This window comes from Ranitomeya variabilis, chromosome 4 (assembly GCF_051348905.1).
Source record: "Ranitomeya variabilis isolate aRanVar5 chromosome 4, aRanVar5.hap1, whole genome shotgun sequence".
In the NCBI taxonomy this organism is placed as follows: domain Eukaryota; kingdom Metazoa; phylum Chordata; class Amphibia; order Anura; family Dendrobatidae; genus Ranitomeya; species Ranitomeya variabilis.
The window spans coordinates 663809346-663953524 of record NC_135235.1 but is presented as its reverse complement, the minus strand read 5'-3'; the positions used below and the strand labels follow the sequence as shown (position 1 = coordinate 663953524).

The following is a 144179-nucleotide window of genomic DNA, read 5'->3' as shown; positions in this document are numbered from 1 at the left end:
GACCATGAAAGTGCCCTTTCTGTCTTCCTGCTATCTAGTAAGCGGACCTCAATTTTGCTAAACCTATTTTCATACTACGTTTGTCATTTCATCTAAAATCACCGCCAATATTTGTGGGGGCCTCTGTTTGCCTTTCGGGGAAATTTCTCTAGAGGTGAGCCAGGACTATATTTTCCTCTGCCAGGATTAGTTAGTCCTCCGGCCGGCGCTGGGCGTCTAGGGATAAAACGCAGGCTACGCTACCCGGCTACTGTTAGTTGTGCGGCAGGTTTAGTTCATGGTCAGTTTAGTTTCCATCCTTCCAAGAGCTAGTTCTTATGTTTGCTGGGCTATGTTCTCTTGCCATTGAGAACCATAACAGGAGAGTACCAGTACGTGTTCTCAACTGTGAAGAGAAAGAAGTTCACCTAACCAGATATGCCGCAATTGCCAAACTGTTTACTGTTGATAATAATGTGATAAAGGCAGCAGAACCCTTGGTCCCGTCCACCCACGTGGAGGACAAGGGCTCTGCAGGTAAAATGGAAGATTGGTGTCAAAAATTACATTTGGGTTCTGATTCTACGCCTTCATACCAGAAACAAGGGGCTTACAGGGTGGTTCAAGAGTATGAACGAGTCTTCAGTAAACACCCACTAGACTTCTTGTAGGTAAAAGGGGTACAACATCACATCCCCACGAGTAGTCATCCACCCATCAAGGATAGGTACCGGCCTGTACCTCCAGCTCATTACCAGTGTGCCAAAAGTATGTTGCGAGAGATGAAGGAGGCTGGGGTAATCAGACATAGTTGTAGCCCCTGGGCAGCTCCATTAGTCCTCGTCAGAAAGAAAGACGGCACCATGAGGATGTGTGTAGATTATAGGCAGATAAACCGCATTACACACAAGGATGCATACCCATTGCCTAGAATAGAAGAGTCCTTAGCTGCTTTAAAATCTGCTAACTACTTCTCTACCTTGGATTTCACCAGTAGGTACTTGCAGGTTCCCGTAGCAGAGGCGGACAAGGAGAAGACAGCCTTCACAACACCGATGGGTCTCTCTGAGTTCAATTACATGCCGTTTGGACTGTGCAACGCCCCCGGAACGTTTCAGCGGATGATGGAATGCTGTCTCGGACACAAGAACTTCGAAACTGTCTTGTTGTACCTGGACGACGTCATTGTCTTCTCCAAGACGTATGAGGATCATCTGAAGCACCTAGCCGAGGTGTTTGAAGCCCTGTCCAACTTTGGCTTGAAGGTAAAACCCTCAAAATGTCATCTGTTGAAATCCAAAGTGCAATACCTGGGCCATGTGGTGAGCTCCGAAGGAGTGGCCCCAGATCCAGACAAGGTCACCGTCCTCAAGAACTGGCCAAAACCCAGTAACCTCCATGAAGTCCGATAGTTCCTCAGGTTGTTAGGCTATTACCGAAGATTTGTGAAAGACTTCACTAAGATAGCCGCACCACTGCAAGACCTGTTAGTGGGCCAATCCAAGAAAACCAAGGGTAAGAATACCCCATTTGACTGGGTCGACGGGCTGGAGAGATCCTTCACTCAATTGAAGTTGGCTCTCACGGGAGAAGAAGTACTAGCCTACCCAGAATATGACCAACCGTTTGTGCTGTACACGGATGCTAGCAACGTGGGATTGGGAACAGTACTGTCCCAAGTACAAAAAGGCAAAGAGAGGGTAATCGCGCACGCCAGAAGGAAGCTGCGACCCACAGAAAGGAACCCCGAAAATTACAGCTCCTTTAATCTGGAATTCCTTGCCATCGTCTGGGCAGTGACAGAGAGATTCAAACATTATCTAGCCTCTGCAAAATTTACAGTCTACATGGATAACAACCCGCTGACCCACTTAGAGACTGCAAAACTCAGTGCTTTGGAGCAGCGATGGATGGCTGGTTTGTCCAATTACGACTTCACCATCAAATACCGTGCAGGGCACAAGAATTCCAACGCAGATGCGTTGTCCAGAATTCCCAACCTACCATACGTGGGAGAGGATCCAGAAGAACTTGAAGAAGTAGAGCTGCCAGCGTTCCATCTCCCCGGAGCAACTCAGTACTCCCATTACGTGAGAAACAGGCGGAAAAACTAATGCGGAACCACGCTGAATCCGTTGCCCCACCATGGATAGGCAGAAACGCAGGATAGTGACCCCGCTATCCGTCTGGTGAAAGAACTGCTGACACAGGCAGACTCGTACCCTGGTCCAGATGATCCACAGAGACTCTGGAAGGAAAAAGGCAAACTATTCATCTAAGCTGTGCAGAAGAAACTTTGATCCACGCACACATGAGCTAGTCTGGCAGATAGTGGTCCCAAGACGAGATGCGCCCATGGTTCTAGAAGCATACCACGACGGAGCACGAGACTTTGGATGGAAGAAATTGGAAATCCTGTTACGTGGAAGATTCTACTGGCCTGGCATGAGGAAAACCATAGAAAAGTGGTGCCGTGAGTGTGGCCCATGTAGTCTGCGCAGAAAGGACCGTGACAGCCAAAGGGCTACCCTACAGCCCATAGTCACCAAAAAGCCACTTGAATTGGTGGCCTTAGACCATGTGAAGCTAACCCCAAGCCGGTCAGGCTATGTAACGCTTTGACTATTGTGGATCATTACTCCAGATTCCTGGTGGTTGTACCTGTCAAGGATCAGACAGCCAAGACAGCAGCCCATGCCTTCCAACAGTACTTCTGTAGACCCCATGGATACGCTGAGAAGGTGCTCACTGACCAAGGTCCAGCCTTTGAAGCGGAGGTATTCCAGGAATTCTGCCACCTGTACGGATGTAAAAAGATCAGACCAACTCCGTATCACCCACAAACAAATGGAATGTGTGAGAAAATGAATCAGATAGTGATTGATCTCCTGAAGACATTGCCTTCACATGAAAGGAACTGATGGCCAGAAAAGTTACCAAATTTGGTAGACTTATACAACCATGTCCCAGTAAATTCCACCAACTATACGCCAGCATACTTAATGAGGGGAAGGTCCAGTCAACTACCTGTCGATCTAGACATGACATGATCTAGACATGGGAGTCTTAACCCCAGAAGATATCTCACCAGATACAGATTGGGAAACTGAGAGAAAAGTACAGTCAAGTGCAAGAATGCGTAGAGAGAAGTTTAGCACATGCCAGACAAAAGCAAGAAAGAGACTTTAACCAACATGCTTCTGCAAGAGTCACCAGGTGAACAAGTGCTCAAAGGTAAAAGAAGATTACACAAACTTGATGACCAGTGGGAGAGAGCAGAACCTTACACTATTCCAACTTTGACAACACGAAAGTCTGCCTTATCAGCAAAGATGGAGGAGAAACATCGACGGCAGTGTCCAGAGACCATCTCAAAATATGCCCTGATAAATTGAGAAACAGATAAACAGACCCAGGAACATCTCCACCCATGGAACCAGAGGAAAAGAAGATTTGCACTGTTCTTGGAGATTTTCCCCAGTCTTGGACTCAAGTACATCAGGCCATCGTGATACCTGTATTGACTTTTCCCCAGATGGAAATACCAGAACAAAATGTGATTCCAGACCATCCTGAACCAGAGGAGGCTCTGCACCAACAGGTTCAAGCAGCAAATGTCACCCCAGCAGTAGAACCAGAAAATCCACCCTCTGCTATTGGTGAATCTGTTAGACCTATGGTGAATCTAAGAAGATGCAGACTCTTGCCCAATTTGCCTACACAATGCAGGCCTACAGATAGTATACACACTAGTGGCTCCACTACAGTAGCAGCAGACATGTTAGATCAGGAACTACGAAGGTCTACTCGTAGTACCAAAGGTCAAATCCCAGCTCGTTACAGAGACTAAAAATGTCAATAATTGCTGTTGTTTGAATTTCTTGCTTATCTTTGTTACAGGTTTAAAATGGACATTGAGGTAATGGACAATGCTTACTCAAAAACTTTCATTGTAAATAGTTTGGCACCCTCATGGTGCACAATGGTTCTGCCCATTTGCGGCGTGGGTAGAGCCTTTGTTTGTTTCATCTGACCAAAGACAATACCAGATGAACTTTTATAGACTTTTTTTTGCAACGTTCAAGTGTCCTCACCTCCCATGAAGGGAAGCTAAAGTTTATTATTGTTCAAATTTTTGTGAAAATCGTTTGCATTATTTAACTTGTATTTTTGTTATTCTCTTTTCCCAGTCCAGGAGTACTGGATTTAATGGGGAGGGGGATGTGGCACCCCATGAGTTCGGGTACCACAGTAGTGCTGTCTTCCTCACGGGGAGGATAGTGCTATGTCTGGAGGCAAGTGAGATTTCCTTTGGTAGGTTTACACACACACAGCACCTTCCACTTCCAGGCCAGGAGGGGGAGCTCCAAGCCCTGTTTTAGGGCAGCTTCCCTCAATAAAGATATTGGTTTGGAGACAGAGAGGGCTCATTTAGTAGTAGAAGTCCGTGTGCGAGGACAGACAGGAGTGGAGCACAGAGGAAAGTGAAAGCTCCAAGAGGTCACGAGCAGGCCTCTGAAGAGCTACAGCACAAGAATCTGGGTATCGGGAGCCTGAGGCTTTTGTGGATTATACAACACAGAGCAGAACCGGAGGGTATTGTTCTACAAGGACTTAATTATCTGTGGCACAGCAGCACCTAGGAGCCTGGAGTCACTGATAACAGACCCCAGTTCACACGGACCGAGCTGCCTGCCATAAAGGTCCCTGTCCTAGGACAGCAGAACCATCAAAGGCCTTGTTGAAACATGGATTTAGAGACAGAAAGCGCAGAGTGGTAGGCTCCCACCTGACTTACCCAAGGGATCTTGCTTGTCTCTGGACTGCCCGGACTTCTCTGCCTGCCCTGTGATCTGGTGCCCTGGACTGTGGATGCTGAAGTCTTCAGTAAAGGTAAAGATACTGCAACCTTTTGTTCTCGTTCTTCTCTGCACCTCTCACCATATCACTATCTACACTCCGGGAGCCCTGGGGATATACTTAACCTGTGGGAAGATATACCAACTAGCTGCCATAACATCACCCCAGTGGACCCCCTAAAGCAGAGTCGGTTATCCTGACCGAATACCACAGGTGGCGTCACGAACATAAACTCTATCCCTTTAAAGACCTTTCCCTTTTACATGGTGCCCTGGGCCACGGACCGGGTCAAAGCCACTGTGACATCCCCCTGTGAACTGCAGGACCCAGTACCGAGTAACCCCTAGCCCGTGGGGCGACTCGTAAACCAGACTGTGAAGGGTCTAGGAGGGAATGAGTAGAGAGGTAAGGGGTAAGGCGTGAGTAGACCAGGCTCTCCAAGAGTTTAGAGATGAAGGGGAGATTGGAGACTGGTCTGTAGTTATTTGTGCAGGATGGGTCGAGGTCGGGTTTCCTTAGTAATGGAGTAATGATAGAGTGTTTGAAGGAGGAGGGGAAAATGCCTGAGGAGAGGGAGAGATTAAAGATTGTAGTTGGGTGAGTTGTGACAACTGGAGAGAGAGACTGGAGATAAGAGGGAATGGGGTCAGTAGTGCATGTAGTCGGACGAGAAGAGGAGCTTGGAGACTTCTTCTGTGATGGGATCGAATGTGGAGAGTGAGCCAGGGGAAATGCAGGGAGGGATGAGAGTCACTGCACTTAGTGTCTGGGAGAGGATTTCTTGATGGATGTTATCTATTTTCTCTATAAAGTGGGAGGCCAGGTCATCAGCACAAATGTCTGTGATAGGGGCTTGTGCATTTGGCCTGAGGAGGGAGTGAAAGGTGTCAAAAAGTTTCTTGGGGTTGGATAGTGAGGAGATCAGAGTGGTGAAGTAGGTCTGTTTGGCGAGGTGAAAGGCAGAGTTATACAGTTATATGAAAAAGTTTGGGCACCCCATTAATCTTAAGCTTAATGTTTTATAAAAATTGTTTTTTTTGCAACAGCTATTTCAGTTTCATATATCTAATAACTGTTGGACACAGTAATGTTTCTGCCTTGAAATGAGGTTTATTGTACTAACAGAAAATGTGCAATCTGCATTCAAACAAAATTTGACAGGTGCATAAGTATGGGCACCCCACCAGAAAAGTGACATTAATATTTAGTAGATCCTCCTCTTGCAAAAATAACAGCCTCTAGTCGCTTCCTGTAGCTTTTAATGAGTTCCTGGATCCTGGCTGAAGGTATTTTTGACCATTCCTCTTTACAAAACAATTCCGGTTCAGTTAAGTTTGATGGTCGCCGAGCATGGACAGCCCTCTTCAAATGATCCCACAGATGTTCAATGATATTCAGGTCTGGGGACTGGGATGGCCATTCCAGAACAGTGTAATTGTTCCTCTGCATGAATGCCTGAGTAGATTTGGAGCGCTGTTTTGGATCATTGTCTTGCTGAAAGATCCATCCCCTGCGTAACTTCAACTTTGTCACTGATTCATAAACATTATTGTCAAGAATCTGCTGATACTGAGAGGAATCCATGCGTCCCTCAACCTTAACAAGATTCCCGGTGCCGGCATTGGCCACACAGCCCCAAAGCATGATGGAACCTCCACCAAATTTTACTGTGGGTAGCAAGTGTTTTTCTTGGAATGCTGTGTTTTTTGGCCACCATGCATAATGACTTTTTGTATGACCAAACAACTCAATCTTGGTTTCATCAGTCCACAGGACCTTCTTCCAAAAAGAAATTGGCTTCTCCAAATGTGCTTTTGCATACCTCAGCCGACTCTTTTTGTGGCGTGCTTGCAGAAACGGCTTCTTTCGCATCACTCTCCCATACAGCTTCTCCTTGTACAAAGTGCGTTGTATAGTTGACCGATGCACAGTGACACCATCTGCAGCAAGTTGATGCTGCAGCTCTCTGGAGGTGGTCTGAGGATTGTCCTTGACTGATCTCACCATTCTTCTTCTCTGCCTTTCTGATGTTTTTCTTGGCCTGCCACTTCTGGCCTTAACAAGAACTGTACCTGTGTTCTTCCATTTCCTTACTATGTTCGTCACAGTGGAAATTGACAGGTTAAATCTGAGACAGCTTTTTGTATCCTTCCCCTGAACAACTATGTTGAATAATCTTTGTTTTCAGATCATTAGACAGTTGTTTTGAGGAGCCCATGATGCCACTCTTCAGAGGAGATTCAAACAGGAGAACAACTTGCAAGTGGCCACTTTAAGTAGCTTTTCTCATGATTGCATACACCTGGCTATGAAGTTCAAAGCTCAATGAGGTTAGAAAACCAAAAAAAGTGCTTTAGTAAGTCAGTAAAAAGTAGGTAGGAGTATTTAAAACAAGAAAATGATAAGGGTGCCCATACTTATGCACCTGCCAAATTTTGTTTAAATGCAGATTGCACATTTTCTGTTAGTACAATAAACCTCATTTCAAGGCAGAAACATTACTGTGTCCAACAGTTATTAGATATATGAAACTGAAATAGCTGTTGCAAAAAATTTTTTTTTATAAAACATTAAGCTTAAGATTAATGGGGGTGCCCAAACTTTTTCATATAACTGTAGGTCCTTAACATAACTTTGAAGTGTATGAAGTCTTCTAGTGTACGAGTTTTCCTCCATAAGCGTTCAGCACACCTAGAGCATCGCTGGAGAAATCGGGTTTGCGATGTGAGCCAGGGCTGTTTTACTCTATGTTTGGAGGTTCTGAGGGTGAGGGGCACTACTTGGTCCAGGGTGCTTCTAAGAGTGTCATTGAAGTGATGTACAGTGAGATCAGGACAGGAAATAGAGGAGATTGGGGACAATGATGAGTGTAGGAAGTCTGTGAGTGTATGTGGGTTAATGGCTTGTAGATTTCTGACTGAAAGTTAGGTAGGAGTCTCCTGGGGCGGGCGAGGATTTGTGAGCATGAAGGAGAGAATGTTGTGGTCAGAGAGGGGAAGCGGTGAGTTATTTAGGTAGGAGATTGAACACAGACGGACAAAGACCAGGTCAAGGGTGTTACCATCCTTGTGTGTCTCAGAGGTTGAGAGCTGTGAGAGGCTGAGAGAAGTGGTTAGTGATAGAAGCTGGGACGCAGATGTGGAAGTGAGGCTGTTAATGGGGATGTTGAAGTCTCCCAGGATAAGGGTTGGAAGTTCTGAGGACATAAAGTGTGGCAGCCAGGCAGAGAAATGGTCCAAGAAGTGGGTGGGTGAGCCTGGGGGCCGGTATATGACCCCAACTCTGAGGGAGAGGGGACAAAAGAGCCTGATGAAGTGGACCTCAAAAGAAGGGAATGAGAGTGATGGAACTGGGGGGATGACTTGGAAGGTGCATTGTGGGGACAGGAGTATGCCGACTCCACCACCAGGTCTGTTTGTGGGTCTCGGGGAATGGGAGAATTGTAAGCCACCAAGAGAAATGGCAGCTGGGGAGACATTGTCAGAGTCCTGGATCCAGGTTTCAGTGAGAGCCAACAGATTCAGAGAGTTGTTCAGAAAGTAGTTGCGCAGGAAAGAAAGCTTGTTACATACAGACCGTGGATTCCAAAGGGCACAATTGAAAGAGGTGAGGGAGTGCAATTAATATTAATAAGGTAAGTATGGTTTTAATATGAGGTAGGGTAGCGGTTGAGGTTGGGGGATGGAGGACCTTATATATTTTTTTTTTATTTTTTTAATCTTTTTTTTTTACTTGTTACTAGCTTCAATAGTTTCCATGCCAACCCATCGGTGACCCACGGTCATGTGACACGGGCGCTTATGGGTTGTATTAGTGACGCGCTTCTGGCGCATGCATGTTAAATGCGGCTGTCTGAGTTTGACAGCGGCATTTAACATGTTAACAGCCGAGAGTGGATCACGACTTCACTCGCTGATGTTGGGGTCATGTGACAGGTGATCAGATCAGTTGTCATGTGCAGGAAAAGATGTGGGTTCATCGGAGCCCGCACCAAAGAGAGGGAGCCGTCCAATGTCGGATATATCAGTCATTGGACGTTAAGGGTTTAATATAACAACATTCAGATTGTTTATGTTGTGTCCTTGACCACAGAAATGTTTAGCCACCGCTAAATGTTTTTTGTTTTTTTCATCTGTAATCATGTGGCAATGAGACCTCATCCTTGCTCTCAGTTTCTGTCTTGTTTCTCCCGCATAGACCTCCAATAGGACATAAGTTACACAGAATTAAGTACATCATATTGGAAGAGGAACATGTGAATGTCCAAGGAATCTTATAGTCCTACTGTATTGGGAATCTGTGTCCTGTCTTTGGTCTCTACATGAGTAGAGCTTTTGCCGCTCTTCACATTGCAAGGATAAGATCCTCTTGGTGTATCAGAGGGCACTGAACTTCGGATACTGTCTTTTGCCAGTCACACTTACATGTATGCAATGAACTTTTTAGGTTAGAACAGGTCATGCTAGTGATATAATACTGGGCTATAGCTGCTAGACTTGATTTGCACTATAGCACTTTTCCAAATATTATGCACAGCTTCCCCTGACCCTGTTTACATTATGTGGTTGTGATTATGTCCTTTACACCTGAGCCTTTTTGCTGTTTTTGTGACTTGTATTGTCTACATTTTTTGTGATATATTTTATGCCTATTTAATAAATTTGTTTGATTATTACTTTTTTGGACGACAACTTTGTAGTTTTTGTAGGATCTATAATATTGGGAGTGTCCATTAATATTCTGTGCTGGTCTTTTAGTTTGGCATTGGGCCAGTCTATATGGATTTATAGCATGTTTCAGTGGATCTTGATTCCTTTCTTTAGAAAGCTCTCTGCTTTCCTATAATAAAGGTCCTTTAGCAGCCCTATATCATAAAACGGAAGTGAAGTATTTCGAAACACCTTGCAAACTACTATGTCTAGCTTGGGTACTTTGTCCTAGAATTCTGAGTCCCCTATTTCAAAGGGGTACTTCCATTTTATCTCCTTCAGGATAAAAATCTTCCTGTCTGGCTTCTACCACTTTTTTTTCTAACTAGTGAGGTTATGCTTTTTTCAGGTCAGGAAAACATTTATGTTTCCTGACATCTTGTCCCCAAACGTCAGGTCCTGCATGGATCTGGGCTCCGTAACTTTCTCTACCTTCATGATTGCTCTAGCCGCCTTCACTAGCTTACTTGTGTCTTCTACTGGGAAACAAGATGAATTTGAGCTGTCTGAAGATGACGATGATGTATCTGTCTAGTAACCGCCTAACTATCTATCTTCTATCGCTTCCTCTGAGCTAGAGTTTACCCTAGTGTCTCTAGCTGAGGAGCCTACTTTAATCCCCTTTAAAGATTTATTAAATTTCCTCCCTAATCACGTTTTTCATATTCTCCATGAGTGATGGGTAATCTTCCGTTACGGTTTTCTCAATGCACTCTTTACCCAGCTTCTTAGTGTAGGCAGCCGCTAATCTACCCTTACATGAAGCACAATCCTTGTGCTTAGTCTTACAATTTTCTTCCAGGGATCAATCCTGACTCACTACGCCTGATGCAGGATGACCAAGGTTGAAGAGGCTGCTTCCATAGCTTCTCCAGGCTGGCTGTTGTCCTCCACCTGGAATGCGTTTCTGTAGCATGTCCTTGAGGTATAGGGAGGTTTTTAATATCTGCCACCTCCGGGACCGTCCCCCAGATCAAATTAGGAGTAGGGCATGCGTTCATGTTCTGCCCCTTTCCTTGATGCTGCTGCACGGGAACACACCAATCATACCAGGTTGTGCCCCCGGAAGACGCCCTGCCTCATTCCATGGACTCACTGCGCCATACCAGTCCGTGCACCTGGAACTCTAGAATCCCATCATGCCAGCTCCCAGAGATGCACCACGCCACTGATAGTGATGTCAGATGCTCTGCTGGGCTTCGGGGAAGTACTGCGCAATAACAAGCCATGCCCATGGGACTGATGTTACTGCTTCTCTGCCAGTTCCCAGGCATTCACTGCATACAGACCGGCCATGCTCTTGAAGGCATGTCCCTGTACGCCGCACTTCATTCTCCAAGGACCTCTAAATGATAATCTGTGTGATTCTGGGACCTCAATCCCTGGTAAGATCTTCCCTCCCCAGCAGCAACTGGGAGCTGTTGAGTCTTCCTCAAGGACAGGAAACCACTGAAGCACACTAGAGAGCTCCACCTATTTAAAGCTGTCAGGTTTCCTGTCCTTGAGGCAGATCATCTCTCTCCATGGTGAATGGGAAAATTAGAGACCAGGAATGCACATAATGGTTGTCCCATATCATCTTTTTTTTTTCCTTCATCTACACACGTGGTCAAAATTCTTGGTACTCCTCATTTGATGACAGAAAAACCCACAGTGGTCACAGAAATAACTTGAATCTGACAAAAGTAATAATAAATAAAAAATCTATGAAAATGAATAAATGAAAGTCAGGCATTACTTTTCAACCATGCTTCCACAGAAGTTAAAAAAAATAAAACTCATGAAATAGGCCTGGACAGAAATGATGATACCCTTAACTTAATATTTTGTTGCACAACCTTTTGAGGCAATCTGTTATGATCCGGTGACCTTGGAGCCGCATGAGACTTTCTCTGGAGTAGGTGGAACCTGTACTGACCGCAAACCCTAAACTGACACCGCAACTAGAAGTAGTCGTGGGGTGTACCTAACACATCCTAGACACCTCGACACAGCCGGAGGACTAAATACCCCTATAGATGGAAATGGGAATTCTATCTTGCCTCAGAGCAGAACCCCAAAGGATAGGCAGCCCCCCACAAATATTGACTGTGAGTATTAGAGGAAAGACACACGCAGACAGAAAACAGCAAAAGAGGCCACTCTAGCTAAATAGAAAAGGATAGGACAGAATACTAAGCGGTCAGTATTAAAACCCTAAAAATATCCACAGCAGATAATACAAAAATTCCACCATCTAACTAAAGACATGGAATGCATATCTGCATCTCCTGAGAATCCAACTTGACTGAAAAAGTCCAAACACAGTCTAAGCTGGACAAGAAAAAACAATGAATAGTACTGAATTGTAAAGCACACAGCATGTGTACTGCAGAAACAAAACCCAGACACTTATCTTTGCTGATTTGGCAGCAGGGCAGGAGGAACCAGACAGAGATGTAAAACCTCCAAGAACAATGGCCAACTGGCAAGGGCTAATGAATCCTGCACATCTAAATACCCAGTGAGAGCTGCAATCAGCAGGGACACCTGCTCAGGATTGCAACCCAGGGACAGCTGTATTACCACCAACAGCCACCGGGGGGAACCCAAGAGCAGAATTCACAACAGCAATCTCAGCAATCAAACGATTCCTGTAGCTGTCAATGAGAATTCTGCACCTCTCGACAGGTATTTTGGCCCACTCCTCAAGAGAAAGCTGCTCCAGTTGTCTCGTGTTTAAAGGTCGTCTTTTCCAGACAGCATGTTTCAGCTCTTTCCAAAGATGCTCAATAGGATTTAGGTCAGGGCTCATAGAAGTTCACTTCAGAATAGTCCAATGTTTTCTTGTTAGCCATTCTTGGGTATTTTTAGCTGTGTGTTTTGGTCATTATCCTGTTGCAAGACCCATGACCTGCGACTGAGACCAAGCTTTCTGACGCTAGCCAGCACATTTCTCTCTAGAATCCCTTGATAGTCTTGAGAATTCATTGTACCCTGCACAGATTCTAGACACTCTGTGCCAGATGCAGCAAAGCAGCCCCAGAACATAACAGAGCCTACTCCATGTTTCACAGTAGGGACAGTGTTCTTTTCTTGATATGCTTCATTCAGAGCTGATGTGCCTTGCCAAAAAGTTACATTTTTGTCTCATCTGTCCATAGGACATTCTCCCAGAAGCTTTGTGGCTTGTCAACATGTAGTTTGTCAAATTCCAGTCTGGCTTTTTTTATGATTTTTTTCAACAATGGTGTCCTCCTTGGTCGTCTCCCATGAAATCCACTTTGGCTCATACAACGATGGATGGTGCGATCTGACACTGATGTTGCTTGTGCTTGAAGTTCACCTTTAATCTGTTTAGAAGTTTTTCTGGGCTCTTTTATTATCATTTGTATTATCCATCTCTTTGATATGTTATTAATTTTCCTCCTGCAGCCACGTCCTTGGAGGTTGGCTACAGTCCCATGGATCTTAGATTTCTGAATAATATGTGCAACTGTAGTCACAGGAACATCAAGCTCCTTGGAGATGGTCTTATAACTTTTACCTTTAACATGTTTGTCTATAATTTTCTTTCTAATCTCCTGAGACAACTCTTTCCTTCGCTTCCTCTGGTCAATGTTGAGTGTGATACACACCATGTCACCAAACAGCACAGTGAGGATCTGTAGCCCTATATACAGGCTTTATGTATTGTGGCTGTTAGTTATTTTGACTCTCAAGAAGCCCCTTAATGTTCTTGATGTTCCCACATTCATTCCCCTACACAGCATGATGGCCCCACAAACCCCATGCAGTAAGATAATCATCCCAGTGCACCCACATAGCATGATGGCCACCCCACATCCACCCACCCGCCGTATGGTGGTCACCACAGCCTCCACACACATTATGGTGGTCCGTAAACAGCATAATAGTCTCCACAGTACCCGCCCAGACAGTATGATGGTCACCACACACAGCATCATGGCTCCCCCCACAGCCCTTTACATAGTATGATGGCCCTCCAACGGTCCCTCCTATAGTATGTTGGTCCCCCACAGCCCTCCACGTAGTATGATGGTTCCTCTCAACCCTAATACAGTATGACAGTCCCCCAAACAGCCCTAATTCAGTATCATGGTGCCCCCACAACCCCAAAGCAGTATGATAGTCCCCCAAAGCCCCAATACAGTATGATGGTTCATCCGCAGCCACCCATATAGTATGATGTTCCCCCCACACACTATATTGATCGTCTACAGTCCTAATGCAGTATGATGATCACCATTGCCCGCCACATAGTATGATAGTCCCCCCACAGGACCCTATATAGTGTGATGTCCTCCACTGTCCGAATATAATATGGTGTTCCCCAACAGGCCCCTATAGAGTATGGTGGTCACTCTGCAGGCTCTATATAGTATGATGGTTTCCAACAACCTCAAAACAGTACTATGGTCCACCACAAAGTATGATGTGCCCCCACAACCCTAATACAGGATGATGGTATTCCCACAAGTCCCTATATAGTAAATGGACCCCCACAAGCCCCTATATTTATGATGGTCACTCACAGGCCCCTATATGGTATGATGGCCCCACGCAGCCCCAATACAGCATAATAGTTCCCCCACAGCCTTCCATGTAGTATGACGGTCCTCCACAGCCTCACACAGCATGATGATCCACATAGACCCAATATATCACGACGGTTCCCCACAGGTCTCTATATAGTTTGATAATTTCCTCACAGGACCCTATATAGTGTAATGGCCCCAACACAGAATCATCAGCACCTCAGCCCGCTAAAAAAAAAATATAATCCAGCCTTCGCGTCCATTGCAGCCACTATTTTTCAATCCTGTTTTGTAGTGAATGTTGTAGGCGCGATGCAGTGACATCATAGCATTGCACAAAGTCACCTGCATGGTGCTAGCATCCAGCAGACTACATCCTGCGGCCTGCGGGAGTAAGTGACACATTACAGAGTCAGCAGCTCTGTGGTGCGCCACAACTCTTAGTGATTCCGGCAGCTGGACGATGCCAATACTGCTAAAAGAGCCGCAACTGACGCGTCCCACAGTCAGAGCAGCCCATCTGGAACTTGACAGAATTGCCAGTCGGTCCCTGGCCCCATTCCCCGCTCTGAGGCCTGCTGATGGTCCACACTGCCCTCTCACCCAATCTCAGTGCTGGAGGGGCCAAGGGTTCTTCCACAAGAGGAGCTGCTAAGCTGACCACATTCTTTGATGTGCTTAGGGAGTTAACAGTACCGCAGTCTGAGGACAGTGTCATTACTTTTGATAATGGCACTTGGAGAAAAGGGGGACAGACCTACACACCAGGGAGCGCCGAGGAATGCTCACACTGCCTGCGTCAGCTCCTGTGGCAAAATAGAAACAGGACAAAGGGAGGGGGAAAGAACCGAAGCAAAAGGAGGGAGGGCAAGTGATGCAGTAATGGAAAATACTAAAACCCTATGTGTCATATTTGTCTATACCTATGCCTATGGTAGATTTTACCTATGCCTATGGTAGATTTTACCTATGCCTATGGTAGATTTTACCTATGCCTATGGTAGATTTTACCTATGCCTATGGTAGATTTTACCTATGCCTATGGTAGATTTTACCTATGCCTATGGTAGATTTTTTAGTCATTTTTGTCTGTACCTATGTCTATGGTAGATTTTGTACAGTGTGCGGGAAATCAGCGATTCCGCAAAATTAATGAACATGTTGCTTTTTTTTCCGCGATTCGTTTTTTCGCGGAAAAAATCGCAACATTTGCACAAGTTTTGCGGATTACATAGAAACGATTGGGAACCATATGTAAGCATTTTTTCACGTTTTTATCGCGTTTTTATAGCGAAAAAAACGCGATAAATACTGAACGTGTGCACATAGCCTTACAACTCCCTTCTCTGTGTACCTGAACTGAGAGAGGTAGGGTGATGTTTTGAGTGAGATAAAGGTACCTTCACACTGAACAACTTAACAACGATAATGATAGCGATCCGTGACGTTGCAGCGTCCTGGATAGCGATATCGTTGAGTTTGACACGCAGCAGTGATCAGGATCCTGCTGTGACATCGTTGGTCGGAGCTAGAAGGCCAGCACCTTATTTCATCGCTGGATCACCCGCTGACATCGCTGAGTCGGCGTGTGTGACGCGGATTCAGCGATGTCTTCACTGGTAACCAGGGTAAACATCGGGTTACTAAGCGCAGGGCCGCGCTTAGTAACCCAATATTTACCCTGGATACCATTGTAAATGTAAAAGAAAACAAACATTACATACTTACATTCCGGTGTCTGTCGGGTCCCCCGGCGTCCGCTTCCCTGCACTGTGTCAGCGCAGGCCAGCCGTAAAGCAGAGCACAGCGGTGACGTCACCGCTCTGCTTTAGGGCCGGCGCTTACACAGTGCAGGGAAGCAGACGCCGGGGGACCCGACAGACACCGGAATGTAAGTATGTAATGTTTGTTTTTTTTTACATTTACACTGGTAACCAGGGTAAACATCCGGTTACTAAGCACGGCCCTGCGCTTAGTAACCCGATGTTTACCCTGGTTACCCGGGGACTTCAGCATCGTTGGTCGCTGGAGAGCTGTCTGTGTGACAGCTCTCCAGCAACCACACAACGACGAAACAGCGACGCTGCAGCTATCGGCATCGTCTGTATCGCTGCAGCGTCGCTTAATGTGACGGTACCTATAGGCTAGAAGCTAATGTTAATATTGTCTACCTTGAGATAGTATATAAACTCTCCTCTCACACATCCAGTACCCTAGCAACCAGAGAATGCAGAGTAAGTGGACATGCTAGCTGGGGCATATCTTACAGAAGTCAAGCTGCAACACCAGGCTCTCCCATCATCACTTTGGTAAGTATTACGAATAACCGTTTTAAGCTCCGTTTTTTTTTATTGGAATAAGTTCATATTAGTGACAGAAAGTTACTTTCCCAGTTTCATTAAGATCTTTTTAGGGATTCAGTCTTTATGCGCCGTATTCTGCCATACCTATGCCTAGTGTGTTATCATGGTTGGAAACGGAATAACGGTTTTAAGCTCCGTTTTTTTTATTGGAATAAGTTCATATTAGTCCATCAAGGTTATCTTCCAAGTTTCGTTAAGATCTTTTTAGGGATTCAGTCTTTATATGCCGCCATATTCTTCCATACCTATGCCTAGTGTGTTATCATGGTTGGAAACGGAATAATGGTTTTAAGCTCCGTTTTTTTTATTGGAATAAGTTCATATTAGTCCATCAAGGTTATCTTCCAAGTTTCGTTAAGATCTTTTTAGGGATTCAGTCTTTATATGCCGCCATATTCTGCCATACCTATGCCTAGTGTGTTATCATGGTTGGAAACGGAATAACGGTTTTAAGCTCCGTTTTTTTTATTGGAATAAGTTCATATTAGTCCAACAAGGTTATCTTCCAAGTTTCATTAAGATCTTTTTAGGGATTCAGTCTTTATGCACCATATTCTGCCATACCTATGCCTAGTGTGTTATCATGGTTGGAAACGGAATAACGGTTTTAAGCTCCGTTTTTTTTATTGGAATAAGTTCATATTAGTCCATCAAGGTTATCTTCCAAGTTTCGTTAAGATCTTTTTAGGGATTCAGTCTTTATATGCCGCCATATTCTGCCATACCTATGCCTAGTGTGTTATCATGGTTGGAAACGGAATAACGGTTTTAAGCTCCGTTTTTTTTATTGGAATAAGTTCATATTAGTCCAACAAGGTTATCTTCCAAGTTTCATTAAGATCTTTTTAGGGATTCAGTCTTTATGCACCGCCGTATTCTGCCATACCTATGCCTAGTGTGTTATCATGGTTGGAAACGGAATAACGGTTTTCAGCTCCGTTTTTTTTATTGGAATAAGTTCATATTAGTCCAACAAGGTTATCTTCCAAGTTTCGTTAAGATCTTTTTAGGGATTCAGTCTTTATGTGCCGCCATATTCTGCCATACCTATGCCTACTGTGTTATCATGGTTGGAAACGGAATAACGGTTTTAAGATCCGTTTTTTTTATTGGAATAAGTTCATATTAGTCCAACAAGGTTATCTTCCAAGTTTCATTAAGATCTTTTTAGGGATTCAGTCTTTATGCACCGCCGTATTCTTCCATACCTATGCCTAGTGTGTTATCATGGTTGGAAACTGAATAACGGTTTTAAGCTCCGTTTTTTTTATTGGAATAAGTTCATATTAGTCCAACAAGGTTATCTTCCAAGTTTCATTAAGATCTGTTTAGGGATTCAGTCTTTATGTGCCGCCATATTCTGCCATTCCTATGCCTATGGTATTTTTTTTTCTAAAGTTGTATTTTTTTTATGTATTTTTCCTTTCCACTTCACTCTATTTAAAAATAAATTAGCGGAGGTTAAACTTTAATTCGTTTTCAACAAGGCAAACCCATACATTTCTATATAGTAACTTTAAATTTTAAATAAACACTGAATCCCTAAGAAGATCTTGATGCAACTTTGAAAATAAGTTTGTCATTAATATGAACTTTTTCCAGCAAGAAAAACAGAGCTTAAAAATGTAATTCTGTTTTCAACAATGTTAATTTATACATTCCTATATAATAACTTTACATTTCAAATAAACAGTGAATCCCTAAGTAGATCTTTATCGAAAAATTTTGCCTTAGGCCGGCCTCACACTAGCGTGTTTTACGGACGTATGAGAGGTGCTGAAAATACGGATTGCATATGGTACAATGCTCGTCTGTGCCCCAGCTCCTATCAGCCATATTTTACTGATCCGTATATTATACGGTCTTCTACGGCCGTAGAAAATCACAGCATGCTGCGTTTGTCACCGTATTGCGCAAAAAAATACGCCAATGAAAGTCTATGGGGGTGAGAAAAATACAGATTACACACGGACCAGCAGTGTGACTTGCGAGAAATATGCACCGGTGTTCTATAGAAAAGCCGGTAATTCAGTGCGGTGTACAGTAAAATCACACTGACAGTTTACATTAGAATAGCTAAAATAAATGTCTACACATAGTATAGGGGTGTGTGTGTATATATATATATATATATATATATATATATATATATATATATATATATACTAGATGGTGGCCCGATTCTAACGCATCGGGTATTCTAGAATATGTATGTCCACGTAGTATATTGCCCAGCCACGTAGTATGCTGCCCAGCCACGTAGTATGCTGCCCAGCCACGCAGTATGCTGCCCACCCACTTAGTATATTGCCCAGCCACGTAGTATATTGCCCAGTGACGTAGTATATTGCCCAGTGACGTAGTATATTGCCCAGTGACGTAGTATACAGCACAGAGCCACGTAGTATATTGCCCAGTTACGTAGTATATTGCACAGCAACATAGTATACAGCACAGAGCCATGTAGTATATTGCCCAGCTACGTAGTTTATTGCCCAGCCAGGTTTGTCTGTCATATACTCACCTTTCCGAGGGCCCCTTGTAGTCCACGGCAGCTTCCGGTCCCAGGGATGGTATGAGCGCAGGACCTGTGATGACGTCGCGGTCACATGACTGTGATGTCATGGCAGGTCTTTCTAGCGCAGGCGCGCAGGGCCTGTGATGACGTCGCAGTCACATGACCGTGACGTCATGGCAGGTCCTTCCTCCCATACCATCTTTGCCACCGGAACCTGCAACGGAAGATGACGGCCGGCACGAGCGACTACGGAGGGTGAGTATAGTATTTTTTTTTTTTATTATGGTTTTTAACATTACATGTTTTACAATTGATGACGTATAGGCGGCGTCAATAGTAAAAAGTTGGGGACACACAGGGTTAATAGCAGCGGTAACGGAGTGCGTTACCCGCGGCATAACGCGGTCCGTTACCGCCGCCATTAACCCTGTGTTAGCGGTGACCGGAGGGGAGTATGCGGGCGACAGGCACTGATTGCGGGGAGTAAGGAGCGGCCATTTTCTTCCGGACTGTGCCCGTCGCTGATTGGTCGCGGCAGCCATGACAGGCAGCTTGCGAGACCAATCAGCAAATGAATAACCGTGACAGACAGACAGACAGAAGGACAGACGGAAGTGACCCTTAGACAATTATATAGTATACTAGATGGTGGCCGATTCTAACGCATCGGGTATTCTAGAATATCTATGTCCACGTAGTATATTGCACAGCCCACGTAGTATATTGCCCAGCCACGTAGTATATTGCCCAGTGATGTAGTATACAGCACAGAGCCACATAGTATATTACCCAGTTACGTAGTATATTGGCAACTTACATAGTATATAGGCCAGTTACATAGTATATAGGCCAGTTACATAGTATATTGCCCAGTTACGTAGTATATTGCCCAGTGACGTAGTATACAGCACAGAGCCACGTAGTATATTGCACAGCCGACGTAGTATATTGCTCAGCCACATAGTATATTGCCCTGTGACGTAGTATATTGGCCAGTGACATAGTATATTGCCCAGTGACGTAGTATATTGCCCAGTGACGTAGTATATTGCCCAGTGATGTAGTATATTGCCCAGCGACGTAGTATATTGCCCAGCGACGTAGTATATTGCCCAGCCATGTATGACACAGGTTAAAAAAATAAAAAATAAACATATACTCACCTTCCGCAGGCGCGTTGTAGCTCTGTCGCCTGTGTGGGGTGCAGGCGGCAGCTTCCAGTCCCAGGGTGTGATGACGTTGCGGTCACGTGACGACATCGCGGTCACATGACCGTGACGTCACGACAGGTCCTTGTCGCGCAGGACCTGTGATGACGTCGCGGTGACATGACCGTGTTGCGATCACATGACCGTGACGTCACGGCAGGTCCTTTCCGCGCAGGACTTGTGATGACGCATTCCTTTCATTAACTGCTCAAACAGATCTGAGTAGTGAGGTCTCGGTAGCATAACTTTTCCTTTTTGGCAGCATTGAGTAAACTGATTGTCAGATGGTTTTTCATCAATGAAATTCAGAGAGTCGCATTTAGAGCAAACTGCATTCATATTCCCACAGTAGTGTTCATGAATTGTACATTCATTGTCTGTTACGTATTGTGCAAGTTGTTGAATATTGTCCTGGTCGTGCCTTAGTTGGTAGAGCATTCGTTTTTTATGAATTTGGCGATCATGCTGTTCCTGTCGTACAACAGTTTGTTGTGGTGTCTCCGGTTGGCGAAGGTGTCTGTGAGATGCCGCATCCTGGGCTTGTCTAGCAGCAGTTTGTTGTGGTGTCTCCTGTTGGCGACATTGTCTGTGAGATTCCACACCCTCGGCTTGTCGGGCGGCAGTTTGTTGTGGTGTCTCCTGTTCCCGATGTTGTCGTTTTCTTGCTGCTGCTTTTCTGTCATCCTCATTGGCGTATTTTCGTTTACGACCCATTCTAAGATAGAAACACAAGGAGATGCCGCCCATACAGGGAGATGCAGGCACACACCCTACACAATGGCGGCACTTGACAGCAGTGGAGGACAATTTATGATTCCAGAATTCGCGGCAGACTGTGCCCGTCGCCGGCTGGCCTCGACCATTCAGCAAGTTGGGATTTCCGAGACAGACAATTAGACCCTTAGACAACACAATGGAGGCACTTGACAGCAGTGGAGGACAATGCCCGTCGCTGATTGGTCGAGGCCTGGCGGCCTCGACCAATCAGAGACGCGGGATTTGCAGGACAGACAGACAATTAAACCCTTAGACAATTATATATATATATAGATATTTATTATATATATATATATATATATATATACACACTCACCGGCCACTTTATTAGGTACACCATGCTAGTAACGGGTTGGACCCCTTTTGCCTTCAGAACTGCCTCAATTCTTCGTGGCATAGATTCAACAAGGTGCTGGAAGCATTCCTCAGAGATTTTGGTCCATATTGACATGATGGTATCACACAGTTGCCGCAGATTTGTCGGCTGCACATCCCAAAGATGCTCCATACAAGGCAGGATGGATCCATGCTTTCATGTTGTTTACGCCAAATTCTAACCCTACCATCCGAATGTCGCAGCAGAAATTGAGACTCATCAGACCAAGCAACGTTTTTCCAATCTTCTACTGTCCAATTTCGATGAGCTTGTACAAATTGTAGCCTCAGTTTCCTGTTCTTAGCTGAAAGGAGTGGTACCCGGTGTGGTCTTCTGCTGCTGTAGCCCATCTGCCTCAAAGTTCGACGCACTGTGCGTTCAGAGATGCTCTTAGGCCTACCTTGGTTGTAACGGGTGGCGATTTGAGTCACTGTTGCCTTTCTATCAGCTCGAACCAGTCTGCCCATTCTCCTCTGACCTCTGGCATCAACAAGGCATTTCCGCCCACAGAACTGCCGCTCACTGGATTTTTTTTCTTTTTTGGACCATTCTCTGTAAACCCTAGAGATGGTTGTGCGTGAAAATCCCAGTAGATCAGCAGTTTCTGAAATACTCAGACCAGCCCTTCTGGCACCAACAACCATGCCACGTTCAAAGGCACTCAAATCACCTTTCTTCCCCATACTGATGCTCGGTTTGAACTGCAGGAGATTGTCTTGACCATGTCTACATGCCTAAATGCACTGAGTTGCCGCCATGTGATTGGCTGATTAGAAATTAAGTGTTAACAAGAAGTTGGACAGGTGTACCTAATAAAGTGGCCAGTGAGTGTATATATGTAGGGGACAGGGACCTGGTGAGCTGTGCAGACGGGTGGAACCATTGTTGCCGGGAGTCGGGGTTCCGGATTTGAGGGGCGCATGGGAAGCCAGGCTCATGTGACAGGAGGCAGAGTGACGCAGGGAGAGGAAAGGATAAAAAGCAAAACGCGCGAAAGCAGGGGCAGAGAAGCGCGGGAAATCTCTGAGGAGAGAAAACTGCAGCGCAGTTGTTGTGTGTGTGCAGGCCGCAGTGAGACTCGCTGGAAGCAGGGGGAAAACGTGCAACAGACACTGCGGGCAATTACCAGAGGCCCCAAAAAGAGGCGCATTCGTCGTCAGCGACCCCCCAGGCAGAGGGGTAGTGCTGATCAGCTAAGGGACAGTATTACCGCGCTCCCCGGGAGCATCTTGCCACCGAGTGCTCCGGGCCCTCCTGGGTTTTTCTTAGCTGTGACTGATACTGATAATTCTGCTAATTCTCCTCAAAAAGACTCCTCTCTGGACGTGGAAACTGTTAGCCCGGATCAACGTCCGCCTGCGGGAGATAACGCAGCACCGCAAAAGACATTCTGGACTCGAATCTACACCTGGGCTCGACGTCGGAGGACACCGCCTTCCCTCACCACTAGGACTACGTCGCTGACGGAGCCTCACCACCGGGACTACATCGCTGAAACAGCACTGATAAGTGAACGTTGTTGACTTTACCTTAGTAGGGGAGGTACTAGTAAGGCGCTGCCGCGTTCTTCGGGTATAGTTCAGGCCTCCTATATAGTAGATAGGATTTACTGTGATATTGTAGACTTGTACTTAAGTTCCCTGCGTGGAAAACTGTTGTTATCTTTTTGTTTGGAAGTTAAAAGAAAAGTTAAAAACGCTGTTTGCTTTCTGGCTCCCATTTGTCCCTGCATCCTTCTTTATCTGCGGTCTCTACATATATATAGTAAAGAAAAAAGGAACAGCACTACACTTGTACTTATCTTCGGGTGCAGGGCCCCAGGCAACCAGTCCAACGATTGCACCAGATTCACAGAGACTCAAAAAAGAGGCAGCACTCCATTGTTAAAGTGAAACATGTGGTTGGTTTAATCGACCCACATAGCCAGGCGACGTTTCAGCTCTATCTGAGCCTTTATCAAGCTTGATAAAGGCTCAGATAGAGCTGAAACGTCGCCCGGCTATGTGGATCGATTAAACAAACCACATGTTTCACTTTAACAATGGAGTGCTGCCTCTTTTTTGAGTCTCTCCCTCTCTCTCTCTCTCTCTCTCTCTCTCTCTCTCTCTCTCTCTCTCTCTCTCTCTCTCTCTCTCTCTCTCTCTCTCTCTCTCTATATATATATATATATATATATATATATATATATATTATAAAATGTCAGTGAGACACATATATGTATATATGTTAATATTTCATACAGCGCTAGATAGGAGAAAAGCCGGTAATTCAAATGCCGGCTTTTCCTATCTCCTCCCAAACCTGACATGATATGACACATGGTTTACATACAGTAAACCATCTCACATTCCTTTTTTTTTTTGCATATTCCACACTACTAATGTTAGTAGTGTGTATGTGCAAAATTTGGGCGCTCTAGCTATTAAATTAAAGGATTAAATCGCGGAAAAAATTGGCGTGGGCTCCCGCGCAATTTTCTTTGCCAGAATGGTAAAGCCAATGACTGAGGGCAGATATTAATAGCCTAGAGAGGGTCCATGGTTATTGCCCCCCCCTGGCTAAAAACATCTGCCCCCAGTCACCCCAGAAATGGCACATCTGGAAGATGCTCCTATTCTGGCACTTGGCCACTCTCTTCCCACTCCCCTGTAGCGGTGGGATATGGGGTAATGAAGGGTTAATGTCACCTTGCTATTGTAAGGTGACATTAAGGCAGATTAATAATGGAGAGGCGTCAATTATGACACGTATCCATTATTAATCCAATAGTATGAAATGGTTAAAAAACACACACACATTATTACAAAGTATTTTAATGAAATAAATACACAGGTTTTTGTAATATTTTATTATACTGGTAATCCACCTGAAGACCCTCGGTCTGTAAAAAAGGTAAAATAAAAAAACAACAATATCCCATACCTTCCGTCGTTCTGTCACGTCCCATGATGTAAATCCATCTGAAGGGGTTAACTAATTTTATAAGCAGAAGCTCTGCTAATGCAGCTGTGCTCCTGCCTGTATAACCCCGGGGAATGAATGGAATGTAGGTCAATGACCTGTAGTTACCTTCAGTCGCGGTGATGCGCCCTCTGCTGGATGTCCTCATATGAACTCGAGCGTGGGAAAATATTAAGAAAAGTTCCCAGGCTCGAGTTCATATGAGGACATCCAGCAGAGGGCGCATCACCGTGATCACAGTCATGTGACCGCGACGTCATCACAGGTCCTGCGCTCATACCATCCCTGGGACCGGAAGCTGCCGTGGACTACAAGGTGACCTCGGAAAGGTGAGTATATGTTTATTTTTTATTTTTTAAACTGTGACAAACCTGGCTGGGCAATAAACTACGTAGCTGGGCAATATACTACGTGACTGGCCAATATACTACATGGCTCTGTGCTGTATACTACGTCGCTGTGCAATATAATACGTAACTGGGCAATATACTACGTGGCTCTGTGCTGTATACTACGTCACTGGGCAATATACTACGTCACTGGGCAATATACTACGTCACTGGGCAATATACTACGTTACTGGGCAATATACTACGTAACTGGGCAACATACTACGTGGCTGGGCAATATACTACGTGGCTGGGCAGCATACTGCGTGGCTGGGCAGCATACTGCGTGGCTGGGCAGCATACTACGTGGCTGGGCAGCATACTACGTGGCTGGGCAATATACTACGTGGACATGCATATTCTAGAATACCCGATGCGTTAGAATCGGGCCACCATCTAGTATATATATATATATATATATATATACATATATATACACACACCCCTATACTATGTGTAGACATTTATTTTAGCTATTCTAATGTAAACTGTCAGTGTGATTTTACTGTACACAGCACTGAATTACCGGCTTTTCTATAGAACACCGGTGCGTATTTCTCGCAAGTCACACTGCTGGTCCGTGTGTAATCCGTATTTTTCTCACCCCCATAGACTTTCATTGGCATATTTTTTTGCGCAATACGGTGACAAACGCAGCATGCTGTGATTTTCTACGGCCGTAGAAGACCGTATAATATACGGATCAGTAAAATATGGCTGATAGGAGCTAGGGCATAGACAAGCACTGTACCATATGCAATCCGTATTTTCAGCACCTCTCATACGTCCGTAAAACACGCTAGTGTGAGGCCGGCCTAAGGCAAAATTTTTCGATAAAGATCTACTTAGGGATTCACTGTTTATTTGAAATGTAAAGTTATTATATAGGAATGTATGAATTAACATTGTTGAAAACAGAATTACATTTTTAAGCTCGGTTTTTCTTGCTGGAAAAAGTTCATATTAATGACAAACTTATTTTCAAAGTTGCATCAAGATCTTCTTAGGGATTCAGTGTTTATTTAAAATTTAAAGTTACTATCTAGAAATGTATGGGTTTGCCTTGTTGAAAACGCAATTAAAGTTTAACCTCCGCTAATTTATTTTTAAATAGAGTGAAGTGGAAAGGAAAAATACATAAAAAAAATACTACTTTAGAAAAAAAAATACCATAGGCATAAGAATGGCAGAATATGGCGGCGCATAAAGACTGAATCCCTAAAAAGATCTTAATGAAACTTGGAAGATAACCTTGTTGGACTTATATGAACTTATTCCAATAAAAAAACGGAGCTTAAAACCGTTATTCAGTTTCCAACCATGATAACACACTAGGCATAGGTATGGCAGAATACGGCGCATAAAGACTGAATCCCTAAAAAGATCCTAATGAAACTTGGAAGATAACCTTGTTGGACTAATATGAACTTATTCCAATAAAAAAAACGGAGCTTAAAACTGTTATTCCGTTTCTTACCATGATAACACACTAGGCATAGGTATGGCAGAATATGGCGCATAAAGACTGAATCCCTAAAAAGATCTTAACGAAACTGGGAAGATAACCTTGTTGGACTAATATGAACTTATTCCAATTTTAAAAAAATGGAGCTTAAAACCGTTATTCCGTTTCCAACCATGATAACACAGTAGGCATAGGTATGGAAGACTATGGCGGCGCATAAAGACTGAATCCCTAAAAAGATCTTAACGAACCTTGGAAGATAACCTTGTTGGACTAATATGAACTTATTCCAATAAAAAAAACGGAGCTTAAAACCGTTATTCCGTTTCTTACCATGATAACACACTAGGCATAGGTATGGCAGAATATGGCGCATAAAGACTGAATCCCTAAAAAGATCTTAACGAAACTTGGAAGATAACCTTGTTGGACTAATATGAACTTATTCCAATAAAAAAAACGGAGCTTAAAACCGTTATTCCGTTTCCAACCATGATAACACAGTAGGCATAGGTATGGAAGAATATGGCGCATAAAGACTGAATCCCTAAAAAGATCTTAATGAAACTTGGAAGATAACCTTGTTGGACTAATATGAACTTATTCCAATAAAAAAACGGAGCTTAAAACCGTTATTCCGTTTCCAACCATGATAACACAGTAGGCATAGGTATGGAAGACTATGGCGGCGCATAAAGACTGAATCCCTAAAAAGATCTTAACGAAACTTGGAAGATAACCTTGTTGGACTAATATGAACTTATTCCAATAAAAAAAACGGAGCTTAAAACCGTTATTCCGTTTCCAACCATGATAACACAGTAGGCATAGGTATGGAAGACTATGGCGGCGCATAAAAACTGAATCCCTAAAAAGATCTTAACGAAACTTGGAAGCTAACCTTGTTGGACTAATATGAACATATTCCAATAAAAAAAACGGAGCTTAAAACCGTTATTCCGTTTCCAACCATGATAACACAGTAGGCATAGGTATGGAAGACTATGGCGGCGCATAAAGACTGAATCCCTAAAAAGATCTTAACGAACCTTGGAAGATAACCTTGTTGGACTAATATGAACTTATTCCAATAAAAAAAACGGAGCTTAAAACCGTTATTCCGTTTCCAACCATGATAACACAGTAGGCATAGGTATGGAAGACTATGGCGGCGCATAAAAACTGAATCCCTAAAAAGATCTTAACGAAACTTGGAAGCTAACCTTGTTGGACTAATATGAACATATTCCAATAAAAAAAACGGAGCTTAAAATCGTTATTCCGTTTCCAACCATGATAACACACTAGGCATAGGTATGGCAGAATATGGCGCATAAAGCCTGAATCCCTAAAAAGATCTTAACGAAACTGGGAAGATAACCTTGTTGGACTAATATGAACATATTCCAATTAAAAAAACGGAGCTTAAAATCGTTATTCCGTTTCCAACCATGATAACACAGTAGGCATAGGTATGGAAGACTATGGCGGCGCATAAAGACTGAATCCCTAAAAAGATCTTAACAAAACTTGGAAGATAACTTTGTTGGACTAATATGAACTTATTCCAATAAAAAAAACGGAGCTTAAAACCGTTATTCCGTTTCTTACCATGATAACACACTAGGCATAGGTATGGCAGAATATGGCGCATAAAGACTGAATCCCTAAAAAGACCTTAACGAAACTGGGAAGATAACCTTGTTGGACTAATATGAACTTATTCCAATAAAAAAAACGGAGCTTAAAACCGTTATTCCGTTTCCAACCATGATAACACAGTAGGCATAGGTATGGCAGAATATGGCGCATAAAGACTGAATCCCTAAAAAGATCTTAACGAAACTTGGAAGCTAACCTTGTTGAACTAATATGAACATATTCCAATAAAAAAAACGGAGCTTAAAATCGTTATTCCGTTTCCAACCATGATAACACAGTAGGCATAGGTATGGAAGACTATGGCGGCGCATAAAGACTGAATCCCTAAAAAGATCTTAATGAAACTTGGAAGATAACCTTGTTGGACTAATATGAACCTATTCCAATAAAAAAAACGGAGCTTAAAACAGTTATTCCGTTTCCAAAAAAGTGAACCCCTACATTCATGTATAGCAACTTTATGTCAAATAAATACATAAGTAAATAAATTGGTTACTCTGCTTCAAATAGAGTGAAGTGGAAAGGAAAACTAAATTAAGAAAATGAAACGGTAAAAAAAATCTAAAATAGGCATAAGTATAGATGAATACAACTCAAATATCTACCATAGGCATAGGTATAGGTTAATTTGGCACATAGGGTTTTAGTATGCACCTGCAGTAATGTCCTGCAGGATCAGTGTCTCCACAGTCAAGGACCACTTCGTCGTACACACACGGCTCCGCTCCGTACATCTCATACACACAGGGCTCTGCTGCATCCACCTCGTACACATACTGCTCTGCTCCGTACACCTCGTACACACACGGCTCTGCTGCATCCACCTCGTACACATACTGCTCTGCTCCGTACACCTCGTACACACATGGCTCCGCTCCTTACACCTCGTACACACACTGCTCTGCTCCGTACACCTCGTACACACACGGCTCCGCTCCGTACACCTCGTACACACACGGCTCCGCTCCGTACACCTCATACACACACGGCTCCGCTCCGTACACCTCGTACACACACGGCTCCGCTCCGTACATCTCATACACACAGGGCTCTGCTGCATCCACCTCGTACACACGGCTCCGCTCCGTACACCTCGTACACACACTTGGCTCCGCTCCTTACACCTCGTACACACACGGCTCCGCTCCTTACACCTCGTACACACACGGCTCCGCTCCGTACACCTCGTACACACACGGCTCCGCTCCGTACACCTCATACACACACGGCTCCGCTCCGTACACCTCGTACACACACGGCTCCGCTCCGTACATCTCATACACACAGGGCTCTGCTGCATCCACCTCGTACACACGGCTCCGCTCCGTACACCTCGTACACACACTTGGCTCCGCTCCTTACACCTCGTACACACACGGCTCCGCTCCTTACACCTCGTACACACACGGCTCTGCTCCGTACACCTCATACACGGCTCTGCTCCGTACACCTCGTACACACGGCTCCGCTCCCTACACCTCGTACACACACGGCTCTGCTACATCCACCCTGTAAACCCCTCCCGACCCCACACATAAACTTCCCCTCATCCAGCACCATGACAACCAGCTCAGCAGAGTCCTGCATACACTGAGGCCCCTGATCATGTGACCCCTGACTCCTCCCCTCCTGTGACCTCATCACAGGTCCTGTGCGCACAGAACAGCCATATATGTGGTGTGCGGCTCTGCAGGTGGAGGTAGGTGCTGGAGGTTCCCCATTACAGGGCGGGGGCAGTAACCCCTTCAGTGCTGAGACTATTTTGTTGTGTTTGTTTTCTCTCCTTGTAAGGCTAGGTTCACATTGCGTTAATGGGTTAACGCTAATGGACTGCATTGCACGGTGAAATTGTCGCAATTAACGCCGTGCAACGGGTCCATTAGCGCACCCATTGACAGCAATGTGATTTTTCCTTTTTCGGCACGCGCTAGCGATGTGCCGTTCTTTGGTGACGGCAAGCAGCGTCCGAGGTGCGCCCGAGGTCCGTTCCTCGCTAGCGCAGATCGGGGATCTGACCTAGCGGGGACGGCGAACACAGACCCTAGAGAAACATTGCGTTAAAGCAATCCGCTAGCGCTATGCGCTTAACGGATTGCCCTAACGCAATGTGAACCTAGCCTTAGGCCGGGGTCACACTTGCGAGTGTGATGCGAGAAACTCGCGCATCAATACCTGGCACTGTATTTCTATGCAGTGCACGCTCCGGTTCCGGGTATTGATACGAGAGACTCGTGCGAGTTTCTCGCATTGCACTGGCAAGTGTGACCCCGGTCTAAGAATCCATAACATTTTGTTCCTCTTCCTCTGACTATTAGACCTTTGTACATTACAGGCCCAGACACCGTTATTATACACTTAGGTACCATAGTATCTGGGCCACCCCATACTATTAAGTACTTGGGGGTGGAGCAGGGGCTGGCTGGCAAATTTTAGCCTGGGGGGCAAGCACACAGCAGTGGCCCATGAGTAGCGGCCCATCCTTAAAGGGGTTGTCGGATCTTAAGCTACATGTCTAGTCACTATGTGTGAATCCTCATATCGTGCGCACTGTGCGCTGTGAGGATTCTCCGGTGCCTGCGCCGGGAACAAGTGGTCTTGTGACTGCAATATATAATATGACACACACACGCACAGTCCCACTGTAAAATTGACACGCACAGCCCCACTGTATAGTGACATATACACGCACAGCCCCACTGTATAGTGACACACACGCACAGCCCCACTGTATAGTGACACACACGCACAGCCCCACTGTATAATCACACACGCACACAGGGCCGGACAGGGACAAAAAAGCAGCCCTGCCACAAAAAAAACCACCAGTCCACATACTCAAACACTCCCCACCCCCAATCAGTGAATTTTGCTATACTTTGTTCTGCCCTTCAACAATCCTCTTAAAGGAGTTATTTGAAGAGCCACATGTGAATGGCGCCGAAGTGCGAATGATTGACCACAGGTCCATTTACATGGTGCTCTTTAGAGCTCCAGCTCTCGGGATCATGGGGGTCTCAGCGGTTGGACCCCGGCGATTCCAAGATCTCGGCATAGGAGATTACTTGGGATAATCCATTTAAATGGATTTTCCAATATTTTTAAAAATTTTCCTATAAAAAAACTGAAAATAATAAACCAGTATTGACTTTCCCAAAGACCAATGTCGCCTCTCTGACAACCGAACAGGAGAAATGGCGCCATGCAGTGTATATATACAGGACAGGAGAGGTGGTACTGTGCAGTGTATATATACAGGACAGAAGGAGTGGTACTGTGCAGTGTATATATACAGGAGGAGTGGTACTGTGCAGTGTATATATACAGGACAGGAGGAGTGGTACTGTGCAGTGTATATATACAGGAGGAGTGGTACTGTGCAGTGTATATATACAGGACAGGAGGAGTGGTACTGTGCAGTGTATATATACAGGACAGGAGGAGTGGTACTGTGCAGTGTATATATACAGGAGGAGTGGTACTGTGCAGTGTATATATACAGGACAGGAGGAGTGGTACTGTGCAGTGTATATATACAGGACAGAAGGAGTGGTACTGTGCAGTGTATATATACAGGAGGAGTGGTACTGTGCAGTGTATATATACACAGGAGGAGTGGTACTGTGCAGTGTATATATACAGGAGGAGTGGTACTGTGCAGTGTATATATACAGGAGGAGAGGTACTGTGCAGTGTATATATACAGGAGGAGTGGTACTGTGCAGTGTATATATACAGGAGGAGAGGTGCTGTGCAGTGTATATATACAGGAGGAGAGGTGCTGTGCAGTGTATATATACAGGAGGAGTGGTACTGTGCAGTGTATATATACAGAAGGAGTGGTACTGTGCAGTGTATATATACAGAATAAGGCCACATGTTCAGTATTTGGTCAGTATTTTTTATCCGTATTTGTAGCCAAAACCAGGAGTGGGTGATATGTGGTGCATATGTTTCTATTATACTTTCCCTCTGATTGTTCCACTCCTGGTTTTGGCTACAAATACTGATGTAAAATACTGACCAAACACTGATAGTGTGAACGTGGGCTTAATACAGGTACTCATTAGGGTGGAATCACAGTAGAATATGGCATCGGATGTGAGAAGAAAATCGTACCACTTTTGTGGAAGAAAATGGAACCGATTTTTTTTTATTTTTTATACTCTTTATTAGCCCATGTGGCAACATTTCACTTCCATATCAGAGAAATGTTCAGTTATGGATCTGAAACGTTGCCACATGGACTAATAAAGAGTCCGCTAGTTTTCTCACAATTAATTGGAATGATAGATAGATATATAGATACACACACATACTTAGTAAGAATAGATACTGAGAATTACACCATTTATGCAGGACAGTAGAAGTATACACAGCTCCCAATATACCGTATGTACTCGAGTATAAGTCAACCCGAGTATAAGCCGAGTCACCTAATTTTGCCACAAAAAACTGCGAAAACTTATCGACTCGAGTATAAGCCGGGTATACATTGTCCCCACATCCCCGTCCTTGTATGCATGGCTCCTTATCTCCGTCCTTGTGTGCATGGCTCCTTATCCCTGTCCTTGTATTCATAGCTCCTCATCCCCATCCTAGTATGCATGGCTCCTTATCCCTGTCCTTGTTTGCATGGCTCCTTATCCCCATCCTTGAATACATTGCTCCTTATCCCCGTCTTTGTATGCATGGCTCCTCATCCCCGTCCTTGTATTCATAGCTTCTCATCCCCGTCCTTGTATGCATGGCTCCTTATCCCCGTCCTTATTTGCATGGCTCCTTATCCCCGTCCTTGTTTGCATGGTTCCTTATCCCCGTCCTTGTATACATTGCTCCTTATCCCCGTCTTTGTATGCATGGCTCCTCATCCCCGTCCTTGTATGCATGGCTGCTCATCCCCGTCCTTGTATGCCTGGCTCCTTATCCCTGTCCTTGTATGCATAGCTCCTTATCCCTGTCCTTGTATGCATAGCTCCTTATCCCTGTCCTTGTATGCATAGCTGCTCATCCCCATCCTTGTCTGCATGGCTCCCCTGTCCTTGTGTGCATGGCTCCTTATCCCCGTCCTTGTATGCATAGCTCCTTATCCCTGTCCTTGTATGCATAGCTCCTCATCCCCATCCTTGTCTGCATGGCTCCGCTGTCCTTGTGTGCATGGCTCCTTATCCCTGTCTTTGTATGCATAGCTCCTTATCCCTGTCCTTGTATGCATAGCTCCTCATCCCCATCCTTGTCTGGATGGCTCCGCTGTCCTTGTGTGCATGGCTCCTTATCCCTGTCCTTGTATGCATAGCTCCTTATCCCTGTCCTTGTATGCATAGCTCCTTATCTCCGTCCTTGTATGCATGGCTCCTTACCCCCGTCCTTGTATGCATGGTTCCTATAAAAAACAAAAAACAAAAACACTTCCTACTTACCTTCCCTGCATGCCCTCGCAGCATCTCGTTCTGGTGCCAGCAGCTCCTATGGCTGGGCGATCACATGTCCCCCACTCATTAAGGTAATGAATATTTACCCACACCTATGGGAGTGGAGAGGGGTGAATACTCATTACTTTAATGAGCGGAGGACACGTGATCGCTTGGCCTGAAGAGCTGCTGGCCCTGGAACGAGATTCAGTGAGGGCGCGCAGGGAAGGTAAGTAGGATGTGTGCTGGAAGCCGGCGGCTGTGGCTGTGCACACTGTAAGAGAAATGAATATTCACTGCCAGCGCAGTGAATACTCATTTCTCTTTAGCAGCGGCACAGACTTTAGCCTCAGCCGCCGTCTCCTGCCTCTGTGACCCGCTGCTCCCCCTCCATCTTTCTGTGACAATGACTCGTGTATAAGCCGAGGGGGGCGTTTTCAGCACTAAAAAAAATATGCTGAAAACCTCGGCTTATACACGAGTATATACAGTATACTACAATCTATTATATACACAGCTGCATATTATATACCGTGTTAAGGAATATAGAGCGGTGAATATATTATATAGTGTAGAGATGTGGCAGCAGTGTATATATAGTGTGAATTCCACACTATATACATAGCACCACACTATATAAACATCTCTGCACCATATAAACATCTCTCCCTCTCTCTCAATATATTATAATTAAGACACCATTATACTATATTATCATGCATACATTATGATGCACACATCACATAAGAGACACCGCGACTGCTGAATATATATCACATTGAAACTACTGTATATACAATATATAGTTGATACTGCGACTGATGTGCATAGTTGTAGTATCACCTATATATTGTATGTGATACTGTGACTGCTGTACACACATTATTTAGGTGAAACTGCTATATATATATATATATATATATATATATATATATATATACACATACACACACACACACACAGATATATAGTGCGACTGTACACAGCAGTATCACCTATATAACGTATATGCAGTAGTCAACATTATACAGGTGATACTGCAAATGTTGGATACATATTATATAGGCAATACTGCTACTGCTGTGTATGATAGTATCACCTATATAGTGTATATACAGCAGTCTATATAGATTATATAGGCAATGCTGCTACTGGTGTGTATATACATTATATATAGGTGATACTGCTGTGTATATATGTACGTGTGTGTATATATACACACACCAGTATCGCCTATATAACGATACAGTATATACTCAGCAGTATCACCTATATAACGTATATACACATCAGTAGCAGTATTGCCTATATAATGTATATAGACTGCCGTATATACATTATATAGGTGATACTGTGATTATATACAGGAGTAGCAGCCAGCATCACCTATATAATGTATGTATAGCAGTCTGTATCTTATACTGCTACTGATGTGTGTATACGTTATATAGGTGATACTGCTGTGTATACAGTGGTGTGATATATACACCCCCCGCAGTGTCACCTATATAAGGTTTATACACATCAGTAGCTGTCTCACCTATTTAAGATATAGACTGCTATACGTACATTATATAGGTGGTATAGTGATTATATACAGCAGTATCACCTATATAATGTATATATAGCAGCCTATACACATTATATAGGTGATACTGCTGTATATAATCACTATACCACCTATATAATGTACGTATAGCAGTCTATCTTATATAGGCAATACTGCTACTGATGTATATACGTTATATAGGTGATACTGCTGTGTATACATGTACATATATATATATACATACATACACACACACCCCGCAGTGTCTCCTATATAAGGTATATACTCATCAGTAGCAGTGTCACCTATATAAGATATAGACTGCTATACGTACATTATATAGGTGGTATAGTGATTATATACAGCAGTATCACCTATATAATGTATATATAGCAGTCTATACACATTATATAGGTGCAACTGCTGTATATACATTAAAAAAAATTCATCTTGGGACTCACCCAGGTCCCTGAGATGGGGGGGAGGTCGGTAGGATGAAGAGCTTAAGTGGGTCGGGTCCTGTCCAGCATAGGCGGTGAAGAGGAGAGGATCCCAGGCATTGGTGAGGAGAACAGTCTTCTCTGACGCTGGTGCAGGCCGGCCAGGGTCAGACACACAGTCAGGTGGAGGCGCCCTCTATGCGCGCCGGACTTTTCAAATCTCTCCATGTGCGCGCGTGGTCTCCTGCTTGCCCGCGCTGGCACAGGCAGCAGACGAGCACGCGCAGGAACTAGCAATGCGGCCGTGCTCGTGCACTAATTACCCGGGCCGCCGCGGCACTTCTCAGCGCGGGCAATGCGCGCACACAGGACCTGACTGACAAGATTTAAAGGGCCGGCTGGCGAGATGCGCTATATATGAAAATCGCTGCTGGTCCTCCAGCGGCCCTGTGCAGCTGCTCAGGCACCGGCCCGGGGGGCATATGCATTCCTGCAACCCGGGCCAGTCCGCCCCTGGGGTGGAGGAGTATGGAGCCGAGCTCTGTCAATCCTTCTTAGGCCGGAGTTACACTTACCTTATGGAAAATCGATCGGAGTCTCTTTGCCGAGAGTCGCACCAGTGTTCTCCGTATGGTGATCTGTGTGTAATGTGTTTGCAATGCGATGATGAGATTTTCTCGCACCTATGTATCCGTATAACATCCGTATGGCTTTACATTTCTCACTGCTTTTTCCCATTGAATTTAATGGCTCAATGGGCTGAAATGAGGAAAACGTGTGCGTATTTGTCACAAGTCTCAAGCATGGTCTCTGTGGTGTCCGAGTTTTTCTTGCACCCATTGGCGAGACTCGGGCGATATACGTGTACAATCACAGCATTCTGCGATTTTACACACATGTAGAATACACCCGAGAAAAAAAACGATCATGTGAACTGTCGCATAGAATAACACTGGTCCGACTTCTATGCCATGTTTTCTCACATAGCACTCATCCATATTCTACGGCAGTGTGACTTCGGCCTTAGATGCCATGTTTGCTTATGACACCAGCAAGTGATTACAACCTCCCAACTTCTGAAGAACATAAAGAGGGTCAAATTATGTGGTGCACTAGCAGCACATCTTGGCCATGCCCCTGACCACACCACTTTTTCACCCATTTCCCATTTCCTTCTCCTTGGGCAGGAGGAGTTGTCTAGAAGGGCGCTGGTAGTGAAGGACATTCAGCAGATGCCTGAGACTGCCGTCTGTAGACCCAAATCCAGGACTGTTCGCTGTAGTTGGGACTGGAGATGAGCGGATCAATTCACAGGACTCCAGTCCAGCGTCCAGTGCTACCTGCCAGTTGAGCGGGAGGCCATGAATCTCTTACGTTCTGGCGTCTTTAGATTATCCAGGGCCAGAGCGACGTCATCTGTGCGTCCTACTCATCTCTAGTTGTTATCTGGGGATTATTTTTGTTCCCTCATTCACACTCGGAGCCGCCAGAACTTTCTCATCATTATGTAGCTTGACAATACGGCATCTGGCTTGTTTGTGTCTGTAAGGCCATGTTCACATGGTGCAGAAATACTGTGTTTTTTATCTTCTGCAGGATCCGCACCCAACTACACAATAACAATACTTTCCCCTTATTTGATGCGTTTCTGGTGCATATGTGAAGCCGCATTTTTAATGTTTTATTTTCTAGTACAGAAAAGCTTTGATTCTGCACTTAACCCCTTAACAACCTATGACATGTATATCCACCGTAGATCACCTCCCTCTGTTTGCTACAGGCTCTGTCTCTGAGCTCCCACATTTTCCAGCACATGACAGCTGATCTGATCAACTGTCATGTGCCCCTAGCCACCGGTGGAATCGCAATACATCTGCGGCTGTTAACTAGTTAAATGCCCCTTTCAAGCATTTAACTAATGCAAAATGGATGCACATCTTAGCTCCTGACACATGATTGCTGGGTGCTGATGGGTTGGCGTGACAATCCGGTGTCTGCAGGAGATCCCTGTGATTGTCATTGCCAAACTGCATCCACTTTGCTTGCACAGTTAACCCCTCTTCACGACATTCGCAATATATATACATGATGCTGCGGGAGCTACGTTCTCGCAATCTGAGCATACATACGGCATGATGATCTCGCGGGTTCATGCTGAGCGCCGACGCAATCAAATGCAGGTGTCATCTCTATATGAGAGGTGACACTCTGCAGCAGCGCACACGATCGGTGCTAGCACTGATCATGGGCATTTAACCTCTCTGATACCGCTGTCAATAGTGACAGCGACATAGAGGAGCATTGGAGAGGGAGGAAGCTCCCTTTGTGCGGTCATCGACGCAATGTGATTGCGTTGTGCAGATGGTCTCCATGGTGACCTCAGGCCGAAAGATGGCTGTGGATCATTGCAGAGTATTAGATCAGTGATCAGCCAGGTTAAGTTGATTTCCAAACCTAGGACATAATTTTTTTTTTAAGTTATTAAAAATTAAAAAAATAAAAAGGTACACTTATTTGGTATTGCCGCACCCAGGACAACCCGACGTCTAAAACTGTCCCACTAGTTAACCCCCTCAGTGAACACTGTCAAAAAATAAATGAAAAACTAGGCAAGAAAACAATGCTTTATCATCATACCGCTGAACAAAAAGTGTAATAAAACGCTGTCAAAAAGACGAATGTAAATAAAAATGGTATCTCTGAAAGCGTCATCTTGTCCCCCCATACAGCTCAGTCATCGGAAAAATAAAAAAGTTATAGCTGTCAGAATAAAGCAATGCAGAAATAATATTTGTTTCTATAAGACAGTTTTTATTGTGTAATAGCTACAAATCATAATAAAAATATAAATGAGGTATCGCTATAATCATACTGACCCGAAGAATAAAGCTGCCTTATCAATTTTATCACACGCGGAAGGGCATAAAAAACCCTCAAAAAACAATTCCTGAATTGCTGTTTTTTGTTCATTCTGCCTCCCAAAAATCGGAATAGAAAGCATCAAAAAATGTCATGTGCCCAAAAACAGTACCAATAAAAACGTCAGCTCGTCCCACAAAAACAAGACCTAACATGACTGTCAGTCAAAATATCGAAAAAATATAGCTATCTAAATATGGGGATGCAAAACCTTTTTGCAATAAAAAGCGTCTTTTAGTGTGTGACAGCAGCCAAACATATAAACCTCATACAAATCTGGTATCGCTGTAATCGCACCAACCCGAAGAGTAAAATCGCCTAATCACTTATACCACATGAGAAAAGGCGTAAGAAATAAATAAAAACGAATTCTTCACCTTCTGTTGATTTGTTCATTGAGCCTCCCAAAGATCATAGTAAGGCTCTGTGCTCTATACTGAGTGCTGACATTGGGATTTCCGTGTAAATCTCTGAAATACGTGAAGATTCCTTATAATGAGGCAAATGGAGTCACTGTGGGTCCCTCATGGGTTTCATCTGAATTGCATCACTTAAAAACCCCAATATAAGTGGTCAGCGTAGAGTGCCAGATAAATGTGATCCCAAATGTTATATAAAATGTTTCCAACAAAAGTCCCCACTCAGGTCTGTCATTTGTTAACGGAAATATAGGGGGCTGCCACGTTACTGGTAGTGCAAAGGCTCTGGAAAAGCGAAATGGCTCCTCATCCACCAAAAGAACTTAAGCAAGATCTATGCTCCCAAATCCAAATACCCCCCCTCCCTTCTGAGCCCCGGGTTGCCTAAACCATATTTAGCATCCACATGTGCAATTCTGTAATGATAAGAGCCAGCCTAATTTACAGGTGCATATCTCAAGAACCGTGAGCTGTGGACTAGTGATGAACAAATGTGCCTGGATAAGGTTTTATCCCAACATACCCATGTGCTAACCGAGTGTCTTCAGCTTGCTCAAAAATGTGTTTGATTTCCTGTGGCAGCATGTCTCGCGGCTGTTTGACAGCCGCAACACATGCAGGGATTGTCTAACAAACATGCAATCCATGCATGTGTTGCCGCTGTCGAACAGCCGCGAGACATGCTGCTGCTGGAACTCAAACATATTTTTGAGCACGTCGAAGACATTCGGTTAGCCCACAGGCATGCTTGCATAACACCTTATCTGAGCATGTTCACTCATCACTACAGTTGAGTGAATATGTTCAGCTCCCTCCTTATTCGGCAAGCTATACCGCTTACTGAAGAAGCTGCAGCGGAAACCTGGATGCCTGGAGCGCTCCGATATTCAGGTGTCCGGCGCCACAGCTGCATGTGTCGCGGCGGTGTGACAGTCAAAACGCACAGGCTCTCCATGCATGTAATGGGAGCCGAAGATATTAGCTCATCTCTACTCATCACTACTGGGCACCACAATGCACTGGGCACTATAATGTACTGATGAATACAACTTACTGGACACAACTATGGAAATTGCAATTTTCACTCAGTAACATCCATTGCTGCTTGTGTCTGGAAAACACCCATGAAGTCAAAATCGTCACTACACGTGTAGATAAATTCCCAAAGAGTTATAATTTTCAAAATTGCATCAATTGAAGGGGAATTCTTCTCTTCTAGCGCTTAGGGGCTCTGTATATCGAGTCCACAAACTGTTCTAGGAAAATCTGCGCTGCAGGATGTAAATAGAGCTTTGTCCCACATGAGCCTTGTCATGTGGCTACGCAGTACTGTACAGCCACATATGGGGTATTTCTACATTCAGCGGAAGTTGTGGGACAAATTTTGGTGCCATTTTTACCTATTTCCCAGTGTGAAAATATAAAATCTGGGGTAAAACAAAATATTGTGGTGAAAATGTAATTTTTGTTTCCTTACTTGCCAAGTTGTACAATTCTGTGACTACTGATGCGACACATGGTTGCCACACGTATTAAAGGGAACCTGTCACCCCCCTCAGGCGTTTGTAACTAAAAGAGCCACCTTGTGCTGTACTAATGCTGCATTCTGACAAGGTGGCTCTTTTATTTCGGGTCCCTGGCACTGCTGCAATAATCTTTTTTGAAATTTGTCCCTCATACCTCGAAATCGCCACTGGGGCAGGTCTTTCCCCCTAATCCAGACGCCTCACAGCCGTCACTCATGGCCTCTGCGCCGGGCGCCGCCTCCTCTTCCTTCATTTATCGCCCCCGACACCTGCGCTGTAAATTCGAAGGGCAGCGCAACTGCGCATGCCGAAAAAAAAAAATAAGAGCGCTGGCGCCGGGGACGCTAATGAAGGAAGAGGAGGCGGTGCGCAGAGGCCATGAGTGACGGATGTCAGGCGTCTGGATTAGGGGGGAAAGGCCTGCCCCCGTGGCGATTTTGAGGTATGAGGGACAAATTTCAAAAATGATTATTGCAGCAGTGCCAGGAACAAGAACTAAAAGAGCCACCTTGTCAGAATGCAGCATTAGTGCTGCACAAGGTGGCTCTTTTAGTTACAAACGCCTGGGGGGGGGGGGGGTGACAGGTTCCCTTTAAACACACGTACACAGATATCTTCAGTACTTGTTTTTCCAGTAACGTAAATATCAAGATGTGTGAAAGAGCCCTCAGAATTACTGGTCAGAATTGAAAAATTGGGCTGGTCAGGAAGGTGAAAACAGGCTTTGGGGGTGAAGGGTTAAACAGTGGAATTTCTGTGCAAAAAAGCAGCAAAAAATATGCAACATTTGTGGTAGATGTGAACAAGGTCTAAATTGTTAAGGAAATGTAATTCCATGAAATCTCTGCTCTCTGTGCATCTAAACACTCTGCTAAACTGCAGTTTTAGTGCATTTTTTTTCTTTATAGGCTTCTTCTAAAACAAACGCATGAACAAAACAAACAAACAAAAAAGCTGCTGCATTTCTAAGCGCAGAATCAAAACTTTTCTGGACTATTAAAAAAGCTTTAAAAACTCTGCTTCACATCTTTACCAAAATTGCATCAAATAAGTAGGAAAATGCATAGAAGAAATGCAGCAAAAACGCACTAATCGGAGAAGATTGTTATTGAGTTGTCTGGTGAGGACAACAGCAGTGTGAACAAGGCCTCAGCATTACAGATTTAGTACATTTTTTAGGGGTTTCACCCCTTTACCCCCAAGGATGGTTTGCACATTAATGACCGGGCCAATTTTTACAATTCTGACCACTGTCCCTTTATGAGGTTATAACTCTGGTACACTTCAAGGGATCCTGGTGATTCTGACAATGTTTTCTCGTGACATATTGTACTTCATGGTAGTGGTAAAATTTCTTTGATATTACCTGCGTTTATTTGTGAAAAAAATGGAAATTTGGCGCAAATTTTGAAAATTTCGCAATTTTCCAACTTTGAATTTTTATGCAATTAAATCACAGAGATATGTCACACAAAATACTTAATAAGTAACATTTCCCACATGTCTACTTTACATCAGCACAATTTTGGAACCAACATTTTTTTTTGTTAGGGAGTTATAAGGGTTAAAAGTTGACCAGCAATTTCTCATTTTTACAACACCATTTTTTTTAGGGTCCACATCTCATTTGAAGTCATTTTGAGGGGTCTATATGATAGAAAATAGCCAAGTGTGACACCATTCTAAAAACTGCACCCCTCAAGGTGCTCAAAACCACATTCAAGAAGTTTATTAACCCTTCAGGTGTTTCACAAGAATTTTTGGAATGTTTAAATAAAAATGAACATTTAACTTTCTTTCACAAAAAATTTACTTCAGCTTCAATTTATTTTATTTTACCAAGGGTAACAGGAAAAAATGGACCCCAAAAGTTGTTGTACAATTTGTCCTGAGTACGCCGATACCCCATATGTGGGGGTAAACCACTGTTTGGGCGCATGGCAGAGCTCGGAAGCGAAGGAGCGCCATTTGACTTTTCAATGCAAAATTGACAGGAATTGAGATGGGACGCCATGTTGCGTTTGGAGAGCCACTGATGTGCCTAAACATTGAACCCCCCCCACAAGTGACACCATTCTGGAAAGTAGACCCCCTAAGGAACTTATTTAGATGTGTGGTGAGCACTTTGACCCATGAAATGATTCACAGAAGTTTATAATGCAGAGCCGTAAAAATAAAAAATCATATTTTTTCACAAAAATGATCTTTTCGCCCCAATTTTTTATTTTCCCAAGGGTAAGAGAAGAAATTGGACCCCAAAAGTTGTTGTACAATTTGTCCTGAGTACGCTGATACCCCATATGTGGGGGTAAACCACTGTTTGGGTGCATGGGAGAGCTCGGAAGGGAAGGCGCGCCGTTTGACTTTTCAATGCAAAATTGACAGGAATTGAGATGGGACGCCATGTTGCATTTGGAGAGCCACTGATGTGCATAAACAGTAGAAACCCCCACAAGTGACCCCATATTGGAAACTAGACCCCCCCAAGGAACTTATCTAGATGTGTTGTGAGAACTTTGAACCCCCCAAGTGTTTCACTACAGTTTATAACGCAGAGCCGTGAAAATAAAAAATCCTTTTTTTTTTCCACAAAAATTATTTTTTAGCCCCCAGTTTTGTATTTTCCCAAGGGTAACAGGAGAAATTGGACCCCAAAAGTTGTTGTCCAATGTGTCCTGAGTACGCTGATACCCCATATGTTGGAGTAAACCCCTGTTTGGGCGCACGGGAGAGCTCGGAAGGGAAGGAGCACTGTTTTACTTTTTCAACGCAGAATTGGCTGGAATTGAGATCGGACGCCATGTCGCGTTTGGAGAGCCCCTGATGTGCCTAAACAGTGGAAACCCCCCAATTATAACTTAAACCCTAATCCAAACACATCCCTAACCCTAATCCCAACGGTAACCCTAACCACACCCCTAACCCTGACACACCCCTAACCCTATTCCCAACCGTAAATGTAATCCAAACCCTAACCCTAACTTTAGCCCCAACCCTAACTGTAGCCTTAACCCTAGCCCCAACCCTAGCCCTAACCCTTGCCCTAACCCTAGCCCTAACCCTAATGGGAAAATGGAAATAAATACATTTTTTTTATTTTTTGCTAACTAAGGGGGTGATGAATTTACTTTTATAGCGGGTTTTTTAGCGGATTTTTATGATTGGCAGCTGTCACACACTGAAAGACGCTTTTTATTGCAAGAAATATTTTTTGCGTTACCACATTTTGAGAGCTATAATTTTTCCATATTTTGGTCCACAAAGTCATGTGAGGTCTTGTTTTTTGCAGGACGAGTTGACGTTTTTATTGGTACCATTTTCGGGCACGTGACATTTTTTATCGCTTTTTATTCTGATTTTTGTGAGGCAGAATGACCAATAACCAGCTATTCATGAATTTCTTTTGGGGGAGGCGTTTATACCGTTCCGCGTTTGGTAAAATGGATAAAGCAGTTTTATTCTTCGGGTCAGTACGATTACAGCGATACCTCATTTATATCATTTTTTTATGTTTTGGCGCTTTTATACGATAAAAACTATTTTATAGAAAAAATAATTATTTTTGCATCGCTTTATTCTGAGGACTATAACTTTTTAATTTTTTCTTTGATGACACTGTATGGTGGCTCGTTTTTTGCGGGACAAGATGACGTTTGCAGCGGTACCATGGTTATTTATATCCGTCTTTTTGATCGCGTGTTATTCCACTTTTTGTTTGGCGGTATGATAGTAAAGCGTTTTGTTTTTTGCCTCTTTTTTTTTTTTTTACGGTGTTCACTGAAGGGGTTAACCAGTGGGACAGTTTTATAGGTCGGGTCGTTACGGACGTGGCGATACTAAATATGTGTACTTTTATTGTTTTTTTTATTTAGATAAAGAAATGTATTTATAGGAACAATATATATATATATATATATATATATATATATATATATATATATATATATATATATATATATATATATATATATATTTGAATTTTTTGGGGGATTTTTTTTTATTTTTTTTACAAATGTGAATATTTTATTTTTTTTACACTATAACATTGCCTGGGGGGGGGCATCATGTTATAGTGTAAGATTGCCCATCTGACACTTTGCTGTGCACTGTGTCAGATCGGAGATCTGACGTGCACAGCTCCTCCAGGCTTCCCAGCGCCTGCTCTGAGCAGGCACAGTGAAGCCACCTCCCTGCAGGACCCGGATGCCGTGGCCATCTTGGATCCGGGACTGCTGCAGGGAGGAGGAGGTAAGAGACCCTCGGAGCAACGCGATCACATGCTCTGGGGGTCTCAGGGAAGCACGCAGGGAGCCCCCTCCCTGCGCGATGCTTCCCTGTACCGCCGGTACACTGCAATCATGTTTGATCGTAGTGTGCGGGGGGTTAATGTGCCGGGGCGGTCCGTGACCGCTCCTGGCACATAGTACCGGATGTCAGCTGCGATAGTCAGCTGACACCCGGCCGCGATCGGCTGCGCTCCCCCCGTGAGCGCGGCCGATCGCGCTGGACGTACTATCCCGTCGGTGGTCATACGGGCCCACCCCACCTCGACGGGATAGTACGTCCGATGTCAGAAAGGGGTTAATAGAGTTATATCAATCACGTCATTTTTCTTACTTCATTTACCAATTCCCTTAAATAATATTTCGTCTGTGATGTGCAGGTCGTTACAATTACAGGGACAAAAAATATGTCCATGTTATTTGCTGATTTGTGATGTTTCTTATTTTTTTACAAAAGCATTGAAAATGGCAATTTTTTTTCATGATCAAGTATTTTTCAGTCCTTTATTATTAATTTTATAGGATGGAAAAAAAATCTCTAATTCTCCCTCTAGAATACAAATACAGACATTGTACATAGCAGTGTATTTCTGTCAGCCTGTAGTACAGATCAAATACTGTACACAAAATTCTCCCCATTACATCATCAGTGCTTGTGACTCTGCTGCTTTGGTTCCTGCTTGTAGGGTGGAGATTGTGGGTTCAAGAGTTAGGCCAGGGTCACACTTGCGAGTGCAATGCGAGAAACTCGAGCATCAATACCCGGCAATTCCGCTGACACTCGGGACCGCAGCTTGTGGCTGTATAGAAATACATGCAGCCGCACGCTCCTGTCCCGAGTGCTGGCGGCAATGCCGGGTATTGATGCGAGAGACTCTCACAAGTTTCTCTCATTGCACTCGGAGAGGAAATAACATTTTTGTAATTGCTTTACAAGATACAGTGAATGCATAATTTAATTTATGCACTAAGCAGAGAGAGGCGGCTCCACCCCCGAGAAGGATGAGTTAGAGTGATGAAGACCTCTGAGGGTATCAGAAAACAGGACAAAAGCCCTCAAATCATAACAGTCCCACTAAATCTGGTACGCTTGGGAGCTATGTGGTTAAACTGCCAGGACTAATGTTGCAGCTGCACCCGTGACATCACTGCAAAGTACTGTACATGTATGTTCTGGTGCTGAAAAGAGTTAAGTTTTTTGTTTAACAAAAGTTAATGTGTTAAAACAAAACAAAATTTTTTTCTGGCATCTTTTTGTAATATAGGGAAGCTTAAGGCTATGTGCATATGTAGGTCGGGTCCTCTGCGGGTTCTCCCGCAGCGGATTTGATAAATCTGCAGGGCAAAACCGCTGCGGTTATCCCTGCAGATTTATCGCGGTTTGTTTTGCGGTTTCCGCTGAGGGTTTACTCCTATACTATTGATGCTGCATATGCAGCAATGTGCAGCATCAATAGTAATGTTAAAAATAATAAAAAAAATGGTTTATACTCACCCTCTGACGTCCCGATCTCCTCGGCGCTGCACGCGGCGGTCCGGTTCCAAAGATGCTGTGCGAGAAGGACCTTCGTGACGTCACGGTCATGTGACCGCGATGTCACGGCCATGTGACCGCGACGTCACCGCAGGTCCTGCTCGCACAGCAACCCAGCAACCGGACGACCGTGTGCAGCGCTGAGAGGTGAGTATATCATTATTTTTTATTTTAATTCTTTTTTCTTTACACAAATATGGTTCCCAGGGCCTGGAGGAGAGTCTCCTCTCCTCCACCCCGGGTACCATCTGCACATTATCCGCTTACTTCCCGCATCGTGATAACAGCCCCATGTGGGACGTTAGCGGATCAATGCATTCCTATGTGTGCAGAATCGCAGCGATTCTACACAAAGAAGTGACATGCTGCTGAATGTAAACCGCTGCGTTTCTGCGCGGTTTTTCCCACAGCATGTGTACAGCGGATTGCGGTTTCCATAGGGTTTACATGTAAATGTAAACACACAATGGAAACTGCTGCGGACCCGCAGCTGCTGAAACGCTGCGGATCCGCGGTAATACCCGCAAAGTGTGAACATGGCCTAAGGCCCGAAAAAAACCGTAAAACACTGTACATATAGATTTTAGTATCAAACAATTCTTGTCCACGGTGTTTTTGCAAACAAAAAAGCTTTGAAAATGCCTCAAACATCAGTGTATTAGATATGAGCTCTAACATGGTAAAAGATTACAGTCCGGGGAAGACGGGAAACATTCATATGGACGGCGGGTGGTCATGGAGTCAGTGATGGACTCTGGCCAAATATGTTTCTAGAGCCGTAGTAGAAGATTAAAATGTCGTCCTCATCATGAAGTAGTTATTTCTCCTGTCACGTGTAATGAATATCTCCTGCAGTATTGCTAATGCCGATTCCAGTGTCGGTAAATGAGATGAGAATTAGCGTTATGGAAGATGAGTCTGTGAGAAACGTATTCAGCTGCCGACTCCGAGGAAGAAACTGCTTGTTATGTGTGGCCTAAAATATATAGGATTTATTAGATGTAATGAAACAAATTGAATACTGTAAAATAAAAAAAATAGTAATACATTAATGATCTCCCGTAACCTTTTTGCCTCCACTGCTTTGGTCCTCCACCAGTTTCTGTATTTCCTGGTCAGTCTAGACAAACAAGTCATCCCTACTGCAAAACAGTGACTGACATAGTTTGTGGGGGAATGGAGGAGATGTCTTAGGCTACTTTCACACTTCCGTCTTCTGTGGTCCATCGCAATCCGTCGTTATGGCAAAAAAACGGATCCTGCAAATGTGCCCGCAGGATCCGTTTTTTTGCCATACACTTCAATGGACGACGGATATACACACGTCGCATCCGTCGTGTGACGGATGCGTCGTGTTTTTGCGGTCCGTCGGGACAAAAAAACGTTCCATGCAACTTATTTTGTCCGTCGGTTCTGCTTTTTCCAACCGCGCATGCGCGGCCGGAACTCCGCTCCCTCCTCCCCGCTCTTCACACTGGGCAGCGGATGCGTCGTAAGACTGCATCCGCTGCCCACGTTGTGCTAAATTTAGCACGTCCGTCAGGCCGACGGTTTGCCGATGGCCCCGTACCGACGGAAGTGTGAAAGTAGCCTTAATCAGCAACTCAATTTATGTTCCAGTCCATGCAAGACAAAGAGGATATTTACATGTTTCTTCTTTTTATGTTATTATATGGGATTCTTTATGATGTTACATCGGCTCATCTTCTTCCCATTCAGGTTCTCACAATATCGGATCCTCTCAGTGGAGGACTTGTATATAATAGAATTTTCCTAATTAATTTGGCCATGACGGATATGGACAGAGACAAGATGATGGAGAGAATATTACACCTCACCCTAGAGATCCTCTTCCGGCTTACTGGAGAGGTGAGAGATTCTGATAATGTCACATTGTATAATTCTTATCTATGGTAATAACAGATGGATAGAACTGGAGAGGTGAGGACTCTGGAAATGTCTGTAGTGAGATTTATTAATGTGTCTCTCCATAACCAGGATTACACAGTAGTGAAGAAGACCTCTAGTGACCACTGTAAGGCCCCTGTGTCTGAGGGATGGAGAAGACCCCTGAGCCCAAACATGGGGCCTCCACTTCACACTTTGATAGATGCAAACATCAATGACCAGGATATGCTGGAACTCGCCTACAAAATGATAGAGCTGCTGACTGGAGAGGTGACACTGCTGGGAAAGCTGGGACATTATACTGTAACACTATGAAGAGGTCGGGGGATGACGGTATCCTTGTATGTGTCAGGTTCCTATAAGGTGTCAGGATGTCGCCATCTATTTCACCATGGGGGAGTGGGAGTATTTAGAAGGACACAAAGATCTGTACAAGGACGTCATGATGGAGGTTCCCCAGCCCCTCACATCACAAGGTAATAGATAGGACTAAATACACACGGCCTACAATTTTCTGTATGTAAAGAATGAATTCAGTTCCTCTATGTGTTTCCTCCAGTTCTATCCAGTAAGAGGACAACACCAGACAGATGTCCCCGTCCTCTTCTTCCACAGAACTGTAAACAAGAAAATAACAGTGTTCCTTGGGATCATCAGGTAGATGGAGAAAAGGTGTCATGAAATCTTTCTAAGATGTGTAGATGGCTGTGAAGTTCTTGTGCTCAGTCTTGTTTTATCCTCCAGTATTATATGTTTTATACTTGTGTAATGAGAACGGTGGAGATGGCAGGATTAGAGCTGATCATAGATGTGACTCCTCCATATGTCTGTGACTTTTACAATATTTGTTTCAGGTTGCAGATTTAACCCAAATTAATACTACAGAGGTATATGTGAGGGGTTATGAGTGGTATAAAGAGGAGATTCCTACATATGTCTACCCAGGTGAGTAGTAACCACTAAATTCAGAGAAGTCACAAATTTTTCTCAGCTGCTTTGACTGATTTATAGATGTACTATAGTTCAGCCATATGATAATCATGATCACTATTTTGCCGCTAGACCACATGTTTTTCCATACACAACTGTTCAAATTAGTTGATGATGACCCTTACCTGCCCAGATCGATAAACTACAAAATTAAATAACAGCGTACGTAGAATTGCTGATAAGTTAGAGAATATGATGGGTCACCTAAGAGAAAGCGGAAGACAATGATGTTGTTGGCTTCCTAGAATCCTGATATGTTATTGGATGAATCCGCCTTCTCTCCCTTCTGTGCTGCTGAATCTGCTCATACAGTCCCTACAAGGTAGACCAGGTCCAGTCTTTCTGGTCAAGCTTCGCTGTTATGATCAACAGCACTAAATGTACAATGAGGGCAAAGTGTGAATTTTTCTACAAAAATAACAGTTTCCCTTCATCCTGAATTTTACATTTAAGGCTACTTTCACACTAGCGTCGGGCTCGGTCCGTCGCAGTGCATCGGGCCGAGGTCACCGACGCTAGCGTTGTCTCCGCCGCACAACGGGGCAGCGGATGCATTTTTCCAGCGCATCCGCTGCCCCATTGTGAGGTGCGGGGAGGTGGGGGCGGAGTTCCGGCCGCGCATGCGCGGTCGGAAAAAGCGGACCGTCGTGAGCAAAAAACTTTACATGTTTTGCTCCCGACGGTCCGCCACAACACGGCGCAACCGTCGCACGACGGTTGCGACGTGTGTCAATGCGTTGCAAATGCGTCGCTAATGTTAGTCAATGCAGAAAAAACGCATCCTGCAAGCACTTTTGCAGGATGCGTTTTTTCGGCAAAACGACGCATTGCGACGTATTGCAGTTAACGCTAGTGTGAAAGTAGCCTTAGACTCCTCAGCTCTGCGCTACTTTAATAAGTTCTCATTAAATGTATCATATTTCTGCAAAAAACTCATCTGACAGAAAGTATTGGCCCCTAGGATGGTTTAGATTGCCAAGAACCACTTCTCATACTCTAATTACTACAGAGCGGTTTCACCACTGCTTACTAATTTTTTACTAATGAAGACGGTAGAGTATGATCATTTTGATAGATGTGTTATTGTCTATAATCACACTTTTTGTCTACAGTAGTTAGTACCCAAAATACTCTGATTTAACCACTTTCCGCAGTCAGTTTTGTGTTCCTAACCATGGCAAATTTTTCAAATCTGTCATGTGTCACTTTATGCGGTGATAACTTTAGATGCTTCTGATTCCAGTGATGCTGAAATATTTTTTTTCTTTGACACATTATTCTTCATGATTCTGGTAATTTTAGGTTCATATATTTTTGTTTATTTTTGAAAATACCTGAAAATTACCAAATAGATTATAAAGATTTGTAATTTTCAAACTTTAAATTTGTATGCTCCTTAATCAGATAGTGATACCAGACAAAATGTTCTACTTCAGGTCGGCAGCATTTTTCCAACATCCCGTTTTATGTATTCTACATTATTTTCTTTTTTGTCAGATTAAAAGTTTAGCAACAAGTTTTTATATGTTCAAGTTTACAAAACCTATTTTTTTTGGTCACAAATCACTTTTGAAATTGCTTTGAGGGGGCCTCGATTTTAGATAGACCCAAGAAGGCAGAGAAAATACAAAATCAGAAGATACATGAGTAGTCCGTAAATGGGCCAGGATCACAACAGGCTGAAATACACAAGTCGGGAGCTGAGCACTCAGAACTGAACCAGAGGAGAACAAGGCTGTATCTGGCGGCTTCCAGCAATATGCCTCGAACTTTAGTAGGGTGTTGTGCTTTCCAGTTACCAGAAGCAGGGAGCTGATTGTTCCAGCTGGACAACACGCACACATACATCAAGACTGGATGGTACTATTTGTCTCGGCAACCCTATACTTAGTCTTCATCAGCAACGCATTGAATGACACCTCCATCCTGTTCCATATCATTCTTAGTGGCTGGACAGAGCTTCTGGTTCCAGTGTCTCCTCCATCACCAGCGCTGCCTGCAGAATGGATAATTGTGGCGACTGGTTATAGAAGCAGACATTGCAGGAGCAGATCCCAGAGAAGATGTGACACACCATTTGCAGAAACGCTAATGTAAAAAAAATGAAAAGAAGCCACAGCATTAGATAATCCCATAAAGTGACTCCATTTGTAAATTATACCGTCGGTAAATTAATCTATATTAGTAGTGACTATTTTGATACCTGACTGGGGGCTTGTTTTTTGCGGGATGAGTAAAAGTTTTTATAGGTATCATTTTTACCAACCTAACATTTTGGGGTGGCTTTTTATTCCAATATATTGGAAGCAGATTTAACAAACAGTTGAACACCATGCTCCACTGGTTCATGTGATGAGGTCTTCTGTTAGACAGTGAACTGTCATTGTCTTAGCAAATAATTAAGTTTTAATACATAACTTCCCTTTTTGTGTTTTAGTTTTGTCTAAATTATGTATTTCAATTATATTTTATTAAAAAATAATTGGTTTTAATTTTTGCAGATGACGGTGATAGGAGATCAAAGGGACAGCTAACATCTTCAATTTTTAAATCAGATGACCTTGAAATCACACAGGATACAACTGAAATGAATGCCATTATTCCAGATATACAATTATCCCTTCACAGCAAAGATCTATCATCTGAACCTTTGAAACAGGTCCTACCTTCTGAATCATTACAGACTATTAAGAAAAATAAAAGTCAGAAAACAGGCATTACAAAACAAATTCCTCTTAAATCAAAGACGCCAATTACACATTCTGAATATGGAAATAGTTTTCCCCTCAAAACATCTTCTGTTAAACATAAAAAAATTCACATAGAGGCGAAGAGATTTTCTTGTTCCAAATGTGGGAGAAATTTTAACCAGGAATTAGATCTTGTTAAGCATGAGAGAAGTCATACTGGAGAGAAGCCATATTCATGTTCAGAATGTGGGAAATGTTTTAACTGGAAATCTTATCTTATTAGTCACCAGAGAACTCACACAGGGGAGAAGCCATATTCATGTTCAGAATGTGGAAAATGTTTTGGACAGAAATCACATCTTGTTACACACCACAGAACTCACAAAATGGAAAAGCCTTTTCCATGTTCAGAATGTGGAAAATGTTTTGGACATAAATCAGACCTTGTTAGACACAAGAGAACTCACACAGGGGAGAAGCCTTTTTCTTGTTCAGAATGTGGGAAACGTTTAACACGTAAATCATTTCTTGTTGCACATCAAAGAATTCACAAAGGGGAGAAGCCATATTCATGTTCAGAATGCGGGAAATGTTTTTTATATAAATCGCATCTTATTACACACCAGAGAGCTCACACGGGGGAGAAGCCATACTCATGTTCAGAATGTGGGAAATGTTGGGCAGATAAATCACGTCTTGTTCAGCACCAGAGAACTCACACAGGGAAGAAGCCTTTTTCCTGTTCAGAATGTGGGAAATGTTGGGCAGATAAATCAAGTCTTCTAAGACACCAGAGAACTCACATTGGGGAGAAGCAATGTTCATATTAAGCACCTGGGAAATGTTTTGAACAATAATGCTAGCATCAAAAATCCCACACTGGGAGAAGCTATTATCATACTTAGAATGTTAAAAATAAATTACTGGAAAAATATTTTCTTGACGTTCAAAAATAAGTCACAAGGGGAGAAACTATATTTTATTGACAAATTGTACAAAAACCATATAACAGACAGTCGTATAATTAAACGAAAAGGTAAATTACTTTAAACTATTAGACATAATTTTCGCATGAAAAAATCTTGTAGTAGGTGCCTCCTATACAGGCCTGCATTGATAATCTGCCCCACCGGGCATTTTCCCGCTGGGCTGCGATGTGGCCATGCATAGTTGGCCACGGGCTGGTGGCGCCTGCTCATCCGGCAGCCCACCCACTCATTTGGCCGCCTGCCTGGTAATTCAGCCACTGGCCCGTTTTTCCAGCCATCAGCCCTTTAAATCTCCTGGCACAGCGGTTCTAGCGACGCGCGCACGCAGCATTTAATATTTGACTTCTGTGATGCACATATAGGGTTAAGAACGCGTTGACATTAGCACATCAGGACGTTCTTTGTCAGTGGTGGGGGGAGGGAGCACGTTCTGCTCTCCCTCCCCTGTAATGGAGGGTGCAGCTGTTGGTTGAGCTTTGCAGCACGAGAGAATGTATCAGGGACAGCCAGAGCTCCTACCCGCGCACGTATTCTCGGTTGCTTCCTGCTTCTATTTCAGTCTGGGTGAGTGTTCCCAGCCCACAAGTTTAAAAGAAAATATTTTATGATTAACTTTTCACTTTCCTGGTCCAGAACTGGCTGCAAGATGTCTACTGTACTGTAACAAGCTGGTCACCTATGTGTCCCATTACATGATACAGGACAGATTTTTGTTCCCAGGAAGTGATCGGTTATGGTTTATATTGTATGACCGCAAGTAAAAATATTGAAAACACAGGATTCCTACAAAGCTTATTGGAAAAATGCATATATTTTAATGCAGTAAATATTGTTTATCTGCTAAAACTGAATACCCTTTTAATACAGGTGCATTAAGTGTGTTTTGTTTTATACACTAAAAGATCTACACTAAGCATCTGCCATTTTTGCTTTACTCCTGTACAACACTGTTAAAATATAAATGGGTTATTCGTATGTTACTTTTCTTGTTATCAGTACAGTGAAGTTCTAAAATAAACTGTTGAATACCCGTTGTGTATGTGTCACTGATTAACCTATGATAGCTTAATTTTTATTTAAATGCAAGCTGCCATTTTTTTCAACCAATTAGGATAAACCAATCAAGTGCTGTAAATTTATGGTACCTAGTCTTAGGATTTAACCCCTTAAGAACCGCCGATGCATCTTTTAACGAAGGCAGTTAAGGGTACTTATTCCTCAGCTCCTCTTTTTAACAGCGCTGATAAGTATAGTTATAGCGTTCCCCCAGCGTCAGAAAATCTCCGGGTCTTGGCTACCGGGTTTAGCTGAGACCCCGGATAACATGATTCGGGTCGGTTTTTACCGACCCCAGTGTTGCGATCGCCGTTATTCATGGATTAACGGCAACCGCAAAAAGAAAAAAAATCAGATTTCCTATTTATGTATTTCTCCCTCCTCTGATTTGATCTAGCACATCAAAGAGAGAAATGGGGTCCCCCGATGACCCCTGGCACCTTCTTCCAGGAAAAAAATGGCAGGTGCTGTGCACCCGCCAAGATCTGCTGGCCGGCACCCGGCAACATGGTTCGGGCTAGAGCTATGGTTAGGGTTTTGTTGGGGTTAGGGTTGTGGTGTTAGGGTTCGAGTTAGAATTGGGAGGTTTCCACTGTTTAGATACATCAGGGGGTCTCCAAACGCGACATGGTGCCTGGAGCGCTCCCACGTCAAGGGCAATGGGGTACTCTGTACCGGGTCCTTCAGTGTTCTGAGGGGATGTCACGGTGGCCCGACCCGGTACGTGGCCCTTAGAGGGACGTCCAATAAAAGAAAGAGTTTTTATAGTTTTGGGAAAGGTCTTTAAAGGGGAAATGTTTGTGACGCCACCTGTGGTATTCGGTCAGGGTGACCGACGCTGCTTAGGGGTCCGCTGGGGTGATGTTATGGCAGCAAGATGGTATGCCTTCCCACAGGTGAAGTGTATCCCCAGGACTTCCCAGAAGTGTAGGTGGTGATGGTGGATGATGTAAGGCGCAGTGAAGAATGAGGACACAAGGTTGCAGTCTCTTTACCTTTTACTGAAGACTTCAACATCCACAGTCCAGGGTACAGACCACAGGGTAGGCAGAGTCCGGCCGGTCCGAAGGCACATCCAGAGTCCCCTTATCCAGCGGGAAATCAGTAGCCTTTCTACTAGCGCCTGTGTGTTGTAGTACATCCCTGCTGAGCTTCTCGGTAAGGTCCTCACAACTCTTGTACATGTTCTAGATGTTGTTTCTTACTCTCTGTCCACCAGATGATATGGATAGGACAAACCCGTATGACTGATGGCCTGAGGCTTGTTTATAGGGACCCTAGAGATACCCCGACCCCCACAAGTTGCCACTGTGTCTTCCTAGGTATTAAGGTCGGGCAGCCAACTTGGAATTGACTGTCCTGAAGTACTATTACTCCCTTGGTGTTCCGGGCAGCGGCTACGCGCCTCAGAAGGAGGCAGCCTATTTCAGGGCAGAACTCCTGGTGTTTTCTCCTTGTGCTATGACTTCGTTTCTCACCCTCTACAACACACACCCTCTTCTCTTCGTGTCCGTTCTTAGGATGCTGCCGCACGTGGGGCAGGCGCAGCTCCGTGTCTTTCTTTCTAGCTAGGCCTCTGACAGGATCCCACCTCTGTCAGGGGCCCTCTGTCTGCAGCTCCGATGTTCCTCCTTTCCCCCTGTCTGCCTGACAGGTGTTTCCTGGGCAAAGCCCAGCCAGCTTCTCCCTAACTTTCTATCCAGCCCACCAGTTTTACCCTTCTGTGAGGAGTGCCCTAGTAGATAGGAGCAAGGCTCCCCCTGGTGGTCTGGAGTGTGAAGTGTGGTGTATGGTTTGTGATACCTGGTAGGAAGATCTCCTTTATTACCTGCAGATGTAATATCACTCCCCCTGGTGGAGGAACGACATTACTGCAACGACCAGGACTCTGGGGCGCTGCATGCCCACCATTGATTCCAATCAATTTTGCGTTAAAGTCAAATGGTGCTCCCTCCCTTCTGAGCCCTGCCATGCACTCAAACAGTGGCTTTCCTCCACATATGGGTTATCAGCATACTCGGGACAAATTGCTCAACAAATTTTGTGGTCCATTTTCTCCTGATACCCTTGTGAAAATAAAACATTTATTATCATTTTTTCCTTCCACATTGCTTTAGTTCTCGTGAAGCACCTGAAGGGTTAACCCCTTTCTGTCATTGGACGTACTATTCTGTCCATGTGAGGTGAACCCTACTTTCCAAGGACGGAATAGTACGTCCAGCGCGATCAGTCGCGCTCACTGGGGGAGCGCGGCCGATCGCGGCCGGGTGTCAGCTGACTATCGCAGCTGACATCCGGCACTATGTGCCAGGAGCGGTCACGGACCGCACCCGGCACACTAACCCCCGGCACACTGCGATCAAACATGATCGCAGTGTTCCGGCGGTACAGGGAAGCATCACGCAGGGAGGGGGCTACCTGCGTGCTTCCCTGAGATGATCGGTACAAGGCGATGTGCTCACCTTGTACCGAGCATCTCCTCCCTGCAGGCCCGGATCCAAAATGGCCACGGGACTGCATCCGGGTCCTGCAGGGAGGTGGCTTCACAGCGCCTGCTCAGAGCAGGCGCTGGGAAGCCTGGAGCTGTGCACGTCAGATTGCCGATCTGACACAGTGCACAGCAAAGTGTCAGATCGGCGATCTGTCACTTTACTGTGATGCCCCCCCGGGGCAAAGTAAAAATGTAAAAAAATAAATAAATAAATTCCTAAATAAATAATAATAATAATAATAATAATAATAATAATAATAATAAAAAATATTAATCCAATAAATACATTCCTTCAGCTAAATAAAAAAAAAACAATAAAAGTACACATATTTAGTATCACCGCGTCCGTAACGACCCGTCCTATAAAACTGTCCCACTAGTTAACCCCTTCAGTGAACACCGTCAAAAAAAAAAAAAAAACGAGGCAAAAAACAACGCTTTATCATACCGCCAAGCAAAAAGTGGAATAACATGCGATTAAAAAGACGGAAATAAATAACCATGGTACCGCTGAAAACGTCATCTTGTCCCGCAAAAAACGAGCTGCCATACAGCATCATCAGCGAAAGAATAAAAAAGTTATAGTCCTCAGAATAAAGCGATGCAAAAATAATTTTTTCTATAAAATAGTTTTTATCGTATAAAAGCACCAAAACATAAAAAAATGATATAAATGAGGTATCGCTGTAATTGTACTGACCCAAAGAATAAAACTGCTTTATCCATTTTACCAAACGCAGAACGGTATAATCGCCCCCCAAAAGAAATTCATGAATAGCTGGTTTTTGGTCATTCTGCCTCACAAAAATCGGAATAAAATGCGATCAAAAAATGTCACGTGCCTGAAAATGTTACCAATAAAAACGTCAACTCGTCCTGCAAAAAACAAGACCTCACATGACTCTGTGGACCAAAATATGGAAAAATTATAGCACTCAAAATCTGGTAATGCAAAAAATATTTTTTGGAATAAAAAGCGTCTTTTAGTGTGTGACGGCTGCCAATCAAAAATCCGCAAGAAAATGCACTATAAATAGTAAATCAAACCCCCCTTCATCACCCCCTTAGTTACGAAAAATTTAAAAATTAAAAAAATGTATTTATTTCCATTTTCCCGTTAGGGCTAGGGTTAGGGTTTGGGCTAGGGTTAGGGCTACAGTTAGGGCTGGGGCTAAAGTTAGGGTTGGAGCTAAAGTTAGGGTTGGGGCTAAAGTTAGGGTTTGGATTACATTTACGGTTGGGAATAGGGTTGGGATTAGGGTTAGGGGTGTGTCAGGGTTAGGGGTGTGGTTAGGGTTACAGTTGAGATTAGGGTTAAAGGTGTGTTTGGATTGGGGTTTCAGTTATAATTGGGGGTTTCCACTGTTTAGGCACATCAGGGGCTCTCCAAGCGCGACATTGCATCCGATCTCAATTCCAGCCAATTCTGCGTTGAAAAAGTAAAACAGTGCTCCTTCCCTTCCGAGCTCTCCCGTGCGCACAAACAGGGGTTTACCCCAACATATGGGGTATCAGCGTACTCAGGACACATTGGACAACAACTTTTGGGGTCCAATTTCTCCTGTTACCCTTGGGAAAATACAAACCTGGGGGCTAAAAAATAATTTTTGTGGAGAAAAAAGGATTTTTTATTTTCACGGCTCTACGTTATAAACTGTAGTGAAACACTTGGGGGTTCAAAGTTCTCACAACACATCTAGATAAGTTCCTTGGGGGGTCTAGTTTCCAATATGGGGTCACTTGTGGGGGGTTTCTACGGTTTAGGTACATTAGCGGCTCAGCAAATGCAACGTGACGCCTGCAGACCATTCCATCTAAGTCTGCATTCCAAATGGCGCTCCTTCCCTTCCGAGCTCTCCCATGCGCCCAAACGGTGGTTCCCCCCACAAATGGGGTATCAGCGTGCTCAGGACAAATTGTACAACAACTTTTGGGGTCCAATTTCTTCTCTTACCCTTGTGAAAATAAAAAATTGGGGGCGAAAACATCATTTTTGTGAAAAAATATGATTTTTTATTTTTACGGCTCTGCATTATAAACTTCTGTGAATCACTTAATGGGTCAAAGTGCTCACCACACATCTAGATAAGTTCCTTAGGGGGTCTACTTTCCAAAATGGTGTCACTTTTGGGGGGTTTCAATGTTTAGGCACATCAGGGGCTCTCCAAACGCAACATGGTGTCCCATCTGAATTCCAGTCAATTTTGCATTGAAAAGTCAAATGGCGCTCCTTCGCTTCTGAGCTCTCCCATGCGCCCAAACAGTGGTTTACCCCCACATATGGGGTATCGGCGTACTCAGGACAAATTGTACAACAACTTTTGGGGTCCATTTTCTCCTGTTACGCTTGGTAAAATAAAACAAATTGGAGCTGAAGTAAATTTTTTGTGTAAAAAAGTTAAATGTTCATTTTTATTTCAACATTCCAAAAATTCCTGTGAAACACCTGAAGGGTTAATAAACTTCTTGAATGTGGTTTTGAGCACCTTGAGGGGTGAAGTTTTTAGAATGGTGTCACACTTGGGTATTTTCTATCATATAGACTCCTCAAAATGACTTCAAATGAGATGTGGCCCTTAAAAAACAAATGGTGTTGTAAAAATGAGAAATTGCTGGTCCACTTTTAACCCTTATAACTCCCTAACAAAAAAAAATGTTGGTTCCAAAATTGTGCTGATGTAAAGTAGACATGTGGGAAATGTTACTTATTAAGTATTTTGTGTGACATATCTCTGTGATTTAATTGTATAAAAATTCAAAGTTGGAAAATTGCGAAATTTTCAAAATTTTCGCCAAATTTCCGTTTTTTTCACAAATAAATGCAGGAAATATCAAAGAAATTGTACGACTATCATGAAGTACAATATGTCATGAGAAAAGATTGTCAGAATCACCGGGATCCGTTGAAGCGTTCTAGAGTTATAACCTCATAAAGGGACAGTGGTCAGAATTGTAAAAATTGGCCACCTAAATACCTAATAGAGCTGAAATCAGCAGAAACACCTGCCCTGGATTACAACCCCAAGACAACTGCACTACCACCAACAACCACCGGAGGGAGCCCAAGAGCAGAATTCACAACAGAATACACAGTGTATGCAGATGTGTATATGTATTAGAGCTGTGTGTGTATGTAAATGTGATATGTAGCAGAGTTGTGTGTGTATGTAAATGTGTAGATGTAACAAAGCTGTTTATGTAACTTTGTAGATCTATGTGTCAGGGCTGCGTGTATGTAAATGTGCTAATGTAGCAGAGATGAGTGTGCGTGCACTGTCCAGTAGTGTTGTGTGTAGATATGTACATAAAAAGTGTGAAAACATTTTGCTGGGTTAAATTATTCACCCGTACAGTATTCTGTGGTCAGGGGTACATTACTGTGATATCCACCACTCCAAAAAACATTTAATTATAATAATCTTTATATAGTGTCAACATATTCCACAGTGCTTTACAATTCAACAGTTCATATACCAGTCATAAGTAACAACAGTAAAGATAATCCAATAATTAAAGCAAAATAATGAGAACTCGTAAGAGCTTACAATCTACAATGAGGTGGGGAGAGACTCAAAGTACAGGTGCGTATTTACAATGAAGGTCCAGCCATCTTGAGAGAATGGGGAATAGATAAAGGCTGCCTGAGTTAATTTTTGGAGGATTTTCAGTCCTCTTTTTGTGGCTTTGCTGTTAGGACTCACAAGCGTGAGGACCCTTGGCACGGGTTGCGAACTTGCATATCTTGGCGAAAATATTGACCAATACCTTACATATTTTTATATATGTATTTTCTGCACTTTTTTTGTCAGGGTGCAGCCATGCTCATTACATTTGGTCTTGTAAACAGGGGTGTCTGTTCACATGGGATGCATTTAGATAGCACTGGGCAACCCGCCTGACCTAATAGTATGGGCATCACTAATAGGCTGAAAACCAAATGCTGTGCTTTAACTGTATATGAATAGCGCCCTATACACGCCTCTTTTGTGCAATCATTTACTAAGCAATCACACTCTCCATGGATTGGTAGGCGCTCAGTGGTTGTCTCATCAGTATTTTACACCTGTGTTGCTGCCATCTTTAATACATGGGTTTGCTGCATCCTGATAAGTGCATTTGTTTGGAGACATGGGCAGGTAAACATCGCTGCCCTTTTTCTGCTGTATTAATTCTTGAATTTTTGGAGGATTTTTAGTCCTCTTTTTGTGGCTATGCTGTTCAGTTTTGAGTTAGGCACCAGCCAGTATTTGTGGTGCTTTTGGGTGCAGTGGAGTTTGATGGAGAGTTATTTTAATATAAATAGTGAATGGGCTATATACAGAGGGAGAATAAGTATTGGATCCCTTTCTGATTTTGTAAGTATGCCCACTGACAAAGGCATGAACAGTCTATAATTTTAAAAGTAGGTTAATTTTAACATTGAGAGATAGAGCATCAAAAATAAAATCCAGAAAATCACATTGTATAAATTTATTTGCATTTTGCAGTTAGAAATAAGTATTTCATCCCCTACCAAGCATTAAAGGTTCTGGCGCCTACAGACCAGTTAGACGATCCTAATCAACTCGTTACCTGCATTAAAAACAGCTGTCTTACATGGTCGCCTTTATAAAAGACTCCTATCCACAGACTCAATTAATCAGGACTTAGATTAGGGAACATGATAGGCTGCTGTAAACAGATGTGTTTTAGGGAGTGCCTTAAACTGTATAAATTGTGGTTAGTCCTAATTTCTTGGGGTAGAGCATTGGTACAACTCGGGAGAAGTCTTGGAGCTGGGAGTGGGAGGTACAGATTAGGGCAGAGGTTAGTCGAAAGTCACTTAGGCTACTTTCACACTTCCCTCTTTTTAGATCCATCACAATGCGTCGTTTTGGGAAAAAACGCATCCTGCAAATGTGCCAGCTGGATGCGTTTTTTTCCCATAGACTTGTATTGCCGATGGATCGTGACGTATGGCTACACGTCGCGTCCATCGTGCACTGGATGCATCGGTATTTGGTGGACCGTCGCAGTGAAAAAACGTTCAAGGGAACGTTTTTTCATACGTCGTGTCCTGCATTTTAAACTGCGCATGCCCGGCTGTAACTCCACCCCCTCCTCCCTGGGACTTCACAATGGGCAGCGGGCGTGTTGAAACACTGCGACCGCTGCCCACGTTGTGCAGAAAATCACCACTGTCCATCGGTACGTTGCGCCGACGCTTTGTGACAGCCCCATACCGATTGAAGTGTGAAAGAAACCTTAGGCTAGGTTCACATTGCGTTAGGGCAATCCGTTTAGCGCATAGCGCTAGCGGGTTGCGCTAACGCAATGCTTCCCTAGGGTCCGCGTTCGGTGTCCCCGCTAGCGCAGATCCCCGATCTGCACTAGCGAGGAACGGACCTCGGGCGCGCCGCAGACGCTGCAAGCAGCGTCCGAGGTCCGTCAGTCAAATGACGCGACATCGCTAGCGCACGCCCAATGTGGGCGGGCGCTAGAGACGCGCTCACCATTACAGGCTATGGCGGCGTTAACAGACTACGTTAACACCGCGTTATGCCGCGGTGTAACGTAGTCCGTTAAACGCGGTCACATAACGCAATGTGACCCTAGCCTTACAGAGCACAACGAGCAGGTAGGCTGATAAACAGAAATGAGGGAGATTAGGGGGTTGCCGCACGGTGGAGATCTTTGTGGGTGAGAACATGCAAATTTTGCTGGGTTTTATTTCTCAGCCATACAGTATTCCATGGTCTGTGGTACATGTTCTATTGTATAGAACATTCCAAACAAGTGTTAACATTTTTTGCTGCATTCAATTAGTCATCCAGTGTAACGTGCTTAGTGGGTGACAAAGATGGCAGAACCACACAAGACTCTCGAGGGAGTGACCAGAGGAACATTGGAGCCAGATGAAGCTGGTGCAACAGCAGTGGTGGCAGGAGCCTGTGGTACGGATCCTGTCGATTTTCCAGAACCAGTAAGGCCCGCTATATGTTAGGGGCTCTGGCATTACTAGAAGCCTGGTCACTTAAAGCCCAGCCACCTGGGAATTCTGCTCCACGAAGCAGGTTGATGTAGTCCCCCCTGCCTCCCAAGGAAGGAGAAAAAGAATCTGACACCTGAAGAGGATTACTGTATTATCCTTGTTATATTTTTTTACAGGCTTTGCACTTTGTGAAAAGCCTTTGAATACAGCAGCTACACTTTAAAAATATTTGAATGAGGACCACCTTTCAGGGGGTGTATGGATGACCCTCCTTACATTTTTTTCCTGGCTTTGCACTTTGTGCAAAGCCTTTGAGTGTAGAAGTACATAAACTACACTTTCAAAATATTTACTCTCCAAATTTATTTTTGGATTCAGATAGTCATCCATTCAATTTAACACTGATGTTGGTACTTTATGGTGGTATGTAAAGCTGTGAAAAAGCGATAAAAAATTTGTCGGTAGTATATTGCCCATAATGAACTTTTGGTAGTAGTTAGCAAAACCTAAAAACCTCTGCAACGCTTTAAGGTTGATGGGTTGCACCAAATCCACGACAGCCTGGAACTTAACGGGATCCATATGGAATCTCAATACCGAAACCAAATGACCCAAAAAATGAATCTGTTGTATCTCAAATTGGTATTTCTCCAGTTTAGCAAATAAATGATTATTACGAAGAATTTGAAGAACAGCTCATTACAGTAATGAATATGGACCCGACTCCACTCCCATAGGGGTGGAGCCACATATTCATTACTGTAATGAGCGGTACCATGTGACCGCTCAATACAGGAAGAAGCTGTTAGCGCCCGGAGAACCAGGGACGTGCAGAGAACGCGCCAGGAGCAGGTGAGTATGACGGGGCAGTGCGCGATATTCACGTGTCCCTCGTTCCACCGCTGGGCGCCGCTCCGTCTTCCACATCCTCTGCAGTGACGCTCAGGTCAGAGGGCGCGATGACACGATTAGTGTGTGTGCCGCCCTCTGCCTGAACAGTCAGTGCAGAGGACGCGGAAGACACAGCTGCGCCCGGCGGTGGAACGAGGGACAGGGGACTATAGCAAGTGTCGGGGGCGTGAGCGATGAGAGGGGAGTATGTGATTTTTTTTTTACATCGCAGCAACAGCATATGGGGCAAATGTGTCTATGGAGCATCTTATGGGGCCATAATCAGCATTTGTGTAGCATCATAAGGGGCAAATGTGTCTATGGAGCATCTTATGGGGCCAAAATCGGCATTGGTGCAGCATTATATGGGGCAAATATCTCTATGGAGCATCATATGGGGCCATGTGCAGCATTATGTGGGGCAAATATTTCCATGGAGCATCTTATGGGGCAATGTCCAGCATTACATGGGGCAAATATCTCTATGGAGCATCTTATGGGGCCCATCATAATCTGTATAGAGCGTGATATGGGGCTCCTGATTCAATATGGATATTCAAAAACACTTAACCTACTGATGTCTCAATTAATTTTACTTTTATTGGTATCTATTTTTATTTTTGACATTTACCGGTAGCTGCTGCATTTTCCACTCTAGGCTTATACTCAAGTCATTAAGTTTTCCAAGTTTTTTGTGGTTAACATTAGGGGGGTCGGCTTATACTCGGGTCGGCATATACTCGCGCATATACGGTGCTTTGAATATACTCTTTTAACCCCTTCCCGACATGCGCTGTACTAGTACTGCTCTGAACCCCAAAAACACACTTAGAACCCTTTACACACAAGGAATTAGAGCGCAAAACCTGAAAAACCCTCCTGACCTGTTGGACATGAGAGTCCCAGTCATCCGAAAAAATCAAAATATCATCCAGATACACAATCATAAATTTATCCAAATATTCACGGAAAATGTCATGCATAAAAGACTGAAAGACTGAAGGGGCATTTGAAAGACCAAAAGGCATTACTAAATACTCAAAATGGCCCTCAGGCGTATTAAATGCGGTTTTCCACTCATCCCCCTGCTTAATTCGCACCAAATTATACGCCCCACGAAGATCAATCTTAGAGAACCACTTGGCCCCCTTTATTCGAGCAAACAAATCAGTAAGCAGTGGCAAAGGATACTGATATTTAACCGTGATTTTATTCAAAAGCCGATAATCAATACACGGCCTCAAAGAGCCATCTTTTTTAGATACAAAGAAAAAACCGGCTCCTAAGGGAGATGACGAAGGACGAATATGTCCCTTTTCCAAGGACTCCTTAATATATTCCCACATAGCAGCATGTTCAGGCACAGATAGATTAAATAAACGACCCTTTGGAAACTTACTGCCCGGAATCAGATCTATAGTACAATCGCAATCTCTGTGCGGAGGTAGTGAACCAAGTTTAGGTTCCTCAAAAACGTCACGATAATCAGATAAAAATTCCGGAATCTCAGAGGGAATAGATGACGAAATGGAAACCAAAGGTACGTCCCCATGAGTCCCCTGACATCCCCAGCTTAACACAGACATTGCTTTCCAGTCGAGGACTGGGTTATGAGATTGCAGCCATGGCAATCCAAGCACCAACACATCATGTAGATTATACAACACAAGGAAGCGAATAATCTCCTGGTGATCCGGATTAATACGCATAGTTACTTGTGTCCAGTATTGTGGTTTATTACTAGCCAATGGCGTGGAGTCAATACCCTTCAGAGGTATAGGAACTTCCAGAGGCTCTAAATTAAACCCACAGCGTTTGGCAAAGGACCAATCCATAAGACTCAAAGCGGCGCCAGAGTCGACATAGGCGTCCGCGGTAATAGACGATAAAGAGCAAATCAGGGTCACAGATAGAATAAACTTAGACTGTAAAGTGCCAATTGAAACAGACTTATCAACCTTCTTAGTACGTTTAGAGCATGCTGACATAACATGAGTTGAATCACCACAATAGAAGCATAACCCATTTTTTCGCCTAAAATTCTGTCGTTCGCTTCTGGACAGAATTCTATCACATTGCATAATCTCTGGCGCCTTCTCAGTAGACACCGCCAAATGGTGCACAGGTTTGCGCTCCCGCAAACGCCGATCAATCTGAATAGCCATTGTCATGGACTCATTCAGACCTGTAGGCACAGGGAACCCCACCATAACATCTTTAATGGCATCAGAGAGACCCTCTCTGAAATTTGCCGCCAGGGCGCACTCATTCCACTGAGTAAGCACCGACCACTTACGAAATTTTTGGCAGTATATTTCAGCCTCATCTTGCCCTTGAGACAGGGCCATCAAGGCTTTTTCAGCCTGAATCTCTAAATGAGGTTCCTCATAAAGCAACCCCAAAGCCAGGAAAAACGCATCCACATTGAGCAACGCAGGATCCCCTGGTGCCAAAGCAAATGCCCAATCCTGAGGGTCGCTCCGGAGCAAGGAAATTACAATCCTGACCTGCTGTGCAGGATCTCCAGCGGAGCGAGATCTCAGAGACAAAAATAATTTACAATTATGTTTGAAATTCTGGAAGCGAGATCTATCCCCGGAGAAAAATTCAGGTAAAGGAATTCTAGGTTCAGATATAGGAGCATGAATTACAAAATCCTGTAAACTTTGAACCTTCATAGCGAGATTATCCAAACCTGTAGCTAAACTCTGAGGATCCATTTTAATCAGGTGAAATCAGAACCATTCAAGGATTAGAAGGAGAGAGAGACGAAGGCTGCAGTAAGCAGAGATGCAAGTGAATCAACTAATGAGCAAACTCAGAAAAAAAAAAAAAAAAATTCTCTGCAGACTTCTTTTCTCTCCTTTCTTCTGCCAATTATTTTAACCCTTGGCCGGCCAAACTGTCATGGTTCTCAATGACAAGAGACCGTAGTAAAGCATACAAAAGGACTAGCTCTTGGAAGATGGGAACTCGAGCTGACTGTGAGCTAAACCTACCGCACAACTAACAGTGGCCGGGTAGCGTGCCTACGTTTTATCCCTAGACGCCCAGCGCCAGCCGGAGGACTGACTGACCCTAGCAGAGGAAAATACAGACCTGGCTTACCTCTAGAGAAATTTTCCCCAAAAGGCAGACAGTAGCCCCCACATATATTGTCGGTGATTTTAGAGGAAATTGACATACGAAGTATGAAGATAGGTTTAGCAAATTGAGGTCCGCTTACTAGATAGTAGGAAGACAGAAAAGGGAACTTCACAGTCAGCTGAAAACCCTTTCAAAACACCATCCTGAAATTACTTTAAGACTCTAATATCAACTCATGACACCAGAGTGGCAATTTCAGCTCACAAGAGCTTCCAGCCTCAGAAATATTCAAACACAGAGAACTGGAACAAAAATGCAAAACAATCTTAGGACTACAAGTCCAACTTAGCTGATAGTAGTCTAGGAGCAGGAACATGCAACAGAAAGGCTTCTGGTAACATTGTTGGCCGGCATAGAAATGACTGAGAAGCAAGGCTAAATAGAAACTCCCACATCCTGATGGAAACAGGTGAACAGAGGAGATGAAGCACACAAGTTCAGTACCACCAGTAACCACCGGGGGAGCCCAGAAACCAAATTCACAACAGTGACGGTTGCCAATCATAAAAATCTGCCAAGAAAACGCTATAAAAGTAAGTCAAACCCCCCTGTATCACCCCCTTAGTTAGGGAAAAATAATACAATTTGAAAAAATGTATTTATTTTCAATTTCCCATTAGGGTTATTGCTAGGGTTAGGGTTGGGGTTAGGGTTGGGGCTAAAGTTAGGGCTGGGGCTAAAGTTAGGGTTAGGGTTGGGGCTAAAGTTAGGGTTTGGATTACATTTATGGTTTGGATTAGGGTTAGGGGTGTGGTTAGGGTTATGGTTGGGATTAGGGTTAGGGGTGTGTTTGGGTTAAAGTTTCAGTTAGAATTGGGAGGTTTCCACTGTTTAGGCACATCAGGGGCTCTCCAAACATGACATGGCGTCCGATCTCAATTCCAGCCAATTCTGCGTTGAAAAACTAAAACAGTGCTCCTTCCTTTCCGAGCTCTCCCATGCGCCCAAACAGGGATTTACCCCCACATATGGAGTATCAGCGTACTCAGGACTAATTGGACAACAATTGGGGTCCAATTTCTCCTTTTACCCTTGGGAAAATACAAAACCGGGGGTGAAAAAATAATTTTTGTGGAAAAAAATATATATATTTTCACGGCTCTGCGTTATAAACTTTAGCGAAACACTTGGGGGTTCAATGTTCTCACAACACATCTAGGTAAGTTCCTTGGGGGGTCTAGTTTCCAATATGGGGTCAGTTGTGGGGGGTTTCTACTGTTTAGGTACATCAGGGGCTTTGCAAATGCAACGTGACGCCTGCAGACCAATCCATCTAAGTCTGCATTCCAAATGGCGCTCCTTCCCTTCCGAGCTCTGCCATGCGCCCAAATGGTGGTTCCCCCCACATATGGGGTATCAGCGTACTCAAGACAAATTGGACAACTTTTGAGGTCCAATTTGTCCTGTTACCCTTGGGAAAATAAAAATTTGGGGGCTAAAATATCATTTTTGTGGAAAGAAAAATGATTTTTTAATTTTCATGGCTCTACATTCTAAACTTTAGTGAAACAATTGGGGGTTAAAAGTGCTCACCACACATCTAGATAAGTTCCTTAGGGGGTCTTCTTTCCAAAATGTGGTCACTTGCGGGGGGTTTCCATTGTTTAGGCACATCAGGGGCTCTCCAAACGCGACATGGGTTCCAATCTTAATTCCAGCCAATTTTGCATTGAAAAGTCAAACGGCGCTCCTTCCCTTTTGAGCTCTGCCATGCGCTCAAACAGTGGTTTACCCCCATATATGGGGTATCAGCGTACTCAGGACAAATTGATCAACAACTTTTGGGGTCCAATTTGTCCTGTTACCTTTGGGAAAATAAAAAATTTGGGGCGAAAAGATCATTTTTGTGAAAAAAAATTATTTTTTTTTTTTTACGGCTCTACATTATAAACTTCTGTGAAGTACTTGGGGGTTCAAAGTGCTCACCACACATCTAGATTAGTTCCCTTGGGGTCTACTTTCCAAAATGGTGTCAATTGTGGGGGGTTTCCACTGTTTAGGCACATCAGGGGCTTATAAAATGACTCTCTAATTTAAGGGCATAAAAAGTAAAAGTTCAAAAATTACAAAAGTTTCAAAATTGTAGCCAAATTTCCATTTTTTTTCACAAATAAACGCAAGTCAAATCGAAGAAATTTTACCACTATCATAAAGTACAATATGTCATGAGAAAACAATCTCAGAATCACCAGGATCCGTTGAAGCGTTTCAGAGTTATAACCTCATAAAGTGACAGTGGTCAGAATTGAAAAAAATGGCCTGGTCAGGAAGTTGAAAACAGGCTTTGGGGTGAAGGGGTTAATGCATCTCTTCTGGGAAAAGGCAGGTAAAACTAACATTCCCCCTTCTCATTTCCTTATGCTTTTTTTTTTTCTTTTTTTTGATATTTCAATATGCAGCAGTTTTTCTTTACCTTTAAAATACAGGACATGTGGTCATGTGAACTCTATTCAGAGACAGGTGACTTAACCACCATGGTATCGGGATAGCTCTCTTTCTGATTGGGCAATGCATGGTATTGGGAGTCATGTGACAGCCTAACGCAATGATATCTGATACAGGACTGGGCAATATCTAGATGCATATTGTTTCCTCATATCCGGGGATCGCCTGGATTGGCAAACTTTTTAGCATGACTACATGGATGCGGACGATGTAGGGAATCTGAGAGTTTGTATTCATTTTATGACATTTAATACTTGCAATTTGTATGTCTGTCAGTTGCTGTAATGTATACAAATGTCTTTCTTTTGTATTATATGTAATGTAAATGATGTGTAGGGAGTGTTTAGATGTTATGTGCTGATTGGTGGGTGAATTAGTTAGGAAGGGGGAGGTGATACTTGTTCCTACTGGTGTGTAACTAATCAGTAATGCTGCTGTTTGTACTATGTATGCTTGATAAAGACTGGTACTGTACGTTGCACTGTATTTGGTAGAATAAAAGGAAGACTTTTTTTTAATTCACTCAAGTATGGATGCTGTCCTTCTATCGATGATTAAATTATCCAAGTGAGCTCCTTGGATATTGGGACTCTGCATCTGTGTGGGTATGACGACCCAGTTCCTAGAAGTCCTTATAGAGTGAAATGGTTAATTTTCTACTTTCGAAGGGTTTGAAGAGTCTAACGGAGTGGGCTTCAGAGGAAGGAAACATAAGTGAGAGGGTATAGTGTGGTAAGCACAATGTGATGAAAGGAGCAGACCAACACCTCCACCTTGACTGCTCTAAGGTCTGGGGATAGGTGAAAACTGTAGGCCACCATTTGTGGAGATTCCCCATTACTGGGCACAGGAAACATTTTTCCCTGTCTCTTAGTGTACCTTAGATAAAATTGAAGTGCCTGTATCTCTCTTTCAGGGAAATGAAGATAAAATGAAGGAGGAGGGAGAACGGTGCTACCCAGGGCCGGACTGGCCATCTGGCAATTCTGGCAAATGTCAGAAGGGCCTGTCTGGTCATGGGCTGCCTTGTATGCTACGTTGTTAACAAAGTCGGTGTTCTGAAGACACCCATACTGTTAAGAGTTGTGATGGAGCACAAAGTTGCTGACTCCGTCACTTAGCCCAGCAGGCCACGGGTATCATTAGAAATATTGGTCTTGTAGAAAATCTTCCTTTCCATCGAGGGAAAAATTAGTAATATATACCATCTGGTTCATGGGGCGGGGACAACATGGACCTGTGTGATTTCAAATGCCAGGGCTGAATTTCAGCCCCAGTCTGTACCTGGTGCTACCTCTTGAATGAAACCATAGTTAGGGCAGTTATTCAGAAGTGTGAGATGTACATTGGGGTGCAATCTCCTCAGACAGACTTGGTGGTCTTGTAGTGGATCCCCCCAGTGACGCCAGAGTAAGTGAGGGAGGCCGTGACGCTACTTCTTCCTGTAACAGATGGAATATATCATTCTCTCACAGCCAAATGTAAAGACAGCAGTGAAATATTTGTGGGATAAAAATGCCCATTACTGCCTTAGATGATCACTGATGGGTATAGTGTCAGAAATGTGGTCACCTTTGGGGTCTTCTGTTGGTCACACTCCTCGGGGGCTCTGCAGTTGGCCCCAACAATCTAGGACTGACAGATTACTACTCTAAAAGCAAAATAATGAACCTTCCCATCCGAGCCCGGCCATGTGCACACCAGGAGATTCTGACCTCAGGGTTTGGGAGAATTTTCTTTACAAGTTGTGAGGTAAATTTTTGTGAAATTGAAAACCTTGGACCTAAAACAACATTTTAGTAGAAAATGTAATGTTTCGTTTCCATGACCCAGTGTTATAAAATTTTATGAAAAAAATGTGAGTTTAAAATGCTCCTCACACCCCTAGATGAATTACTTGGGGAATGTCATTTCTGAAATGGGGTCACCTTGGGGGGGGGGGGGGGGGTGTTCCGCTGTTCTGGCACCTGCACATGAAACAAATAATAGTTTCTGCTCACATATTGAGTATTTATTACCTCACGATAGAGAAATTGCTTTAAATTTTTTTTGAGCTAGAATATCTCCAGCTACTTTTGTGAAAAGGAAAAATTTGGGACAAACAACATCTGTCTCTCTCAAGACGTAATCTTCATTTTCTCAACCTAATGGTGTAAACTTTAGTGAAAGAATTCTGGATCCAAAAAGATCATTAATAGGGGATGAGTGGACCCGTGGAAGTTCAGGTTACTCCAAAGTTCGGTTTGGGGACCAGAACTTGAACCCCATTGAAAACCTCAGACAAAACAAGAAAAATTACTTTAATAAATTTGGGAATGCTAAATTGGGCCTGTAGTTACATTTACGGTTACATTTTCAGGTTCTGAATGCGTAAGGGTTTTTAAATGATGTCCTGTTTTTACAGTTTTGCTTTTTTGGATATCTTTTTAAAGGAATAATTAAGCATATAGATTTTTATTCGGAGATTGATTGCCGGACTGAAATCATCGTTTTCCTATATATACTACGAGGGGTGCAGTTTAAATTAGTATCATTTTTGGGGGTTTCCTGGTGTATGGGCTCATCAGAATCACTTCAAAAGTGAAATGCTCTATAAAAAAAACTTGTTGAAGAAGAAAAAAGTGGCTGCTAAATGGTTAACAGCCATAAAACTTAAAAGGGCGATTCAAAACTGATGCTGATGTCAGCTAGACATAAGGGAATGTTATTTCTTACCTGTTCTATTATGAGGGAATCAGAATTACAAGATTGAAAATTTATTATTTTTCACATTGAATCTTTTCTCTGTAGTAATTAACCCTTGTGACTGTTTTTCTCATCAAGCTACAATTAATAACTTCTGTCTTGTTCTGAATGATCCGTGTGCGAAGTGTGACTGCGTATGGTGAAGTGAGGGAGGTACACACGGCTCTGCTCCGTACACCTCGTACACACACGGCTCTGCTCCGTACACCTCGTACACACACGGCTCTGCTCCGTACACCTCGTACACACACGGCTCTGCTCCGTACACCTCGTACACACACGGCTCTGCTCCGTACACCTCGTACACACACGGCTCCGCTCCGTACACCTCGTACACACACGGCTCTGCTCCGTACACCTCGTACACACACGGCTCCGCTCCGTACACCTCGTACACACACGGCTCCGCTCCGTACACCTCGTACACATGCGGCTCCGCTCCGTACACCTCGCACACACACGGCTCCGCTCCGTACACCTCGCGCACACACGGCTCCGCTCCGTACACCTCGTACATACACGGCTCCACTCCGTACACCTCGTACACACACACGGCTCTGCTCCGTACACCTCGTACACATGCGGCTCCGCTCCATACACCTCGTACACACACGGCTCCGCTCCGTACACCTCGCACACACACGGCTCCGCTCCGTACACCTCGCACACACACACGGCTCTGCTCCGTACACCTCGTACACATGCGGCTCCGCTCCGTACACCTCGTACACACACGGCTCCGCTCCGTACACCTCGTACACACACGTCTCCACTCCATACACCTCGTACACACACGGCTCCGCTCCGTACACCTTGTACACATCGTACACATGCGGCTCCGCTCCGTACACCTCGTACACACACGGCTCCGCTCCGTACACCTCGTACACACACGGCTCTGCTACATCCACCCTGTAAACACCTCCTGACCCCACACATAAACTTCTCCTCATCCAGCACAACCAGCACAGCAGAATCCTGCATACACTGAGGCCCCTGATCATGTGACCCCTGACTCCTCCCATCCTGTGACCTCATCACAGGTCCTGAACAGCCATATATGTGGTGTGCGGCTCTGCAGGTGGAGGTAGGTGCTGATGATTCCCATTACTGGGTGCTGGGGGGGGCCAGTAACCCTTTCAGCGCTGAGACTGTTTAGGTGTTTGGTTTGCTACCTTTTAAGAATCATAACATACAGACCAACCATAAAAGACAGGGAACCCGTATTGCTCCCACAGTACAGTGCCCCTTTCTTGTCCCCACACCGTATAATGTTCCCACAGCCCTGAAATCCCCCCACACATGAAGACACTACAACAAGCTCCCCACAATATGGCAGCACCCTCTTCACCGCTGCCTGTAGCCCGGCCTAATAGACTTGTACACTGCAGACCCATAGACCACCACTGAGCCTCTGCATATCAGAGCGCAGCAGGCACGATTAGGCCATTACACCCCGTTAATTCTGCCTCAGTACACAGCAACGACTGGAGCAGCAGGGAACCGGTGAAGGGAGCCCAGTATTCACATACAACCGCCGATATGCCTTTTAACGGCAGCAGTTAAGGGTACTTATTCTTAACCACTGCATTTCTAATGGCGCTGAGAAATAAGGTTATTGAAACCCCCCCCCCCCCCCAGCTGAGACCCCGGAAAACATGATTCGGGTCCTTTTTGACCGTCCCCATTCTTCTGATTGCCGTTATTCACCGAATTGCAAAAGAAAGCCTGATTTCCCATTTATTTCCCTCTCCTCTGATGTGATCTAGCATACCAGAGGAGAGAGAAATGGGGCCCCTGAGCCTCTGGTATCCCTGGACCCTCCAGCTCTATCCCCAGCCCATGGCATCTTCTTCCTGGAAAAAAAAATGACGGGCGCAGTGCACCAGCCGAGATCTGCCAATCGGTAACAATAGGAAATTTTTCCTATTGGTTCATTTTGATCACTGTGATAGACCCTATCATAATGATCAAAATAAAAAAAATAGTAAATCAACCCCCCCTTTACCACCCTCTTAGTTAGGTAAAAATAATACAATGAAAAAAAATGTATTTTTTCCATTCTTTGCAGTTAGGGTTGAGGTTACAGCTAGAGTTAGGGTTGGGTTAGAGCTAGGGTTGGGCTAGCGTTAGAGTTGTGTTGGGGTTACGATTGTAGTGTTTGGGTTAGGGTTGTGTTGGGGATACGGCTGTATTGGGGTTAGGGTTGGGATTAGGGTCAGGAGTAGTGTTATGTTAGGGTTAGAGTTAGAATTGGGAGGTTTCCACTGTTAATCAGGGGGTCTCCAAACTCGACATTGCACCCACCATTGATTCCAGCCAATTTTGCATTCAAAAAGTCATATGGTGCTCCCTCCCTTCTGAGCCCTGCCATGTGCCAAGTGGCTTTTCCCCACAGACGGGGTATCGGTGCACTCTGGAGAAATTGCACTACAAATTTTGTGGTCCATTTTCTCCTGATACCCTTGTGAAAATAAAAAAGTTTGGGTCTAAAATAATTTTTTTGTGAAAAGAAGTAAAATTAATTTTTTCCTTCCACATTGCTTTAGTTCTCATGAAGCACCTGAAGGGTTAATATACTTCTTGAATATGTTTAGGGACATCATGTTGTACCCTATGGGCAGAGGCGTAGCTAGAGTTTTGGTTCAGGGGGCGCGACATTTCTGAGTGGCCCCCTAACCAGGTAACCTTAATTACAACTGGGTGACGCACCCTAATAGTGGAGGAGAACCTCAGCAGATGACCGCGCTGTTGTTGAAAATAATCTCTATATAAAGACCAACATGGATATTACCGCCATATGGTCAGTGGTAGATATCAGTCCTACAGAACATATAAGAGATCACAGCACAGTTACAGATAATGACTTAGGCTGGTTTCACATTTGCGTCTGTGCGCGTAGCGTTTGATCCACATTCCACAGGTGTTTTTAATCACAGCAGGACCACTACCCCTCCTCAGAGATATAGATTTTAGTCTAACAAAGGATTCATGTTCCCATACAGATGAAGACTTTATTCTAAGAGAGGAAAGGCATAGTTAGGTCCTGGTAAATGAGAAATGCCTTATCGTGGCTACCAGGTACACATTAATTGGCCAATTTATGCTCTAAACTTTCTCAATTTTTCATATTTCTAGTGCAGTAATGCAATTCAATTTTCATATTTCATGTTTGCAAGTCTTGGCGCTACAGAGTGCTGCCTTTTTTGTTTCATCACATCACAGAAGACTTGCAAGATACTCCCCCTTACACACACATACCGGTGTGTATATATATATATATATATATATATATATACACACACACACACACACACACTGTCCCTCTACAAAATACACACACAGCTCCTCTGCAAAATATTATATATACAGTGGGGAAAGAAAGTATTTAGTCAGCCACTAATTGTGCAAGTTCTCCCACTTAAAAAGATGAGAGAGGTCTATAATTGACATCATAGGTAGACCACAACTACGAGAGTCAAAATGAGAAAACAAACAAATCCAGAAAATCACCTTGTCTGATTTGGCAAGATTTATTTTGCAAATTATGGTGGAAGATAACAATTTGGCCATTAGCAAAAGTTCATCTAAATATTTTGTTATATATCTTTTGTTGGCAATAACAGAGGTCAAACGTTTTCTGTAAGTCTTCACAAGGTTGGCACACACTGTTGGTGGTACGTTGGCCCATTCCTTCATGCAGATCTCTAGAGCAGTGATATTTTGGGCCTGTCGCTGGACAACACGGACTTTCAACTCCCTCCAAAGGTTTTCTATGGAGTTGAGATCTGGAGACTGGCTAGGCCACTCCAGGATCTTCATATGCTTCTCGCAAAGCCTCTCCTTCATTGCCCTGGCAGTGTGCTTGGGATCATTATCATGCTGAAAGATCCATCCATGCTTCATCTTCAATGCCCTTGCCGATGGAAGGAAGTTAGCACTCAAAATCTCACGATACATGGCCCCATTCATTCTTTCATGTACACGGATCAGTCGTCCTGGTCCCTTTGCAGAGAAACAGCCCCGAAGCATGATGTTGCCATCCCCATGCTACACAGTAGGTATGGTGTTCTTTGGATGCAACTCAGCATTCTGTCTCCTCTAAACACAACGAGTTTTGTTTCTACCAAACAGTTCTACTTTGCTTTCATCAGACCATATGACATTTTCCCAATACTCTTCTGGATAAACTAAATGCTCTCTAGCAAACTTCAGACGAGTCCGGACATGTACTGACTTAAGCAGGGGGACATGCCTGGCACTGCACGACTTGAGTACCTGGCGGCGTAGTGTGTTACCGATGGTAGCCTTTGTTACGGTGGTCCCAGCTCTGTGCAGGTTATTCACTAGGTCCCCCCATGTGGTTCTGGGATTTTTGCTCACCGTTCTTGTGATCATTTTGACCCCACGGGGTGAGATCTTGCATGGAACCCCAGATCAAGGGAGATTATTAGTGGTCTTGTATGTCTTCCATTTTCTTATTATTGCGACCACAGTTGATTTAATCACACCAAGCTGCTTGCCTGTTGCAGATTCAGTCTTCCCAGTCTGGTGCAGAGCTACAGTTTTGTTTCTGGTGTCCTTCGACAGCTCTTTGGTTTTCACCATAGTTGAGTTTGGAGTGTGACTCTTTGAGGTTGTGGACAGGTGTCTTTTATACTGATAATAAGTTCAAACAGGTGCCATTACTACAGGTAATGAGTGGAGGACAGATAAGTCTCTTAAAGAAGAAGTTACGGTCTGCGAGAGCCAGAAATCTTGCATGTTTTTAGGTGACCAAATACCGTATATACTCGAGTATAAGCCGAGATTTTCAGCCCATTTTTTTGGGCTGAAAGTCCCCCTCTCGGCTTATACTCGAGTCATACCCAGGGGTCGTCAGAGGAGGGGGAGCGGGGGCTGTCTAATCATAATCACCTGCTCCTGGCGCAGTCCCATGGTTTTTTAGCACTATATGGGGCAAATATCTTTATGGAGCATCTTATGGGGCCATAATCAACGTTTCTGCAGCACTATATGGCGCAAATATCTTTATGGAGCATCTTATGGGGCCATAATCAAGGTTTTTATATGGCGCAAATGTCTGTATGGAGCATCTTATGGGGCCATAATCAACTTTGTGCAGCATTATATTGGGCAAATGTGTCTATGGAGCATCTTATGGGGCCATTATTAACCTATATGCAGCATTATATGGGGCATATTTTAATATGGAGCATCTTATGGGGCCATCATAAACTGTATGGAGCATTATATGGGGCTCCTGATTCAATATGGCTATCTATTCAAAAACACTTAACCTACTGATGTCTCAATTAACCCCTTCACCCCCAAGGGTGGTTTGCACGTTAATGACCGGGCCAATTTTTACAATTCTGACCACTGTCCCTTTATGAGGCTATAACTCTGGAACGCTTTGACGGATCTTGGCGATTCTGACATTGTTTTCTCGTGACATATTGTACTTCATGTTAGTGGTAAAATTTCTTTGATATAACTTGCATTTATTTGTGAAAAAAATAGAAATTTGGCGAAAATTTTGAAAATTTTGCAATTTTCCAACTTTGAATTTTTATGCCCTTAAATCACAGACATATGTCACGCAAAATACTTAATAAGTAACATTTCCCACATGTCTACTTTACATCAGTACAATTTTGGAACCAAAATTTTTTTTTGTGACGGAGTTATAACGGTTAAAAGTTGACCAGCAATTTCTCATTTTTACAACACCATTTTTTTTTAGGGACCACATCTCATTTGAAGTCATTTTGAGGGGTCTATATGATAGAAAATACTCAAGTGTGACACCATTCTAAAAACTGCACCCCTCAAGGTGCTCAAAACCACATTCAAGAAGTTTATTAACCCTTCAGGTGTTTCACAGGAATTTTTGGAATGTTTAAATAAAAATGAACATTTAACTTTTTTTCACACAAAATTTATTTCAGCTCCAATTTGTTTTATTTTACCAAGGGTAACAGGAGAAAATGGACCCCCAAAGTTGTTGTACAATTTGTCCTGAGTACGCTGATACCCCATATGTGGGGGTAAACCACTGTTTGGGCGTATGGCAGAGCTCGGAAGGAAAGGAGCGCCATTTGACTTTTCAATGCAAAATTGACTGGAATTGAGATGGGACGCCATGTTGTGTTTGGAGAGCCCCTGATGTGCCTAAACACTGAAACCCCCTACAAGTGACACCATTTTGGAAAGTAGACCCCCTAAGGAACTTATCTTGATGTGTGGTGAGCACTTTGACCCACCAAGTGCTTCACAGAAGTTTATAATGCAGAGCCGTAAAAATAAAAAATCATATTTTTTCACAAAAATGATCTTTTTGCCCCCAATTTTTTATTTTCCCAAGGGTAAGAGAAGAAATTGGACCCCAAAAAATGTTGTGCAATTTGTCCTGAGTACGCTGATACCCCATATGTGGGGGTAAACCATTGTTTGGGCGCATGGCAGAGCTTGGAAGTGAAGGAGCGCCATTTGACTTTTCAATGCAAAATTGACTGGAATTGAGATGGGACGCCATGTTGCGTTTGGAGAGCTCCTGATGTGCCTAAACATTGAAACTCCCTACAAGTGACACCATTTTGGAAAGTAGACCCCCTAAGGAACTTATCTAGATGTGTGGTGAGCACTTTGACCCACCAAGTGCTTCACAGAAGTTTATAATGCAGAGCCGTAAAAATAAAAAATCATATTTTTTCACAAAAATGATCTTTTCGCCCCCAATTTTTTATTTTCCCAAGGGTAAGAGAAGAAATTGGACCCCAAAAAATGTTGTGCAATTTGTCCTGAGTACGCTGATACCCCATATGTGGGTGTAAACCATTGTTTGGGCGCATGGCAGAGCTTGGAAGTGAAGGAGCGCCATTTGACTTTTCAATGCAAAATTGACTGGAATTGAGATGGGACGCCATGTTGCGTTTGGAGAGCTCCTGATGTGCCTAAACATTGAAACTCCCTACAAGTGACACCATTTTGGAAAGTAGACCCCCTAAGGAACTTATCTAGATGTGTGGTGAGCACTTTGACCCACCAAGTGCTTCACAGAAGTTTATAATGCAGAGCCGTAAAAATAAAAAATCATATTTTTTCACAAAAATGATCTTTTCGCCCCCAATTTTTTATTTTCCCAAGGGTAAGAGAAGAAATTGGACCCCAAAAAATGTTGTGCAATTTGTCCTGAGTACGCTGATACCCCATATGTGGGTGTAAACCATTGTTTGGGCGCATGGCAGAGCTTGGAAGGGAAGGAGCGCCATTTGACTTTTCAATGCAAAATTGACTGGAATTGAGATGGGACGCCATGTTGCGTTTGGAGAGCCCCTGATGTGCCTACACATTGAAACTCCCTACAAGTGACACCATTTTGGAAAGTAGACCCCCTAAGGAACTTATCTAGATGTGTTTTGAGAGCTTTGAACCCCCAAGTGTTTCACTACAGATTATAACGCAGAGCCGTGAAAATAAATTTTTTTTTTTTCTCAAAAATGATTTTTTAGCCCCCAGCTTTGTATTTTTACAAGGGTAACAGAATAAATTGGACCCCAAAATTTGTTGTCCAATTTGTCCTGAGTACGCTGATACCCCATATGTGGGGGGGAACCACTGTTTGGGCGCATGACAGAGCTCGGAAGGGAAGGAGCGCCATTTGGAATGCAGACTTAAATGGATTGGTCAGCAGCCGTCACGTTGCATTTGCAGAGCCCCTGATGTACCCAAACAGTACAAACCCCCCACAAGTGACCCCATATTGGAAACTAGACCTCCCAAGGAACTTATCTAGATGTGTTTTGAGAACTTTGAACCCCCAAGTGTTTCACTAAAGTTTATAGCGCAAATCCGTGAAAATAAAAATTCTTTTTTTTTTTCACAAAAATGATTTTTTAGCCCCCAGTTTTGTATTTTCACAAGGGTAACAGGATAAATTGGACCCCAAAAGTTGTCCAATTTGTCCTGAGTACGCTGATACCCCATATGTGGGGGGGAACCACTGTTTGGGTGCATGACAGAGCTCGGAAGGGAAGGAGCGCCATTTGGAATGCAGCCTTAAATGGATTGGTCTGCAGGCGTCACGTTGCATTTGCAGAGCCCCTGATGTACCCAAACAGTACAAACCCCCCACAAGTGACCCCATATTGGAAACTAGACCTCCCAAGGAACTTATCTAGATGTGTTGTGAGAACTTTGAACCCCCAAGTGTTTCACTACAGTTTATAACGCAGAGCCGTGAAAATAAAACATCTTTTTTTTCCCACAAAAATGATTTTTAGCCCCCCAAATTTTTATTTTCCTAAGGATAACAAGAGAGCTTGGACCCCAGAAGTTGTTGTTCAATTTGTCCCGAGTACGCTGATAACACATATGTTGGGGTAAACCCCTTTTTGGGCGCACGGGAGAGCTCGGAAGGGAAGGAGCACTGTTTTACTTTTTCAACGCAGAATTGGCTGGAATTGAGATTGGACGCCATGTCGCGCTTGGAGAGCCCCTGATGTGCCTGGACAGTGGAAACTCCCCAATTCTACCTGAAACCCTAACCCAAACACACCCCTAACCCTAATCCCAACGGTAACCCTAACCACACCCCTAGCCCTGACACACCCATAATTCTAATCCCAACCCTAATCCAAACGTAAATGTAATCCAAACCCTAACCCTAACTTTAGCCCCAACCCTAACTTTAGCCCCAACCCTAACTTTACCTCCAACCCTAACCCTAACCCTACCCCTAACCCTAACCCTAAACGTGACTGAAATACGTGGCACTGAAATACGTGGCACTGAAATACGTGGCACTGAAATACGTGGCACTGAAATACGTGGCACTGAAATACGTGGCACTGAAATACGTGGCACTTAAATACGTGGCACTTAAATATGTGATACGTGGCACTTAAATACGTGGCACTGAAACACGTGGCACTGAAATACGTGATACGTGGCACTGAAATACGTGGCACTGAAATACGTGGCACTGAAATACGTGGCACTGAAATACGTGGCACTGAAATACGTGGCACTTAAATACGTGGCACTTAAATACGTGGCACTGAAATATGTGATACGTGGCACTTAAATACGTGGCACTGAAACACGTGGCACTGAAATACGTGATACGTGGCACTGAAATACGTGGCACTGAAATACGTGGCACTGAAATACGTGGCACTGAAATACGTGGCACTGAAATACGTGGCACTGAAACACGTGCAACTGAAATACGTGGTACTAAAATATGTGGCACTGAAATACGTGATACGTGGCACTGAAATACGTGGCACTGAAACACGTGGCACTGAAATATGTGATACGTTGCCCTGAAATACATGGCACTGAAATACGTGGCACTGAAATACGTGGCACTGAAATACGTGGCACTATGACTGTCAGAAAATGTTCATTAAACGGTTAGGGGTGAGGTTAGGGGTAGAGTTAGGGTTAGGGTTTGGATCCCTTTATCACCTTGATGGTGGTGGGTGGCTTTTCAGTGTGTTTTCTGTTTTTTTTCGATAAAAATGCATGCGTTTTTAACGCAAACAAACGCATGTGCTTAAAAACACCAAGAAAATACTGCAGGTTGTATTTCTGAAAATTAACGCATGCAGAAAAAAACCGCATGCGTTTGAAAACGCGACCAAACGTCTACAAAAAAACGCATGCGTTTTCAATGTTAAATATAGGGAAAAAACGCATGCTTTTTTTGTGCAAAAAACGCTGCAGACAAAAACGCAAGTGTGAAACCAGCGACGCTTTTTATAGCAAAAAAGTTTTTGCGTCTCCACATTTTGAGAGCTATAATTTTTCCACATTTTGCTCCACAGAGTCATGTGAGGTCTTGTTTTTTGCGGGACGAGTTGACGTTTTTATTGGTAACATTTTCGGACACGTGACCGTTTTTGATCGCTTTTTATTCCGATTTTTGTGAGGCAGAATGACCAAAAACCAGCAATTCCTGAATTTCTTTTGGGAGAGGCGTTTATACCGTTCCGCGTTTGGTAAAATTGATAAAGCAGTTTTATTCTTCGGGTCAGTACGATTACAGCGATATCTCATTTATATCATTTTTTTATGTTTTGGCGCTTTTATACGATAAAAACTATTTTATAGAATAAAATAATTATTTTGGTATCGCTTTTTTCTCAGGACTATAACTTTTTTATTTTTTTGCTGATGATGCTGTATGGCGGCTTGTTTTTTGCGGGACAAGATGACGTTTTCAGCGGTACCATGGATATTTATATCAGTCTTTTTGATCGCGTGTTATTCCACTTTTTGTTCGGCGGTATGGTAATAAAGCGTTGTTTTTTGCCTCGTTTTTTTTTTTTTTCCTTACGGTGTTTACTGAAGGGGTTAACTAGTGGGGCAGTTTTATAGGTGGGGTCGTTACGGACGCGGCGATACTAAATATGTGTACTTTTATTGTTTTTTTTTTTTATTTAGATAAAGAAATGTATTTATGGGAATAATATATATTTTTTTTTTTTTCATTATTTTGGAATATTTTTTTTTATTTTTTTTTACACATTTGGAAATTTTTTTTTTTACTTTTTTACTTTGCCCCAGGGGGGAACAATACAGATCGGTGATCTGCCAGTTTGCATAGCACTCTGACAGATCACTGATCTGCGAGAAGTACAGGCTGCTTCACAGTGCCTGCTCTGAGCAGGCGTCTGTGAAGCCACCTCCCTCCCTGCAGGACCCGGATCCGCGGCCATCTTGGATCCGGGTCTGGAGCAGGCAGGGAGGGAGGTAAGACCCTCGCAGCAACGCGATCACATCGCGTTGCTGCGGGGGGCTCAGGGAAGCCCGCAGGGAGCCCCCTCCCTACGCAATGCTTCCCTGCACCGCCGGCACATCGCGATCATGTTTGATCGCGGTGTGCCGGGGGTTAATGTGCCGGGAGCGGTCCGTGACCGCTCCTGGCACATAGTGCCGGATGTCAGCTGCGATATGCAGCCGACACCCGGCCGCGATCGGCCGCACTCCCCCCGTGAGCGCGGCCGATCGGCTATGACGTACTATCCCGTCGGCGGTCATACGGGCCCACCCCACCTCGACGGGATAGTACGTCGGATGTCAGGAAGGGGTTAATTTTACTTTTATTGGTATCTATTTTTACTTTTGACCTTTATCGGTAGCTGCTGCATTTTCCACTCTAGGCTTATACTCGAGTCATTAGGTTTTCCCAGTTTTTTGTGGCAAAATTAGGGGGTCGGCTTATACTCGGGTGGGTTTATACTCGAGTATATACGGTACTTAGTTTCCACCTTAATTTGCAAAGTAAATCTTGCCAAATCAGACAAGGTGATTTTCTGGATTTGCTTTCTCATTTTGACTCTCATAGTTGTGGTCTACCTGTGATGTCAATTACAGGCCCCTCTCATCTTTTTAAGTGGGAGAACTTGCACAATTGGTGGCTGACTAAATACTTTTTTCCGTGTGTGTGTGTGTGTGTGTGTGTGTGTGTGTGTGTGTGTGTAATATACCGTATATACTCGAGTATAAGCCAAACCGAGTATAAGCCGACACCCCTAATTTTGCCACAAAAAACTGGGAAAACTTATTGACTCGAGTATAAGCCTAGGGTGGAAAATGCAGCATCTACCGGTAAATGTAAAAAATAACAATAGATACCAATAAAAGAAAAATTAATTGAGACATCAGTAGGTTAAGTGTTTTTGAATATCCATATTGAATCAGGAGCCCCATATAATGCTCCATACAGTTCATGTTGGGCCCCATAAGATGCTCCATATTAAAATATACCCCATATAATGCTGCACAAAGGTTAATAATGGCCCCATAAGATGCTCCATAGAAACATTTGCCCCATACAATGCTGCACAAAGCTTGATGGCCCCATAAGATGCTCCACACATTATGGCCCCATAAGATGCTCCACACATTATGGCCCCATAAGATGCTCCACACATTATGGCCCCATAAGATGCTCCACACATTATGGCCCCATAAGATGCTCCACACATTATGGCCCCATAAGATGCTCCACACATTATGGCCCCATAAGATGCTCCACACATTATGGCCCCATAAGATGCTCCACACATTGTGGCCCAATATGATGCTCCACACATTAGGGGCCCCATGAGATGCTCCTCATATATGCCCCATAAGATGCTCCTCATATATGCCCCATAAGATGCTCCTCATATATGCCCCATAAGATGCTCCATACATTATGCCCCATAAGATGCTCCACACATTTGCCCCATTTGCTGGTGCTGCGATTAAAATAAAAAAAATCACATACTCACCTCGCTTCGCTCAGGCCCCCGGCACTTGCGATAGTCACCTTCCACGTTCCATCGCTGCGCGCTGCTCTGTCTTCCATCCTCTGCACTGACTGTTCAAGCAGAGGGCAGCGCGCACACTAATCGCGTCATCGCGCCCTCTGACCTGAACAGTCACAGCCAGAGGACAGAAGACAGAGCGGCGCGCAGCAGTGGAACGGGGGACAGGTGACTATCGCGCACTGCTCACCTCCCCTGATATACTCACCTGCTCCCGGCGCGGTCCCTGGCAGCGTCTCACTGTCAGATGGTCTCCGGGAGCCGGTGGCATCTTCCTGTGTTCAGCGGTCACGTACCGCTCATTACAGTAATGAATATGCGTGCAAATTCATTACTGTAATGAGCGGTGCCACGTGACCGCTGAACACAGGAAGAGCTGCCCGGAGACCATCAGGCATGCAGAGCTCTTCCGACCAGCAATCCAATGGTCAAAAAGTAATAAACTCAAAAAAAGGAAAAGCAGCACAAAATAATTGAAAAAAGTGGACTTTAATACCTGAATCGGCGTGGCACCTTACAAGGCATGCAGAGCTCTTCCGACCAGCAATCCAATGGTCAAAAAGTAATAAACTCAAAAAAAGGAAAAGCAGCACAAAATAATTGAAAAAAAGTGGACTTTAATGCCTGAATCGGCGTGGCACCTTACAAGGCATGCAGAGCTCTTCCGACCAGCAATCCAATGGTCAAAAAGTAATAAACTCAAAAAAAGGAAAAGCAGCACAAAATAATTGAAAAAAAGTGGACTTTAATGCCTGAATCGGCGTGGCACCTTACAAGGCATGCAGAGCTCTTCCGACCAGCAATCCAATGGTCAAAAAGTAATAAACTCAAAAAAAGGAAAAGCAGCACAAAATAATTGAAAAAAAAGTGGACTTTAATGCCTGAATCGGCGTGGCACCTTACAAGGCATGCAGAGCTCTTCCGACCAGCAATCCAATGGTCAAAAAGTAATAATTTGATGCTGTTCCAATTTTTTCACTATATATATATATATATATATATATATATATATATATATATATATATATATATATATATATATATATATATATATATACCCCAAGCGAAAAAAGGAAGGCAGCACTCCAATTCTTGGAAAAGTAAAAAAGCTGTTAAGTTTATTTCAGACCCACATCTCTATACGACGTTTCGGCTCACACTGAGCCTTTCTCAAGCTTGAGAAAGGCTCAGTGTGAGCCGAAACGTCGTATAGAGATGTGGGTCTGAAATAAACTTCACAGCTTTTTCACTTTTCCAAGAATTGGAGTGCTGCCTTCCTTTTTTCGCTTGGTATGGTATTTGGGTGGATGAGTGGACCGTCCTGCCCAGGAGGCTTGGCACCCATTGGTGAGCTTGTGCTGTTTTCATTATATATATATATATATATATATATATATATATATATATATATATATATATATATATATATATATATATATATATATATATATACGTATATATATATATAAAAAAAACACGTAAACACACTGCCTCTCCCCAATAGGCAGCCTCTAAAGTGTAATGGAGACCCTAATATAATGCACCTCCTTAGGCAGACTATAGTATAATGCAGCCCCATAAAAAGAAAATACTCACCTCTCTTCTTCCTGGTTCCTCCGCTGCTCTGAGCTCCCGCTCATCCCCAGACTGCAGGCACCGAGTAGTGATGTCATCGTGCCCAGTGTCAATGTCGGCGTTGGAGACATCAGACGCTGACAGGGGGATGATGGGAGAGGGAGCGTGTATGGCTCCTCTCATCAATGCGATCAGCTGTATCGGCATCTAGCTGATACAGATGAACCTGAACCTGCGATGATGGGCAGTGGCACACTGCTGGCACGAGGGGGCCCACTGCTGGCATCAGGCCCCTTCCCGCCTGCTCAGAGGCCCCATAGCAGCCTGGTGGCAGAGCAGGGGGATCGATTCTCCCTGCTGTGCCACAGAATGTAACTGTATCGGCGCGATCAGGTGGGCCCCCTCAGAGCCCCCTCTGCCCCTCCGGTAGCTACGCTACTGCCTATGATGTTTAGGGACATCATGCAGGGCCCTATGGGGCATGTTTAGGGACATCATGCTGTGCCTTATGGGGCATGTTTTTACGGACATCATGCTGTGCCTATGGGGCATGTTTAGAGACATCATGCTGTGGCTTATGGGGCATGTTTAGGGACATCATACTGTGGTTTATGGGGCATGTTTAGGAACCTCATACGGCGGCGCCCTATGGAATATGTTTAGGGACATCATGCTGTGCCTTATGGGGCATGTTTTTACGGACATCATGCTGTGCCTATGGGGCATGTTTAGAGACATCATGCTGTGGCTTATGGGGCATGTTTAGGGACATCATACTGTGGTTTATGGGGCATGTTTAGGAACCTCATACGGCGGCGCCCTATGGAATATGTTTAGGGACATCATGCTGTGCCTTATGGGGCATGTTTTTACGGACATCATGCTGTGCCTATGGGGCATGTTTAGAGACATCATGCTGTGGCTTATGGGGCATGTTTAGGGACATCATACTGTGGTTTATGGGGCATGTTTAGGAACCTCATACGGCGGCGCCCTATGGAATATGTTTAGGGACATCATGCTGTACCCTATTGGGCATGTTTTGGGACTTCATGCTGTGCCCTATGGGGCATGTTTAGGGACATCATTCTGTGCCCTATGATTAGGGACATCATTCATGCTGTGTCCTTTGGGGCAAGTTTAGGGACATCATGCTGTGCCCTATAGGGCATGTTTAGGGACATCATGCTGTGGCCTGTGGGGCATATATAGGGATATCATGTTGTGCCCTATGGGGCATCTTTTGGGACATAATGCGGTGCCCTATGGGGCATGTTTAGTGACATCATGTGGTGCCCTATGGGGCATGTTTTGAGACATCATGCTGTGCACCATGGAGCATGTGTGGGGATATTATTCTTTGTAACAGAGCTGTTTGACAACATTATGATGCATGGGGGTGACTGATTCTGTGGTGACATACTGAGGGAGTGACATTATACTGTGTTGGGACATTCAGTTTGAGGGGTCTGTGGGGACATCATTTAGTGTAGGGGGCTGTGTGAGATCATAATTGAGGACTCTGGGGATGTTATTCTGTTGGGGAACATCATACTGTGTAAGGGGGCTTTGTGGTATCACACTGTGTAGGGGGATTGTGTGGAGATATACTTACTGGGGGGCCTATGGGAATATCGTACTTTTTGGGGACAGCATAAAGCTTGAGGGGACATTATGAAGTGTGAGATGGTTTGTAGGGATATCATACTATTTCTGGACATCATATTGTGTTGTAAGCTGTTGGTTAAGGAACAAAGGCTGAATTACACAGAGCAGAATCATTTTCTGCTTTATATGAACTTTATAAAAAGCAGTAAATTATATGTTTATTAGCTGCTACAGGGAAGAACACTTTACATGTATTAACTGTAGCATCAAGTCATCAGACAATTCTGCTCAAGGTTAAGTGATAAAATTGATATAAAACAATAAAAATGAGTAGAATTAAGTTTGGCAGTGTGGATCGGATAAAAAAAAAAAAATCGGAAAAATTAATGACCCACCCATGTTACACATGATTCTTTATGATGTTGCATAGGCATCATCTTCTTCTCATTCAGGTTCTAACAATATCGAATCCTCTCAGTGGAGATCTTCTATATAAGAGAATTCTCCTGATTGACCCATCAAGGATAAATATGGACAAGGACAAGATGGTGGAGAGGCTATTACACCTCACCCTAGAGATCCTCTTCCGGCTTACTGGAGAGGTGAGAGATTCTGATGATGTCACATTACATCATTCTTATCTATGGGAATAACAGATGGACAGAACTGGAGAGGTGAGGACTCTGGAAATCTTTATAGTGAGATTTATTAATGTGTCTCTCCATAACCAGGATTACACAGTAGTGAAGAAGACCTGTAGTGATCGCTGTCAGGACCCTGTGTCTGAGGGATGGGTAAGTCCCCTGAGCCCAATCACGGGGCCTCCACCTCACCCCCTGATACATGAGGACATCAATGACCAGAAGATCCTAGAACTTGCCTACAAGATGATTGAGCTGCTGACTGGAGAGGTGACACTGCTGGGAATGCTGGAATATTATACAGTAATTTTATGAATGGATCGGGGGGATGACAGTATCATTGTATTCGTCAGGTTCCTATAAGGTGTCAGGATGTCGCCATCTATTTCTCCATGAAAGAGTGGAAGTATTTAGAAGGACACAAAGATCTGTACAAGGACGTCATGATGGAGGTTCCCCAGCCCCTCACATCACCAGGTAATAGACAGCACTAAATACACACAACCTATAATTATCTGTATGTAAAGAATGAATTCAGTCACTGTATGTGTTTCTTCCAGTTATATTCAGTAAGAGGACAACACCAGAGAGATGTCCCCACTTTATTCTTCCAGAGGACTGTAAACAAGAAAATCCCGAGGATCCTCATTATTATCAGGTAGATGGAGAGAAGGTGTCATGAGATCTCCCCCATGATGTGTAGACGGCTGTGAAGGTCTTGTGTTCAGTCTTGTTTTATCTACCAGTATTATATGTTTTATACTTGTGTAATGAGAACGGTGGAGATGGCAGGATTAGAGCTGATCATAGATGTGACTCCTCCATATGTCTGTGACTTCTGCAATATTTGTTTCAGGATGAAGATCTGACCCATATTAATACTACAGAGATATGTGTGAGGGGTTATGAGTGGTATAAAGAGGAGATTCCTACATATGAATACCCAGGTGAGTAACCGATAAAGGCAGAGAAAGCACAAATTCTTCTCAGTCACCAGCTCTGGCTGCTTTATTGGTGGTGTAGTCCAGCCATATCACAATCATGTGATCACCATTCTGTCATTAGACCTCTACATGTTCTTCCACCCAAAACTGTTCACATTTCTTTGGGAACTGAAAGCTCTCATTCTATGGAGCTTACAACCTGTAAGATCCACCTACACTTTGGAATCAGAAGATGCTGACCCTTACCTGCTCAGATCAGTACACTATAAAGCCATATGACCGCGTACATAGAATTTGCTGATAAGTTAGAAAATTATTTAAAAAAAAATTATCATGATTGGCCTGTATAAGAGAAAACAGAGGATAATGATGCTGTTAGCTTCCTATAATTTCTCCCCTTTCTGTGCTCCTGAATGTGCTCATATGGACCCTAGAAGACCAGGTTTAGTCTTTGTGGCCAACCTTCGCTTTTATGATTGACAACATGAAATGTTCAGTGAGGACCAAGTGTGAATGTCTCTACAATAACAGAGTTTCCCTTCATCCTGACCTTTCAAATTATTTTAAAACTAAAGAGAATTGCGACAAACTACAGAAAAAACATTACACCTGTGCCATGGTATATCTCTAAGCTGTGCGTGGTTGATGGCTTAAAAAAAAAGATAAAAGAGACAATCTCCCATAGGGTCACATGGTGTGGTAGAATGGTTGTGGGGGGGTGAGATGTTGCTCACCAGACTGAGGTAGCCAGGAGGTAGAAGAACCCCTTCTTCTGCACATAGGCGATTGAAGATAACCGTGCTGCTGTAAAGGATAATATGTTCCACACTCCAAATAGATTCAAGCAGTTATATTACACGTTTCTGGCTCAAACCGAGCCCTGTTTCAAATCAAACTACAGATCGGGATAGGCTAACCCCTTAATAACCGGAGCTTTTTTCGGTTTTGCTTTTTCATTTTTCGCTCCCCTCCTTCCCAGAGCTATAACTTTTTTATTTTTCCATCAATATGGTCATGTGAGGGCTTATTTTTTGTGGGACAAATTGTACTTTTGAACTACACCATTGGTTTTACCATGTCGTGTACTAGAAAATGGGAAAAAAATTCCAAGTGCGGTGAAATTGCAAAAAAAAGTGCAATCCCAAACTTGTTTTTTTGTTTGGCTTTTTTTGCTAGGTTCACTAAATGCTAAAACTGACCTGCCATTATGATTCTCCAGGTCATTACGAGTTCATAAACATCACAGATGTCTAGGTACTTTTTTATCTAAGTGGTGAAAAAAAATTCCAAACTTTGCTAAAAAAAAAAAAAATTGCGCAATTTTCTTTTACCTGTAGCGTCTCTATTTTTCGTGATCTGGGGTCAGCTGAGGGCTTATTTTTTGCTTACTAAGCTGACGGTTTTTTGGAACCAACATTTTTTTTGTTAGGGAGTTATAAACATTTTTTTTGTTAGGGAGTTATAAGGGTTAAAAGTTGACCAGCAATTTCTCATTTTTACAACACCATTTTTTTTCAGGGACTACATCACATTTGAAGTCACTTTGAGGGGTCTATATGATAGAAAATACCCAAGTGTGACACCATTCTAAAAACTGCACCCCTCAAGGTGCTCAAAACGACATTTAAGAAGTTTTTTTTAACCCTTCAGGTGCTTCACAGGAATTTTTGGAATGTTAAAAAAAAAATGAACATATAACTTTTTTTTCACAAAAAAATTATTTCAGCTCCAATTTGTTTTATTTTACCAAGGGTAACAGGAGAAATTGGACCCCAAAAGTTGTTGTAAAATTTGTCCTGAGTACGCTGATACCCCATATATGGGTGTAAACCACTGTTTGGGCGCATGGCAGAGCTCGGAAAGGGAAGGAGCACCGTTTGACTTTCATGCAAAATTGACTGGAATTGAGATTGGACGCCATGTCGCGTTTGGAGAGCCCCTGATGTGCCTAAACAGTGGAAACCCCCCAATTCTAACTGAAACACTAACCCAAACACACCCCTAACCCTAATCCCAACCATAACCCTAACCACACCCCTAACCCTAATCCCAACCAGAAATGTAATCCAAACCCTAACTTTACCCCTAACCCTAACTTTAGCCCAAACCCTAACCCTAACTTTAGTCCCAACCCTAACCCTAACTTTAGCCCCAACCCTAACTTTAGCCCCAACCCTAACCCCAACCCTAACTTTAGCCCCAACCCTAACTTTAGCCCCAACCCTAACTGTAGCCCTAACCCTAACTTTAGCCCCAACCCTAACCCTAACTTTAGCCCCAACCCTAACCCTAATGGGAAAATGGAAATAAATACATTTTTTACAATGTTATTATTTTTCCCTAACTAAGGGGGTGATGAAGGGGGTTTTGATTTACTATTTATAGTGGGGGTTTTAGCGGATTTTTATAATTGGCAGCCGTCACACACTAAAAGACACTTTTTATTGCAAAAAATAGTTTTTGCATCTCCACATTTTGAGAGCTATAATTTTTCCATATTTTGGTCCACAGAGTCATGTGAGGTCTTGTTTTTTGCGGGACGAGTTGACGGTTTAATTGGTACCATTTTCGGACACGTGACTTTTTTTATCGCTTTTTATTCCGATTTTTGTGAGGTAGAATGAACAAAAAACCAGCTATTCATGAATTTCTTTTGGTGGGGGGGTGCTTATACCATTCCACGTTTGATAATATTGGTAAAGCAGTTTTATTCTTCGTGTCAGAACGATTTTGAAAACATTTTTTTAATGTTTTGGTGCTTTTATGCGATAAAACCTATTTTATATAAAAAATAATTATTTTTGCACTCCTTTATTCTGAGGACTATAACTTTTTTATTTTTTCGTTGATGACGCTGTATGGTGGCTCGTTTTTTGCGGGACAAGATGATGTTTTCAGCGGTGCCATGGTTATTTATATACGTCTTTTTGTTCGCGTGTTATTCCACTTTTTGTTTGGCGGTATGATAATAAAGCGTCGTTTTTTGCCCCATTTTTTATTTTTTTTTTCCACGGTGTTCACTGAAGGGGTTAACCAGTGGGACAGTTTTATAGGTCGCGTCATTACGGACACGGCGATACTAAATATGTGTACTTTTATTGTTTTTTTTAATTTAGATAAATGTATTTATTGGAACAATATTTTTTTTTCTTTATTTAGGATTTTTTTTTACACATGTAAATATTTTTTTTTTACTTTTTTACATTGCGCCAGGGGGGGACATCACTATATATTATCAGATCGCTGATCTGACACTTTGCAATGCACTGTGTCAGATCAGCGATCTGACAGGCAGTGCAGGGAGGCTTCCTGGCGCCTGCTCTGAGCAGGCGCTTGAAAGCCACCTCCCTGCAGGACCCGAAAGGCTCCCCGCGGCCACTTTGGATTCAGGCCTGCAGGGAGGAGGAGGTAGGAGACCCTCAGAGCAACGCGATCCCTGCGCGATGCTTCCCTATGCTGCCTGAACGCTGCGATCATGTTTGATCGCAGTGTTCCGAGGGGTAATGTGCCAGGCGCGGTCCGTAACTGCTCCTGGCACATAGTGCCGGATGTCAGCTGCGATAGTCAGCTGACACCCCGCCGCGATCGGCCGCGCTCCCTTATGACGTACTATCCCATTACTGGGAATTAAGTCCCAGGTTACCTCGACGGGATAGTACGTCATATGGGATAAAGGGGTTAAACTTTTATTTTTTCATATGTTTAAAAAAAAAAATTAAATTTTGGAATGCTTCAATAGTCTCCATGGAAGGTTAGAAGCTGCCATAATTCGATTGCCTCTGCTTCATAGAGGCAATGCTCAGATCGCCTTTATGTAGTAGAATTACAGTATTGCTATGAACGCCAACCACAGGGTGGCGCTCATAGCAATCCGGCATCAACAACCAAAGAGGTCTGCAGGTGACCTCTGGTTATTATGCCGCTGCACCGATGACCCCAGATCATGTGCCGGGGGTCACCGGTGTGCGCATTTCGGCCGCATGGCCGGAAGCGCTTGTTAAATGCCGCTGCGAGAGTTTGAAAGCGGCATTTAACTAGTTAATAGATTGCTTTTCCGCCCGCTGCCATTGCAGGCACATGTCAGCTGCTCAAAACAGCTGACATGTCCTGGCTTTGATGCAGGCGTACTATTCCGTCCAGTGGCAGAAAGGGGTTAGTTTGAAAAAGGGTTCGGTTTGAGCTGGAAACCAAAATCGTAATAAAACTATGTATGGCCCTAAAGTATTCAGATTACTGCACAATCGCTCCTATGCATCCTTTTTTTTTCCTACTTGTTCATGTAGTATAATATGTATGATTGTGCTGAGATTGGCCTGCCTCAGGTATGTGATTCTGCAACTACCTGGTAGTTCTTTTTTTTTTTTTTTTTTTTTTAACTCAAATAGGATTTTATTAAGTATAACATTTCAATAAAACATTTGGCATCAATACATGTATTTTCGATTTTCCCCAACAACCCCCCCTTACCAACCCCTCCCCCCCCTTCCCAATTAGACAGCTCACGCTCTTCTCATAACATGTCTTGTAATAGTATATACGTTAGCATTATATAGTGTCTTCCATTATGAACATATAGACCATTATTTCATAGGAAAAACACCCCCAGGCCTATCTTCCCTTAACCTCCTCCTAACCCAATTCCAGCCAAGGCGTCCACAATTTGTCATACAAGACCATTTTCCCTCTTTTCTGCTACACTCTTTTTTCAGGGCAATAACCTGCCCCACATATTTAATGTATTCTCCCCTCGAAGGAGGCTCCTCTTTTATCCAATTTCTTGCTATGACCTTCCGTGCCATGTATAGTAATCTAGCGATTGCTATTTTCAACTTGTTATCCACAATTATCTCCTCTACATATCCCAACAAGCACACCACTTGTTCCCTTGGGACCACGCATCTGTAAGCCCCCGCTGAGAACCACCAACCAAAAAGCAGCCAATCTCGGACATGTCCAGAGCATGTGAAACATTCCGGCATTATCATTCCTACATCTAGGGCATTCCGAATCAGACCGCAACCGTCTCTATACAAGACATCCGAAGACCTATTCACTTTTTGTATGATATAAAGCTGGGAAAGTCTATACGGCTCATTCAGTGATAATTTTGGTATCCATTCTAGTACAGATTCCCACGTTTCATCCTCTATGTGGCCTAACTTGCTTTCCCATTTAGCCCTCACGCCAATCGGATATCCCAATGAGTGGGTATGGAGTAGCTCTTTGTACAGGGAAGAGATAACTCCCCTCATTGTCCCCACTCCACATACATATTCCAATACTAGGTCACTTAGGATTTTAAGACAATCCCCCTTATTTTGAGCCAAAAACGCATGTCGTACTTGTGCATATTGATATCCCCTGGATGTCCTAATACCATACTCCAACTGCAGCTGGGAAAAGGATTTCAACTCCCATTGATCTAGAATCTGATAGATGTATCGAATCCCCCTAGCTTGCCATTCTGACAGACATCCCATTGCCAAAAACTCCGGTAGATTATTATTAAACCACAGCGGAGAAAACCTCGTAAGACAGGTAACCCAACGAATTTGTTTAACTCTCCCCCATATTTTATATATCAGAAACAATGTTGGATAAATTTTCCCAAGCGTCCCAAGGGAACCATTTTCTAAGCACTGTACCGCCTGACTTCTTTTTGTCACCCTCTCTATCAAGAGTTGTACCACATTGGTAGACGTCCCATTCTCCCAGCCCTTTAAATGCTGATATTGGGCCGCTAAAAAGTATATTTCAGGATTAGGCAAAGCCAAACCTCTTGCATCTTTAGGTCGCTGAAGTGTCTCCAAACTGATACGGGGGTGCTGTTTCCCCCACACCAAACTTCTAGATAAGGAGTTAATCAGTTTGAATTTCACACGCGGTATCTAGATAGGGGAGTTATGGAGAACATACAATATCTTAGGGTACCGTCACACATTGAAATTTTCATCGCTGCGACGGCACGATCCGTGACGTCGCAGCGATCGTATGATCATCGCTCCAGCGTCGTAGACTGCGGTCACACGTTGCAATCACGGCGCTGGAGCGATGCCGAAGTCCCCGGGTAACCAGGGTAAACATCGGGTAACTAAGCGCAGGGCCGCGCTTAGTAACCCGATGTTTACCCTGGTTACAAGCGTAAACGTAAAAAAACAAACCGTACATACTCACCCGTCGGTGTCCTTCAGGTCCCTTGCAGTCTGCTTCCTGCTCTGAGTGCAGCCGTACAGTGAGAGCAGAGCGCAGCACCGCTGTGATCTGCTCTCTCACTTTCCGGCCGGCACTCAGAGCAGGAAGCAGACTGCAAGGGACCTGAAGGACACCGACGGGTGAGTATGTACGGTTTGTTTTTTTACGTTTACGCTTGTAACCAGGGTAAACATCGGGTTACTAAGCGCGGCCCTGCGCTTAGTTACCCGATGTTTACCCTGGTTACAAGCGAAGACATCGCTGGATCGCTGTCACACACAACGATCCAGCGATGTCAGCGGGTGATCAAGCGACGAAAGAAAGTTCCAAACGATCTGCTACGACGTACGATTCTCAGCAGGATCCCTGATCGCTGCTGCGTGTCAGACACTGCGATATCGTAACGATATCGCTAGAACGTCACGAATCGTAACGTCGTAGCGATGGAAATTTCAATGTGTGACGGTACCCTTAGGCATCAGAATCATTTTAATAAGATTAATTTGGCCCACAACTGACAAGTGCAATTTAGACTAAGCCCCTACCTTTGCCTTAAGAATTCCCAACACCGGTGTCAGATTCTTATGCAAATAGTTTGTAATCGGTAAAGAGATCAGTATCCCCAAATATTTAAATTGGTTTGCTATTTTAAGTCTACCCCCATCCGTGGAATCTCCCAGCACATCCCCGGCATCATACAGCTTGAGTAGAGTTGATTTATTCCAATTTATCTTTAGCTCCGACAAAGCACCAAATCCCTCAATGAGCCGAATAGCGTTGCTCAATGAGTCACGTGAGTTTCTCAAGAACAGCAGTATATCGTCCGCGTTATAGCGCTATCTTTTCTTCTATCGATCCGTACTTAAACCCAAAGACCTCAGCAGACTCTGTCAAATTTTGGCAGCCAACGGTTCGACAGCCAAAAGCAAACAAAAGAGGGGAGAGCGGACACCCCTGTCTCGTCCCTCTATGTAGCTTTATCGTATGAGAAAGCTCCCCATTCACTCTAACTTTAGCTGATGGTTGCGCATACAGCAGCTGAACCCAAGGCACGAATTGTGGGCCAAAGCCAAAACAGTGCGAGACCTGCCATAAGTACCCCCATTCCACACTATCAAATGCCTTGTGGGTGTCTAAGGATTATTATTATTATTATTATTTATTGTTATAGCGCCATTTATTCCATGGCGCTTTACATGTGAGGAGGGGTATACATAATAAAAACAAGTACAATAATCTTAAACAATACAAGTCATAACTGGTACAGGAGGAGAGAGGACCCTGCCCGCGAAGGCTCACAATCTACAAGGGATGGGTGAGAAATCAGTAGGTGAGGATAGAGCCTGGTCATGCAGCGGTTTGGTCGATCGGTGGTTACTGCAGGTTGTAGGCTTGTCGGAAGAGGTGGGTCTTCAGGCTCTTTTTGAAGGTTTCAATGGTAGGCGAGAGTCTGATGTGTTGTGGTAGAGGGTTCCAGAGTAGAGGTGATACGCGAGAGAAATCTTGTATATGATTGTGGGAAGAGGAGGTAAGAGGGGAGTAGAGAAGGAGATCTTGTGAGGATCGGAGGTTGTGTGTAGGTAAGTACCGGGAGACGAGGTCACAGATGTATGGAGGAGACAGGTTGTGGATGGCTTTGTACGTCATGGTTAGGGTTTTGTAGTGGAGTCTCTGGGCAATGGGGAGCCAGTGAAGGGATTGACAGAAGGGAGAGGCCGGGGAATAGCGGGGGGACAGGTGGATTAGTCGGGCAGCAGAGTTTAGAATAGATTGGAGGGGTGCGAGAGTGTTAGAGGGGAGGCCACAGAGCAGGAGGTTGCAGTAGTCAAGGCGAGAGATGATGAGGGCATGGACTAGGGTTTTTGCAGATTCTTGGTTGAGGAATGTACGGATTCGTGAAATATTTTTGCGTTGAAGTCGGCAGGAAGTGAAAAGGGCTTGGATATGTGGTTTGAAGGAGAGATCAGCGTCAAGGATTACCCCGAGGCAGCGAGCTTGTGGGACTGGGGAGAGTGGGCAGCCATGTACTGTAATGGATAGGTTCGTTGGGGGGGGTCGCGTGAGATGGGGGAAAGATGATGAATTCTGTTTTGTCCATGTTAAGTTTCAGAAATCTAGCGGAGAAGAAGGAAGAAATAGTGGACAGACATTGAGGGATTCTGGTTAGTAGGGAGATGATATCTGGTCCAGAGATGTAGATCTGTGTGTCATCAGCATAGAGGTGATACTGAAAGCCATGAGATTATATGAGCTGTCCCAGGCCAAAGGTGTAAATGGAGAAGAGCAGGGGCCCAAGGACTGAACCTTGTGGGATGCGATAACTCTATGACCACCGTTATCAGCCACCAATTGTACATTCAGAAAAAGCCTTCTGAGATTAACTGTCGCAGACCTGTCAGGCATAAAGCCGGACTGATCTGGATGTAATAACTTAGAGATAACACCCGTCAATCGGGTCGCTAACACCCCGGCAAGGAGCTTAACATCTGTAGTGAGCAAAGAGATCGGGCGATACGATTCAGGATTCGGGATTACCACTATTATAGTTTCCCTCCTGGAAGCTGGCAGGATTCCCCTATTCATAGCCTCCTCCAAGACCACTCTTAGTCTGGGCAACAACACTCCCTCCATCTCTTTATAGATTTCGGCTGGTAGTCCATCTGCTCCTGGCGCCTTACCCCTTGCCATCACCCTTAAAAACACACACATATATTCAGCAGCCTCTTACAGTAAATCACAGCAGGACCCGACAGGATAGGATAGATGGATTATATGATGATATACAGTATATACACATAAAATAGATGGATATAGATGTCAGTGACATATACAATTAGTACAGTATGTGTACAGCTTATTGTACATGTATTTAACTATTAAAAGACCATTTTTCTGAAAAAAAAATGGTGTGGGCTTAATTTTCTTAACCAGCAGACCAAACTTAGTCTTTATAGGCCTTTAAAACGGGGGGATTCCCAACACCCCCTCCCCCCCCAAAAAAAAAATTACGTAGGGTCCCCCTATAATTAATAACCAGCAAAGGCTAGTTAGACAGCGGTGGGCTGATATTAATAGCCTAAGAAGGGGCCATGGATTTTATGCCCCCAAGCTAAAGACATCACCTGTCAGTCGCCCCAGAGAGGGCACATCTAGCCTTGCTCTTCTCACTTGTATCATACACACCCAGAATAAAGTCCTTTAATTGAAATAATGACACAGACTTCCTTAATAAATCTTAATTAAACCATACTTACTGCATCACCCATTCTAGTGACGCCATTGTCCCCTGCAAGTGAAGTAAAATAACAAAAATATTCCTCACCTGTCCGCTGAGAAGATGTTAATCCATTTGTCTCACGACGGGTCTAGCTCTGCTACATCTAGATGGCAGGTTGCATGATGCGACCATACAGCCTGTCATAGAACAGAGACACTGAGCAGAGCTACGCCTGTTGTGAGAGAAATGGATTATCATCTTGGACAGATGAGGAATATTGTTGTTTGTTATTTTAATTTTCTTGCTGGGGACAATGGCGTCACTGGAATGGGCGATGCAGTAAGTATGGTTTAATTAAGATTTATTAAAGGCGTCTGCCATTCTTTCAATTAAAGAACTTTATTCTGGGTGTTTGTGTTTTTATACAATATGACTATGGGGTTAGTAATGGGGGCGTCTTATTGACGCCTCTCCATTACTAACCTCGGGGCTTGATGTCACCTGTCAATACAAAGGTGACATCAACCCCCCCCATTACCCCACTTGCCACCACATCAGGGCAAGTAGGAAGAGCGAGGCTAAGTGCCAGAATTGGCACATCTTATAGATGCGCCTTTTCTGGGGCGGCTGAGAGCTGATGTTTTTAGCTTTTAAGGGGCCATTATCCATGGCCCTTTCCAAGGCTATTAACATCACCCTGTAGCTGTCTGACTAGCCTTCGCTGGTTATTATAGGGGGACCCTACATCATTTTTTTTTTTGGGGGGGGGGTCCCCATTTTAATAGCCAGTAAAGGCTAAGTATACTGCTGTGAGCTGATATTTATAGCCTGGAAAGCTCCATGGGTATTACCCCCTTCTCAGGCTATAAACATCTGCCCCAGCCGTCGGCTTTCCCTCTGCTGGTTAAGAAAATTATGCGGGAGCCTACGCCACTTTTTTCAGAAAAATAATCTTTTAATTAAATACATGTACAGTGAGCAGCACACTCTGTACTAATTGTTAATGTCACTGACCTCTATATATCTATCTATTCTATGTGTATACACTGTATATAATCTACCTATTCTTTCCTGTTGGGTCCCCGTGTGATTTTATTGTACGCGGCAGAGGAATTGCTGACTTTTCAAAGGAGATCAGTGTAAAAATCAAACAACACTCGCATGGTCCGAGTGCCGTGCGATTTTATTTTTTTCTTGCTCGCACCTATTAACTTGCATTGGGAAGTCTTGTCCGAGATACACAGCAAATCACAGCCTGCTGCGATTTTTTTTTTACTCAGTACGATTTTAGCTGAGAACATCGCAGATGAGATGTAACCCATTGAATAATAATTATAATAATTTTTATTTATACAGTGCCATCATATTCCGCAGCACTTTACAATTAAGCGGGGACATGTACAGACAATAATTTCAATACAAGTTAAGACAATTTAAACAGTGACATTAGGAGTGAGGTCCCTGCTCGCAAGCTTACAATCTACAAGGAAATGGGGGGAACACAATAGGTGAAAAGTGCTTGTTATTTCAGGTCTGGCAATTATAATAAATAGGGATTTTCATATAAACCTGCATGATCCGGTCATCAGCCCGTGTGTTTAAGTGCAATAGTCAAGTATCAAGTGCAGTTATCGTGTGCATGGAGGGTGTGGAGACAGATGAATAGTAGGATGCAGATTCAGAATAATATTTGGAAGGAGGGAACAGGGCAAAGTTAGTTTACTGAGTAGTTTATGTGGTAGGATTGTTTGAAGAGATGGCTTTTCAAAGCGCGCTCGAATAGGTCGGGGCTAGGTATCCGTCTGATCGTCTGGGGAAGTGCATTCGAGAGCTGGCGCAGCAAGAGAGAAGTCTTGGAGACGGAGGTGCGAGGTTCGGATTACGGGGGATGTTAGTCTTAGGTCATTTGTAGAATGGAGGGCACGTGTAGGGCGATAGACAGAGATGAGAAAGGAGATATAAGGTGGTGCAGAACTGTGGAGAGCTTTGTGGGTGAGAGAGATGAGTTTATACTGGACCCTGTAGCAAATGGGTCATTGAATAACCATTGAATAACATTGGTCAGAGTGCAATCCAATTTTTTATCGACTTGCACTCGTCTGTTTTTTCCGCAAATGATTATGAGTCCTTATACTGTGAACTATCATTGTCTTAGTGTATTATGCATTTTTACTACGTTTCTACAGACATTTTAAGTACCAGTGTTCAAAAATATAAATTTCAGGAGATTTTATTGAAAAATAATAATTGGTTTTATTTTTGGCAGATGATGGTGACAGGAGATCAGAAGGAGAGCTAACAGCTTCAATTTTTAAATCAGAGGACCTTGATATCGCACCGGATTCAATTGAAGTGAAGATCATAACTCCAGATATAATATCATCACTTCACAGCAGAAATCTATCATCTGATCCTATGAAAGAGGTCCTAATTTCTGGTTCATTACAGACACCTAAGAAAAATAAAAGTCACAAAAGAGGCATTGAAAAACGAACTGCTGTTAAAGCAAAGAAGCAAATTACACATTCAGAATATGTAAATATTTTTCCTCTTCAAAAGTGTTTTGCTAAACATCGAAAAATTAACACTGAGCAGAAGAGATTTTCTTGTTCCATATGTGGTAGATATTTTAGACAGAAATCAATTCTTGTTAGGCATGAGAGAATTCATACTGGGGAGAAGCCATATTCATGTTCAGAATGTGGAAAATGTTTTTCAGAAAAGTCAAATCTTAATGCACACCAGAAATCTCACACAGGGGAAAAACTATATTTATGTACAGAATGTGGGAAATATTTTATCTGCAAATCACATCTTGTTACACACCAGAGAATTCACACAGGGGAGAAGCCTTTTTCATGTACAGAATGTGGAAAATGTTTTACAGAGAAATCAAATCTTATCACACATCAGAGAACTCACACAGGGGAGAAACTATATTTATGTTCAGAATGTGGGAAATATTTTAACCGGAAATCGATTCTTGTTAAGCACCAGAGAACTCACACAGGGGAGAAGCCATATTCTTGTTCAGAATGTGGGAAATGTTTTAACCAGAAATCACATCTTGTTAGCCACCAGAGAACTCATACAGGGGAGAAGCCTTTTTCATGTACAGAATGTGGGAAATGTTTTAACCAAAAATGGTACCTTCTTAAACATCAAAAATCCCACACTGGGAGCAGCCATTATCATACCTAGAATATGAAACTTTAATTACTGGAAAGTTATATTTTATTGACCATCAACCAATAACTCCCATGAGAAGCAACCATCTATTTTATTGATAAGTTGTTAAACAAAAAACCATAACAGTTGTATACTCTAATTGAGAAAGGGAAATTACATTGGAAATTGCTGTATTTTTTGGACTAAAAGATGCACTTTTAACAAGAAAAAATCTTTCTAGTAAGTAAGTGCGTCTTATAGTCTAGAGGCAGCTTTCTGTGATGGAGAAAAATGCTGAGGTAGCGTCCATCCCAATCACTACGAGAACTGCTCTCTCTCCTCCTGCTCCATACTGATCTATATGATTGGTGCAGAGTAGGAGAGGAAGCCACCAGGCTCTTCAAAGAGGCTGAATGTGCTTAGCGAATAGATGAAGAACCTTCTACCCGAGTAGCTCTAGGACCTTTCATTCTTTTCTTGGAACTGCAAAATGTATACACAGTGTGTGTTTTACATGTTCACATGCATCAGAGCTGTCTGTGCATGAAGAGGTGTGTATGTACACGTGCATATGTAACAGAGCTGTGTGTGTATGTAAATGTATGAATGTAGCAGAGCTGTGTTATTGTAGGGAAGACAGGTAGGACAGGGTTAAAAGTTAGCACTGGAAGTCCTGCTTATGTGCACTTAGCCTAAAGCCAGGCTCTGTATTCATTTTTAGGCAGTCAATAGGGGGAAATTGAGCAGTCTGTGTCTTGGAGCTGGTGGGGTGGAGCGAGTACAACTGTGTTAATGTACTGTGCCTACCCTGAAAAAAAGACTGTGTTCTTTATTACATGTTTGGGGCTGAAGGCAACCTGTTATGTTTTATTTTCTTAAGCTGGAGAAAGCATTTTCATGTGGATTGTGTAGAAACGTAATAAACAATACCTTGTTTTGCTTGTGCTAAGCAAGTGCCCACTGCTGAGGGTGAGTCTCTACAAATGGTGTTTGAATGTGGAGCACAGTCCCAAAGAGCACTGTTAATTACAGTGGACTCTTGTACTTGGTAAGTTTTGTGACCCTGATAAGGGCCACACTTACTCATGTGCTAGTTACTGGGAAGGGGTTGGGGTATGGTGATTCCATGTAGATGCAGTGAACTATCCCATGGTCAACATGTGAACAGACTGTGGTAAGAAGTGGGAGTAGTCAAAGACTTACTGTATTCTATTGTTAGTGGACATGACTTTTTAGTGTTTGGGACTTATGGGCTAAAACTGTAGCACCCAGTAGTCTAGTATGCCACCAACAGTTGGCTATGGTAACAAGGTAACAAGGTCACATGATGTAAACAATTAATTTCCTTTAACTCTACTGGCTAGAAAGGATGGCGAGGAAGCATCCCCTGAAGCCATTGTCCCTGACCTGGAAGATTTCCAGGACAACTTTGGGACTGGCCAGCTCAGAGACTTAATGATAAAAGGTACCCTGGAAAATGTAAGCTGGTTAAATTGTGTTCCACAGGAGCCTGGATTCCATAATAGTTTTCTGCATTTGGACAAGCATAATGATTTGTTATGTTGAGGGGCCAGGTAAAAGAACGAATCCTTATGGCACAAGATGCCCAATCCAGGGGGTATAATCAATTTGCTCCAGTCAAACAATTTAAGCCTGGGGATCGGGTACTTGTGTGAGTGTCCACAGTGTTCCTTACCAAGTGTTCCTTAACAAGTGGCAGGGGACCTATGAGGTGGTGGGAAAGGTCAACTATAAAGTACACTGACCAGGGAAAAGGAAGCCCTTTCTAATATATTATATAAACTTACTAATGCAATAGAAGGATAGGGACCTGCTAGAAACCTCTTGCTGGTTAGCCCAGTCAAAATTCAGCATTGTGGGTGTCAAAGTAGCAGGAAATGTGTAACCTTTCCAAAAACACTACTAACAGAAATTGGTACACCAGAATAAGGTTAGGTTCTCTGAGCTACCAGGTCACAGCAATCTGGAGACGCACTGTGGCTTGGCAGACAGTGCTCATCCAATGGCTTTGGGCAAAGGGGGAGGGTATGTAGGAAATCCAAGTAGGACAGGGTTGCAACCTCTTACTGGAGGTACTGATTATATTACATCTGGCTAGATATGTCTCGAGCCAGGCCTTATGTTCATTTGTTGGTCAGTCAGTTGGGGAAGCTAAGCAGAGTGGGTTGCATTGTAGTTGCAGAGAGATAAGAGGAGACTGCACAGGTCATGCACACCAAACTGCAAGTGTCACTGGCTGCTGTGGACAATAGCCATTTTGATCGAACCAGGACTACATCATCTGTGTCTGAGACAAGAGTAAATGTGAACCAACTGAGCCTGAAACAGGACCTGAATTTCCACCTGGGTGAGACCTCTTTATTGCTTTGTCTTATTTGGAAAAGGACTGTGATTTTTGTTATTACGTATGTGCCGGGAAAAGGCGATTTTCATTTAAAGAGCTGTTTAAGTTTGTGGAGTTCAATAAACCTCACACTGCTTTGACACAAGAATCCGGTGCCTGTGTGACCTCTATTGCCTACTTGAGAGTGCGTGTATTTCTACACACCGATATCACTCCCTGAAATGATGCAAAAAGATGTCATAATATAAAGCTAACAGTTTTTTTAACCTATGTTCAAGCCTTCTACTGGCAGTGCAGGCACTCACGGTCCTGTGTCTCCGAATGTTAATGAGAAAAACTTTTATGTGCGAAACATGACTCGCTCCTCATCTTTCAGCCCCTTTCTGGTAGACAGTAAATAACATCAATCCCTCCCTTCAGATCGCCAACATCATTCCTTTCACTGTGCAGCCCCACCCCTTATGCAGCTCCACACGATTGACAGCACCTCTTCCCTGCGCAGAGACCCCTCCACCTGCAGTTTGATGAAAGTAATATCACTTCACTTGCATAGCTCACCAACATGCGGCCCCACGCAAGAAACAGCAGGTTCTTCCTTGCGCAGCCTCCAACATGCAGCCCCTTGCAAGTAACATCACCACTTCCTTTTGCAAGCCCCACAACAATGAGCATCATGCATGCAATATTGGCAAATTCCCTGTGCAAGACCAACGACATGCAGTATCACCCTCTTCCTTGAGCAAGCACCCCAACTAAATCACCCCCTTCCCTATGCAAGCCCCCTAACATACAGCCCTTTGCATACAGCATCACCCTCTTCTATGTGCAATGTCCTAATATGCAGCTCTGTACAGGCAGCATCACTCCATTCCCTGTGTCACCCCTCCAATATGCAGCATCAGCACATTCTCTGTTCAAGTCCACTGACATGAAGCCCCATGCAAGTAACATTAACTAGTTTTCTGTGCCTTCAAAATACAGTGTCAGACCACTTAGGGCTCAGACAGCTGTATAAATCAGACGAAAATTGAAATACAATGCTTGGACGGGCTGGTGGCTCTCCCGACCTGAGCATGACTTCTTCATGTGTTTCTATGCAGTGGTCTCACTCAGGTTGGGAGAGTTGCTGGCTAGTCTGAGCATTGCATTTCGATCTACTTCCGAAATATACATCTTCCTATCTGAACCCTTAGTCCCATATAACAAAAAAACAACTAAAATACAACATTAACATCTCCACACAGCTCCTCACTCCTCTTTCCTTTCAGTGTCAGTATAGAGAAGCCTTGTCCCCTCACCTAGAGAGCTCCCTGAACGAGAAGCCAATTGACCATCCATCCAACATACCTTAAATGGGACAGTTTTCATCCAGAACACATAAAAGACTCTATTGTCTACAGTCAAGCCATCAGATACAATCAGATATAATCCAACCCGACAGAGACAGACCCCTTGGTGGCCTCAGAAAGGCCTATTTAAATCAGGGCTACCATCCAAGTGCAATTGAAAACTTGATTGCAAGCACCAGCAGAATGTCAAGGAAACATCTCCTACAATTCAAAACCAAAGAAGAGAGCAACTGGGTACCTCTAGTAGTCACCTACAATCGAAATCTGGGGGAGCAGCATGGAAATTACAACCTTTATTACAAAAAGATGCCCGATAACAATCCATATTTCCAGACCTCCCACTTCTGTGTTTTAGGCAGCCCCCAAATCTAAGAAAATCAATGTCATAAGCTCCCTGTCCTCTCCAACAGCAACAGGAACCTTTCCCTGCAACCAGAAAAAAATGTAAAACCTGTCCATTTATAATGGCCATGGACAAAATTAAGATCCCCGTCATTATATCACCAGTCTATCTAGTGAGTATTGGCATTCTATATTTCGGATTGGGATGCTAGAGAGGCGGCTTGGCGAGCACAGCCCTCTAATATTTTTCAGTCAGTTGATACACCGGCAGTTAATTCGGAATTCTCTTCTCTCTGTTCTGATCTGATAAATGCACATAAGACTGGAGTCAGACTCTGGTGAAATATAAGGAGTCTGGAGGAGTATCTTAAGGTGGGTTATATACCGCGTTTTTTGCGTGTTCCCATGTTCCCTGCATGGGAGCCATCCAAAAAAGAAAAAATCCAGAGGGATAGATCCGATTTTGAGCAGCAGGTAGTCTTTAGGTGGAAGCACACGGGTAACTTCCGTCATAATAGATCCAACAGAACTAATCCCCCCTTGGATGCAGTCTAGCCTTCATTAAGGGAAGCCAGTTCAAGTGATTTTTTTTGTCATCAACTGGAAGGGAGTTGACCCCGGACCAGAAGGGGTCGAGGACGTAAGCACCATAAAAAAACGAGCTCTACGCTACAAGGGCCGAGGGTCTCCCTTTCGATGCAACTATCAGACGCAAGTAATTGACAATGACGACCGAGTCAAGGACACTTTGAGGTAATATGTAATTCCCTGCAAATTATTATTCTCTCAGATTATGTTCTATCTCCATCTGAGATATCTGTCTTGCAGAAGGGTCTTACTTTTGTACCTACTCATAAGGTCGACAAATTGAACTTGATTAAGGATCTCTATTTGTTCTGCAGAAATCTCACTTTTCAGGTCATCTACAAAAAAACAGATCTCATTCATAGTCTCCCCTCGGATGAACGCCAGGTTTTTCAAGATCTGTTGGAGCTCTTGGATGAAAATCAGTCTACACCAGCCAGGAGGATGTTTCCACTTAGGAACAAGTCCACAAAGACACCTTCTTTCTCCTTGGTACCGGCAATCAAAATCTTTTTTGAATTGGTTATTATATCCATGTCACCCCAGGTAGGCACTGCACCTAATCTCTCTATAACTGAACAACAGGCCCTCTCTACTCTTAAAAACAACAATGCCTTTATTATTAAAGAGGCAGACAAGAGGGGCAATGTAGTTTTATGGTCTACCCAGATGTACCTAGAGGAAGCTTATAGGCAGCTCAATAACTCTCGATTTTACCAAAGGCTGCCATCGGATCCAACATCGATCTTTGTGTCCAAATTTCACACGCTACTTAATAGAGCCAGTCAGTATGGTATTATTACTACTAATAAATGGAAATATATGTGGGTGGAGCATCCGGTTATCTCCACATTTTATATGCTCCCGAAGGTCCACAAGGATACTGGCAGACCTCCTGGCCAGCCAATTGTTTCCAGCATTGGCAGCCTTTGTGAGAAGGCCTGTGAGTATCTGGATTTTTTCTTGCAGCCTTTGGTGTCCTCACTACCTTCCTTTATCAGGGACTCTTCTCATTTTATTGAGATTTGCCAGAATATTACTTTATTATCTGAATGTCTCATTGTGATGTGGAATCTCTTTATTCCAATATCAGCCACAAGGATGGAGTCGACGCTGTAGCGTTTTTTCTTGACAAATGTGATCATGTTGATCGCCTGCATGACTCCTTTCTCCTTGATCTTTTAAAGTTTATTCTACATCACAATTATTATTTTTTTGATAGAGCCTTTTTCCTACAGATCTCCGGAGTGGTGATGGGGGCTCGGTGCGCACCAGCTTACGCAAATACCTTCCTAGGATGGTGGGAAGAAAATACGTACGCTACTTACCTGGTAGCAGTGTTGTGTTTTTTCAGGAGCCCATGACAGCACAACGAGAGAGGGGATCCACCCTTCAGGGACAGGAAACCTACAGACATAAAAGGGCGGTACCTCTCTCCCGCATCAGTTGGTTCCAGAGCATGAGAGGACCACCTTGGTTAGTAACACAAATGCAGCATAAAATTATGTACAATTTATCATGAGAGTAGACGTGGAAATTTAAAGGAGAAAAAGAAAGTGTTGAGCCAGAATAGGGTAGGGAATATAAGGGTGCTGTCATGGGCTCCTGAAAAAACATTGCTACCAGGTAAGTAGCGTACGTATTTATTCAGTCGCCATGACAGCACGAGAGACTTTCGGAGAAGTAAGGAAGATTAGGGGGGGGATAACAGCCTCAAGAACCCTTCTCCCAAATGTGAGGTCTGAGGAACTACCCAGATCTAATCTGTAGTGTCTAAGGAAAGTAGATGGAGAAGACCATGTGGCCGCCTTACATACTGTATGTCTTCAATCGACATTTCTGATCTCTCCGCCCAGGATGTTGCAACGGCTCGAGTGGAGTGAGCTTTTATACCTTTTGGAATCTCCATGCCACCTGCTGTATAAGCGAGAGAGATTGCCTCCCTGATCCATCTAGCTAAAGTGTTTTTAGATACTCTAAGACCTTTCCTGACTCCCTGATAAGCTAAAAACAGAGAGTTATCTTTTTTCCAAGCATCTGAAACTGAAATATATTTAAGGAGGCATCTTCTTACATCTAAGGAATGAAACTTACGTTCCATGTCATTAGTGGGATTAGAACAAAAAGAAGGTAGGACAACCTCTTGTTACCTATGGAACTTCGAAGCAACTTTTGGAAGATAAAGGGGATCAGGCTTCATGATTACTCTATCCTCCCTAATTTGTAAGTACGGAGGTTGTCTAGATAGTGCCTGCAGATCATTAACCCTTCTTGCGGACGTGAGTGCAACTAAGAGGGCTGTTTTAATTGAAAGGATTTTTACAGGGATAGTATCAATAGGTTCAAACGGGGCTTGCGTTAAGGCCGAGAGTACAAGATTTAGATCCCATGGAACTAACTTTTGCTTAATGATTGGTCTGAATCTAGTGACTGCCTTGAAGAACCTGGATATCCAGTGATTGCTGGCTAGGTTAGAATTATATAGTGCCCCCAGAGCTGACAATTGGACTCTGAGAGTACTTGTGGCCAAGCCCATCTCTAGACCCTTTTGTAAAAATTCTAGAATCTGATTTATACATGGTTTCTGGTCAATTTGAGCCCCTGAACTTGATAGAAATTTTCTCCAAACCCTAACATAGATGTTTGTTGTAGAGGGTTTCTACTTTTTAGGAGTGTATTTGTCAGATCCCGAGAGAACCCCTTCCCCCTTAGTAAAGACCTCTCAAATTCCACGCCGCTAGGTGTAAGTTGGCTACTCGTGGATGGAGGATTGGGCCTTGGGAGAGGAGATCTGGTAATTCTGGGAGAATTCATGGTTGGCTGATAGACATTTTTCTCAGCCAAGGAAAGCACGATCTCTTGGGCCAGAATGGGGCTATCAAGATTACCCGGGCCCTGTCCTCCCGAATCTTCCTCAGAACTATTGGAATTAGGTTTAGAGGGGGAAAAGCATATGCGAGACTGTAGTGCCATGAAATTAGAAGAGCGTCCACTGCGTATGGGTTGTCTCTCGGATTCAAGGAACAGAACCGGTGTAACTTTTTGTTCCCTCGGCTGGCAAAAAGGTCTATTTCTGGACAACCCCATAAATGTACAATCTGATTGAAGATGGCTGGATTCAGCGACCACTCTCCCTGTTTGAGCTTGTTGCGGCTTAGATAGTCGGCCTTCGTATTGAGCTTTCCTTTTATATGAAGAGCCGTTAGAGAGAGAAGATGATTTTCGGCCACCTGAAAAATACGATTCGCGACCTCCATTAATGAATTGGACCGTGTACCTCCTTGACGATTAATGTAGGCCACGGTTACCCGGTTGTCCGATAACAGCCTGATGTGTTGACCGTGTAGGAGTATAAGAAAACTATTCAAGGCGCGTTCCATGGCCAATAGTTCTTTTAGATTGGAGGATGAGTCCTGTTCAGACTGAGACCATAGCCCCTGGACCCAATCCTCTCTTAAGTGAGCCCCCCATCCCCTAGGGCTAGCATCTGTAGTTATTACTCTAAATACATGAATTGTCCAAGGGACCCCCCCTACGTAGATTTGGAATGTGTGTCCACCAAATAATTGAATGCGTAGTTTCAGCAGAAAGTGAAAATTTACTGTCGAGGTGAGCTCCTAGACGACAAGAATTATGTAGGACGTCCCATTTAGCGTTCTGGTGTGATATTGAGCCCAGAGAACCGCCGGAATACAAGATGTAAGGGAGCCTAAGAGAGACATTGCACTTCTTACCGAGACTAAGGGCTTGCTAATTGCCCTGGTGACTAGCTGTTGAATATTAATTACTTTTGAATCTGGCAGGCGACATTCCTGCTGACTAGAGTCTATGATAAACCCCAGAAATCCCTGTGTTTTTAGGGGCTGTAGACAAGACTTTTTAAGATTGATAATCCAGCCTAACCTGTGCAATGCTACCATCACCTTCTCTAGCTGGTCCTTGCAATGTGATTCTGAATGCCCCACAATTAGTAAATCATCTAGGTATGGAATTATTAGTATGTCCTGTTCATGCAGGTGTGCCATAACTTCTACCATGATTTTTGTAAACACCCGGGGTGCCACCGCGACACCGAAGGCAAGTGCCTGATACTGAAAATGCTCCACTGTGCCAGCAAGTGTAACCGCCACCCTAAGAAATTTTTGATGATCTACGTGTATTGGAACATGGTAGTAGGCGTCCTTGAGGTCTAAGACAACCATGAAGCAATTGTTAAAGAGTAACTTTATTGCCGTCTTTACAGATTCCATTTTGAAGGATGGAATCAACAAAAAATTGTTCAGGCCTTTCAAGTTAATAATGGTACGATATGACCCGTCAGGTTTTTTGATCAGAAATAGAGGGGAATAGAACCCCCTACCTTTTTCTTCTGTAGGAACTTTGATCAGAACTCTTTTCTGTTGAAGTTCCCGGACCTCTGACTCCAGCGCCAATTGTTCTGCAGAGGAAGAACGAATGGGCGTCAACTTAAACTTGTCTTGAGGAATATGGTGGAAATCGAACCTTAGGCCCTTTTCCACAATGCTTAGAATCCACGGGTTATTCGTGATTTGTATCCAGGCCGGGTAGAAGGCCAAAAGCCTACCCCCAACCTGGCCCGCCAGTCATTGTGGTTTTTTTAAATCTCGTGAAGGATTAAACAAATCCTTTACCCCTTCTTCTGTTGCTGTCGTATCTGGTAGATTCTCTGTTTGAATCTCTATTTGGCCTTCTGCGGTTAGACCATCCTCTATTGTAGTCTCGTCTGTAAAAGGGTCTTCTTAAGAAAGGGAAGCGTTTTTTATTATCCCCTGCCTTTTCCAATAGCTCATCTAGGACAGGTCCGAATAAATGAGCCCCTTCGCAGGGAATGCTACATAGCTTTGTTCTGGCCTGTAAGTCTCCTGGCCAGCATTTTATCCACAGCGCTCTCCAGGCTGCGTTAGACAAAGCCGAGGACCTGGCGGCCAATTTGACAGAGTCCGCTGATGCGTCCGAAAGGCAAGCTGACGCATCCTGGATTATAGGTAAAGAGGCCAATATTTCATTCCTAGGGATCTTATCTCTGAGCTGATCTTCTAGGTGACCTAACCACACCATCAAGGACCGAGCCGTACAGGTGGCTGCTATCGCTGGTCTCAGGGATCCCAAGTTTCCCAGGCCCCTTTAAGGAAGATATCAGCTTTCCTATCTAATGGGTCCTTAAGGTTCCCTAAATCCTCAAAGGGGAGAGAGTTTTTTTTGCATGCTTTGGCCACTGCCGCATCCAGTTTTGGGACCTTATCCCATGAGGATGATGCTTCCTCCTCGAAAGGATATCTTCTTTTAAACGCCGACGGAAGTGACCCCTTTCTCTCGGGTTTCTTCCACTCTCTTGAAATCAGTGTTTTAATTTTATCAACCACCGGAAAGGCCCTTCGGGATTTCCGATCTATACCTTTGAACATGATGTCCTGGATGGAGCATTCTGATTGGGTTTCCTCAATGCCCATCGTATTATTAACTGCTTTGACCAGATGGTTAACTCTATCAAGTGACAAACAGGCCTGACTAGATTCCATATCATCAGAGGAAGAAGATGACGGGGGGATCCTGAGCTCAGCTCACCCGAGTCTGAAACCACATCTGATACAGGGGATGTTACTTCATTCCTCTTTCTGGCCTCCATTTTATGAGACCTGGACCTTACAGAACCTCTGGCTTCTTGCCTAACCATCTCTCTTATCGTAGAAGTCAGGTCAGGAGCCTCTTCCTCTAACAAGTGCTGTATACAGGATTTACACAATCTCCTTTTATGCCCATCTGGAAGTGGCTCTGCACATTCGGCACACTGCCTATGTTTGGCTTTAGACAAACACTTCCTCCCCTAGTAAGGAGAGAGGGAATATAAGGGGAACAATCATCAATAAGTGAACTTTCACGTAGATCACTTATCCATCCAGGAATGAGTGGTACCATAGATGGGGGGTCCTTCGTAGCCGGTATTTCCTTACGGCCTGAGGACTTTGGTCTTGATATCTGGGCCCCTTTAGCTCCACCAGCGTGACTACTGCCACTAGACCGACGCTGGGAGGCTGGGGGCTTCTCTGAGGCTCTTCCAACTGCTGAAGCGGCTGCTGCTGCTGGCTGCCCTGCTGCTGTGTTCCTTCCGGCGACTCCATTATGGAATGGACAGGAACACTCTGCAGCCCATGTGTACCGCTTTAAATCAATTCCCCCAGGGTACCGCCACCGGATGGGGGTCAGCCCCCTTCCGGTCGCAACTGCGGCCTGCGAGCTGACACGCGGACGGCAGCAGCCCCCCGGACCGGCGCGGACACCCACCGCAAGCCACGGACAGACCCCAGAGGCCCCGGCGAACGCAGCACCGAGAAAAAACACAGACCCCTATACTTACCAGGTACGGCTGCGGACACCATAGAAGCCAGCCCATTCTCCTAAGGCTGCTTCCTCCTGCTGCCACCTACACAAACAGTCCCCCTGCCGTGTGGTGCTTCCAGCACCCTGATCAGGCCGAGGTAGTGGACCCCCGCTACCTGCATCGGCCTGTCAGGAGTGGGATTTCCTTTTAATCTTCAACCTTCTTCATAAGGCCTGTCTGAAGAGGTTCCGCTGTCAGGGACAGGAAACCAACTGATGCGGGAGAGAGGTACCGCCCTTTTATGTCTGTAGATTTCCTGTCCCTGAAGTGCGGATCCCCTCTCTCGTTGTGCTGTCATGGCGACTGAATAAATGTTGTATATCCATCAGGGGCTTTCAAAAACCAGGTTTGTCACTGGTATCGTTATATAGACGATATATATTTTTTCTATGGACGGGTACAGAAATAGAATGTATACAGTTTTTGGATCATCTTAATGACAACTCTTACAACATTTTTCTTATCCACTCTAGTTCTGCCTTGGGTGCCAGAAAACCTAGATACACCTCTGTGTGTCGCAGCTGTGCGATAGTCACAACACATGTATGGAGAGCCCAACAAACAGGCTCTCCATGCATGTGTCATGACTGTCAGACAGCTGCGACACATGCTGCTGTGGAGCCGAACAACTGATCACCCGGTGCGATCCAGGAAGCCAGGTTTCCTCTGTAGCTTATTCAGTCAGCGCTATAGCTTGCCGAATAAGCCCTGACCCAATCAAATTCGCTCATCTCTAGTTAAAAGCTCTTCATTTTCATAGTAAACAGTGTAAATTTCTTTGGGCAGTGCAGGGGTTAATCTGCTGTTAACAGCTCTTGGAGCTAAGGCTACTTTCACATTTGCGGTTAAGTCCGCAGCGTATTGTCCGCAACCGCATGCAAAAACGCATGCAAACGTCTGATAACGCAGCGTTTATTATCCGCATCAGCTTACACATGATGGTAAAAAAAACGCAGCGTTTGCATGCGTTTTTACATATGTTTGCGCTTTTTATGCGCATGCGTTTGATATTTCCAGGAGGGTGTGTCTTTAATGGGCATGTCTAAATCAGTTCCTGGACATGCGCAGTCCGAAGTACGCAAGCGCATCAAACGCATGCGTACGCAAAGACATGTGTACGCATGCGTTCCCATAGACTGTAATGCGTTTTTGTGCCGCATTCCTAGCGCTAACAATCGCATACGTTTCTAGGCGGCAAATTGACGCCTCTAAAATTACTACATGCAGCGTTTACTGCGCCAAGCCGCAGACGACGAAACGACGCATGCGTCGTCAAAAGTGGCAAAACGCAACCAATCGCAGATACATGCGTCCCTAATGTTAAAGATAGGAAAACACAACGCATGCGGAAAATTGCGGCACAAACACTGCGGACACAACCGCAAATGTGAAACCGGCCTAAGGCTCTCAGCTGTGCACTGCTAGCCACTCCCATCTCCTATGTAAACTGAGTACTGGATAGCTTTTGCTGCATGGCAGGAGATTGCTGTTGATGGTTATTTGAGGAGGCGGTTGTTGGATTTTTCTGTGACTGTTGCTAGGTTTTGAGTGTGTGATAATTCCCTTATTTCTCCTACTTTGGTTTAACCACATCCTCCACTACGCGATGCATTCCTCTGTTACATGTTCGTGTATATTTGCTAGTTTTTGTTACCCTCGTTTGTATAATCTTGTTAGCCTGGTTGGTGTATTACCATACAATACTACTCCCCTCTTCCCTGGGTGGGGAAAGAGTACAGACTGAGGGCGGATTCAAGAGCTAAGGCAAGGTATGTGGCTCCAGCATCTTCACCATCAGAAGAAATCGGGCAAGCTAGGGTACCCCTAGCATTAGGGACAGGGAAGGAGCCCCTGGTCCCTGGACACCTGACAACTGAGTCGTGACAAGCTGCTGATAAAAAGCCACACATCTTCCTATCCACTGTGTTCTATTGCTGTACTGTATTGCTGCAGGGCATCAAACCCAGCACACAGCATATATACCTGAAACTGCTTCCAAAAAAAGGAATAATTTTTGCTTGTTTATTTTTTTTATTTTTAAAGCCATTGCTTTTCACTTTTCAAACAGCAAGCCTGCTGCTGATCCGTAAAAATGATAATGTTTGCTTGGCTGGTTACCATTTTTTCTTCATTTTACAAATATTAAACCTTTGATGATCCCATTAGAAGAAATGATTGCATTAAAAAAGCTATTGTGTCTTCATTTTCCAAACAAAAACCTATTGTTGCTCCCGCAAAAAGGGATACGTTTTGGAGCACTACCTGTAAAATAGCCATGTCTTCTTCCATGTACAATGACTGTGTCTATTGCAGTGTGCTATTAAACAGTCTGTTGGTTACCACCAGCTACCATCCATTTACCCACAATATATGCTAAAGAGAACCTGTTGCCACAAAAAATGCTACAAACCTAAAATAAAAACAAAATAAGCAAATACCCTGCAGTAAATAAATAGCAATAGTGCATGAAAATAACATGGTATGTAGCATAATTTTGATTAAAAAAAACATAAAAGCCATTACTCCACGTCGTAGTGACCCTCATCTCTTTAGGTTTTTGTTTCAGGTTTTTGCACTCTGTGCAAATAACGACATGGCCTTCCAATTCTTTGAGCTGGACATTACATTTATATAGTTTCCCATGGCTGAGTGTCCATTGATTGGGGACTTTGTCCTTATCAGCTCTAATTCACATATGGTGAGGTTTTAATACTGGTGGTTAGGACCATCCTGAGTAGGTTTTAGCATTTACATTTTGTCTGGCTAGCTTAATAGAGCAGCAGATGCAGGAGAAAATTAATTCTTATTCTCCCTGCAGCCACTGCTTCTAGTCATCAGGCAGGTGCGTGATAATTCCCTTATTTCTCCTACTTTGGTTGAACCCCATGCTCCACTCCCCTGTGTATTCCTCTGTTACATGTGCTTGTATATTTGGTATTTTTTGTTAACCTCATTTGTATAATCTTGTTAGCCTGGTTGGTGTATTATCGTACACTACCACCCTCTTCCCTGGGTGGGGGAAGGGTACAGACTGAGGGCGGATTCAAGAGCTAAGGTAAGGCACATGGCCCCAGCATCTTCACCATCAGAAGTAACCGGAGGAACAGGGCGAACAAGGGTGCCCCAAGCATTAGGGACAAGGAAGGAGCCCCTGGTCCCTGGACACCCGACAACTGCTGATAAAAAGCCACACATATTCCTATCCACTGTGTTCTATAGCTGTACTGTATTGCTGCAGGACATCAAACCCAGCATATATATCTGAAACGGCTTCCAAAAAAGGAATAATTTTTGCTTGTTTATTTTTTTTCTTATTAAAGCCATTGCTTCTTCACTTTTCAAACATTAAGCCTACTGCTGATCCAAAAAAATGATAATGTTTGCTTGGCTGGTTACCACTTCTTCTTCATTTTACAAATATTAAACCTTTGATTATCCCATTAGAAGAAATGATTGCAATAACAAAGCTATTGTGTTTTCATTTTCCAAAGAAAAACCTATTGTTACTCCAGCAAAAAAAACGTTTTGGAGCACTACCTGTAAAATAGCCATGTCTGCTTCCATGTACAATGACTGTGTCTATTGCAGTGTGCTATTAAACAGTCTGTTGGTTACCATCAGCTACCATCCATTTACCCACAATATATGCTAAAGAGAACCTGTTGCCACAAAAAATGCTACAAACCTAAAATAAAAACAAAATAAGCAAATACCCTGCAGTAAATAAATAGCAATAGTGCATGAAAATAACATATAGTATGTAGCAAAATTTTGATTAAAAAAACCCATAAAAGCCATTACTCCACGTCGTAGTGACACTCATCTCCTTAGGTTTTTGTTTCAGGTTTTTGCGCTCTGTGCAAATAAAGGCATGGCCTTCCAATTCTTTGAGACGGACATTACATTTATATAGCTTCATTGGTTGGGGACTTGGTCCTGCTCAGCTCTAATTCACATACGGTGAGGTTTTAATACTGGTGGTTAGGACCATCCCGAATAGGGTCACCGTGACGTGGTAGGATGGCTTTTTTTTTTTTTTTTATCAAAATTATGTTAACTAAGTACCCTATGTTATTTTTATGCACTATTGCTGATTATTTACTTACTGCAGGGTATTTGCTCATTTTGTTTTTATCTTAGGTTTTGACTGTTTAGTGGTCAGTGTGAATATGCGCCTACACATTTCATGCATAACATATTCTAGTTCATCTCTTTAGGTTTTAGCATTTACATTTTGTCTGGCTAGCTTAATAGAGCAGCGGACGCAGGGAGAAAATTCTTATTCTCCCTGCAGCCACTGCTTCCAGTCATCAGGCAGGTGCAAAGGGCAGCGAATAGTCACCATTTACTAGACAGTGAATGATTATTCTTCTGCAATTTGACAGCCAGCTCTGCCTGCTACAGAGCAGGTTGTCAATCAAAGTGAAGGAGTGCCATTACAGCACACTCACTGCATAGTGAGCGATAACTGTAACAGCAACTTGCACTGCTCGGATGACTAGAAGCAGAGGCTGTAGGGAGAATAAAACTTAATTTTCTCCCTGCAGCTGGTCAATTAAGGATGCCAGACAATATTTAAGTGCTATTTACCAGCAGAATACCACTATATCTGTAGGTAAATGGGATTTTTGGGTGCAATATTTTCATTTCTAGGTCAATATACTATTTCGGTTTGGGCATTAAAAGCACATGAAAGATTTTAGAGTTCTAGGTGACCTCAGAGTGTTTAAACATATTTTCAGAAAAATTGGAGGTTTAGAATTTTGAAAAGTTCGGCAAAGCTGGCAAATTTGAATTTCAAAAGAATCTCTCTTCTCTAAAATCAAATGTACATTACTAAGTTCAATCCAGACTCCAGAGCATAATAAACATACTTAAAATACATTTTAAAAAAATCAAACTCATCAAAGCCAAGCTCCACTCAACTTCTTTGATCACGGTCTTCCGTTAACTATTTTGGCCACTTCCGGCTCCCAGCATCTTTAGCATCTCCTGCACTGACAAGGTTGCAAAGTCATGATGTCACTGCATATTAAGAACAGGAGACACCAGAGATGCCAAGTGCCAGAGGATGTCAAAAATATTTCAGTGAAGTTCAACTGAAAGATGAGAAAAGATAAAGAACCACCATAATGCAGGATCCAGTCTGTCCTAGAAGAGCTAATTCCCCACCCTACCCTAAATTGTTTATAGTGAACCAAATATGCAGACAAACTTTACACATATACATAAACTTCTGATATTTTCTACTAATAAAGCATTTAAACCTTTTTTTTACTCAATGGTTATTCCTGTTTCCAAGTCCTGAGGTCAGCTGTTCTACAGATTAATAGTTCTCAAGGTAAAAGACTGAACCTTTCTTTCTCCAGGTGGAGGGAGTGCCTCCTTGATTTTTGCGGGGACTTTACATTAAATAACTTTCACCCTCTTACATTCAGTAGCAATTTATCTGCAGAAAGCAGACTGTACCCAATGAAAAGTCAACTCACTGCTCAAGGAACCCAAATCCTTTTGTTCGGCACCAAGACTTAAGCCATGCATTTAGCTCCCTAAGATCCCACTGTCTCTCTTAGGCCTGTCCCACACGTCCAGATAATTCCGATACCGGAAAAATCGGTACCGTAGTTATCCATGTCCGTGTGTCCGTGAGCTCACGTAGGCCATCCGTGTGGCACACGTGCGGCAGCCGTATGCCGCCCGTGTGCCGACTGGGTACCACACGGACCGTGCAGGAGACAGCGCTAGAGATAAGCGCTGTCCCCTGCATCTTGTGCTGAAGCCGCCATTCATATCTTCTCTCCAGCAGCGTTCGCTGGAGAGAAGATATGAAAAATCCTTTTTTTCGTGTTTAAAATAAAGATCCCTGTCAGGATCCCCTATGGGAGGTGGAGCCGCATATTCATCACTGTAATGGGCGGCACCACGTGACCGCTCATACAGGAGAAGCCGGCGGAGAGGATGCAGCGAGGGAGCCGGGTGAGTATTTTATTAACAGCGGGCGGGCGCACAGGGGGTGGGAGGGGGGATCTTTATTTTAAACATGGAAAAAAAAAAAAAAAAGGATTTTTCATATCTTCTCTCCAGCGAACGCTGCTGGAGAGGAGATATGAATGGCGGCTTCAGCACCACTTTGGGGGGACAGCGCTTACTGTAGCGCTGTCTCCTGCACGGCACGCGGACTGCATCCGTGTGCGGTACGTGTTTTACACGGACCCATTGACTTTAACGGGTCCGTGTGATCCGTGCGCTCCCACAAACACTGACATGTCACCGTGTTTTGCACGCAGACACACGGTCCGCGAAAACACGCTGACATGTGCAGAGACACATTGATTTTAATGTGTCTACGTGTGTCAGTGTCTCCGGTACGTGAGAAAACTGACACCTCACGTACCGGAATCACTGACGTGTGAAACCGGCCTTATGTTGTGTATAGCACAGGCAGTTTTCAAGGCAATACTACTTTGCAGAGCCTTCCCTTCAGCCTGAAGCCTAAATCTTTAAATTAATTTTAAGGATCCTCTATCACTTAGTCTGTCATTGATTCCCATGTTGACCATGACACTTGGATCTTCACCAAGTTTGCGTGGGTTTCCTACGGGTACTCCGGTTTCCTCCCACACTCCAAAGACATACTGATAGGGAATTTAGATTGTGAGCCCCATCGGGGACAGCGATGATAATGTGTGCAAACGGTAAAGCGCTGCACAATATGTTAGCGCTATATAAAAATAAAGATTAATATTAAAAATACAGATTATTAATTGAGGCGCTCTCGGTGCCAAACTATTCTATCCCTCTTCCTAATATAGAATCTACTATAACATCCAACTGGCTAAGGGCTCATTCATATGTCAGGTTTTTTCAGGTAGGAGTAAAACTGACCCAGTTTCATGAGTGTTTTCGATCACAGTTTTATTAGACTTTTGTCCAAGTTTATTTAGTTTTTCTCATAAGTGAAAAAAAAGTTTAGGCAAAGTCGGGTTTCATGAAACCCGAACTGATCCTTGTGTGGGATTGGCCATGCGGTCGGCGATCAGAGCGCCAAAGTCGCGTTTCGTATGACGCTGTTACCGCCGTTTTTCATCCAATGAAGGAGGACGCAGAGTGTGGGCAGCGTGATGACATAGGTCTCTGTCCCCACCATCTTAGAGAAGGGCGTCACAGGGGCTATAAAGGGGCGTGCACGCTGACCGCCATCTTACTTCTGCCGATCTTAGCATAGGTAGAGGTTGCTGCAGCTTCATCAGAAGAAGGGATATAGTTAGGGAGGGAAGATTAACCCCCAAACCGCTTGTGCTGTAGCGATTTCCACTGTCCAACACCACCTTTTTGTCCAGGGACAGTGGAGGTCGTATTTTAGTGCATCAGCTGCATAGCTGTGTGCACGGTGCTGTGCAAACCAACTGCTTTTTTGAACGCAAAAATCCTGTTGCTCCTTTCTGCACAGTTACCTGTCTTGTTTATTTGTCCACACTTTTTTGTTCTGAAGTCCTTTTTATTGCTGCCATACTTGTCCTGAGATCATTGTAGGGACTAGGGAGCGTGTTATTGCAGTACCTTTTTTTTTTTCTTTATAATAATTCCAGCCACTTTCTGCCACGTTCATAGTGTTGTGTTATACCACAGGGGTTAGGATTCAGTGTCTCCCCCCAAAAAGTGGAGATTCAAATTCTCACACAGTGTATATTCAGCTGTACTGCTAGTGCGTCGTATATCAGGCAGCCACTTTCTGCCACGTTCATAGTGTTGTGTTATACCACAGGGCCAGTTAGGGTTCAGTGTCTCCCCCCAAAAAATGGAGATTCAAATTCTCACACAGTGTATATTCAGCTGTACTGCTAGTGCGTCGTATATCAGGCAGCCACTTTCTGCCACGTTCATAGTGTTGTGTTATACCACAGGGCCAGTTAGGGTTCAGTGTCTCCCCCCAAAAAATGGAGATTCAAATTCTCACAGTGTATATTCAGCTGTACTGCTAGAGCGTCGTATATCAGGCAGCCACTTTCTGCCACGTTCATGGTGTTGTGTTATACCACTGGGCCAGAGTTAGGGTTCAGTGTCTCCCCCCAAAAAATGGAGATTCAAATTCTCACACAGTGTATATTCAGCTGTACTGCTAGTGCGTCGTATATCAGGCAGCCACTTTCTGCCACATTCATAGTGTTGTGTTATACCACAGGGCCAGAGTTGGGGTTCTGTGTCTCCCCCCAAAAGCAAGTCATCTTTCAGGCAAGCTACGTGTCAGCAGGGGAAGGTGGGGCAAAAGAATGTGAAATCCATGATTGGTTAATTTAAATGAAGGTTAGCTAACCAACATTTTTGGTAGCCAGACGTGTCCTTTTTTCGGTCAGTATTGAACCAGCAGCACTGAACACTCTTTCTGAAAGCACACTGACAGCAGGGCAATCGAGGTCCTGTAATCCATATTCTGGCAATTCAGGCCAGGTGTCTAGTTTAGATGCCCAGTAATCAAAGGGGAATGACCTGTGAGGGAGAACATCGATAAGGGCGGAAAAGTAGTTTGTAACCATACTGGACAAATGCTGTCTCCTGTCACTTTGAATCGATGCAGCTGTCCCTGTCGTGTCAGCGGTCATTGCGAAATCATTCCACAACCTTGTCATAAAACCCCTCTGTCCAACGCCACTTCGGATTTCTGCACCTCTAGCACCTCTGCCATGTTGCCCCCTGCAGCTCGTGTGAGAACCATCATCGCCGCTGTGTGCTGGGAATGCCTGAACCAAATGGTCTACAAGAGTTGCTTGTTTGGTAGCCAATATTTGACCTAGGTTCTCATGTGGCATGATATTTTGCAGTTTTCCTTTATATCTTGTATCCAGGAGGCAGGCCAACCAGTTGTTGTCATCGGTCATCATTTTAACAATGCGGGGGTCCCTCTTTAGGATACGCAAGGCATACTCAGCCATGTGGGCCAATGTTCCAGGTGTCAATTAACTGTTTCTGCTGGGTTGAGGACCACTTTCTTGCAAATCAACATCACAAGTGTCCCCCAATAAACCTGTACCAGACCTTGCAATGCCACCAGTTTCTATTGCCACCTGAGAATCATCCTCCTCCCATACATATTCATCCCCATCATCCTCCTCCTCATCCTCTTCGTCCGCGAATTCGTCCTGGACAGTTCCCTGAGCAGACAATGGCTGTCATCAAGGCTTCCCTCCTCCTCGGCTGCAGACGCCTGCTCCTTAATGTGCGTCAAACTTTGCATCAGCAGACGCATAAGTGGGATGTTAATGCTTATGATGGCGTCGACCACTGCACACCAGACAACTCCATGTCTGCCATCCAAGTGCCTGCCCATGTATCCTCCCACAAATTAATTACAGCACGCCTCTGTTCGCACAGCCTCTGAATCATGTGCAGTGTGGAGTTCCACCTTGTTGCAACGTCGATTATTAGGCGGTGCTGGGGAAGATTCAGCGATCGCTGATGGTTCAGCATACGGCTGGAGTGTATGGACATCCGGCGGATGTGCGAGCAGTCTTTGCACCTTCAGGAGCAGGGATGGTAACTTTGGATAATTTTTGAGGAAGCCCTGCACCACCAGGTTAAAGGTGTGAGCCAGGCAAGGTATGTTTTTCAGTTCTGAAAGGGCTATGGCAGCCATAGAATTCCTTCCGTTATCACTGAATACCTTGCCTGTCTCAAGATGTACACTGCCCAGCAATGACCGAGTTTGTTGCTGCAAGTACTCCACCAGTACTTCCGCGGTGTGTCTGTTGTCGCCCAAACACTTCATTTGAAACACAGCCTGCTGACGCTTACCACTAGCTGTTCGATAATGGGACACCCCGTGTGCAACACTGGCAGCTGCGGATGGAGTGGTAGGGCGACTGCGCTCTGTGCATGAGCTTTCGCTTCTGGAGGAGGAGGAGGAGTGGCGAACGCCTTATGCCAACTGTTTCCTTAGACTGTGGGATAGGCTGAACTGTCCCACTATGGCTGGCTGCCCCCTGTGGACCCTGCATCCTACACATTACCCCAGTGTGCCGTGATGGACACATAACGTCCCCGGCCATGCCTACTGGTCCATGCATCTGTTGTGAGGTGCAACTTTCCACTGACTGATTGCCTCAAGGCATGGACAATGCGGTCTTTGACATGCTGGTGGAGGGCTGGGATGGCTTTTCTCGCAAAGTGTCGACTGGGTAGGTCATAGCGTGGTACTGCGTAGGCCATCAGGTCTTTGAAAGCTTCGCTTTCAACCTAACGGTAGGGCATCATCTGTAATGAGATTAGTATAGCAACGTGGGCGTTCAAATCCTGTGTACGCGGATGAGAGGATGAGTACTTTCTTTTCCTAACGAGAGTCTTTTGTAGGGTGAGCTGGACTGGAGAGCTGCATATGGTGGAACTAGCGGTGGTGGTGGACATGGCGGATTGAGAGTTTGTTATGGTATTCTTGTTGTTGGCCTACATAGTCTTTCCTACCAATAACCTTGTGATTCCCTGACTGCTTTGGCCTTACGACAATACCTCCACATTTGCTGCTGGTGGTGTCCTAACCGGTGGGCTTACAGTGAGGGAAGCAATGTAGCATGGCTGACTACCTTCATTCCGAGCAGGTGCACCAACGGTACGGGACGTTTGGTAGTTAGTCCAGGCTTGCAAGTGCATGCTGGTTAAATGTCTAAGCATGCAGGTTGTATTTAAATTTTGAAGATTCTTCTCTCTGCTAAAGGTCTTTGAGCATTTCTTACAGATAACTTTTGACTGATCATTCTGATCTTGGTTAAAAAATTGCTACACTACACTCTTCCTACTATCGAAAACCTTTTCAGGCATTGTGCGCTGTGCTACTTTCACCGAATGGCCACGCTCTCCTAAAACTGTTTTTGTTTTTCGCAAACATTTTTGGCCTGATACGGGCCTGCCAGATGACAGCTGTTGCAATGTAGATGGCTGCTGCGGATCATCCTCCTCCGCTTCTGAGCTAGTGGCAGCGGCACCCTCTTCCTCCAATGGCTGCCAATCTGGGTCAACAACTGGGTCATCTATCACCTCCTCCTCAATGTCATGTGCACCTTCCTCAGTGTCACCGTGTAAGGTGCTATAGTGTTCGGGACAGGGCACCATAGTCTCATCAGGGTCACATTCTGGCTCCGTAAACTGCGAGGGCAATGTAGTGATCAGAGTCAATGGAACAGCATCACAATGTAGCTGTGGCTGTGCATCAGTGCACTCCATGTCCGATTCTTCTTGTAATTGGCAGTGTACAATTTCCCTTTCTAACCCAGGCACGGTATGTGTAAAGAGCTCCATGGAGTAACCTGTAGTGTCGCCTGCTGCATCCTTCACTTTTGGTTTGGGAGAAGGACACAAGGAAACGTCTTTTTCCTGACCGGGAGCATCCACTGACGACTGGCTGCTCTTACATTTAGAACTTTGGGAAGAGGAGGCGAAAGAGCTAGAGGGTGAGTCAGCAAGGAAAGACAACACTTTTTCCTGCTTCTCCGGCTTTAAAAGCTGTTTTCCTACTCCCAGGTAAGGGAGCCTTCGAGGCCTTGTGTAGCCAGACGATGACGCAGGCTGAACACCTCCAGCCTTAGGTGCTACTGTGCTTTTGCCACTACCACGAGATGCAGCACCACCAGCACCATCAGTACCAGCTGGCAACCCCCGCCCACGGCCTCTTCCACCAGACTTCCTCATTTTTTGGGGGGAGACACTGAACCACAACTCATATTACACCGTCGTAATATGAGGGGCCCTGTGCCAGTACCGCCACCCACGAGAGTGTTCCCCCCCCCAGCTTGAACAGTGCTCTACCACTTGCAATACTACCTCTCTCAGCTCCACCACTGTGTAGTCTGTGCGGTTAAAACCTTAAATGGCACTGCCAATACGAATTATTTGAAATGTTTGAAATGATTGATGATAGTTAAAATATACAGGGGCCCTGGCCTCCATTTAATACTTTGCGCCTACTACCACTGTCTTTATTATTTGGGCGTAATAACGGTGTCTGCCGCTGCTTCTTTTTTTTCCTTCACTGAACAAAGCTGAACTTCAACTGTTGTCCCGTTTCAAATATTAAACTGCATTTGGCCTACTTGTTGGGTTGGGGCCCACTAACGGTGTCTGCCGCTCCTTGGTGTTCTCCTGGTTTATTTTTCTTGCGCTTCAATCTTCAGGCTTTCGTTTAAATATTTTTTATATTAAACTGCATTTGGCCTACTTGTTGGGTTGGGCCTAGTAACATTGTCTGCTGCCGCCTCTTGTTTTCCTCTACTAAACAAAGCTGAGCTTGAAGCTTCAGGCTTTCGTCCTGTAACAACAATATGAAACTACATTTGGCCTAGTTCTTGGATTGGGCCTAGTAACGTTGTCTGCTGCTGCCTCTTGCTTTCCTCTACTACACAAAGCTGAGCTTCAATCTTCAGGCTTTCGGCCTATATTTAGAATATGAAACTGCATTTGGCCTCCTTGTTTGGTTGGGCCTATTAACGGTGTCTGCCGCTGATTGTTGTTCTCCTCCACTGAACAAACCAATGCCGCCTGTTTACTCCTGTTACCAATTTTTAAAATCTTTTAGCCTACTTTTTTATTTTGGGCCTATATCTGTGTTTCCTCCTCATTCCTGCCCATTCCCCAGCCACTGCTAGATGAGTCTGCTGGTACATTGACACAGACCACTACATTCCCCTTGCACTCTACACAGCCTGAATCTGACCCTGCTGAAACTCAGGTTCCCCTTCCCGCATATATTACCTTACATGGGGACAAAGAGGAAGGTGCAGATGAAAGTGCAGGTTCCTTCAACAGGTGGGGGGGCATACTCATTGGCGACGTCACTGGCACAGGGTCCCTCATAGTACGCAAAAGTGTCTCTGCCGGTGGGAGGCGCCCCCTGCCGTCAATCACAACGTTGTACTTTGAGGGGCCCTGTGCCAGTGGCAATGCGAACCAGTGTGCCCACCCTGCTTGCTCATGATCACAGCACTTGCAAAGTTGAAATACTTACCTCTCCCTGCTCCACCGCCGTGACGTAGTCCGCGTTTCCTGGGCCCACGAAAAAGTTGAGACAGCCCTACTCCCCCCACAACTGTTGCCAAATGACCCCTAAATTTTCAATGGCTAACTATTATTATAAGGTAAATTAAGATTAACAAGCTTAAGTAACAAGAATTGATGTTTTTGGCATTAAAATGGGCTCTGTTGGTGTTTTCCTGTCCTCCACTCACTGCCGACTTTGATTCTCCATTGACTTGCATTGGGTTTCATGTTTCGGTCGGATCCCCGACTTTTCGCAATAATCGGCCGATTTCACCCGACCCGACTTTTGACAAAGTCGGGTTTCGCGAAACCCGACTCGATCCTGAAAAATTAAAAGTCGCTCAACCCTACTTCTCATATCTAATAGTCAATGAAAATCGGACAACAGTCGAATAGCATCAGAGTGCTGACCGATTTTTTTTTTTTTTTACAGACCCATAGACTTGCATTGCAGATTTTGAACCAACATTCAAAACAATATCAGACATGCAGGGCCGGACTGGCCATCGGGCAGTTCTGGCAAATGCCAGAAGGGCCGGTGGCAGTAGTGGGCCGCTCGAGTGTGCCGCTGTCGGCACACTCCCCACGCTGTCGCGGCACACTCCCGGCCCCGCATTCAACTACAGTTGAATGCAATGATGGAGGAGAGAGAGTCCGCTGACGCCCTCTCTCCCATCATTCCCCGCTCTGCCTGCCGCTGACACTGCGGGTGCGCGATGACGTCATATCATCGCGCACCTGCTGTGTGACCGGGCGGGCAGACTGCGACTGCTGAGACCAGAGCCAGAGCAGCGCGGGGCAGGAGGAAAGGTGAGTAGAGTGTTTGTTTGTTTTTTTTATCAATGAGTGATGACTGGATTGTGGAGCTATTGGGGGGGGGAGGGGGGGGCTGTGCTGCATTCCATTCTATGGGCCTCTGCTGCATTATATTCTATGGGGCTGGCTGCATTCCATTCTATGGGCCTCTGCTGCATTATATTCTATGGGGCTGGCTGCATTCCATTCTATGGGCCTCTGCTGCATTATATTCTATGGGGCTGGCTGCATTCCATTCTATGGGCCTCTGCTGCATTATATTCTATGGGGCTGGCTGCATTCCATTCTATGGGCCTCTGCTGCATTATATTCTATGGGGCTGGCTGCATTCCATTCTATGGGCCTCTGCTGCATTACATTCTATGGGGCTGGCTGCATTCCATTCTATGGGCCTCTGCTGCATTACATTCTATGGGGCTGGCTGCATTCCATTCTATGGGCCTCTGCTGCATTATATTCTATGGGGCTGGCTGCATTCCATTCTATGGGCCTCTGCTGCATTATATTCTATGGGGCTGGCTGCATTCCATTCTATGGGCCTCTGCTGCATTATATTCTATGGGGCTGGCTGCATTCCATTCTATGGGCCTCTGCTGCATTATATTCTATGGGGCTGGCTGCATTATATTCTATGGGGCTGGCTGCATTCCATTCTATGGGCCTCTGCTGCATTATATTCTATGGGGCTGGCTGCATTCCATTCTATGGGCCTCTGCTGCATTATATTCTATGGGGCTGGCTGCATTCCATTCTATGGGCCTGTGCTGCATTATATTCTATGGGCCTGTGCTGCATTGTATTCTATGGGCCTGTGCTGCATTCCATTCTATGGGCCTGTGCTGCATTCCATTCTATGGGCCTGTGCTGCATTATATTCTATGGGCCTGTGCTGCATTATATTCTATGGGCCTGTGCTGCATTATATTCTATGGGCCTGTGCTGCATTATATTCTATGGGGCTGTGCTGCATTATATTCTATGGGGCTGTGCTGCATTCCATTCTATGGGCCTGTGCTGCATTATATTCTATGGGCCTGTGCTGCATTATATTCTATGGGCCTGTGCTGCATTATATTCTATGGGGCTGTGCTGCATTATATTCTATGGGCCTGTGCTGCATTGTATTCTATGGGCCTGTGCTGCATTGTATTCTATGGGCCTGTGCTGCATTCCATTCTATGGGCCTGTGCTGCATTACATTCTATGGGGGCTGTGCTGCATTACATTCTATGGGGGCTGTGCAGCATTACATTCTATGGGGCTGTGCTGTATTATAGTCTATGGGGGCTGGCTGTATTACATTCTATGGGGGCTGGCTGCATTACATTCTATGGGGGCTGTGCTGCATTACATTCTATGGGGGCTGTGCTGCATTATATTCTATGGGGCTGGCTGCATTCCATTCTATGGGCCTGTGCTGCATTATATTCTATGGGCCTGTGCTGCATTGTATTCTATGGGCCTGTGCTGCATTCCATTCTATGGGCCTGTGCTGCATTCCATTCTATGGGCCTGTGCTGCATTATATTCTATGGGCCTGTGCTGCATTATATTCTATGGGCCTGTGCTGCATTATATTCTATGGGCCTGTGCTGCATTATATTCTATGGGGCTGTGCTGCATTCCATTCTATGGGCCTGTGCTGCATTATATTCTATGGGCCTGTGCTGCATTATATTCTATGGGCCTGTGCTGCATTATATTCTATGGGGCTGTACTGCATTATATTCTATGGGCCTGTGCTGCATTGTATTCTATGGGCCTGTGCTGCATTGTATTCTATGGGCCTGTGCTGCATTCCATTCTATGGGCCTGTGCTGCATTACATTCTATGGGGGCTGTGCTGCATTACATTCTATGGGGGCTGTGCAGCATTACATTCTATGGGGCTGTGCTGTATTATAGTCTATGGGGGCTGGCTGTATTACATTCTATGGGGGCTGGCTGCATTACATTCTATGGGGGCTGTGCTGCATTACATTCTATGGGGGCTGTGCTGCATTACATTCTATGGGGGCTGTGCTGCATTACATTCTATGGGGGCTGGCTGTATTACATTCTATGGGGGCTGGCTGTATTACATTCTATGGGGCTGTGCTGCATTACATTCTATGGGGGCTGTGCTGCATTACATTCTATGGGGGCTGTGCTGCATTACATTCTATGGGGGCTGTGCTGCATTACATTCTATGGGGGCTGTGCTGCATTACATTCTATGGGGGCTGTGCTGCATTACATTCTATGGGGGCTGGCTGTATTACATTCTATGGGGGCTGGCTGTATTACATTCTATGGGGGCTGGCTGTATTACATTCTATGGGGCTGTGCTGCATTACATTCTATGGGGGCTGTGCTGCATTATAGTCTATGGGGGCTGGCTGTATTACATTCTATGGGGGCTGGCTGTATTACATTCTATGGGGGCTGTGCTGCATTATATTCTATGGGGGCTGTGCTGCATTACATTCTATGGGGGCTGTGCTGCATTACATTCTATGGGGGCTGGCTGTATTACATTCTATGGGGGCTGGCTGTATTACATTCTATGGGGGCTGTGCTGCATTACATTCTATGGGGGCTGTGCAGCATTACATTCTATGGGGCTGTGCTGTATTATAGTCTATGGGGGCTGGCTGCATTACATTCTATGGGGGCTGAGCTGTAATGCTGGATACAGCTGTAATTATATGTTATATAGTCGTGTTACACTCCCCTCACTTCTTGTAGCCTACAAGTGTACAAAGATATTATACAGTCACCATGTGACAAGTGGGCCTGTGTAACTTCAAATGCCAGGGCTGAATTTTAGTCCCAGTCCGGCCCTGCAGACATGTGTCCACGATTCCAAGCAAAACTGCTTGTTCCATGAAAAATCATGGACATGTAAACAGTCATTTCACTATTGCAGCTACAAGTGCTAATATAGATGTGAGACTAAGCCCTTACTGCACCTAAATTATCTTAGCTGACCTGTTCGCCCTGTGATTGGGAAGAGCAGCATGCACTAGGATTTCCATTTCTGAGACTGACAATCTAAATCATCACCTATTTTTGAAATTTTGCTTGGAAGACACATTACAGAAAAAGAGCAGTGGCAGGGAAACAGCTCTGGACCAAGGGACTGAGTAACATTAATGTTTTTTTATTTTATTTGAAACAAACTACAGCTTAGAAATGGGCTTTCTGAATCTGAAAACCCCATTAACAATCATTCTGAGGAACAGACATATTCAAGGAAATTGCAGCGAAAAACAACACAAGTGTCTCAATTAAGCAGCCCATTTAGTGTATTGGCGAGTTATTTATTCTATTTGTTTTTTGATGACAAATCTTTATTGACAATTTCCCATATTCCTGAATCATCAATTAACGTTTTAAGCTGTTTTCGATTCATCGTCTATGATATGTGACTTTACTTTCACTGTAGCTGATGTTTGTACCTTGCACAATTTATCAATAGTAATAAAAAGAAAACAAAAAAAAAAAGGAAATAAATGGCTATTTCCTTATGTAAGCTTATGTGAATGCTCTGATGAACAACAAAAACTGATTTTTGGTTAAAGCATTTCCCACGTTCTAAACATGAATGTTTTTCTCCCATGTGAATAATCTGATGTCTCATAAGATTTGATTTATATGCAAGATATTTCCCACATTGGGAAAATGAAAATGGCTCCTCCGTTGTGTAACAAGATCTGATTCATTTGGAAAACATTTCCCACATTGGGAACATGAAAATGCATTTTACCCTGTGTGAATTCTCAGATGTGTAACAAAATTTCTTTTCTGTGAAAAACATTTCCCACACACTGAACATAATAATAATTGCTTCTCCTTTGTGTGAGTTTTCTGATGTTTAGCAAGATCATATTTCTGAGAACAACATTTCCCACATTCTAGACACGCAAATAATTTCTCACCTGTGTGAATTCTTTGATGTCTAACAAAAGTTGATTTATCCGCAAAACATTTCCCACATTCTGAACATGAATACGGCTTCTCCCCTGTGTGAATTCTCTGATGTGAAACAAGATTAGTTTTCTTACCAAAACATTTCCCACATTCTAAACAAAAAAAAGGCTTTTGCCCCGTGTGAATTCTCTGATGTTCAACAAGATGTGATTTCTGAATAAAACATTTCCCACATTCTGAACATGAAAATGGCTTTTGCCCTGTGTGAATTCTCTGATGTTCAACAAGATATGCTTGCTTATTAAAACATTTTCTACATTCTGAACAGGAAAATGGCTTTTCCCCTGTGTGAATTCTCAGATGTGTATCAAGATATGTTTTCTTATTAAAACATTTCCCACATTCTAAACATGAAAATGGCTTTTCTCCTGTGTGAATCACCTGATGTCTAACATAACTTGTTTTGTCTGTAAAACATTTCCCACATTCTAAACATGAAAATGGCTTCTCCCCTGTGTGAATTCTTTGATGTGTAACAAACGCAGTTCTGTCTCTAAAACATTTACCACATTCTGAACATGAAAATGGCTTTTCTCCTGTGTGAGTTCTTTGATGTCTAACAAAAGTTGTTCTGTCTCTAAAAAATTTACCACATTCTGAACAAGAAAATGGCTTTTCCCCTGTGTGAATTCTCAGATGTGTATCAAGATATGTTTTCTTATTAAAACATTTGCCGCATTCTGAACATGAAAATGGTTTCTCCCCTGTGTGAGTTCTCTGATGTCTAACAAGATATGATTTAAATAAAAAACATTTCCCACATTCTGAACATGTATATGGCTTCTCCCCTGTGTGGGTTCTTTTATGTATAGCAAGATTTGCTTTGTCTGAAAAATGTTTTCCACATTCTGAACATGAACATTTCTTCCTTCTTGTGTGATGTTTACCATCCCATTGGTTATTTTTGTTTTGTTTAAAAGTCTGTGGTGAATCAGTAGAAAGAGCCTGCTGAAAGGGATCAGATGATACATCTATGGTGTGAAAGGCTGGAGGTATATCTTGGATAATGTCGTACTCTTCATATGTATCTGGTGTGATACTACGGTCATCTGCTTTAACATCCGAAAATATCATATGTTCGTTTGAGCTCCTGGTACAGTCATCTGCCAAAAATAAACCATTGATAGTATTTAATAACAGTGCCTTTTTGGCATATCAATTCTAATATAAATTTTATAACATTTACTTATTAAAATGTCTGTATAATTTGCAGTAAAATTAGATTTTGAACTGAGTAAGCAATTGGTTGCAACAAAAGACTTTGAACAACCCCAATTTCAAAAACATTGGGATGCTGTGTAAAATGTAAAGAAAACAAGAATGCAATGATTTAGAAATCTCTTAACACTTTCCTGACATATCACATGACATATATTTACCTCATTTGTCTTTTCCCTGACTTTGATGTAGACTCCGGAGCTGAGACCGCACCTTTGCTTACATATCCTTAAACAACTGTTAATGTGTTAAATCTGGTTGTCAATGTCTGACCATGAGATATAACACAGATTGGCAAGGTGGTCATTCCACGCTCCCATTGGCGTGCCATTGACGTGATCGCAGGGTTCTGATGGTTTGTCATGATAGCCCAGCCAAGGGTCTACAGAAGATCTCTGTGCTGTCATTACAATACTCCTGTGAGTATCATAATGACAGGCGGTGGCGGCCGGCGTTCATAAGAGATCATGATTTCTGCTATACAGTTCAATACTGAAGCACTGCTATACATAGTACAGGTGATCGGACAACCGCAGCTTGAAGTCTAAGGGAAATATTAAATAAAGTAAAAAGTGAGAAAATAAAAAGTAAAAACTAAAAAAAAAACCCTCAAAATTTCAAAATCAACCCCTCTTGTCCAACTGAAATAAATGAAAAAAATACGTGTTTGGTATTGCTGCTTTCAGAAATGTCCTAGCAAAATACAAACAAAATTAATCTGATCAGTAAACAGCATAATGAGAAAAAAATATAAAAAATCCAGAATTGTTTTTTGGCCACCGCAACACTGCAATAAAATGCAGGCAATCAAAAAATTGTATCTACCCTAAAATGGTAATAATAAAAACATCATCTCAGGATGAAAAAAATAAGCCATCACCCAGCCTCAGATCCCGAAAAATGGAAACGATACAAACTTTGTAAAATGGTGACAAAAGCATAGTCAAGCATACTCATACGGACCTGGGGAATCATATTGCCAAGTCACTTTTACCATATAGTGAACATAGTATGTAAAAGACCCCCAAAAATTGTGGAATTGCACTTTTTCCCCCTTTTTCCAGTACACTATGTGGTAAAATCAATGGTGCCATTCAAAAGTACAACTCGTCCCCTAAAAACAAGCCCTCATATGGCTATATTGAAGGAAATTAAAAAAAATGCATGGCTTTTGAAAAAGGGGGATAAAAACAAACGAAAAACACAGACAATGTGCTGGGGTAAAGGGGTTAAAGTAATATTAAGGAAATGATGAGGAATCCAGCTCAACGAGATAAGTGAAAAAAACACTTAGCGATCATGACTAAGGGTGCTTGGTCACCAGAAACACGTTGATATCGCATTTTATTCTCTGTAATTGCTGATGTTTTTATCCTCCACTGAACACATTTTCCAAGGGAATAAAAAAAAGGTTTTTTTTCACTATCTCGTTGAGCTGGATTCCTCATCATTTCCTTGATTCTTCCACGCCCTGACACAGCGGTTCCGTGCTCCGAGTCTCCAAGGATGTCGACCATGGTGAGCTGGAATTTGATTTCAGTTAAAATAATATTGTCTTCACAACAGAACATATAACAGATATCAAAAGTTGATAGTTAGACATTTCTCCAATTTATTGAAAAAGTTACCATATTTTTCGGACTATAAGATGCACCTAGGTTTTAGATGAGGAAATTAGGAAAAAAAATTTGAAGCAAAAAATGGTCAATTCTGTACTGTAAAATCCCCTATCCTGGTATATATGGTCCCCTCATCCCCATTCTGATACATATGGTTCCTCATCCTTATCCTGGTATGCATGGCTCCTTCATCCCTATCCTGGTATGCATGGCTCCCTCATCCTATCCTGGTATGCATGGCCCCCACATCCCTATCCTAGTGTGCATGGCCCCATCCTTATCCTGGTATGACTGGCACCATCCCGGTCCTGGTATGCACATACTCATCACAGTCCTGGTATGATTGGCCCCATCAACGGTCCTGGTTCGATTTGTCCCATCCTTATTCTAGTATAATTGTCCCTATCCTTTTTTCTTTCATAATTGGCCCCATCCCATTCCTGGTATACTTGGTCCCATCCGTTTTTTTTTCTTGTTTTTTTTATAATTGGGCCCATCCCATTCCTGGTATGATTGGCCCCATCCTTTTTCTTTTATAAATAGCCCCATCCCGTTCCTGGTATGATTGGTCCCATCCTTTTTCTTTTTTAATTGGCCCCATCCCGTTCCTAGTATGATTGGTTGCATCCTTTTTCTTTTATAATTAGCCCCATCCCGTTCCTGGTATGCATGGCCCCATCAGGAAAGATTTAAAAAAAAAAAACCAACAAAACATTACACTCACCTACACGGCGCTCCCTCGCAGGGTCCTGCTCTGGTGCCAGCAGCTACTTAATGCTTGTAAGAAGAACATGGCAGGGACATTATGTGCTGCTCACAAGCAGAGCACAGCTGCAGAATACTCACTGGGACCGTTCATCGCAGAGAGCAGTGAGTAACCAATCCTCTTCAGTAGCGCGCAGTGTCAGATACATACGATATATAGATACATACGATAGATAGATAGATATATCTATAGATAATACCAAGCCCGATGTTTAGAAATAAACATAATAATAAAATGATACATATAGAGTTAGGCCAGGATCACACATGCGAGAAACTCGGATGAGTCTCGCATCTTAATACCAGGCACTGCCGCAGTCATTCGGGAGCGGAGTGTGCGGCTGCATATATTTCTATGCAGCCGCACGCTCTGCTCCCGAGTGCCGGGTATTGAGGTGCGAGACTCGTGCGAGTTTCTCACAAGTGTGACCCCGGCTTAAACGCAATGTTTAATTTAAAAAAAAAATTTGAAAAAAAAATGGTGTGGGTTCCCGCGCAATTTTCTGCACCAGAGAGGGAAAGCCAGAGACTAGAGGACGATGTTTATAGCCTGGGATGTGGTTAATACCCATGGAGCTTCCAGGCTATGAATATCAGCCCGCAGCTGTACATTTTTAGTCCCCGATTTGCCCATGCTGAGGTACTGGAACCAATTGCTATGTGGATGGTGGTCAGGAGCAGCAGAAAGCACGTCTTCACTCGGTCACGTCCAGCCACGCCCCCCTTTTGAGCTAATTCATGACAAAATCATGGTTGAAACTGTTCCTGTACGGGTTGTAGAGGTTGATACTTCTGGGGCTGTTTCTGATCATTTCAATACTATCTGGCAAGAATCTAGCAATATATAAAAGAAAGCAGCTGACAGAAGCAAGTCCAAGAGTTTCTCCTTTAACATTAACCTAAAACCATGGTCATTACTAATTTTAACGTTGAATCTAAAATGGTCTTTGAAGGGATGGTCCAATTGATGAACGATCCTTAGGAAAGGCCATCAATATCAGATTGGTGGGGGCTACTGCTTGGCATTACATAACAGCTCCAATTCATGAGAACAGGAGAGCAGGAGTTGTTCAGCAGTACCTATAAGTGGATGCTACAGAACGTATGGAGCTGCACATTACATCTTTGCCCTATGGCCTCAATTCAACGAGACGGACAAATTTGTATGTTTTTATTTTAACTCTAACCGAGCTCTTCTATTATATTCAAATCTGCTACACTGCCACAGTGTCCGAACAAATTCAACTACACATCTTCGCTCAACTCCTCTGTTCATCTCTCCTTGAGACCGTAAGGCCCCGTCTCACTAAGCGATTTACCAACGATCACGACCAGCGATATGACCTGGCCGTGATCGTTTGTAAGTCGCTGTGTGGTCGCTGGGGAGCTGTCACACAGACAGCTCTCTCCAGCGACCAACGATCAGGGGAACGACTTCGGCATCGTTGAAACTGTCTTCAACGATGCCGAAGTCCCCCTGCAGCACCCGGGTAACCAGGGTAAACATCGGGTTACTAAGCGCAGGGCCGCGCTTAGTAACCCGATGTTTACCCTGGTTACCAGCGTAAATGTAAAAAAAACCAAACAGTACATACTCGCCTTTCGGTGTCCAGGTCCCTTGCCGTCTGCTTCCTGCTCTGACTGAGATCCGGCCGTACAGCGAGAGCAGAGCGCAGCGGTGACGTCACTGCTGTGCTCTCACTTCTCACTGTACGGCCGGCAGTAAGTGAGAGCAGGAAGCAGACGGCAAGGGACCTGGACACCGAAAGGCGAGTATGTACTGTTTGTTTTTTTTTACATTTACGCTGGTAACCAGGGTAAACATCGGGTTACTAAGCGCGGCCCTGCGCTTAGTAACCCGATGTTTACCCTGGTTACCAGTGAAGACATCGCTGGATCGGTGTCACACACACCGATTCAGCGATGTCAGCGGGGCCTCAACGACCAAAAAAAGGTTCAGGCCATTCCGACACGACCAGCGATCTCGCAGCAGGGGCCTGGTCGCTGGTACGTGTCACACATAGCGAGATCGCTATGGAGGTCGCTGTTGCGTCACAAAACTTGTGACTCAGCAGCGATCTCGCTAGCGATCTCGCTATGTGAGACGGGGCCTTAACACACATCATTCCACATAACACTCTGTAACATACTCTGCCCCATCGCTAAGTCTACTCAGAAGTGATACTATCTCGACTTCCCTTCATCAATCTTTCTACACTGACCTTCCAGCTTCTTAGTGGACTCAATAGCTCCAGTTGCCGTTAGTCTCTACAGCCTCTGTTCCTCCTAATGGATCGAGTACTGCACCAATGTAATCTGTCTGCACTGCATTACAACTACACATGCAGGCCAAGAGCCTTAATCCACCTCTCCAAGTGAGGCTTAACACCTGGGGACTGTTCTCTAAAGTTGACATCCAGGTGTATGCAACACATTGGATTTTAAAATCCTGGTGGTTTACCATAGCTCAATGACTGGGACTGTGGCGTCCGAGTTGGGGTATGTCATTGTTATTGCTACTTTGCTTGTTGCCCAGCACAAGGTGACTCATTAGTTGCCCAGTTTTAATCCTAGGACTTGTGGCTCTGGTCAGTGACGAAGCTCTGAGGTTAAATTCCATTTGTGCTTCTAGCTGCTGTCAGCCCTGGGTTGGGATTCTATTTAAACTCCAGAGAATCAGTTCCCACTATCAGGTATAACTAATGATGGGCGAGTGTGCTCAGCAGTTCTCGATATTCGATTGAGCATCCTTGTGCTTGAGACGTTTGGTACTTGATCAAGTATCTGCGTACTCAGACGCCATGCTCCCTTCCCTGCCCGCCATGTTTTGCGGCTGATTTTTGGCCACTAAACATGTTTGGATTGCCTGCCAATCACGGTAATGCCGTAGCCATGTTGGCTATTGGCATTACTGTGACTGGTCGGCCACATAGCATCATTGGGTCTATATAAGACCCGGTGAAACATATTCGACACATTTTACTCGCAAATAGTGTTGGCAGAGTTTCTGCTGCAGAAGGGACAGTGTGTTATATAGTCTTACAGTACCTGCTGCTGAAAGATTAGACCAACAGTCCTTTTCAGGGCTAATTCAAATTCTATTCTGTAATACTGCTCTTAGCTGTAATTAGTGTATAATTAGCTGCTGGAGTAGCAATAGTGTTTTAGAGGCACTTATGTATGATTCATTTCCTTACAGTCCTTGGTGCCTCCACACAAAACCAATAGTCCTTTCAGGGCTAATTCAAATAGATTCTATTCTTTAATAACATCGCTCTTATCTGCAATTCGTGTAGTGTTAGGGTACCGTCTCACATAACGATTTACCAACGATCACGACCAGCGATACGACCTGGCTGTGATCGTTGGTAAGTGGTTGTGTGGTCGCTGGGGAGCTGTCACACAGACAGCTCTCCAGCGACCAACGATGCCGAAGTCCCCGGGTAACCAGGGTAAACATCGGGTTACTAAGCGCAGGGCTGCGCTTAGTAACCCGATGTTTACCGTGGTTACCAGCGTAAAAGTAAAAAAAAACAAACAGTACATACTTACATTCCGGTGTCTGTCCCCCGGCGTTCTGCTTCTCTGCACTGTGTCTGCGCCAGCCGGAAAGCGAGCACAGCGGTGACGTCACCGCTGTGCTCGCTTTCCGGCTGGCCGGCGCTCACAGTGCAGAGACGCAGAACGCTGGGGGACAGACACCGGAATGTAAGTATGTACTGTTTTTTTTTTTTTTACTTTTACGCTGGTAACCACGGTAAACATCGGGTTACTAAGCGCGGCCCTGCGCTTAGTAACCCGATGTTTACCCTGGTTACAAGCGAACGCATCGCTGGATCGGTGTCACACACAACGATCCAGCGATGACAGCGGGAGATCCAGCGACGAAAGAAAGTTCCAAACGATCTGCTACGACATACGATTCTCAGCAGGGTCCCTGATCGCTGCTGCGTGTCAGACACAGCGATATCGTATGGATATCGCTGGAACGTCACGGATCGTACCGTCGTAGCGACAAAAGTGCCACTGTGAGACGGTACCCTTAGCTGGTAGAGTAGGGTCAATTTATTAGAGGCATCTAGTCAGGGATAATTGCCTTAGAGTCCTTGCTGCTGCAACCTAAAACCAACAGTCCTTATCAGGGTTACATCTATTCTATTCCCTATTAAAGGGAATTTGTCACCCCGAAATTGGCCTATAAGCTTCAGCTACCGGCATCAGGGGCTTATCTACAGCATTCTGTAATGCTGTAGATAAGCCCCCGATCACCTGAAAGATAAGAAAAACAGGTTATATTATACTCACCCGGGGCGGTCTGGGTGCGGTCTGGTCCGATGGGCGTCACGGTCCGAGTCCAGCGACTCCCATCTTCATACAATATCGTCTTCTTCTATTCTTCCTGCCAAGGCTCCTGCGCAGGCGTACTTTGTCTGCCCTGTTGCAGAGCAAAGTACTGCAGTGTGCAGGGCCTCTCTGACCTGATGGCTTTATGTTACGCAGCGGTCATCTGGTGGGGTTGAGAAGTCCTGGCCAATTCAAGCCTTGTTCATTTTGATAAGAGTCAACCTGTCAGCATTTTCAGTTCACAGGCAGATGCGCCTATCAGTTATTATGCCCATGGTGGCATTAAAAACCTGCACTGACAAAGCGCTAGTGACAGGGCAGGCCAGCACAAGGCATAGAGGGACAGTTCATGCCACGTGTTCAGCTTTGATTCCCAATACTTGTACGACACAAAGGAATCACAGATGATGCTGGTTTGGTCAGCTAGTCACTACTTCACCAAATTCAAAAACTTTTCCTTCCTAGTCAGACTACCCCAGGCATCACGGACTGGGCGCTGGGTCTAATGAAAGTATCCCCTGCCTCTGTTTGAACTGGTGTGTGTCTCCCTTGTCACTCCTCCAGGGTTGCCCAAGCATCTATGACCTTTGCTGCCAGCGTTGTCAGATGAGAATTTTTATACTAATTGCTCGACTAGGGCCTTCTGTTATTGTACCATATCAACTGGGATAAAACAGAGGTGATGATGTTACGTGGCCCCTTCAAACCTTTATGGGCATCAAGATTCCTATGTCAATTTACTAATGGCTCATTAAAATACTTGGAAGTACAGGTAACAAAACACCCAGCTAAATTATACAAAACCAATATTAAATTATACCTTAAAAACTTAGAATCTACTTTAGCCAAATGGAAAGATTTTAACTTGTCATACCTAGGCAGAGCCAGCCTAAATAAATGGCAGAGTTTCCATGTCTCCTCTACCTCTTCCATACTCTCCCAATTTATTTAGAAGCAGATCAATTATCTGTATCGCTCATTTATCTGGGAGGGTAAAAAATCTCGCATAGCTTTTAAACTACTCCAGCAACCGAGAGGGAATGGGGGGAGATAAACTTTCCTGATTTTGATATTTTTGGAAGCCCTTGCACTTACTGCATAGGCTTCACCGGTCTAAGAGTCCCACTCCTTACAAATGGGAAAAGATTTCAGAAATCTCATGCACACGATTCCCTTTTTTTCCTGACTGAAATGGTAAATGGCTGTATATTTAAAAGAAGGAGCATGTCAATTCTTTCATCATTTTTTCACCATTGAAAGCAACGACAAAGTGCAAAAACACTATGTGCATGCCTAGGTGATGGAGGAGGCGTTTTTTCTCTCTTTGTAATTTTGCAGTATATACAAGCCATTATACAGGAAATAATGTTTTATAACATTTTTTCCTGTAAAATCCGTTTTGTTTTCAGTTTGCTATGTATTATTGTCAGTCCGTAAAAGTAAAGTAATACTCTGACAACATTGTTCCTAGTGAGAGATGCGTCCAGGTGTCTTCTCCTCGCTGTTCCCATTCCATTTGAGCACTTTTTAAATACATTTCAGCGATTTTACTGCCCTCCAGATCTCCTGGTAGCGTGTGCCAGAAAAATGCTTGAGTTTCCCATTGACTTCCATTATATGTGTTACTAAAGTCGAGCAGTCCGATGCGCTCAATTTGAGTAACAAGCACCAAAGCATTTTCATGTTCGCTCATCACTAGTTGTAACCTAAATTGCTCCGGTTTGGTATCACAGATCCTGTGTCTTATTGGATATTGCTGATTTTGAGTTTCTCCTGCCTGAATATTTGAGTTCTACCCGTACCTCCTAGTTGTGAGCCACCAACCTGACAATTCTTCCTGCCAGCTTGCACCATAGTATGGCAACTGGCTCCTTGGCCACAGCCTATGGGTACCTGTATAAGTCCATATCCCTGTACAGCAGTTAACTAGCTCCAAGCCTGTTCAAAGTAACCATCTTAAAAGCTGCCAAGTGACCATGAACAGTGCCCCCCGTGACAGGGCCTTTGTGGTGTCATGCCGCCTTGCTACTACCTTTGTTTGTAACTTTTCAAGGAATTATACCTCTCTATTATTTCCTGAATCTCATCTTATGTCAATATGCCTCTCATTTCCCTAGGAGTCCCACTGTTGTCTCAGAATCTTCCAATCTTTAGCCTTAATTCAGGTTCAAGGAAAATAAATGTAAAGAGATCTGGTGTAAAATTATTATGTCCCATGATTGGAAAAACTATTGTCCAACATAAAATAAAATAATAAAGCACATTCAGCTTATAATTGCGATTACTTCAGCCTCTCAATGACCTTAGTGATGACCAATGCATCACTGGTATGACCAGTGATCGGACACAGCAATCGTATTTCCGTACATCCAGAACACAACGTATGAAGATTAAAAGGTGGGTTTCCAGGACTTTACAAAAAAAAAAAACAAACAAAAAAATGTACCTAAGCAGTAACAGGCAGGTAATTGCAACTTACCTGCTTGTTGTGCACGGCACCGTCCTTTCCCAGCACAGACGCTCCTGCCAGGAATTCACCTGCCTCTGTATATGTGACGGGCTGGGACTTCCGAGGTTATTCTGACCGACAGCCAGATCGTCCAGTTAGGCAGCGGAGATCCGGCTGTCAAATAGAATGACCTCAGAAGCCTCAACCCATCTACATCGAAAACCAGACAAGAAGCCTCCGCTCTGTAGACGTGACGTCAGCAGAGGCAGCTGAATCCACAGCAGGTGCGTCTATGACCGCTCTGTGCTGGGGAAGAACGGCGTCGTGCACAACAGGCAGGCAAGTTCCAACTACCTTCCTGTAAGTGCTTAGAATTTTTTTTTCTTTTTTGTAAAGTCCCGGATACCCCCCTTAACTCTCTTTATTTATTCTCAAAAGAATCATTTCAATTTTGCATAATGACATTTTGAAAAAAGAGAACAATTCAGTAAATATCAACAAATAAAACATGTATGAAAATGCACCCGAAAAATTAATCACATACCGTAATTGTATAAGCATCTGGATGAATAAAGTCTGTGCCTTCTCTGCATTTAGTGGTCACTACTCACCTGGGTAATCATATGTAGGAATCTCCTCTTTACACCACTCATCACCCAACACATATGTCTCTATAGTATTAATATGGGTCAGATCTTCACCCTGAAACAAATATTGTAAAAGTCACAAACAGATGGAAAAGCTGTGCGAAAGAACAGAAAAGATTACAAATTACCAAGATGACCACAAATGACATGACAACAGTAGTTATCATATAGGTGATGGACTGTATAAAACTACCTGTTGGCTCCTAATTCTAACAAGCAGGCTCCATAACCAGAAAATTGGAGAAGATATAGGCAACATCTAATATCTATGATCAGTTTTATCTTGACTAGTGATGAGCGAATATATTCGTTACTCGAGATTTCCCGAGCATGCTCGGGTGTCCTACGAGTATTTTTTAGTGCTCGGAGATTTAGTTTTCATCGCCGCAGCTGAATGATTTACATCTGTTAGCCAGCATAAGTACATGTGGGGGTTGCCTGGTTGCTAGGGAATCCCCACATGTAATCAAGCTGGCTAAGAGATGTAAATCATTCAGCTGCGGTGAGGAAAACTAAATCTCAGAGCACTAAAAAATACTCGGAGGACACCCGAGCATGCTCAGGAAATCTCGAGTAACGAGTATATTCACTCATCACTAATCTTGACATCTTCACCAAATATAAAACATTTCCTGAGTCGCCATGTTATTACAGACAACCATCTTGTAGAGCACTAAACTTCTGTGCCCATTAGAATCTCAGCACTTTGTTGTTGTTGATTACACTTGGTGTTGAAATGTTGGCAAATGTAGACAGGATACTTTTTTTTACAAAACCTTGTGGCATGAGGCATTGTCCTTCTACCACAGGGTAAACAGCTGCCATGAAATGATGAACTTGGTTGTCCACAATGCTTTGGGTAAGCTCTAGTTTCCAAACACCCAAACATGAGTATCAGAACACAGAAACACAGAATGTGAGCAGAAAACATTCCCCGCACCATTACTCCATCTTTACCAGAATGAAATTATCAGTTCACTCGAATTTCCTATTCTATTATGGATTCAGCTGCAATTTGAATTAGTTGTGCACCACGTGTTCCTAAGTACATTCTTGATTTCTTTTTGATGAGTTTTTAATATCCACATGATCCCCTTTCAATAGAAAGTCTCAATCGCAACATTCTCTGTATACTCCTGACACGTTATATGTATAAATCTCACAAAAGTTGTCAGTTTCTGAAATACTGCTGCTGACCCTAGCACCGATAATTGTGCATCATTCAAAAATGCTCAGATCACACTTGTTTTTCATTCTATTGTGAATTCATACTGAAAAAATGATCAGTTCATTCTATCCTGCACTTTGGTGTCACTGGTCTAATTACCATGTACGGAAACTCTATATGAAAGAACCGTCATTCAGTGTATAATACTGGTGGATAAAACAAGACAGAACACAAGACCTTCACAGTGGTCTACACATCATAAGTGAGATCTCATGACACCTTCTCTCCATCTACCTGATAATCCTGAGGAACATCAAAATTTTCTTGTTTACAGTCCTGTGGAAGAAGAGGACAGGGACATCTCTCTGGTGTTGTCCTCTTACTGGATAGAACTGGAGGAAACACATACAGGGACTGAATTCATTCTTTATATACAGATAATTATAGGCCTTGTGTATTTAGTCCTGTCTATTACCTGTGGATGTGAGGGGCTGGGGAACCTCCATCATGACGTCCTTGTACAGATCTTTGTGTCGTTCTAAATACTCCCACTCCTCCATGGAGAAATAGACAGCAACATCCTGACATCTTATAGGCACCTGACACATACAATGATACCGTCATCCCCCGATCCCTTCATAGCGTTACTGTATAATGTCCCAGCATTCCCAGCAGTGTCACCTCTCCAGTCAGCAGCTCAATCATCTTGTAGGTGAGTTCTAGGATCTTCTGGTCATTGATGTCCTCATGTATCAGGGGGTGAGGTGGAGGTTCCATGATTGGGCTCAGGGGTCTTCCCCATCCCTCAGACACAGGGTCCTGACAGCGCTCACTAGAGGTCTTCTTCACTACAGTGTAATCCTGGTTATGGAGAGACACATTAATAAATATCACTACAGACATTTCCAGAGTCCTCACCTCTCCAGTTCTGTCCGTCTGTTATTCCCATAGATAAGAATGATGTAATGTGACGTCATCAGAATTTCTCACCTCTCCAGTAAGCCGGAAGAGGATCTCTAGGGTGAGGTGTATTATCCTCTCTACCATCTTGTCCCTGTCTCTATCCATCCTTAACGGTCAATCAGTAAAATTCTTTTTTATAGAGAATCTCCACTGAGAGGATCCGATATTGTAGGAATCTGAATGGGGAAATGATGACAATGTAACATCATAAAGAATCCTGTGTAATAATACAATTACTGGACAAAATAGGGGTAAACATATGAGGAAATATAGATATGCAGCGCCCCAGAGTCCTGGTCGTTGCAGTAATGTCGCTCTGCCACTAAGGGGAGTGATGTTACGTCTGATTGCACTAAAGGAGTTTCTCTGACCAGGTAACACTCACACTACACTTCACACTCCGGCCACCAGGGGGGGTGGTTCTATCTAGTAGGCCACTCCTCACACTGGTAAAACTGGGGGTTGGACAGGAAGACAGAGAGAGAAGTAACTGGGAAGAGCTGGTGAGAGGACCTGTCAGGGATGGGATCCTGGCAGACTCCTAAGAGCAGAACTAACCAGTGAACAACGGGAATACAGAAAGGAGGAATTAGGACCAGAAGGAGTCGTGCTGTTGGACCGAGGCAACATCCTTCTGAGGCGCAAACAGTCGGTGGCCGGAACGCCGAGCAAGTAAGAGACTCTAAGTACTACTGCAAACCACGGCAGGGCAGCCAATTATAGGTTGGCTGTCTCACACAAATCACCTAAGCAGACATCGGAGGCAGCTGTGGGAGAGGGGCGACTCTAGGGTCCCGGAAGAACTCCAGGCCTACCCCGTCATATGGGTGCGTCCTACCATATCACCTGGGGGACGGAGAGAACGAACATCAGAGACAGACAGATTCAGTTGTGAGGACTATCCCGGGAGCTCAGCAGGGAAGGACTACAACACCCAGCGCTAGAAGGTAGACACTGATTCTCACCTGTAAAGAGAACTCCTGATGTGCCTTTGGACCGGCCGGTCTCTGACAACTCGGCGGACAGCGCTCTGGACTGAGGTCTCTGGGACCTTCAGTAAAGAAGTGGAGAGACTGCAGCCTGGTGTCCTCGTTATTTACTACAGCATCACCACCATCATCCATATCATATCTATCACTGTACGCCCCTCGGCAGGGTCACGGACCGGGGCCTAGCCACCGTGACAACCCCAGAGCAGAGACTCACAGGCCCGGTACCGGGTACCCCTCGGCCCTGCGGCAGTGGGGGCGCTACAACTACATGTAGATTTTGTATTCTCTCTT

The 144179-nt window shown here is 43.9% G+C and overlaps 2 protein-coding genes across 2 annotated transcripts in view; one reads left to right on the top strand and one right to left on the bottom strand.

Annotated features, from left to right (window-relative positions):
* Positions 1 to 29446: 29446 nt before the first annotated feature.
* On the top strand, positions 29447 to 103381 carry LOC143768185 (uncharacterized). The gene is made up of 15 exons (XM_077256875.1): positions 29447 to 29504; positions 47603 to 47752; positions 47882 to 48061; positions 48144 to 48267; positions 48351 to 48448; positions 48646 to 48736; positions 51283 to 52290; positions 53020 to 53024; positions 72258 to 72293; positions 87165 to 87314; positions 87444 to 87623; positions 87707 to 87830; positions 87914 to 88011; positions 88210 to 88300; positions 99973 to 103381. The coding sequence occupies exons 1-15, from the start codon at positions 29478 to 29480 to the stop codon at positions 100905 to 100907; spliced, it is 3297 nt and encodes a 1098-aa protein (XP_077112990.1). The 5' UTR covers positions 29447 to 29477; the 3' UTR covers positions 100908 to 103381.
* Positions 103382 to 128624: 25243 nt separating this feature from the next.
* The window catches only part of LOC143766221 (uncharacterized), a 25003-nt gene continuing 9448 nt past the window's right edge, over positions 128625 to 144179 (bottom strand). The window contains exons 2-7 of the mRNA XM_077253728.1: positions 142924 to 143072; positions 142615 to 142794; positions 142409 to 142532; positions 142228 to 142325; positions 140730 to 140820; positions 128625 to 130826 (exon numbers count right to left, since the gene is read on the bottom strand). Coding sequence (XP_077109843.1) covers positions 129496 to 130826; positions 140730 to 140820; positions 142228 to 142325; positions 142409 to 142532; positions 142615 to 142794; positions 142924 to 143001 — 1902 coding nt within the window. The 5' untranslated portion in view covers positions 143002 to 143072 and the 3' untranslated portion in view covers positions 128625 to 129495. The remainder of the gene's footprint in view (positions 130827 to 140729; positions 140821 to 142227; positions 142326 to 142408; positions 142533 to 142614; positions 142795 to 142923; positions 143073 to 144179) is intronic.

Excerpts from the sequence above, each read along its gene's own strand:
- LOC143768185 (XM_077256875.1), top strand. The coding sequence starts at position 29,478 with ATGTGGTGTGCGGCTCTGCAGGTGGAG. Across the intron at positions 48,449-48,645 it reads GTGTTCCTTGGGATCATCAG|GTTGCAGATTTAACCCAAAT; the intron begins GTAGATGGAGAA and ends TATTTGTTTCAG. Across the intron at positions 87,315-87,443 it reads TCTTCCGGCTTACTGGAGAG|GATTACACAGTAGTGAAGAA; the intron begins GTGAGAGATTCT and ends CTCCATAACCAG.